The sequence below is a fragment of the Mobula birostris genome, chromosome 7 (assembly GCF_030028105.1).
Source record: "Mobula birostris isolate sMobBir1 chromosome 7, sMobBir1.hap1, whole genome shotgun sequence".
NCBI lineage: Eukaryota > Metazoa > Chordata > Chondrichthyes > Myliobatiformes > Myliobatidae > Mobula > Mobula birostris.
Window position 1 is genome coordinate 128,605,269 of NC_092376.1, and position 144,179 is coordinate 128,749,447.

The window sequence follows — 144,179 nt, forward strand, 5'->3', positions numbered from 1 at the left end:
GTGAAAGGTTACGGGGAGAAGTCAGGAGAATGGGGTTGAGAGGGAAATGGATCAACTATGATGAAATGGTAGGGCAGTCTCAATGTACTGAATGACCTAATTCTGTTTTTATATGTTATAGCCTTATGCCCTTATAGTATTTTAATTTTCAAGCAAATCGACTTATATTCTAGCTTATAAGTAATTTTCTGTATGTCAGGAATGTAACTGTATTGGAGCAGTTGACTGGAGACACAGCTGGTATTGAGGAGCAAGCCTTAACCACTACAGGAAAACTGTTGGCTGAATCCACATTGATTATTTACTGTATATCCAGTGCACTCAGACATCTCTAGATAACATGTCAAACTAATTGAATTTACTGAAGACTGGTTTCTGAGGTGGAGTCCTCAAGCAGAGGCCAAGATGAATAATCAAGTCAACAGTGTAACACAAAGATTCAAGATTCAAGATCCAAGATTGTTTAATGTCATTTCCTGCACACAATTATAAGGAGAACTAAATTGTTCCTTCAAATCTGATGCGGCAGAAAAAAAAAACACAAGATAAAGAAGAAATAATAATAATAAAACACTCAATAAACATAAACACATAAGAGAGCTTATATACATAAAATGATAGTATGTACATATAGTGATGCTAGGCTGTACATCAGGCAAATGATGGGAAATAATGAACTGGTGCTAGAGTTAGTGGGTAGAACTGTTGATCAGCCTTACTGCTTGGGGGAAAGAACTGTTTTTGAGTCTGGTGGTCCTGGCATGGATGTTGCGTAGCCTCCTCCTTGATAGAGTAGGACAAACAGTCCATGAGCAGGATGTGTGGGATCCTTCATGATTTTACTGGCCCATTTCTGCACCTTTCTATATACAAGTCCTTGATGGCAGGTAGACTGGTGCCAGTGATGCATTGGGCAGTTCTGACTATCTGTCGTCAAGCCTACTTGTCTGCTGTAGTGCAGTTTCCGTACCGAGCAGTGATGCAACTTGTCAGCATGCTCTCTACAGCATAGCTGTATAACAACGTATCTGTATAACAACTTCTGTATAACAATGTATCTGTATAACAGCGTATCTGTATAACAATGTATCTGTATAACAACGTGAGCATGGACGTTGGCAGTTCAACTCTCTTCAGCCTCCTCAGCAGCTAGAAGCATTGTTGAGCTTTCTTAACTGTGTGGACTGTGTTCTGGGACCACGAGAGGTTGTGTGTGATGTGCATTCCCATGAGTTTGAAACTGCTCATAGTTTTCACTGCAGTGCCGCTGATGTAAAGTGGGGGGGGGGGGTGGTTGGTGTGAGTTGTGCGAGTTCTCCCGAAGTGGATAACCATCTCCTTAGACTTGTTGACATTGAGGAAGAGGTTATTTGCCTGGCACCAGGCCTCGAGCTCTTCAATATAGCCATCTCATTGCTGTTGTTGATGAGCTTCTCCATTGTTGCGTCATCAGCGAAATTGACAGGGTGATTACTTGGGTGTTTAGCCGTGCAGTCATGTGTGAGCAGAGTGTACAACAATCATCGATGAGGATGATGGGGAGGGAGGAGTGGTTGTGTATCCTGACTATCTGAGGTCTGTTCACTAGGAAGTTCAATACCCGTTTGCACAGTGATGTATTTACACCATTGAGGAGGAGCTTATTCACCAAAGCTTCCCCAATTCAGCTATTTTTAACAGTAACTAGATCCAGACTGACTAATGTCATACAGTTAATCAATTTCAACAAGACCCACACGGAAATTACAGATGAGCATTTCAACCTCTGGTATGAAACCGTATCATTAAGAGCTGTTATGTTGAAGGACCTCTTTACACACTGCCCACCAGTTAAAACAGAAGAACTGTGTACTGCATTGATAGTTGTTAAGAGAAGTTGTTGTTCGGTTGACAGTGTTGTTAAGAAGGTGTATGGTATGATGGCCTTCATCAATTGTGGGATTGAGTTCAAGAGCTGTGAGGTAATGTTAAAGCTCTATAAGACCTTGGTCAGACCCCACTTGGAGTACTGTGTTCAGTTCTGGTCACCTCATTACAGGAAAGGTGAAGATACTATAGAGAGAGTACAGGGATTTACAAGGATGTTGCCTGGATTGGAGAACATGCCTTATGAGACTAGGTTGAGTGAACTTGGCCTTATCTCCTTGGAGTGACAGGGGATGAGAGGTGACCTGATAGAGGTGTATAAGATGATGAGAAGCATTGAACATGTAGATAACCAGAGGCTTTTTCCCAGGGCTGAAATGGCTAACATGAGGGGGCATAGTTTTAAGGTGCTTGGAATTAGGTACAAGGGGGATGTCAGAGGTAAGTTTTTCACACAGAGAGTGGTGAGTGTGTGGAATGCACTGCCAGTGAAGGTGGTAGAGGCGAATACAAATAGGGTCTTTTAAGATACTCTTAGATAGGTACATGGAGCTTAGAAAAATAGAGGGCTATGTGATAGGGAAATTCTAGGCAACTTCTAGAGTAGGTTACATGGTCGGCACAACATTGGGAGCCAAAGGGTCTGTAATGTGCTGTAGATTTCTATGTTTCTATGTTTCTAAGTCATGTTATAGTGAAAGAATTTAATAACAGGCAATTTTCCTGAGATATCCAGCAGTCAAGAGTTCTTAGATTTCCATCAATTATGCTCAAAGTGGGGTTAACTTGAAATTGCTTAACTATTTTATTTACCAATGCAAGATCCATTATCTATGTGCACATAGCATGTACCCATACAGGTCTGTTTCTAGTAGTAAAGCTTAATTATTAAAGTTCTGCCCTTTAAGTATAACAAATGCAAGATTTAGGTTTTAAAATAATCTAATATTAGTTTTATATTTATAAGTAAAACTGAGGTTTAATGCATAAAATTAAGCATTTTGGTACCTACCAAACAATAGATTGCAGAAGGTAAAGAAATCTCCCATGTGATCAGGGCTCCAGATGAGTTGTGCCTTTTGCATTGTTTGATTTGGATGCAGATTGCTTTGTAACCAGCAGGGGGCGCGGGTGTGCATCAGTGAAGAAGAGTTAAAGCGACAGGGGTAAAATGCACCCAGTCACTTAGAAATCATTGGGAGAATATTGGAGCTCTGGGCAGTTGTGGATGCCAATAAACATAAGCAGGTAACCATAATAAACAAAATTACAAATAACTTGAATCATTTGCAGCTGATTTCAAGTCCCAAGTGATTCACACATAATAAAAATTTGCAATTGTGCTGTCATCTTTGTTTCTTTCATTACATGACCGAAAATTACCTAGAAGTGGGAAATAGTAAAAATAAAGTTTTACTTGGCCCTAAACGTTGACCGTTTAGTCCTCTCTGTAGAAGTTGCTTGACCTGCTGTGTACCTCCAGCACTTTGAAGGTGTTGCCCAAGATTTTCAGCATCTGCGGAATCTCTTGTGCATGTAAAATTACCATTTTTGTAGTGGTTTTACTGGTATAGATAGAAGTAAAAATCAGGTGTTCTACAATAGGATATGGTATAACTTATACAGAAGACTGTAGAAAGAAATCAGTTTATAAAATGCCAAAACTCAGTCAGGTAAATGATTATCTGTGCTGTGTGATAGGAATTGTCCCTATGGCTAACAAGCTATAAACTGGGAGTATTCTGATTTTCAATAAGCAAAAATATTTAAAACACATATAAAATATTGAAACAAATTAATGCCATCTCTTCCTTCTTTTTAAATAATACATTTATATTAATATTCTATAATAATATTATTATTTATATGAATGGATATTTGATATCAACATCTTTTATGTGATTATTTATGAACTTGATTCCAATTCTCCTTAAGAAGGAAGCAATGGAATCAATTTAGGTCTTGCTCAAAGAACTTGGAAGGGCTGGCTTTTTTGGGTTGACCTAAATATGTAATCAGCTGCAAGTGAAATGTTATCACTCATTCTTGGGTTTTCATTGGCAACATTTCACAATCATCGAATTGTTCATTATCAAAAAAAAAAGAGCTTTCACAACTGGCCAATCCAGACATTGAAGTTTTGAAAGCAAGGGACTTGAATCAGGTCCACTGCCTGAGTATAAAAGTTCACAGCTGGTCACAGTGGTTTATGATTGATTAGCAAGAGCAAATTAAAGGAAGGCAGAGGCAAGCCCAGCATCTAACGCCTGAGTGGGCAGAGTCAGAGTGATGATTTGAGGCTTTAGCTCTGCACGGCTTCTGCAAAGAGAGGCTTCAGTCACAGAAAACAAAGTAAGAAAAGCTCAAGATTAAGTTACACACATCAAAGTTGCTGGTGAACGCAGCAGGCCAGGCAGCATCTGTAGGAAGAGGTGCAGTTGACGTTTCAGGCCGAGATCCTTCATCAGGACTAACTGAAGGAAGAGTGAGTAAGGGATTTGAAAGTTGGAGTGGGAGGGGGAGATCCAAAATGATAGGAGAAGACAGGAGGGGGAGGGATAGAGCCAAGAGCTGGACAGGTGATAGGCAAAAGGAGATATGAGAGGATCATGGGACAGGAGGTCCGGGAAGAAAGACGGGGGGGGGGGACCCAGAGGATGGGCAAGAGGTATATTCAGAGGGACAGAGGGAGAAGAAGGAGAGTGAGAGAAAGAATGTGTCCAGGAAGAAAGACAAGGGGGGGGGACCCAGAGGATGGGCAAGAGGTATTTCCGGGAAGAAAGACATGGGGGGGGGACCCAGAGGATGGGCAAGGGGTATAATCTCAAGATTAAGTTGTTTTTTTTTCTCCTTTCCTTCTTTACATCTGTCCAGCTAGGAAATGAAAGATGCCAGGCAAGATAGCTGAATGTTCCTCTTGTGGGATGTGGGAAGGCAGAGAGACCTCTAGAGTCGCTGACGACTACAACTGTGAAAAGTGCATCCACCTGCAACTTCTAACAAACTGCATTAACTCTTGATCAGTAGGAGGCTGACAGGGTGATAGATAGGACACATAGAGTGGTAGTTACACCCAAGGTGCAGGACAGAGGAAACTGGGTGACAGTCAGGAAGAAAAGGGGTAAAGAAGTCAGTGCAGAGTACCCCTGTGGCCATCCCCCTCAACGACAGGTATATCACTTTGAATACTGCCAGGGGGATGACTTAACAGAGGAAAATCACAGCGGTTTGGTCTTTGGCACTGTCTGCCTCTGTGAGTCAGAAGGGAAGGGCGGAGAAGAGGCACACTGTGGAAATAGGGTATTCGTTAATTAGGGGAATGTATAGGAGGTTCTGTGGGTGAGAATGAAATTCCTGGATGGTATGTTGCTTCCCGGGTACAAAGGTCCAGGATATCTTGCATCGAGTCCTCAGCATTCTTAAGTGGGAGGGTTAACAGTCAGAGGTTGTGGTCCATGTGGGTACCAATGACGTGGGTAGAATGAGTGACGAGGTTCTGCCCAGGGAGTTCAGAGAGTTGGGTGATAAGTGAAAGGGCAGGGCCTCTCAGGATTGCTACCTGTGCCATGTGCTAGTGAGGCCAGAACTAGGAAGATTATACAGTTTAATATGTGGCCAAAGAAGTGGTGTAGCAGGGAGGGCATAAGATTTTTAGATCGTTGGGCTCTCCTCCAGGGAAGGTGGGACCCATACAAAAGGGACAGCTTCCACCTGAACTGGAAGGGGACTAACATACTAGCAGGAAGGTTTGTTAATGCCTCACAGTGGGGTTTAAGCTAGAGTTGCAGGGGGATGGGAACCAGAGTGCCAGAACAGTTAGTGGAGAGGTTGTGGAGGCTGATGTTGGTAAGACCTCAGACAACGTTAGGAATCAAGAGATTGAGCATTGTGCAACTGGTGTTCTGAGCTGCCTGTATTTCAATGCAAAAAATAGTGAAGGCCTTTTGATACTTGGCCTTTTCTCCTTGGAGCGACGGAGGATGAGAGGTGACCTGCTAGAGGAGAAGATAATGAGAGGCATTGATCATGTGGATAGCCAGAGGCTTTTTCCCAGGGCTAAAATGGCTAACGTGAGAGGGCATAGTTTTAAGGTGATTGGAAGTAGGCACAGAAGGAATGTCAGGGGTAAATTTTTCACACAGGGAGTTGGAGGTGCATAGAATGTACTGCTGGTGATGGTGTTGGAGGCAGAAACAACAGGGTCTTTTAAGAGAATATATCAGCACTATTATCAGGTAGCAGGTTTACAAGCAGTGGAAAAGTGATGGTGGCTGTTGATAGGGCAAAATTGCAGTCAACAGGATGAGTTGCAATGTAAAAGGTGGACAAAATTAAAAAGGAGGAATACAGGACTGAAGATGCTATATTTGAATGTGTGCAGTAGACAGAATAAGGTAGATGAACTTGCAGCACAGTTGCAGATTGGCAAGTATGATGTTGTGGGCATCGCTGAATCATGGACGAAAGAAGATATTAGCTGGGAGCCTAATGTTCAAGGATACACATTGTATCAACAGAATAGGCAGGAAGGCAGAGGTGGTGGCATTGCTCTGTTGGTAAAACATGGAAGCAAATCATTAGAAAGAGGTGACAGATGTTGAATCATTGTGGATAGAGCTAAGGAACTGTAAGGGTAAAAGTGAGAGTGGATATCAGACCACTAGAAAATGATGCTGGAGAGGTAGTAATATGGGACAATGAAATGGCAGGTGAACTGAATAAATATTTCGCATCAGTCTTCACTGTGGAAGACGCCGATAGTATGGTGGAAGTTCCAGGTGTCAAGGGGTATGAAGTGTGTGAAGTTACTATAACTAGAGAGAAGGTTCTTGGGAAACTAGAAAGTCTGAAGGTAGATAAGTCATTGGACCAGACGGTGTACGCCCCAGGGTTCTGAAAGAGGTGGCTGAAGAGATGGTGGAAGCATTAGTAATGATCTTTCAAGAATCACTAGATTCTGGAATAGTTCTGGAAAACTGGAAAATTGAAAATGCCACTCCAAGAAGGGAGAGATGCAGAAGAAAGAAAACTATAGGCTTGTTAGTCTGACTTCAGTGGTTGGGAAGATGTTGGAGTCGAATATTAAGGATGATGTCACATGGTACTTGGAGGCACATGATAAAATAGACCCTGGACTTATAGTAACTAATAGTTATATGTACATCATTCTTATAGGGTTCAGAAGCCTGATGGGCTTGCAGAAGTAAGTGATAAGCCTGTTGGAGAATCTGCATGCATTGCTAAAAGGACTGAGGAATTCACCGCTAATCTTGCACTGTACTTTAGGGGTGGTTTGGACACCATCCCTTCTGCAGTTGAAGTGCAGCGCACTTGTGAACCCAACGTCAGAAGCATCAGATGACTCATAGACAATAGACAATAGACAATAGGTGCAGGAGTAGGCCATTCGGCCCTTCAAGCCAGCACCGCTATTCACTGTGATCATGGCTGATCATCCACAATCAGTACCCCGTTCCTGCCTTCTGCCCATATCCCTTGACTCTGCTACCATTAAGAGCTCTACCGAACTCTTTCTTGAAAGCATCCAGAGAATTGGCCTCCACTGCCTTCTGAGGCAGAGCATTCCACAGATAATCTCCCGAAAGCTCTTCTTCAAATCACCTCCTGAAAGTTTATCTTCACTGGGTTCAATTCTTAGAGTGTCCAACATAAAAATATTGTTACAGTAGCTTCAACAAAATCACTGGGTTTAATAAGACAGTTCACCACTGCTTTCACAATGGCAATTAAAAATTGACAATAAATGCTGCCCTTGCCAGTGACTGAATCGCAGTGATTCATCCTGTGAATGAATCAAAAAATAAATACTAATGATCTGAACAAATGAAGCCGTGTATTTTTCAACATTAGGAGATAGTTCAATATATCATAGATTTTCAAGATTTATAAGGTTTGGAAAGGTTGAACAATTATGTCTAAATCAGTTAAATAAACTTTAGTGAAATTAAAAATAATATTATTAAGAACATTCCTGAAACAAATACACTTTTAAAATCTTCTGAATTCAGAGCAACAATTCAGTCTGAACATATTTTCAATCTCAGTGGCTTTTGTGGTGCTAAGATAAAGTTGAAAATGTTAATTCTCTTGTTCTACTTTCCTAACAATCATTTCTGTGGGAAACCTGACCAGCTGATTCTGTTTGGATCTTAGCAGCTAAAAGATGCAATTTAAACAATGAGAAACAAGATGAACGGGAGCTTAGCAGGTTTATGTCAAAAGACTATCTCCTCCATTTAAAACCAAAATTCCCTTATGCAGAAAGTTGGAACTGTTTGGGATGATCAATGGACTTTTCATGGGCATTTAGGAAATCATAGGTAGGAAATGGAAATCAAGAAATGACCATAATATATGATCAAACTGCAGGCTCAGGGGGTCAATGATTTTTGCTGCTTATGTAAATAAAAATATTAAAATAAATTAAAACATTATGGAAAGTACTAGGAGTGCTAAGTGTGTCAAAACTTGGGGCTATTCTTGACAGAATATATTAGTGAGAACAGGTTTCTATATATGAGATGTCAGGAATCCATTGGTAAAGTGGAGGCCATCTAGCATCTAGACACTACAGTGAAACACGCCATACTGAATTTTTATATTTCATTAGGAGTTTGAGGAGATTTGGCTTGTCAACTAAAACTCTCAGAAACTTCTACAAATGTACCATGGAATTCAAGTTCAGATTTCTCACATCTGCCTCCAGTTGCCGTTGCTCAGAAGTTTTTGCAACAGTGGATTAATTGGATTTCAGCAGCATCATCCTGGGGAAATGGTATAGGTTCCACAGTGGAATTCCATTGTGATCCCACCCCTGCCACTTTGCAAGTGCCCTTATTGTTGCCAACCAGCCAGCCAGATGATACTAGATTCAACCAGAAGCTGTTTGAAGTTGTCTTCCAAAGCCACCTCCAGTCTCTTCATTGAAAGTCAGCAACCAAAACCTCCAATTGCCGTGCTGAAGCAACTGGGTAGGAACACCACCACAGGAAAGGTTTTGGGAGGACAGATACCAGAGGCAAGTGCATGTCAGTTGACATTCGTATGATATTTGGCATGAGTTGAAACTCTAATTTGTTGCTGCTTTTTACTTTCATATTGTGATAATTTTTGCAGTTGGATGAGCATCATCAGATTTTACGATCAGGTCCTTGGGAATGGAACTGTCATTGATGGTGGTGGCTTGGCTAGAAAATGGCCGTCTGCAGTTGTCCAGTGAATGACTGGTGACAACACAAAGGATTGTATAGCAGATAACAAACCTCTGTGACTTGAGAGCCATTTTGATAAGTAGAATAAAGTTGAATACTTACTCTCCCTCACCTGAGGGCAGTGGTTGAAGTAAATTAACTGCTTTGAGAGGAATGCAGACCTCCCTAGGATATGGTTTAGTATTTCTACATGCAAAGCATTGTGAATTCTCAGTGTTGCCTAAGAAATACTATGACCAAAGCCACCCCATTCCCTCAGTGCTCTAAGAGTGCCACTACATGACATTTAATGCTTGGCATCCAAGCAGCAGTCTCAAACACCAAACACAACAATCTATTGGAATATGTGTGGCAGTGTAGCATTCATTATATGCAACATTCCCATATGACGGAGTTGAACTCTGGAGTGAAGTGGTTGGTGGATATCTCCTGTCTCACGAGAGTGTGCCAGTCGGCAGCATTCAGTCACGGACGGAGTATGTTCTGAGGGATGCACTCAAACTTGGTGCAGCCACCGCGAAGGCCCGGTGGGGAAGGACCACAGTTTAACGTTCATCACCCGTAGGAGGGGGAGAGGTTGGGTGGGGAGGAGACCTACCCTCATCAGCGGTGTGGACAGATAATCAACATGGTGCCCAAGGAGTGGGTGGAATTGTTAATTTGGGAAAGTATTACAGCCATTGCCTGCCTTTATTGTTGAAAATTTTGAATGTTAGTAAGTCTTAACTCTTGACCAAGGGTTGAGAGTAAACGCAAGATTTACTGTAAACATCTTTCATTTGTAAATGAACAGAGAGTCAATGCAAAATTTTTATTGTTAATAACTGTATTGAATAAGGACTCACAGTCAATGAATGGTTTTCTTTTCCTGTATGTAATTATTTTTATTTTGTAATATTTCTGAATAAAGTATTTTTGGAAAAAAAAATATCTCCTGTCTCACATCAACCATCCTTTCATTTATTATAGGAGCTCAAATACAGTGTTCTTCCACAGAGATAAGGTATTAGAGCTACCACCTGAATGTCAGATATTAAATCTTCTATGTGGTCATATTCCTGTAGGACATGGAATGCATTCCATTCACATACTCTTAAGTCAATACTTGGCCTTTGTAAGCTGTTGAAAACCTGTCTCCTGGGGAAGTTTGTTGTCCCCTTAGTCCAGGCACTAACTTTGCCCGTTGCTCTTCAGGGAGAATATGTGTTCTGCTCCTTCTCTCATGTTGTTACGTTGCATAGAAAGGGAGCAACACACAAAATATGGGAAGAACTCCATGGGTCAGGCAGTATCGATGGAGGGATATAGACAGTCAATGTTTTTGGTCAAGACCCTTTATCAGGACTAGAAAGAAAGAGGGGAGAATACAGTATGAAAGCATGGCAGGAGGGGGGGAAGCAAAAGCTGCCAGGTGATAGGTGAATCCCAATGAGGGCGATAGATAGGCTGGAGAGGAATGGGGATGTGAGAATGGTGTAAGAAGCTGGGAGGTGATAGATAGAAGTGACAAAGGGCTGAAGAAGATGGAATCTGATGGGAGGGGAGAGTGACTGAGGAATAAATGGAAGGGAGTGAGGAGGGGACCCAGAGGCTGGAACATGTGGGTGATGGGCAGATTTAAATGGTGGGGGAGCTGGAAATAGAAAGGTGATGAGGCTGGTGAGATAAGGGAAAATGAAGAAGGAAAGGAGGGTATTGGTTACTAGAAGTTAAAGATATTGAATTCATGCTGTCAGATCCAATAGAGGTTTACTGAGTTCCAACTGAGATATCATTAGCTTCAGCCTGGGGGAAGAAAGCCTAGTGTAGAAGCTTGTTACCAATAATATCTTAAACAGCCACTGACAAGCTGTTCATCACAAAGTTTTGAGTTTGGAGTTGTGGCTAATGCCTAGTGCCTTCATAGTTCACCCCCACCATCTGTCCACCTTTACCTTGTCTTCCCTCTCAGACATGCTTCTCCTCATCTGAATGTTTCTTGTAGGTCCTCTGCTATGTTGCATCTTTAGGGAAATTGTCACTGAATCTCATATGCCTGGGGATTATAGTATTCACAAAGGCCTTGATGTCAGTATAAAATATATCTTCTTATGGTACCCCACTCCCTATTGACATACCAAATATCAATTGAATCAAAGTGATGCGGTAAAAATCATTTAGTAAACCTGCAAGTTATTGATGATTCCTTCAAACTTGTTGTTTGTGGTGGAGAGAAGTTTGTTGGGGTGATGAAGAGAGGTAAACAATTTGCTCCTTCTGCTGTTTTCTACTTGGCTCTCTGTATTCACTTAATGTCACAACTTTGTTGAGCTCTAGTATAAAGGTATTGGTATCAAATCGACATTGTGATCCTCCTATTCTGCACATTTCCGGTATTTGCATGGCCAAACTCTTTCTCCCTCTGGTGGTAGGTTTGACTCCCACTACGATTACAGAATTTGGATAATCTGGCATCGATTGCTTGGAAATACTGATGATCTTGCAACTAGGACATGGGTAGGTTTGATGGCTGGAACAGGAGTACAGAATACTTGCAGACTTCCTGCTCCCTTTAAACTCACTGGGATCATTGAAAATGCATTATGTTACTGAGTGACATGTTAAAAAAAAGTGAAGTGCAGTGTGAGCTGCCTCAACGACTATCATTCAGTAGTGCTCACATCTATGGTGATGAAATGCTTTGAGAGGTTGGTCATGACAAGAATCAACACCTGTCTCAGGAAGGACCTGGACCCACTGCAATTTGCCTATCACCATAATAGGTCTACAAAAGATGCAATCTCAATGCTTTCCACCTAGCCTTGGATTGCCTGCACATTGCTAATACCTATGTCAGAATATTGTTTATTGACTATAGCTGAGCATTTAATATCATCATCCCTACAGTCCTGATCAAAAAGCTACAGATTTTTGTACCTCCCTCTGCAACTGGATCCTTAATTTCCTAAACGGAAGACCACAATCTGTGTGGATTGGTAATAACATCTCCACCTTGTTGACATTGAACATTGGCACTCCACATGGATATGTGCTTAGCCCGCTGCTCTACTCTCTCTACACCTATGACTGTGTGCCTAGGCATAGCTCAAACAGTATCTATAAATTTGCTGATGATACAACCATTGTCGGCACAATTTCAGATGGTGATGAAAAGGTGTACAGTTGAGTAGTGTTGTAGCAACAACCTTACAAGGTCAGTAAGACCAAAGAGCCGATCGGGGACTTCAGGAAGGATAAGATGAGGGAAAACAAGCCACTCCTCATAGAGGGATCAGAAGTGAACAATTTCAAGTTCCTGGGTGTCAATATCTCTGAGGACCTAAACTGGACACAACATATTGATGTAGCTACAAAGAAGGCAAGACAATGGCGATGTTTCATTAGGAGTTTGAGGAGATTTCATTTGTCAACTAAAACACTCAAAAACTTCTACAAATGAACCCTCATAAAGGGATCAGAAGTGGAGAGAGTGAGCTGTTTCAAGTTCCTGGGTGTCAAGATCTCTGAGGATCTAACCTGGTCCCAAGATATTGATGCAGTTATAAAGAAGACAAGACAGTGGCTATGTTCCATTAGAGTTTGAAGAGATTTGATATGTCAACAAATACACTCAAAAACTTCTATAGATGTACTGTGGAGAGCATTCTGACAGGCTGCATCACTGTCTGGTATGGGGGTGGGGGAGGTGCTACTGCACAGGAACGAAAGAAGCTGCAGAGGGTTGTAAATTTAGTTGGCTCATCTTGGGTACTAGCCTGCAAAGTAAACAGGATATCTTCAGGGAGCGGTGTCTCAGAAAGGTGGTGTCCATTATTAAGGACCTCCAGCACCCAGGGCATGCCCTTTTCTCACTGTTACCATCAGGTGGGAGGTACAGAAGCCTGAAGGCATACACTCAGTGATTCAGGAACAGCTTCTTCCCCTCTGCCATCTGATTCCTAAATGGATACTGAACCCTTGGACACTACCTCACTGTTTTTTAATATATAGTATTTCTGTTTTTTGCACAATTTTTAATCTATTCAATCTACGCATACTGTAATTGATTTACTTAGTTATTTATTATTATTACTATTTTATTTTGTTTTATTTTCTTCCGGATTATGTATTGCATTGAACTGCTGCTGCTATGTTAACAAATTACACGTCTCATGCCGATGATAATAAATCTGATCCTGATTCTGAACTGTGAAGAGCATTCTGACTGGCTGCATCACCATCTGGTATGAGGGTGCTGGGGTGGGGGGGGGGTGGGTGCTACTGCACAAGATTGAAATAAGTTGCAGAAACTTGTAAAATTAGTCAATTCTATCATGGGTACTAGTCTCCACGGAATCCAAGTCATCTTCAAGGAGCAGTGCCTTGAGAAGACAGCATATATCATTAAGTTTCCCCACCACCCAGGACATGCCCTCCTCTCATTGTTACCATCAGGAAGGAGGTACAGAGGCCTGAAGGTACACACTCAGCGATTCAGAAACTGTTTCTTCCCGTCTACCATCTGATTTCTAAACCCACGAACATCACCTCACTACTTTTTATTTCTGTTATTTTCCACTAATAATTTTAACTTACTATTTAATAGACATAAAATATATATATATTTAACGTAACTCAGCTTTATCATGCACTTCATTGTACTGCTGCCATAAAGTTAACAAAGTTCCCGATGTGTGCTACCAATATTAATTCTGATTCTGGTTCAGTTGTTAGTCTGGAATGTGAGCCAAAGGGTCTATAGTACAGGCAGTGCAGTCGGAGCCGGTGTTAGTGTCTGGAACATGGGTAGGTTTGAGGCTGGAGCTGGAGTCCAGAGTGCTTGCAAACTCCCTGCTCTTTTTAAACTTACTGAGATCATTGAAAATGTGTTATGCTACTGAGTGATATGTTAAAAAATGAAATATGATTGTGTTTGGGAATTAATAGGAGTAACATTCAATTGTCCAGAAATTTGTAAGTTTGGTACCATTAGAATGTCAAGCATGCTGGACTATTGAAATTTTATTTTAAGCTGCACACTCTTTGGACACTTTAGTTGAAACAAATGGTACCAACAGGCAGGAGATGAGGCTTAATCAAAGCCAGTAGCATGAGTTACAGGGCAATAAAGGCGTGATGCAGTTAAAACAGAAAGCAACAAATACTGGACTGAAAGTGTTGTATTTGAATGCACACAGCATAAGGAATAAAATTGACGATCTTGAAATTCAGCCACACATTGGCAAATATGACGTTGTGGCCATCTCTGAAACTTGGCTAAAGGATGGCTGCCATTGGGAACGGAACGTCCAAGGATATGCAGTATATTGGAAAGATAAGTTAGTAGGCAGAGGGGTTGGTGTGGCTCTGTGTATAAGAAATAATATTAAATCATTAGTAAGGGATGACATAGAATCAGAAGGTGTAGAGTCTCTATGGGTTGAGTTAAGAAATGGCAAGGGTAAAAGGACCCTAATGGCAGTTGTATACAGGCCTCCAAACAGCAGCCGGGATGTGAATTACAAATTACAGCAGGAGAAAGAAAAGGTATGTCAGGAAGGCAATGTCATGATAATCATTGGGGATTTTAACATGAAAGTGGATTGGGAAAACCAGGTCAGTACTGGACCTCAAGAGAGAGAATTTGTAGAATGTTGAAGGGATGGCTTATTAGAACAACCCACTAGGGGATCAGCTGTGCTCGACTGGGTGTTGTGAAATGATCTGGAGGTAATAAGAGAGCTTAAGGTTAAGGAACCCTGAGGGAACAGTGATCACAATATGATCGAGTTCACTTTGAAATTTGAGAGGAAAAAAATAAAATCCAATGTGTCGGTACTTCAGTGGAATAAAAGAAATTACAAAGGCATGAGAGGGGAACTGGCTGAAGTTGACTGGAAGGGGACATTTGTAGGAAAGACAGCAGAGGAGCAATGGCTGGAGTTTCTGTGAAAAATAAGGGAAGTGCAAGACAGATATATTCCAAACAAGAAGACATTTTCAAAGGGAGGAAAGAGGCTACTGTGGCTGACCAGTGAAGTCAGAGCCAAAGTAAAAGCAAAAGAGAGGGCATGCAAGGAAGCCAGAGCTAGTGGGAAGATAGAGGATTGGGGAGCTTTTAAAAACTTGCAGAAGGAAACTCAGAAGGAAAAGATGAATTATGAGAGGAAGCTGGCGACTAATATAAAAGAAGATACTTAAAGCTTTTTTAAGTATATAAAGGGTAAAAGAGAGTCGAGGGTAGATACAGGACCAATACAAAGTGATGCTGCAGATATTGTAATGAAAGGTGCAGAGATGGCAGAGGAACTGAATGCATATTTTGCATCAGTCTTCACAGTGGAAGACATCTATAGTATACCGGATACTCAAGAGTATCGGTGAAGTAAAGTTTGTGCAGTGAAAATTATGACTGAGAGGTGCTCAGGAAGCTTAATGGTCTGAGGGTGGATAAATCTCCTGGATCTAATGGAATGCACCCGTGGGTTCTGAAGGAAGTAGTTGGAGAGATTTCGGAGGCATTAACGATGATCTTTCAAGAATTGATAGATTCTGGCATTGTACCGGATGACTGGAAAATTGCAAATGTTACTCCACTATTTAAAAAGGGTGGGAGGCAGCAGAAAGGAAACTATAGAGCTGCTAGCTTGACACCAGTGGTTGGGAAGTTGTTGGAATCGATTGTTAGGGAAGAGATTACAGAAAATCTGGAGGCACATGACAAGATAGGCCAAAGTCAGCATGGTTTCCTGAAAGGAAAATCCTACCTGAAAAACCTACTGCAATTCCTTGAGTAAATTACAAGCAGGGTAGACAAAGGAAATGCAGTAGACATAGTGTACTTGGATTTTCAGAAGACCTTTGAGAAGGTGCTGAAACATGAGGTAGCTTAGCAAGATAAGAGCTCATGGAATTACAGGTAAGTTACTAGTGTGGGTGGAGCATTGGCTGGTCGGCAGAAAACAGAAGTGGGAATAAAGGGATCCTATTCTGGCTGGCTGCTGGTTACCAGTGGAGTTCCACAGGGGTCAGTGTTGGGACCGCTGCTTTTTACGACGTATGTCAATGGTTTGGACTATGGTATTAATGGATTTGTGGCTAAATTTGCAGATTGTACAAAGATAGGTGGAGGAGCAGGTAGTGTTGAGGGAACAGAGAGCCTGCAGAGAGACTTAGATAGTTTAGGGGAATGGGCAAAGAAGTGGCAAATGAAAGAGAATGTTGGAAAGTGTATGGTCATGCATTTTAGTGGAAGAAATAAACAAGCAGACTATTATTTAGATTGGGGGAGAATTCAAAATACAGAGATGCAAAGAGACTTGGGAGTCCTTGTGCAAGATACCCTAAAGGTTAACCTGCAGGTTGAGTCGGTTGTGAAGAAGGCGATTGCAATGTTGGCATTCATTTCTAGAAGTATAGAATATAAAAGCAGGGATGTGATGTTGAGGGTCTATAAGGCACCCTTGAGACCACACTTGGAGTATTGTGTGCAGTTTTGGGCTCTTTATTTTAGAAAGGATGTACTGACATTGGAGAGGGTTCAGAGAAGATTCATGAGAACGATTCCAGGAATGAAAGGGTTACTGCATGAAGAACGTCTGGCAGCTCTTGGGCTGTATTCCCTGGAGTTCAGGAGAATGAGGGGGGATCTCATAGAAATATTCAGAATGTTAAATGTCTGAACAGATTAGATATGACAAAGTTATTTCCCATGGTAGGGGATTCTTGGACAAGAGGGCACGACTTCAGGATTGAAGGTCATCCTTTTAGAACTGAGATGCAGAGAAATTACTTGAGTCAAAAGGTGGTAAATCTGTGGAATTTGTTGCCATGAGCAGCTGTGGAGGCCAAGTCATTGGGTGTATTTAAGGCTGAGATAGATAGGTTCTTGATTAGCCAGGGCATCAAAGGGTATGGGGTGAAAGCAGGGGAGTCGGGATGACTGGAAGAATTGGATAAGCTCATGATTGAATGGCGAAGCATACTAGATGGGCTGAATGGCCTACTTCTGCTCCTATCTATATCTCATGGTCTTAATTTAATTTTACTGTCAGCAATTGTTAATATTTAAAAACTTAGTTAATAAAGGTTGGGGTTTGGATGCAGATAATGCTCAATTAGGAGGCATTATTTTATACACCTGACAACAGGGGAGCCAAAATTGAGTGAAAAGTGAACTCATACAGAAAGCAATATTTCATGTCGAGCAACGACAGTTTACATTTTCTAATTTCAGGCTTAGTCCCTGCCTGAGGGACTGTGAAATTTAGAGAATTTAAAGTAGGTGAAAGAACAATAATTTGTTATGAGTTGGTTAAAATGTAACAAACAAACTAAATGCCACAGAATAGGTCTTAAAAAAGACTTTATATGCCTGATCATGTGAGCAACATGGGAAGCATTTGGTCACAGAACAAAGGAATGTTACAATTATGCAACTGTTTACAACAGGAACAAAACTGCATTATTTTTCTTAAGAACCCAGTATACATAGTGAAGCAGTCTACCTTGAAACTGTACAATATGTATTTATTAAGAACCAGAATCAACAAAGTTAATTTCTTTACAAAAAGTATAGGGAACATAATTTCTGATTGTTTTAAAAATTAACCCAAAACAAGAAAAAGCGATGAGAGAAAGAACTTTTATCTAGTATTCCCTTGAGAGCCATTTCCATTTCATTATCAGTTACTTGTTTTCATTCCAGATGAGTCAATTTTTAATTTATCAAAATACCTTGAGCAATTTTCATCCTGACATTAGCTTGGTTACTTTTAATTACCGCTCTGTATAAAAATGATATTAATTATAAAATGTCAGGTTTAGCTAGGCAATAAAAATCTGAAATATTGGTACATTATGCTCTTGGTAAAGGGAATATCCATATATTTTGTTCTTTCCTAATTAACAAATACAAACAAGTTAATTGAAACAAAGCATCTTTCTTAGCTCCTATAAAAAGCAATACATTCAGATAATGGACAGCATTTTAACCTTGATTTTTGGAACGACAAGCAAAGTTGTGGGTATATGTATGTCAACTGAGATGTTAAGCTGCTAAAAAGCTGCATGTAAATTATTGTTCTGCATGAACAAATGAAGGATGATAAACACCCATGACCATACAAATTTGTATCAAAGTATTTTTCCCAAAGCCATATGATTTTTTGAACCATTTTCTCTGTAAATGCAAAAAAGTTGTGAACACATGTTAGAAATGAAATCAAATGTTTCCACAGATAACAGTGTCATATGTTGATATTCAATCATTATGTCATCATGAGGTTAAAACTGGGACCATTATCTATTGAGCCTAAGTAAGAAAGATGCCAAAACTGCTTACAAATCAACAAATGCTGGTGCCTTGATTTTTCTTTGTAACTAAGTTAAAATATTTCTGAAAACAGATAGAAACCAAGAAGGCGATGCAAATACTGTAATGGAATTCCAGATAGAAAACAATTTGATACCTTGAAGATTAAGAACAGAAACATAGTTTAAAAAACTCTAAGAATTGACACTCAGTTCCTTATACCTTATTAAAGTTTGCAACAATACCAAACTGTGAAGCACATCCTGTCAAAAGATGACAGCAGCAGTACAGAGTTAAACGCTGTCATCTTTATTACATGGGATACTTGCCCTATTCATGTGGTAACACATTAATCAGAAAAAAATGAACACGTATGAAGAGTGCAGTTATGTTAAAGAAAAACTAACCACGTACATCAGTGGTGCACAGCCTTTTTATAGGAGGGAGCCCGATTTGCATTCTAAGCCTCTTCCAAAGATCCTCACAAAAAAAACTGTTTAATTTAATCAGACACAACTAAATTCTGATACCTTGAGTCACGCTTAAAGACACAAATGCACTGTTTCCCTCACTAATGCATTGCTGTTCCACCTGTCACATTCCAAAGTTCCTTTCCATCTTACAAATGACATCAACATTACTGAAAATCACTTTAGAAGGACTTGAAATCTATTTTGCATAGGTGAAGTGTAAAGATTATTTGAATGGTCCAATCAAAAATCAGACCCTGGGAGATCCTGAGACAGGTGTTATGTTGTGCATCATTGTTTCACAGTAGTGCAGTCTACTTCTGATAGCATCTTATACAAAACCCATTCTTCAACCAATTGAGATTAGGAAGTTAACTCCATGAGCATTAGGACCTAATAGACAGCAGCAAGTTGCACAGGGGAGAAAATCTCATGGCTTAGGTCATGTAATGTGGTGGGGCAGCTGGCACATTGAGCACAAGTTGTGTTATGAGACTAAAGCTGACTTCATGGGATTGTGAGGCAGCTAGAGTGCAGAAAGGCCAGATAGATATATCCTATGAGCTGGATGTGTCCCATAGCCCATATGTGGTACACCAGAAATGTAAGCCTTGATGTGAAAACAATCAATAATTTGTAAAATGTTACAGTTCTGCAGCTGTGTTAATAGGTTCTGAACTGACTAGGTTAAATTTTTGGTCAAAAGGCTTGGTGTATTGACTTTACACTGGTGAATGGAAGTGGGAGCAATGGAGGTGTTAAAATTAATTTCAGGAACTTGAAATTGCTCACCCTTACCACTGCTGATGGTAGTCACATTAAACCTGATTCTGATTCTAATCTGTGTATGCCAAATGGGGATCTGAACACAAAGTTAGAATAGATTTATACTGGAAGCAGAACATTAATGCAGAAAATGCTGGAAATAGAAAATTTATGGGCATCTGTTAGTCTCATGAGACCATGGAATTGCGCCTTGGAAGGTTTCCAGGGCGCAGGCCTGGGCAAGGTTGTATGGAAGACCAGCAGTTGCCCATACTGTAAGTCTCTCCCCTCCACGCAACCAATGCTGTCCAAGGGAAGGGCATTAGGACCCATACAGCTTGGCACTGGTGTCGTTACAGAGCAATGTGTGGTTAAGTGCCTTGCTCAAGGACACACACACTGCCTCAGCCAGGGCTCGAATTAGCGACCTTCAAATCACTAGACGAATGCCTTAACCACCTGGCCATGCGCCAACATGGAAATAGAAAATATCATTGGTCAATCACATCAACTGTCCCTCTGTTCACAGAGGCTGTCTGCTCCACTTCAGCTTTCCATTTGGTTGTGTTTTACTCTTTGCTCAGTTCTAATACTTTTATTGTAATATAACTTGCTTTTTCAGCTCTTACATGTGAAAGATGAACGACAGATAGCATCTGTAACTGAACTAAACCGAGAGGGGCCACTGTCTTCAGGAGAAGTGAGAGGAAGGAATAAAAAGTTGGATGCAGGCAAAATCTACTGAAATTCTGATGATCAACAACAGATTTGAGAACATAATCCAGAACACTACTTGACGTGTTAAATCAAGGCCCAACCTTCCCCCTCAGATAAAATATCCCATGGCGTTATATGAAGGTGAGTAGCTGATTTCTTCTGTGTTGTTTGTTCATAAATATTTATCCTTCAACAAACAGCAACAGAAACAGTCTGTTCAGATATTTATCACAATGAATCTATAGATACAGTGTGGAACAGATCTTCCACCCTAGCAAGCCGCACTACCTACTTAACCCTAGTCTAATTACAGGGCAGTTTACAGTAACTACTAACCAGTACTTCTTTGGACTATGGCAGGAAACTGGAGCACCTGGATGAAATCCACACAAACATGAGACCATAAAACTCCTTACAGATGGTGCTGGAATTGAACTCTTGACGCCCTGATCTGTAATAGCATCACACTAACTGCTCTGCTACTGTGGCACCTTCATTTGTTGAAGCTTCCTCTGTGTAATTTAATAGATTTCTCCTATTATACATTCTTTATTTCAAACTATTGCACATAGTGAAGCAGTATAGCTTGAGATAATGAAATATTGTTTAAATTCACTTTCTACCTTTACTTCTTTAAATCAAGCAAATCAAAATAATACCTGCATGCTCTTTCTGGTGCTGGCAGCACTGACACCCTCTTCATCTCTTGGCTTTCTGTCAATATTCATTATTTCCACTAAGTCTACATTTCTAGGGCAGAATATTACTGCATTTACCAAAGATTTCCAACCTTTCATTCAGAAAGATCTCTACCTCTAACTCTCTGACGCATACTTTCAGACAGATGCAAAGAACACAAATGGCTCACGACTCCATTGTTTATTGATAACAGTGACACATTAAAACCATGAATACGGAGAATTATAGCTTTACAACTGAATAACACATGCAAAGAAATAAGCAAGTGCTATAGTGGAAGTAAATATTGAACTGAATTGATCAGCCATGTAAGGTAGTCATGCACAAGAGTGGAGCAACAATGGCACTTACATGTTGGGAAGGAACTGAGGAATATAAAGGTAGGAGAAAGGGAAACCACATGAAGTTAGCTGTGAATTTCAAGTGATCTTATTTACAGATTTAAATTCTGATTCTAATTTGAAAAAGTTATTCAAAGATTTATTGTATACCTGTTCATATTTTCCAAAAACAATGTGTTACCATATGTTGTAACCACTATTCGGCTCTCAATAGCAATCTGGTCAGGCCTAGGTAAACAAGATTCTTACATTTTTCATTCTGTCTTTTACAACTGATCTATTAATCTTACCATTCAAGGTGCTAGCACACACAAACACAACAAGTATTCTATGTTTCTCCACTTTCTATCAGTGTCACACACAGAAAAACAATCTTGGACAACAAAAAACATTTAAATTAAGTGCAAAAAACCCCAAATTATAATGCTTTATGCTATATATTGCAGGCAAAATTTGTACAAAGTTTTTGTTGAAGTTTAGGATATGCCATCATCTTCAACACTGAAACAATAAGCTAATGAAACTAGATACTTTTTTGTACAAAGTCAGTAAATTAGGCAAGATATTAAATATATTTGTGTAACATACCATTTTCATTCCATTATCAAAAGGAAAATATTTTTGTGGCTGTCACGTGTGTTCTATAAAACTACTTTGCCTTTAATCAGTGAATCTATAATAGTGGCAGTCAGAGTTCATGGGGAAATCGGAAAAAAGTGCATCACCTTCCAATGTAAGGCACCTGTAGCTTTGAATCATCACAGAAAAAAATCCAGCATTAAACTTCATACCTGTTAAAAGTCATGCTAAAGTTGCAATATCCCTTTGGAGGCCTGTTAGCTTGAACTCTAATGTACAAATCAATTTAAGCTTCACATTTTGGAACCAAGCTCTTCTAGAATGGTTCCCCTTTAAATTTTATTCTGTATTCCTTTTTGCACTGACCCATGTATCACTGAGAGGCACGAAGTAACAAATTGCAAGCCTCAACTTCTTGTTACAGAAACATGTGAACTGTCACTCTCAGCTTCTCTAAGAAAAAGGCCCATTTCTAAAACAAAAATTAAATGATTTTATTATATAAATCAAGGGGCAAGTTATGGTCATTGTCATTGGTTTAGATAATATAATTGAATCCCATTCATGCCAAAAAGAGGTATTGCAGTTTTAGTCATTAATACGCAACGGAACTCCAACCCTTAATTAGTCACTGCCTGTTTAAAACACTTAAAACAAAATAAATTTGAGACCTATAATCACTGGCAAGCTATAAATTTTGGCACACTTGTAACATAAACAACAGAACTGCAATTTTGTATTAATTAATCTGTTAGAACTGTGTCTCTTCAAATTAATTTCAAAACATACATTGAAGAGATGTTTCAACTGAGTGCAACAATTGAATTCTCTTTAAAAATTGATTGCAGGTTGTTGTATATGAATCAAACATGACAAATATTATTGTTTGCAGGGGAAGTCCCACCTCTAACCTTTAAACCAACAGGTAAATGCTTGTGGTGAATATTCTGCTTATGATTTGTCATTGAGGATATTGCGTTTGGTATGATCAAAACAGAGGGTGATAAATATGACAAAATAGATTTCTTTCTCAAATTTATTGGTTTATGTTGATGATTGATATTTTTTCTTGTAATCACAGACAAGAAAGCAAATTAAAAGCAAGTTGCTCTTAAATTGATTTACTGCATTTTAGTTAAGTCATTTTAAGCTGTGCTCAGTTGAACTGCTCGATAATGTTCAAATTTCTCCATTTAGATTGCAGAACATGTTGGTTAAATATGACATGGTGTTGTTGCCACTGCTGGGGATGTGTGCAGCCAGCTTGGCTTTCTATATGCAGGTGACTGGCAACAGGAAGAGAAAGTATAGAGGAAGAAGAGTATGAGAAAGTGTGAGAAAATTAGTCAAATCAACTCAGCCACACTTTTTGAATGCATATAGATGAATTAAGAGTGAACATTAGAAGCTTTCCATATCTATAAAAATTTCATGTTAAAAAAAATTATAGTGCGGAATATGAAACGGTCCTTATAGGAGCTAGATTTCTCACGGACGGTATATCTTAATGACATCCTTAATTACTCTCCTGCAGATGGGGCAGCAGGCATTGATCTGCTTCTTCAGTTTAAGACCACAGTCGTAGCAGAGACACATATGTCCACAGGTGTAAATCACTGTATCAACTTCACTGTCAAAGCAAACAGCACACTCGCCATTTTTGCTGTCAGGTGGATCAGGCGGGGAGAAAGACGGTGACAGCTGAGGGCTCAATGGAGAGCTGGGCGCAGTAACTGTGAAAACAGGAAAAACAACACCCTAAGCCAGGACACAAGGACACAGCAAAAGCAATGATCAAACTGAGTAAGAACAAAAGAGCTTTCACAAAGTAATAAAATTCTCTTGTGATTTTTGGTGTTAAATCGGTGATAATATTAATGTCCAATGTCAAAAGCAAATATAACACATGACCCTACAGTTCTAAAATTGCCAAGGAGCTACCCTTTTAAAAATACAAAATGCTCCACATTTTTTTACATTTTAATTATTTCAAATATCTATAATTTGTTATAAAAATGTCTTTACATCGTACCATTAGTAAAACTAGCTTCCACTGCCGAATAAATATTCTTAATGTCTGGAATGTGCAGTTAGTTTAAAATACCTGTTTACACTCACCATGCCCACTAAATAATGTTTGAAAGAGTGGGTGATTTTCTACCCTATTCTCTTATCATATAAACTGAGTAATTTTGCATAATGAAAAACAGGGAAGTGATGAGGACAACAAGGCCAGTGTAAGTGGTTCAGGGCAGCAGATAGTGGGAATGGACAGCTTGTGGGCAGGAGACCGTAGTCAAGAGCAAGAGGGATGGATGGGGAGAACGGTGGGGGTGGGGAAGAGGCAGAGTCAGTGGATATTATATAACCATATACCAATTACAGCACGGATACAGGCCATCTCGGACCTTCTAGTCCGTGCCAAACTCTTATCCTATCCTAGTCCCACCGACCTGCACTCAGCCCATAACCTTCTGTTCCTTTTCTGTCCATTTATCTATCCAATTTAACTTTAAACGACAACATAGAACCTGCCTCAACCACTTCTGCTGGAAGCTTGTTCCACACAGCTACCACTCTCTGAGTAAAGAAGCTCCCCCCCATGTTACCCCTAAACTTTTGTCCTCTAACTCTCAACCCATGTCCTCTTGTTTGAATCGTCCCCACTCTCAATGGAAAAAGTCTAACCACGTCAACTCTATCAATCCCCCTCATAATTTTAAACACCTCTATCAAGTCCCCCCCCCCCCCCCCGCAATCTTCTGCGCTCCAAAGGATAAAGACCTAACTTGTTCAACCTTTCTCTGTAACTGAGGAGATGAATCCCAGGCAACATTTTAGTAAACCTCCTCTGTACTCTCTCAATTTTATTCACATCTTTCCTATAATTCGGTGACTAGAACTGTACACAATACTCCAGATTTGGCCTTACCAATACCTTATACAAATTCAACATTACATCCCAACTCCTTTACTCAATGCTCTGATTAATAAAGGCCAGCAAACCAAAAGCTTTCTTCACCACCCTATCCACATGAGATTCCATCTTCAGGGTACTATGCACCATTATTCCTAGATCCCTCTGTTCTACCGCATTCTTCAATGCCCTACCATTTACCATGTATGTCCTATTTTGATTAGTTCTACCAAAATGTAGCACCTCACATTGATGGATGCAAAGGCGGGGACAGGTGAGAGGAGAACAAAGTGGACAAGGGCATGACATGAGCAGGTAACAAGGAGTGGACTGGATGGACAAGGTGTGGATTGGAGCAGGGAAGAGGCAGAAGACAGGAGCGTGTGTGAAGTGGATTAGGGTAGTGAACAATGGCTACGGGGCAGTGAGGGTGAACAGGGTCAGAGGGTGTGTACAAAATGAAAGGAACTGGGGTAAGAACACAGGACAATGTAAATTCATAAGGGGCAGTGGATATGTAGAGCTTTCATTTGGAAATGATAGGGAAATTATTTCCATGGGAGAGAAAGCGGGATTAGGACTAATTAGATCATTCTGCAAGGAGCCAGCATGGGCTTGACAGAATGGATTCCCTTCCATGCCATCATAATGTATAGAAAGGAACTTGTAACTGAAATATAAATACAAATGTTTGTACATAAAAATTGACTGAAATGTTAATAACCTTGCTGCATTCTCCACAGTTATTCTTTGATCTTGGCAAATTTTATTTACAATATCATACATTCAGTAGGAATAGAGATAGAAGGGCTGAGATTTGAGTGGGTTTAGTTGTTGAAGAATGGCATCATTGTAAATTTATTTTCCCCAAAGATTTCAGACAATTTGTCCAAAATTTGAATAATTCTCTTTCTGTCATTAATTCCGAGCCGAAGCAAGGCCTCCATCTCTCCTACCACAGTCTCACCCCAAAACTTTGCCTATTCTTCTGTCTCCCCTGATGCTGCCTGGCCTACTGAGTTATCCAGCAGTTCATCCCCCCATCTGTCTCTATCCTTGGTGACTGTCTGATTTGGACTACATCTCTGTGTTCTATCTTTCTATTCCTTTGTATCTTCATGCAAACTTTTGTGATCTGTTGCAGTTATTATTATGTAGTCTTTTTTTATACCAGAATTGTCCATTCTTACACTTTCCTGGCTGGCCTTCCATGTTCTTCCTTCATCTACTTCTCTCCTAGCTGTGTTCTCACTTGTACAAGTCCCATTCACTATTTAATATACCAAAAGGTTTTAGCATATTGCCCCAAATATCCTTTGGTCACTTTTCATTTATTTGGCAACCCCAATAAAGTGCCTTGGGATGCATTATTATCTAAAAGGTACAAAATAAATGCAAATTATGATCACTCAGTCAACTAATCTTCATTAAAAATGAATTACATGCATTTTTCAGGCACTGCAGGGAACTCTGCTTTGCAAGCAATCTATTTGTCCTTTTGCTAGAATTTTGTTTCTTTAATGCCATGCAGGAAGTGGAATGTAATGAAAAATGCACAGGTCATTGAGGTCAGAAAGACTGCTGCTATACTGTGTCTTATACAGATGGATCAATTTTAAAAGCAAAAGGCTGAGTATTCTAAATGTATTATTGTTGAAAGCACAACTAGAAATGTAAGCATTTTGCAGGCAGTCCTTTAGATGGCAGTCACAGTTTGCCAATGCATTCAGTGAACTCCTCTTAACCTACTCTCCTCCAGGAAATTCACTTTGGCTTTGTCATCATCTGTTGTAAAATTCCCATGACATTGAGTACATCCGATGGCCCCTATGTCTATTTCTGCTTACATAAAGAATAATCTATGAACTTTATTCATGACACAGTTACTTATAGCAGGATTATCCAGTTGTATGAATAAATTTTATTTCTTTGTTGAATATTCTACAGAAAAACTGAGTTTTCTAATGATATCAGTTGCCAGTGATAAAAGTTTGTGAAACTGAACTGTTTGTTTATTAAGTGCTTTCTATTTACCAATTTCAGATTCTCACCTAACAGTCTGTGGCTCCTTGATTATTCAACTGATGCCCAATGTAAGCAGGAGGAAAGAATGAGCAAGCTAGGCTTTTCTCTTTGGAGAAAAGGAAGATGAGTGGGGACCTGATAGAAATGAGATGCATGGATAGAGTGGATAGCCAGCACCACCTTCCCAGGGTGGCAATGTCCAACAGCAGAGAACATCCATTCAAGTGATTTGGAGGAAATCTTAGGGCAGATATCAGAGGAAGAGGTTTTTTTTTTAAAAAAAGTAGATTGTTAGGTGCCTGGAGTGCACTACTGGGGTTATGGTAGAAGATGATACGATAAGAACATTTAAAGATTCTTGGGCCAGCATGTGTATGTATGGAAAATAGAGGGGAATGGGTTTTGTAGGAGGGAAGGATTAGATTGATTGTGAAGTAAAATTACAAAGGTTGGCACTACACTGCAGGCTGAAGGGCCTGTAATGTGCAGAAATGTTCTGTGTTGAGGAACAGCATTTCATCATCCATTGTGGCACCTTATAGCTTCTTTTCTCAACTGAGATTCAGGTAACCCACTTTGTTTTAGATGTGCTGCAGGTCACCTATGTACAGCTTGCAGAATTTATGTTTCGCAGTTTTTTTTACGTGTTCATTTGTTCCCCCCTGCCCCCCAACTGCCTTCATGGATCTATCAACCAGATGGCTTCACTATGGTAACTTTGGCTTCACCCCATCAGAAATCCCTCCCTCACTTCCTTAAAACTGAACATAAAATAACTTGAAACTAACGTTTTTTTCTTTTCCCTATCCTCCCAGAGAGGCCTTGTCAGTTGTGAGGTTCTGTGAACAGCCTATCCTTGGGATGTAGTTGACTCAGAGGTGTTGCAAGTGTAGATTCACTTTCTCGCAACCCCAGCGATCCAAGTTCAATCCTGTTAGAAGGATGTACACGTACATTTGGAGTTTGCATTTTGTCATTCTGTGGATTTCTTCTGGATGCTGGGACTTTCTTCCACATCCCAAAGAGGTATAGGCTGATAGGTTAATCGCTGCAGTAAACTGCATAGGGGAGAGATAGAACTTGGGAGTACTCGATGAGAATGAGGATAGAAGAAAATTGACTAACGCAGGGTTAGGATTAAAGCAGAGGTTTCCATCCTTTTCTATGCCATGGACCCCTACAACTAACTGAGGGGTCTGTGGATCCCAGGTTGGGAACCCCAGAATTAAAGGGTGATTGATGATCAGCACGGGTTCAGTGGGCTGAAGGGCCTACTTCTGTCCCGTATCTCTCCATGAGTGTTTGGCCTCATAATTCTCATCCACAAAACTGTGGTTTTGAGATGGATGACATGCTCAAAGTTGCTCCAAGTCAGTCCAGATGCAAGCAACCCAAGGCCTATTGACTTCTCAGTTGCCAGAGGAGCCACTTGGAGGTAGCTGAGACACTATGGTTAAAATTGCTGATTTGCTTCAGATTGTGGCTAAGCAATTGCCCACTCCTCAGTAACACTGTTGCTCACAAAATAGCCAAACCACAAATTAACTTTAAAAATAGTTTTAATAAGTTCTTTAAGCTGACTTGCTTCAGTTCCACCATTCGCTATTAAATAACTTTTTTTAATTTATCAGTCTGATCATTCCATACCTCAGCAGCAAAGCAGTGGTGTTGCAGATCTGCATGCACAGAAAACTGAATTGAGAACAGACTAAAAAAATCTGCACAGCATCCCTATAAGTTGAGGAGGAGGAGTTTTACCCCATTTAAGTCGAATTCCATCAAATGGCTAAATAGCACATGCACTCTCAGTTACAATTCTGTATTGCATCACTAATTCAGATACTATATTGGGAAACACAAGTTTCTTATCACAAAAAAATGATACAGTAAAGGTATATTTTCTATCCGAATCAAGGAGAGATATTTCCTTACCCAGAGATGATTCAGATGCAGATGAAGATCGATTAACACTAAATGCCATGTCAGAGTCACTGTCATAGTGGGAACCACTTGGAGAACCTGAAGGGGATACATCTACAGGGGTGGACTGGGATGTACCTGTAGAGGGAATATTAAAGTCCAATAGTTCAAGTGAGTATAGTTCCATTGTGTTGCACATTTTTTGTTATAGTGCTCAACATGAGCATTATAAATTCTATTTCAAGTATGCATTATGCATACAAGATGCTGGAAGAACTCAACAGTCCAGGCAGCATCTATGGAAAAGAGTACAGTTGACATTTCAGGCTGAGACCCTTCATCGGGACAGACTCTTTCCATAGATACTGCCTGGCCTGCTGAGTTGCTCCAGCATTTTGTGTGTGTTGCTTGGATTTCCAGTATCTGCAGATATTTTCTTGTTTGTGTTCATATTGCATGTACTGTTTTTAAATTAAAAAAGAAAACATCTATATTGAACCTCGACCAATTCAAACTGTATTTAGTGCTGGTTACTAACACTGGCTGGGGCTACAGTAAAAAATCAATCATTGTTCTCACCCTACGTAAGAAGTCCATATTGGCAATAAGGGTAATGCCTGATAGTGTCACTGAGCCTCATGGGACCAGCTCCTAAGTATCAGATAACACCCTGTCATGCTGCATCTTGGGGCTCAAGCACAAGATCACACAGAGACTTGGAAGAGTTAAACAAAATTATGAATTTTATTAACAAAAGAGACAAAACAGTAGACCTTACAAGGCCTTGGATGACTCGGAATACTGTAACTCAGCCAAAATTTCACTAGGCAAGGATCAACACCCAAGGGCTTAGTTCCAGAGCACAAAGGAATCAGTGCCTAGCTAATTAAAACCTCAGGCTCTTGATAAGCTTACCATTCTAATGGAGACCAAAGTCCAAGATACTTAATTGGACACCTGCAAAGTCTCAAGGAGAATTAACTGGAAGTTTCCAAGAACAATTGCAACTTAAATGTAAACTAGAAAACACAGAGAATACATAAAAAGTCAGAAAAAATCAGAGCCCTCAGAATAATCTCTCAACGATCTGACATTGTGGCAGCACCCTTCCCCCTACAGCCACACCTGACTGGTCAGAATGATCTGGATGTAAACGATGGAATTCTGAAATAAGAGCAGGATCCAAAACATCCCTGGACGGAACCCAACACTATTCCTTCGGCCCACATCCCTTCCTGTCTACCAAGTATTGTAGTTGTCCCCATAGTTTCCGGGAATTAAGCAGTTTACGGACTGTGTAGACCAGTGGAAGGGGGCTGCCGAGGAAGCATTGGAATCGGGGCTACGGAGCTCCAAAAAAAAGGTTTCCATTTGGATACACGAAAGGTGGGACGAATTCTCATGGAACAGGGAAGTCGTAATCTGTATGTTATCAGGTTAATCTTTCTAACGACTTTAAAGCTAGGGTCTAGTTTCCGCAATTCTAGTTTGAGTGGAAGATCGTTCATTGAAAGGCAGACACACTGACCAATATAGAAAGCGATACCCAGCGGCCTCTTTCTGTTGGCCGTGGCCTCTTGCCAGGCCTAGCTCTTCCAGAGAGCTTTTGGCCTTGCGCCACCTTTGTTTGCACCTCTGACGCATTGTTCAGCTGAGGAGACGCCAGCATTTGCCTCCTGATCAGGGAACGGAGGGAGCTGAAACCCAGTGATGAATGTTGTGGTGTTTTCTGAGTGCGAACTCCGCCCGTATTAAAAGGTCACTCCATGAGGACGGATTATCCGACATTAGGTGGCGAAGGGTTCGCCCTCTCAGTCTGTCCTTTAGTCTGAGGATGGAACCTCAGCAGCATGTGATGTGAAATTTGTTAACTTAGCAGCAGCAGTCCAGTGCAATACATAAAATAGAAGAAAAATAATATTAATAATAAAGCAAATCTTATTCAGTATACTTTATACAGTATACGTATATTGAACAGATTATCGTGCAAAAAAAACAGAAATACTATATATTAAAAAAGTGAGATAGTTTCCCAGGGTTCAGTGTCCATTTAGGAATCGGATAGGAACCTCGAGGAAAGACTAGATGCAGCCCCAATCAACTTGCAAAATGCTTGCCGGAATTTGGAGGTGAATTGGGGAGCCCCGTCCGAAACAATATCTCTGGGAATCTCATGTATGGGGGAAACCTGGTGCATGAGAAGTTCCTCGGTCTCTCGGGCTGATGGGAGCTTGGTTGGAGAAACATACGGCAAGCCTTGGAAAACCTATCGACCACTACAAAGAGGTAAAGGAATGTAATGGGGACGACCGGTAATAGAATCTGGAGAGGCGTGACCATGATTAGAGGTCAAAGGCGATCTTGACGAGAGGAATTAGGGATCTTTGGAACGGGTACAGATGCCACAGGCGTGCACGAACGATTTAATATCCTTATATATTCATTTAATGAATTCTCGAGTCCGCGAGATATGGGGTGAACTGTTACGGTAGAAGTGTGACCTCATTTAAGAACCTCAGATAGCAACTCAGGGGGACCGGGGGACCACCTTCTGGAACCGGGCTATTCCCTTGTAGAGCTTGCCTAACTTGGGAATTCAGTTTTTTCGCGTCCTGAATGCAAGCCGAGATGTTATGGTCCGTCCAGACGGTGAATGGTTGCTTAGCCCCTCATGCTAATCGCCACTCATCCAGCGCCAACTTTACCGCCAAGAGTACTGTCTCTATTCTCGACGTAATTTAGCTCAGCTGGGATGCAGTTTCGGGTCACCAGTAGATTTCTGAGATAAAATGGCACCCACTCCAATATCAGGAGGCATCTACCTCAACAATGAACGCAGGATTGGGAGAGTAACAACTGGTTCCTGGGCTCCTTAGAAGCTAACAACAGGAATTCTGCAGATGCTGGGAATTCAAACAACACACATCAAAGTTGCTGGTGAACGCAGCAGGCCAGGCAGCATCTCTAGGAAGGAGTACAGTCGACGTTTCAGGCCGAGACCCTTCGTCAGGACTAACTGAAGGAAGAGTGAGTAATCTCAGTCTCCGGGTCCAAAGGGAAAAAAAAACTACGTCTTTGGTCAGATTAGTAAGGGCAGCGGTTATTGAGCTAAAGTTTCTATGAACCTCCTGTAAAAAATTGCGAACCCCAGAACCGTCGAATAGAAGTAGGTGGAAGCTAGGGTAGCACTGCATGCGCCACCCCCTCCAAGAGTCCACGAGAATATTTCCCTGGGAGATGGCAAATCCCAAAAAGAAAGTGGGGACGTGGAACTCACTCCTCCAGTTTCACAAACAGACGATTTTTTAACAGGCGCTGAAGAATCTGCCTTACATAATCCTTACAGGAGTTCGGAAAAAATCAAAATATTTTCGAGGTACACAAACACGAACTTGTTAAGCATTTCCCTCAGAATGTCATTAATAAAAGTCTGAAAGACGGCTGGCGCATTGACCAGCCCAAAGGGCAGAATTCTGTCGGGGTATTAAAAGCCGACTTCCACTCGTCCCCATGACGCATCTGAATTAAATTATAAGCATTCCTCAGGTCCCTTTTTTGTGAAAATAGTTGCCCTTGCAACGTTTCAAACGCTCTGTAAATTAGGGGTCAGGGGAAGAGATTCTTAATTGTTATTTTATTTAAGCCACTGTCGTCTATGCAATGTCTCAGACTCCCATCTTTTTTAATTACAAAAAAAGAACCCTGCTGCCGCCGGAGAAGTGGAGGGACTGATAAACCCTGAGGCAAGTGTCCTTTGAGTAAACTTGTCCGTGGCCAACCTTTCGGGTGCTGATAAGGGAAAGTCTTCCTCGTGGTGGACAGCCCCTGGCAATGACTCGATGGCACAATCAAAGCGTCAATTGGGCGGAAGTGTACTTGCCACCTGTTCACTAAAAACGTCAAGGAGGTCGGAATACTTTGGGGTGGGGGCAATTTTTGAGATCAAAGGTCGCAAACTCGGGAATGTCAGAGGCAGACTCGGAAGCTTCTGGGCACGGAGATCTTAAGACAGCTGGAAGCCCAGCTCACGATACTGCCAATAGACCAGTCTATAACGGGGCCATGCTGCGATTATTACGGATACCCGAAGATGACAGGGATCCTAGGAGAAAAGACAAGGTGAAATCTAAGCATTTCAGAATGGTTTCTCCGGAAGCGCAGGGACTCTGAAACATGGCTCAAGAGGTCTCCAATCAAGAGCGGTGACTGTCTAGAGATGATCTAACAGAGATTTGGGACTCCCCTCTATAGGACCACCCCCAGTTCTAAAAAAAACTGTGGAGCGGGATTACCGAAGGGCCAGTTCCTTGTCGCCACAGGTCAATAAAGAGGGCATAGGATTAGCAACACACATCAAAGTTGCTGGTGAACGCAGCAGGCCAGGCAGCATCTGCAGAATTCCTGTTAGAGATGCTGCCTGGCCTGCTGCGTTCACCAGCAACTTTGATGTGTGTTGCTTGAATTTCCAGCATCTGCAGAATTCCTGTTGTTGGCATAGGATTAGGATGTATCTTCGGGGCCGTCACAGACCTCCCTCTACTGGACCACCCTTGGAGTTTCCCAACCTCTCTGGATAAGTAGGTCGAAAGTGCCCTGCTTACCCGTAATAAAGACACCGTCTCTCTCTCTCTCATTCTCCTCCCCCGCTCAGCAGGGGTGAGGCATGACCTGCCCAGCTGCATGGATTGCTCAGTTGCGGGTGGGGGCGTTTGAGGTCTTTGAGCTTTTCAATCAGACCTCTGTAGAATATGGCAACCAGGGGTTTTCCATTCCACCCAGTCTCCAGCGCCAGTGAGAGAAATCGATGGAGTATTCGGCTACACTCCGTGACCCCTGCCGCATACGGAGAAGTCTGCCAGCCGCCTGCTGCCCCCCGACGGGGTGACGGAAGACCCTTCTCATGTTCCCCGCGAAAGTGCCGACATTCGGGAGCATCTCTCTCCCGCGGCGCCGTGGCCCACGCCAGCGCCTTACCTGACCGGAGGGAGATCACGTATGCCACCTTCTTCGTTCAGTGAGCAAACTGAAAGGTAGCAACTCGAAGACCAGAGCGCACAGTGTTAGGAGCCTACGGCAAGGCTCGGGATTGGGCAGCCTGGGCGCCCTTTCGACATCGTCTGGCCCAGTCGGTGATGTACCTGTCTGGCTCCGTGGATCTCGAAAGTCTTGAAGCATTCGCCCAGCTCTTGCAGCATTTCTTTGTGCCGACCGTCTACCGCACCTCGCTGTGCCAAAGCGGACCAAATTTCCAATCCCGCGGGATCCAAGCAGTGCTCGGCAGTACTGTTCCACTGCATCTTCGGATCAAAGCGCAGGATCACACCGAGACTCGGAAGGGTTAATCAAGAAGGACGAAACAGTGGAATTTACAAGGTCTTGGATGACTCAGAATAAGTCGACCAGAACTTCATTAGGCAAAGATCAGGACTACCGGCTCTCGAGGGGTTAGCACTGCCACTCCAGGGCATGAAGGAATCGGTGTTCAGCTAATTAAATTCCCAGATTCTTAACTAACTATTCTGATAAGAAACAAAAGTCCAAGGATAATTAATTGGACGCATGCGAAGTCTTGAGAATTAATCGGAAGTATCCAAGGACGATTGCAACTTAAATGCAAACTAGAGAAAACCTAACTATAACACACAACAAATTCAAAGCACAACAGTACATTATAATTAATAAAACGCAGAGAATTAAAAACAACAGCAAAAACGTCAGAGCCCTAGTTTATACTGATGACAGAGATTACCACACATTCATTCTGCATCAGCTTAGTCCAAGGGTTCCCAACCTGGGGTCCATTAATGGTAGGGGCCTATGACGTAAAAAAGGTTGGGATTTGCTGGCTTAGTCTATGCTTAACATTTCTTGTTAAATCAAACTGATTTGTGGCAGTACTAAATAATAAAATGTATGTTATTATGTTCATCATGTTTGTAACAAATGTATTGGCAACAAGCCTTTATCAACAATTCCAGACACTTCAGTTATACAAAAAAAAAACTTTAAATAACTTTTTCCAACTAAACAATTTTTCAGTCACAGCAGCGAAGTACACCTGAGCAGAAGACCCTGCTATAGAAGTAGGTCAGGTGTTTGTTTCTGGTCAGACCTTACCATGCTAGTCCAAGTTAATATTTTACCTATATTTGCATGATTTGATAAGTATTGGCCTATATACCTCTATTCTTGATCAGAACTTGGTGTTTCCTCATAAAAGGGATCAACAGCAAATTTAAGACATTCACAAGGGACACAGATGACAAAATGCAAACACAACTTAGGTTACTGGAAAGGAATCTTCACAGATATAACAACCTGTACAGTGCCTTGAATAAGTATTCAGCCCCCACAACTATTTTCACATTTTACTGTCTTATTTTTAAAATTTAGAATACACTGAAGTAGAATTTTTGAGTTAATCTAGAAAACATTGTGCATTATGTCAAATCAAAACAAAATTCTAAAATCTGTCAACAATTTACTAAAAATTAAAAACCAAAATTGTGAGGCTGAAAAAGTCTCCATCCCCTTTATAATTACTACCCCAACCTCCCTGAGGTACAATACTGTATATTACCTTACCAACTCATCAAATTTGGTTATGTAGATAATTGGAAGATCATGTTTTCAATGAATTCATTAGAATATATATGCCCTCCCTCTGTAAGGTCCAACAGTATGGTAGATTTTCAATAGACCAAACTAAAATGAAGACAAAGGAGCATTCAAGACAAGTCATGGAAATTATAATAGAGAAGCACAAATCTGGGAAAGGGTACAAGACTATCTCAAAGGGACTGAATATTTTGAACTTTTAGTTTTTCATGCTTTACAATTTTCCCTGTTTTTTTGGGCTCAATTGTGAAAAAAAGGAGCATGTGATTCACAAATAAAAATTCTCAGTTAAATTGATCAAAATCCCTGGTTGTAGTACTCATTTATGTGAACAAAGGGTTGGGGACTGAATACTTTTACAAGGCACTGTATGAAGTATACTCTAGACCCTGCCATGGCTGCATTCCGGGTCACACTCCGGACTAACAGAAACACACTCCTGACCTTAGCAACTCCAGAGCAAAATTGAAGTGGAACCTTAAGTGGACCCCATGCGAAGGAAAATCTGTAGTTACTAAGTCAGTTGATAATGAGGACATTGTACATTTACTCAAAGGCTGAGTTAGTTGGATTCAGTTTATATGCGTAAAACATCATAAATGTTCAGATCCAGATTAGGTAGGGATTGCTTTGGTCCAAGTTTAAACTTTTATACAGAGTCATACTTCTACCACAGTACCCACCAATATCTGACAAATGACATTTAAATGTAGTTTGAAATGGGGATACTTTATCTGCTTTTCCCCAGGTGAGGAGAAAGGACATGGTTATAACAAACATTAATTCCCTCACAAAAATGTAATATGGAATCGAATCAGTTAGTTAATGCCAATTATGTTCAGAAGATCACTAGGCTCTCAGTTTAACTGACTTCAGTACAAAAGATTGTAACTTCAGTACAATACAATTGGAAAGAGATACTGAATAAGACCCTGCTTTCCCAGAACATACACTATAGATATGAGGAATTGTAGCAATGAGGTCTTGGACCCTATACAGATTACCGTGGACGAGGTGTTTTCTGTCTTTAGGCAAATTAGGGTGAATAAATCCCCAGAGCCCGATGAGGTGTTCCCTCGGACCCTGTGGAGGCTAGTGCAGAAATTGTAGGGGCCCTAGCAGAGATACTTAAAACATCCTTAGCCATAGATGAGGTGCAAGAGGACTGGAAGATTGTTAATATTGTTCCATCATTTAAGAAAGGCTCTAAAAATAAGCTAGGAAATTATAGGACAGCAGTAGTAGCAAAGTTATTAGAAGGTATTCTTAAGGGATTGGATATATATATGTATTTGAATAGACAGGGACTGATGATGGATAGTCAACATGGCTTTGTGCATGGTAAGTTGTGTCTAACCAGTCTTATAGAGTGTTTCAAGGAAGTTACCAGAAATGTTGACAAAGGCAAGGCAGTGGATATTGTCTACATGGACTTTAGCAAGGCCTTGGACAAGGTCCTGCATGGGAAGTTAGTCAAGAAGGTTCAGTTGCTTGGCATTCAACATCAAGTAGTAAATTGACTTTGGCTTCAGAGAAGAAGCCAGACTGTGGTTGTAGATTGTTTCTTCTCTGAATGGAGGCCTGTGATTAGTGGTCGGCCACAGGGATTGGTGCTGGGTCCATTGCTGTTTGTCATCTATATCAATGATCCGGATGATAATGTGGTAAACTGGATAAGCAGATTGGTGGATGACACTATGATTGGGAGTGTAGTAACTTGCGAGGAAGACTATCAAAGCTTGCAGTGGGATCTGGACCAGCTGCAAAAATGGGCTGATAAATGACAGATGAAATTTGATATTGACAAGTGTGAAGTGCTGCACTTTGGGAGGACCTAACAGGGTATGTCTTACAAGTGAGAGGCAGGGCACTGAGGAATGTGATAGAACAGAGGAAAACAGGTCCATAATTCCTTGAAATTGTCATCACAAGTAGATAGGGTCATAAAGAAAGCTTTTGGTACTTTGGCCTTCATAAATCATTGTATTGAGTACAGGAGTTGGGATGCTATGTTAAAATTATATAAAACGTTGGTGAAGCCTAATTTGGGGTATTGTGTACAGTTTTGGTCACCTGCTTACAGGAAAAAGATGTAAATTGAAAGAGTGCAGAGAAAATTTACAAAGATGTTGTTAGGACTTGAGGACCTGAGTTATAGGGAAAGATTGAATATGTTAGGACTTTACTCCCTAGAACATAGAATATTGAGAAGAGATTTGATAGAGGTATACAAAATTGTGAGGGGGATAATTAGGATAAATGTAAATGTGCTTTTTCCACTGAGGTTGGGTGAGACTAGAACACGGGTTAAGGGTGAAAGGTAAAATGTTTAAGAGGATGGTGAGAGTGTGGAATAAGCTGTGGAGCTGATTTCAATATTTAAGAGGAAGTTGGATAGGTACATGGATAACAGGGGTAAGGAGGGCTATGGTCTGGGTGCAGTTCGATGGGAGGAGGCATTTTAATGGTTCAGCTCAAACTAGATGGGCCAAAGGGCCTGTTTCTGTGCTGTAGTGTTCTATGACTCTGTGACTTTTCCAGTATGCAGGCAAGTATTCATTCATAAACTAACAACTAATGATATTTGCAGAAAAAACACAATGAACGTCTTGGACTGAGTTTTGAACTAAAATAATTAAATGTGCAATAAAATGCATTTCATAGTCAAGATTTAAATTTCTGACTTTCATTTCTTTGTGCCATGTGTAAATGAGGCTCATATTTTAAATGCTACCAGATATTATTAAAGTGGTATGCGTGATCATGTAACAGATTCGGCATTTAGTAGCAAAATGACTTGAATGACTTGCAATGCCTAATAAAAAATCATTCCTACTCAGAATCAACATAACTTATGGTAATAAATTCAAGCAAATTGCATTGATTCTCTAATGGGTTTAATTTATCGTTCTAGTTGCTTTATTTTAGATGACCCATCTCAAGTCATTTGATGTCTAAAAAATTATGAAAAAGTTAACTTATTTTTCCTGGAATTGTTCATTATCATTTGTTGCCACAGCTGTTATCAGGAATGTCAGGAAGATAAAATAAAACTGTCCATGAATAATCCACTGAGGGCTAGAAAAGAGAAGGCTTCAAGATGATTTAACTAGTAGGGTCAAGAATACGAAAGTTAATCTTAAAATTGACATAGTTTAATTGTTCACAAAGGCTAATGCTACATCAAAAATATACAACCAAAATAGAAGAACTTTTATATAAAACATACTTGTTAGATATGTTTTAAGGATGGCCACAGAAGAAAAATACATAAGTGATTTCAAAGAGGCAAATGAGTACTTTTCAGTTAGATAGAAAACAAAACTGGGAGGTTCGGTGGTTTTGAGACTACCTCTAATCCTTTTGGATTAAATGTTTTTTTTCTTGCTCTTGAGATCTTTTGGGTGAAGCAGACAAGTTTAATAGGAAAGTGAAAAAGGAATGTGAAGCAAATACAGCAATGATCTTAGAGCAGAATAACATTAAGAATAACACCAAGAGGATAAACATGGTGGGAATATATTATTGAGCAGCACACTGGCCCAGCGAGTACAGTTGCAGTCTTTAAGCTCCATGCTTGGGTTCAAACCTGACCTCCAGTGCCATCTCTGAGGAGTTTGTTCTTACTATGACTTTCTCTGTTTCCTTTGGGTGCTGTGTTTTCTTTGCACATGGTAAGAACATGCAAGCTGGTAAGCCAACACCCCCCTCCCGCATTGAAACACGGCACAAATTACAAAGTGCTTAGAGAAACAATGCAAATTTTTGGTGGATCTTTCTGGGTCAGAAGTGGTCCTGAAGACCAACATTACCTTAGACTACAGTTAACGTCCTCTTGCAGCATTTGTATAATCTAGCAACATCTTCTCCAGCACTAACTGTATTCAATGGCTCATTCTGTAGACTCCAGTTTCCTTGGGCCGCTAATATCCACTGGACCTGACATTTCTTCTCAAACTTTGGGTGAAAAAGGCTTTAGCCTCATTTCATTGAAGCCCAGGTGTTACAAAGGGCTGGTACTGTGCTGAGGTCTCTACAGAGATTTCCCATCTTCCCGGCAACCTAGTCTGCCCTGAGTAGCTGTCATTAAAATCAGAATGGCAGAGTTCTTGTAATTGTGACAATTAGTTTTTAATTTTGAGAGAGTTTATTAATAGAAACAGCTATAGGTAGCAGCTGTTGAATGGCAACATTGGACACAAATCTAGAATAATTATAAATGGAACCAAATGGAAAGGTTGCCAAAAAAGCTTGGAACCGAGCATCATTAAAATAACTATTATAATCTGTGCTGCAGCCAAGTCCTTCCATATCTTTAAATGCAAGCTTATTAAAGATGATTTGAAATAGGATCAAGCCAGGTGACTCATGGCAGAAATGAGCCAGTACATGCTCAACTACATCAAATAGGCTGTCATAATAGTCAATGATTACATCTCTGTGATGCAGAGGTCCTGGCATTTCAATAGTACGTTGACCCCATGGCCCCAGGCATAGTAAGTTCCGCTGATGAATTTCTCCAAATATATTACGGTGAAAGTCACAACCAATTCAAAAGAACAAATTTATATATTCCAATAACATACAAAGATATTTAAATAACTTTGATGTACAGTTTTATATGTTCCCATTTAAAAATATATATTTTTACATACGAACATCTGTACGAAATCTAATAAGAAATCATGAAAATCAATTAGTGATGGTAACTCTTGATATGGATTAACATTTTACACAATTCTAATACCTCTTTGGAGAGAAAATTTCCATATACACTGTGCACATGATCATTTTCTTGTTTGGGAGCCATGCAAGTGAACCACCATAATGGATAATTTAACAGCTAACAGTGAACAGCAGGAATCCTAACCACATTTCCTCAACTATCCCTAAGCTTCTTCTAGCTTACGTAGTTCAAAATAACATGCAGCTAATTTTACTGAAGAGATATACAGAGGAACTTTTTAAAAATATTTAATTATTGAAAACACTTCAATATATTTTCTGTTATCTTCTCAGCATATGTAGCATAAAGCAAGTTATATGTGCGCTTACCCAATATCCTCAGCTGGTTGACAACTCCGTGTAAGCTGAAAAACACCCACAGTGACTGTGTGGTGTCCACATAGACCAGCATCCCTATGTTTATTCCATTTACACGATGATGGAGCTCCCCATTTGGCAGAATGGTGAAACTGAAAATATCACCACTGTTGGGCACTGAGAAACCTCTGCAAACTACCCAATATTCCTTACGATCAAGTAGGAAGTCTGGATCCGCTGGGAGCTCATTTGTTCGCAGAGTGCTGGGGTCACATGATGTTACACCAAAGAGAAGGGCGCCATAATAAGGTAATCCTAACTGTCCCACCTCTACATACAAGGTTTCACCAGTATGCAAAGGACGATCAGAGAACACCAGGGTCCTAGTGCTCTCCTGCCAGTTTGTGCACACTCCCATCCTATCCTGAGAAAGGGTGACATCAGGCCCTCGTATGTAGTGAAAGTGAAGGTCGGTATCAAGAAAAGATGGCAGACCTCGTGAACGAAGCCGTCTGTTGGTACAACATGGTAAATTGTGATTGTCTGGTGCAAGGCTTGGAACTTCACTTAGATTTAGGTTTGTTATTTTTGCCACCACAACACTGTTCTCCAGTTCATTATTATTGAAGTTAGCATTGTCATGACTAGTCTGAGGAAGGCAACTGTTTAGCCGGGCTGTATTGAGTCGTGCTGAAGTGATGGTTTCTGCAAACATACTCTCTGCAACAGGAACAAAGAAATTAGTATCGGTGTTATATCTTCAAGCTGAAAAACAGTACATCATAATTCCATGGACAAATGCAATACACAGCCACGTTCATGAGATGAATTTGCCAAAACTCCATTTGCTGTAATCAAAACTGCTATATATTTTTACATTGACAATTTACTCAAATATATTTCATTTAGCCTGCTTTGTTTCCAAATTTCCTTTTCCTCAGAACTAAATGCTTGTTAGTAACTATTACAACTATTTTCAGCTGAGATTCACTACATGTTTTAGGCTGTAAATGGTCTAAGTCCCTGTCTTAATGTTACATTACCAAATTAAGTCTTACGTTTGATATAAAACCAGTGAATTTGACAAGAAAGAAATAGGGTTTCAACAAAAAGCCAGAACCGGTGCATACAAAAATCTTGTGTTGTCCAATTTTTTACCCAGTGACAGCAACAGATGCGCACTGAATTTTATAGGGGTATTCATTTTAACAGCTAGCAAAACACTGTCAATGAGAACCTTGATCTTCTCTGGGTTTGATCATTTTTGCTCTCGTTCATCTGCACTCTCACAAAAACATACATAGCAGCCCTGTAGTGGGCATTGAAGGATTTTTTTTTGCCAGAGTTTTTGCACACAGTCCATATGTGATTTGCTTGCTAAAGGATACTTTAAAAAAATCAAGTTTCCAAATATCACTCCACTTCTTCCCACTTGCAAATTCCCCAGAATCTTTTGCATTGTGACAATACACACAGGTAACACCAGTTTTGTATTGTACATGAATATTTCTTGTAGCTGCATGTTTCTGACCTCAGGAGCTTTCGGTGTAGCAGTTTTGACTGTTTTAATAAGCCATTCCACTTTAAATGAAATAGCCCTTCTTTTGCCCTTCTCACCTTTTGCTTCTTCAGAATTTGAAATAGTGAATCAATAATTTCTTCAATAAAATCAGAATAAATAAGCCAGTTCTAAAATCTGCAGACAAGTCATCGCAAACTCCACATAGTCAACACAGTCTGCACCAGAAACCAGAAAAGGAAATGTGATTGTGTACGATAATGAACTGGAAGGGGATGATACTTAACACGTCAACAAGGGAGAGGGTGACAACCTTTTTTTGCGCAGTTTAAATTCCTTCGTGCGCTAGTAGCAAAAGATATGTGTGTGTGCACAAATGCACACCTTAGAAGGAATATTATGAAGGTATTACTGGTATATTTGAACGCACACATATTCAAAATAAGTTAGATGAACTTACAGTGCAGTTAGAATTTGGCAGGTACGACATTGTGGGCATCACAAAATCATAGTTGAAAACAGATCACAAATGGGGGCTAAACATCCAAGGATGCACATCCTATGGAAAGACAGACGGGTGGGCAGAGGAGGTGCTTGGCTTTATTGGTAAAAATTGAAATCAAGTCCTTAGAAAGAAGTGACATAGGATCTGAAGATTTAGGATCCTTGTGAGTAAAGTTACAAAACCACAAGGATAGAAAGGACCCTGATGAGAGTTATATAGAGTCTTCCAAATAGTAGTCAGGATGAGGGGTACAAATTACAACAGGACATAGAAAATGCATGCAAAAAGGACAATATTACGATGGTCATGGAGGCTTTCAATATGCAAGTAGACTGGGGGAATCAGGTTGCTGCTGGATCCTAAGAGAAGGAATTTATGGAATGCCTACAAATTGTCTTTTTAGAGTAGCTCATGGTTGTGCCCACTGGGGAAAAGGCAATTCTGAGTTTGGTGTTGTACAATGAACCAGATTTGATTCGGGAGCTTAAAGTAAAGGTACCTTTAGAAGGCAGAAATCATAATAGATCATAAGACTGCAAGACAAAGGAGTACAATTAGGCCATTCAGCCCATCAAGTCTGCTCCTCCATTCCATCATGACTGATTTATTATCGCTCAACCTCATTCTTCTTCCTTCTCCCCGTAACCTTTGACACCCTGACTAATTAAAAACCTATCAACCTCTGCTTTAAATATATCCAATGACTTGGGCTCCACAGCCATCTGTGGCAAAGAATTCCACAATTTGCTACACTCTGGCTAAATAAATTCCTCCTCATCCCTGTTCCAAATGGACATCTCTCTATTCTGAGGGTGTGCCTTCTGATCTGAGACTTACTCATAATATGATAAAATCCATTCTACTGTTTGAGAGGGAGATGCTAACATCAGATGTATTGGTATCACGGTTCAGTGAAGGAAACTTCAGAGAAACGAGAGAATTGCAGGTCTTGGTTGACTGGAAGGGGATGATGTGAAAGAGGTAGATGAAGAGATTGTGGAGGTATTAATAGTGATCTTTCTAGAATCAACAGAGGATTGGCAAATCGCAAATGTCACTCCACTCTTTAAGAAGTGAGTGAGGGAAATGACAAGAAATTATATGCCAGTTAGCCTGACTTTGGTGGTTGGCAAGGTGTTAGAAACCATTATCAAAGATGAGGTTTTTTGAGGTTACTTGGAGGTACAAGATGAATAAGGCTGAAGTCAGCATGGTATGCTTAAGGGGAGATCTTGTATGACAAATCTGTTGGAAGTTTTTGAAGAGATAGCAGGCAAGATGGACCCAGGGGAGTTAGTGGATGTTCCTACTTGGATGCTGCACATCAACTTGCTAAACCAGATAGGAGACCATGGAATCACAGGTAAGATGCCAGCATCACACACAAAATGCTGCAGGAACTCAGCAAGCTAGGCAGCATCTAAGGAAAAGATTAAACAGTTGACATTTTCGGCTGAGACCCTTCTTCAGATCTGGAAAGGAAGGGGAGAATTCAGAGTAAGAAAATAGGGGGAGGAAGAGGTATAAGTTGGAAGGTGATAGGTGAAAATGGGAGAGAAGGAGGGGATGAAGTAAATAGCTGGGAAGTTGATTGGTGAAAGAGATAAAGTGCTGGAGAAGGAGAAATCTGATAGGAGAGGATAGAAGACTATGGAAGAAACAGAAGGGGGAGGAGCACCAGAGGGAGGTGATAGGCCGTAAGCAGATAAGATGAGAGAGGGAAACAGGAATGGAGAATGGTGAAAAATACCAGCACGCATGGGTGACTGGCAGAAAGGAAAGGGTGGAATCAAGGAGGCTTCTCTAGTTGGTTGCTGACTAGTTGTGTTCTTCAGGGGTCAGTGTTGGGTCTGCTAACTTTCATGTTATATATTAAGAGATATATAACGGATGATGCAATTGATGGCCTTGTGATCAAATTTGCAGGTGATAGAAAGATTGGTGGAGGTGTAGTTTTGAGGAGGAAAGGTATATGCAGAAGGACTAGGGTAGATTAGGAGAATGGGCATAGAAGTGGCAGATGGAATACAGCGTAGGGAAGTGTATGGTCATGTACTTTGGTAGAAGGAACAAAGGGATAGACAATTTTGTAAATGGGGAGCAAATTCAGAAATTAGAGGTGCAAATGAACAGGATTCCCTAAAGGTTAATTTTAGTTGTTGGTACTGAAGGTAAATCCAATGTTAGCATTAATATAAAAAGAAGGATGTAATTCTGGGCTTTATAAGGCATTGGTCAGACCACATTTGGAGTACAGGGAATAGTTTTAGGACTCATATCTAAGAAAGCAGGTGCTGACGTTGGAGAGGATCCACTGGAGGTTTACAACAATGACTCCAGGAATGAAGGGTTAAAGTATGAGGAAGATTTCATGGCACTGGGCTTGTACTTGCTGGAGTTTAGAAGAATAGGGATGACCTCACAGAAGACTATCGAATAATAAAAAGGCCTAGGTGGAATGTATGTGGAGAGGATGTTTCCTATAGTGGGGGAGTTTAGGACCAGAGGGCACGGCCTCTTTACAGCCTATGTATAATACAGAGGTTAATAGGTTCTCGATTAGTAACGGTGTGAAAGGTTATGAGGAGAAGGCAGGAGAGTGGGGCTGAGAGGGAAAATAAATCAGCCATGATTGAATGGTGGAGCAGATTCGACGGGCTGTATGGTCTGATTCTGCTCCTTTGTCTTATGGTTTTATGATCTTTTGTCTTGTGTGGATTCAGGAAGGAAGAGGAAAATTGCATGATTTCTACTTCATGGGTCTTATTAGAGTGTGAGGAAGTCCTTGGATAAATAGTTGAAAAGCAGCCAGCAATACAGATCTGCGGGTAAGTGAAAATATAGAAACTTCAGATGTTGGAAATTTAAAATAAAAACTGAAAAAGCTTGAATGCTCATCAGATCAGGCACATCAGTAGAAAAGCAAACAAAAGCAAACAAAAACAGACAAATGTCTGAAATGACCTTCTGAGTATTTGAAGCATTTTCTGTGTTTTTTAAAATTTTAAAATAGGTCTGCACTTGTACATGGGATGGTTTACAAAGAAATGGCATATAACCAATTGACTTTAACAGAGGTTCCATTTGACAATTATCCAGTCGTCAATACGCGCCCATAAACTAATCTTTACTGCTGCAATATCAATTAAAATATTTTTGTTGTGAATGATGCCGCTCCCTGTATTATTGAGTTACTTTTAAAGTCCATCACTCTGTTAGTTAGTGAAAACACAATAAGAACAAAGAATGATTCTCAAGCAAGCCTGAGGAAATACTTATCAGCATAATTTGAATGCTTGTCTGCCATAAAATCATAATGATCTTTAGAGCTCCTTTCGCAGTTGTACATGGTACAATATGCAAGCTTAATAATAGCAAACATACAGAATATATTATAACTTGCTCATGGCTGAAATTGAAGTTTGTGGTTTCATTTGACCTCCTTTCATTAACTCAAAGCATCTGCAAGATTAAGTTGAACAGATGAAGCTGTTGAAGTAGTACATCAACAACCTGTGTCATTGGCAAGTTCTTACTCATTTAGGATACCAGACCCTCATTAGTTCATCCACATTTTAACTTGAAATTAAACGCTATATATGATTAACCCTCTTTTTGGAGGGATTAAATCCACAGGCATCAAATACAATCCTTCTGAATGGTTGTGGAATAGATGTTTCCTAAACTGGGTGAGTATAGGGCCTGAGGGCACAGCCTCAGAAAAGAAGGGCAGCCCTTTAGAACAGAGATGAGGAGGAATTTATTTAACTAAAGGGGGGGGGAGTGGGGGAACCTGTGGAATTCATCACCACAGTCAGCGGTGGAGACTAAATCATTGGGTATACTTAAAGTGGAGGTTGACGGGTTCTTAATTAGTAGGAGCGACAAAGGTTAGAGGAAGAAGGAGGTGAATGGGGTTGAGAAGGATAATAAATGAGCCAAGATGGAATACCGGAGCAGACTTGATGGGCCGAGTAATTACTGTTCCTACGTCTTACGGTCTCATCTATTAAGTTTACATGAAACGCAGTTTAATTGTTCCTGGTTGCTACCAATAGTCTTCTAGAATTGGTTTGTTTTCACTTTTAAAGATAACAATTGGTTGGCATTCACTTGCTATTTTTTTTGTTTTTCATATATGAGAGATAGTCATCAGGCATGTATCCAGTTAATAGCAGAAAGCCCCTTCGTTTAAAACAGTTAAAGATACAGTTAATTATCATTCTAATTTGTCCCCAAGGAGACTTCATGCTGATGTCCGTACATGGAGATGTATTGGGAATGATGTGCTATTTTGGTTCCAGATGTTTCCTCTGCATCATGATGTTAGAAAAGGGAGGATTTTTCCTGCAACTGCAAATCTGTTCTTTCCCTTGTTTTCCACAGTCTAAGATATTCAACACCCATGTGGATTTGAATTTTTTTTGTATTAAAATAAACAATCTATTCCCATCTCCATCATGACAGGTGACATTTTATTTAAGGATCAAAGAACAGTAGCTCAAAGAAACAGATTTCCCATGTATCCTCATGATGATTTAAATTACTGGCCAGAGTATTTAAAACAAAAACTACCAAATTGCAATCAATCTTCTCTTTTACTTTTGGAATGATCTAGAAAGATTAACTAAGCCTTTCAAAATGGTACTTGTGTCGGTACTTGCTTAATTCATCTTAAGGTCTGCTTTCTCACATGACAATGGACAGTGAATGGAATGGAATACAAAAAGCACCAAGTGGTGCAATTCAATACCCAGATTGGAGCTTTTGGATCTTAGACATCAGATACAAAGCTGGGATCACTTTTCACATTGAGAAAACTATGGCTCCAACAGAAAGATTACAAAATATAGAAGCCAATGACCTCAAGTTTCTTGTCATATTTCTCAACTAGTTACAAAACCAGTAAGCTAATTAAGCACCATAATTCTAACATAGGTAGGATGCAACATGTACCAAAGTCAAAAAGTATAATGCACTGAGACAGGAGGTTCAGAGAAGAAGGTGTGATGTACATTTACACAAACACAAGAGATTCTGCCCATGCTGGAAATCTGAAGCAACACAAACAAAATGACTTCATGAGTTCTGATGAATGGTCTCAGTCCAAACATTGACTGTTTATTCCCCTTCATAGATGCTGCCTGACTTGAGTGACCTCCTCAGGATTTTGTGCGCATGTTAAGCAAAATTAAGGAGGGTTTCTGGATGAAGTTTCAGCAGCCATAGCAATCGAACTGCTCTGATGCATTATCTTTTAATAAAGTGTTGCAAAATAATTATTTAATTTTATATAATGGCTTATAAACTAATGAAGAATATTTTCTGATAATGATAAAACTGTTCGATTGTTATAATCGATTGATTTAAGTTTGATTTATTAAAACATATTTATTTCCCATGATTAAAAGTAATATCAATGATTTGTGAAATATTTGGATAATTTGGAAGTCTTTCAATTTTAATTGAATTCAGATTCTATATTACACTCAGAGTAGCTTCAATGATGAGTCAGCTGCCACCTTTTGCTTTCTGAATTTGAAGTGCCCACTTTTTCCACATTGTACATCATTTGGTTTCCAGGCACTTAATGAATGCATGCCACTGATAAGAAGGAGCAAGGTTTCTGAATAAAACAGCCAATTTAAGAAAAAAGGCACTGTGACAAAGTCGAATATAATTACATTACAATGCTCTAGTGTGATAACAGGATTTCTGGAATGACAATTTTTCCATGTTGTTCAGTAATGCTTATTTGAATTTTTTGACCATGCTGACAAATAGCTTTCAACCAAATCATGGCAATTTACTATTATATAAGGACACAGTTATTCGGTAACAATATTGGTTGGTAGTCTTTCCTCTTGCACCCTGTCTACCTCAACTGCAAAAGTTAATGTGTCAAGTATTTGGAGTAGCTGGAAGAAACACAGACCATGAAACTTGTAGCACATACCTTGTTACACATTTAAGCAGTCTCCATGTGTAAAATCCAGTCCAAATGAAGACTTTCAAGCTGAAATGCCAAATATACAGTTCGACCTACAAATGCTGCCGAGCCTACTGAGTTCCTACAGCAGTTTGTTTTTCTTTTGTTCTAGATTCAAGTACCTGCAGTCTATTGTTTCTCCATATATAAAATTTATAGTCTACACTTTTATTCAAACTTTCATATTAATCTAAGAAAACTCAGTAGAGTGCAACCTTACAGGCTGCACTGCTGCACAGTAAGTGTCCTACAGTGGGCAGGAAGTTTCTACAACAGGTAGTCTAAACTGCTGAATGCAACACCAGCACCAGCCTATCCCCCATCAAAGACATATATACTGAAGGGTGCCCCAAAAAAAGGCCAGTAATATTGTGAAAGATCCCACCGCCCTGGTCCCATTCCCATCAGGGAGGAATCTACGTAGCATCTGCATCAGGACCAGACTCAAAAACAGCTCTCTACTGCACAACTGTAGAAGGATGTGAGTACAGATGTTCATAGTCCAGTACTCTTCAACCTTCTCAGAAAGTAGAGCTGTTGGTGAGCTTTCCTGATTGTGTAGTATGTGCTCTGAGACCATGAGAGGTTGTGCGAGATGTGCACTTCCAGGGGTTTCTACTACTACTTTCCCCAAGCAGTAAGGCTGATCAATACCTGTACTCAACAGACCAGCCCTCCACACTCTCCACCACAACTACTTTACCATTTCCTGTCAGTCACCTTATGTATACTCCTGTGCCTAGCTTGGACATATAATCAATCTATGTATATAAGCTATCTTATGTATTTATATTTATTGTGTTTTATTGTGCCTCATAAGTACTGGAGTAACAATTATTCTATTCTCCTTTACACTTGTGTATTGGAAATGACATTAAACAATCGTGAATCTTGATCTTGAATCTTATGTTTAATTGGTGGAGTGCTAATAGCAAACTTAGAAATTTGCATGTCTAATGTTTGATGGCTAAAACAACATGGTTCAAGAGTCAAATTCTGCAACAAGCCCCCAACTGTTTTTAACTGAATAATTAAGTTCTTAATGGTTGAGATGTTATAAAATCTAATCAAAATTTACATTGGACCTCTTCAGCGCAGCTCATTTAAAAATTGTGAATTTCATGCAGTTGCTAACAACCTTTTCCTGAATTATTTCTAACAGCACAGTTATTTAACATTGCACCATTACTGAGACACATCCTTTGACACTGTAATCTTATGACTGTTTTCTTCATGAAAGCGCATTTTGATTGGGTGGTGATGGAGATTGTAGACTATTCGTTAATTCTTTTCTGGGACATTAATGATACATTTATTATCAAATTACATCATAATTTGTTTTTCCACTTTCCAGATCATGGGTCCCATTCAGTAAGTCACAAGCTGCACTCAATAGTTACCATGTAGAAAGGCCTAAGTAATCAACAACTCTAGTAGCTGCAGTGTTGAAGGACTTATGTAACTGTCAAGCTAGACTTGTTAGAGAACAGCTACATTATCATTAGCATTCTACCAGCTATCAGCTCCTGACTCTTTATTGGCACGATTTTGATTGATGGAATACTCACCAAGCATTTGAACTTCTTGTGTAATTCCATAAATGTCAATCAGCGCCCAGAGTGGTCCTGAAACATTAATGCCACATTGGAAGAGAACAGGGTCTTCATCGTTCACAGTATAAAATACTCGTCCATGTCTGTCCACCCAGAAGGCAAGCACGTTGTCTTTCAGAGCAAATCTTTCGGGTAATGCTTTGGCCCAGTAACCAGGCCTGGTTACCAAGTCAGGACATGCATATTTTGGGATGTCTGCAGAGCTCATCAGAGAGGGATCATGACTTGTAAAACCAAACCGTAAAGCACCACTCCATCCATGAAGGACCACTGATAATCGTAATCTCACTTTCTCGTATAGGTAGACTGGACGGTGGCTGAAGGTTACACCATTGCAGAAGCTGTTTTTCCGGGAGGCTTTTTTGAAGTGCGAGTCCAAACGAACATTTTTGCCTTTGGCCTGTGAGTGAAACCTTGGAGGTTCGGTAATGTTTGGATGTGTTCTCCGTTCATGGCTGCTAGGTGGAAGTGTGTAATACTGCCGAGCAGATCCTGAGCGGGCATGGTGCGTTGCATCTATGGGGTAAAAAAAAGTGGCATGTAAAATGCAGCAGACCATATGTCAATATAATTAATTACATTCCTTCAAGCAGGACTACACATACTCAATAACCTACAGAACTGAACATTATAACTGGTTTATCATGAGCAAAGGTATTTGATACACGTATTTGTAACGTTGCTTCCTTAGTCTTAGTTGGGTGCAACTTGTAACCTTTTCCTGTGATAGTTAAGCCTCATAATATTTACACAAATTTTCCTTTAGCAATGTCGTGGAATGATCAATGTACAGGAAAAATGCTTGAAGAACAGGCAATGTAAATTTCTATTAAAAATAAGAACTCTTTGCTAATAACGCTGCTGGATCTGGTGCTAAGACTGCAAACAGATGATCTCGGCCAATAGAGACAGTGAGCTCCTAAGAAATCTGCTAACTTTGGTGCTCACATTCACCACCTTTTACTTAACAATCCAAGTCGATGGGTAGCACTGTTTTAAAAAAAAAAATCTCTTCTGCCAGATGTCTCATAAAGATTGTTTTTGATGAAAACGGACAAGACAAACAAGTCAAGTTTTTACTTGAAATTACAAAGCTATGTTGGTTGCTTGAACAATAAACTGAACATAGGACCTGCCTGAGCTGGACCTGGTCCAGACTGTGTATTCATTCCCTTTGTGATCTTCACAGTAGCAACAACCTTCTGTGGCCCCACTGGATCTGTCGAGCTGGAGGCCTCCACCCCATGGCCTTACATCAGGGGGAACAAGCCATGTGTGGGTGTGTGTGTGTGTCTGAGCCTCGGGCAACAGAAGCTGAGACCCATGATAGCTTGTTGCTGTGGAAAATACTTCACTGCTTTTAAAGCTGGCTTTGATATTCAGACCTTTAAGACAGCTGAACTTGATTTAAATAAAAAAAGCTTAAAATGGGAAATATAGTTATGAAAAATAACAAAAATCAAGCTCAACTGATTTTTTTTAAATGGGGTGGCCATTTTCACATAAAGGTGAGGGTTTGCAATGGGTTCATCAGCTCAGTGCGATCGATGGCAAACCCAGATCCACCAAGAAAGGGACAGATGCATCAGTATAGGACCCTCACTGTGTCCCATACTTCTATATTCCAGTACATGGGTTCTGAAGGCAAAAACATGCATTGACACTGAAGGGCAGACCAACTCAGTACCAAATGCACACAGAGGAATCACTGCTGGCCACATTGTAGCTCAACACATCTCATTACAAAATCATCTAGGTAACACCTCTCTTATGTAATAGTTTACAACATTTAATATTCAGTTAAAGGTAGGAATATTCAATAATAATCAATGATATTGTTTAATATTTATGCAATTTTATTTCAATATATCAAGCCTACTTTTGAAAACTCTATAGCAGATAGACTTGAAAGCATTAGATTTAAGAATACTATGATGTGACTGGGAATGCTCCCAATGCTCAGTCTTAGTGAAGTCAATAGTTAGATAGAGAAGCAACCACGATTTTGTTAACATATTCAGATATCTTTCCGATTGTTATGTGCTTAGTAAAGCTATGTTTTGACTTTCTGGAGTAGGTCTTTAGTGATCAAAACACAGGACATAAGACTCTTTTCAAAATAGGCACCATCAGTGCTATTTTATTGCTGACCAGCCATTTTTCGTGGCCATCTGTTGGTGGAGGTCAACCATGGATGGATGTTGTGTCCTAGCTATCCCCGTTCTTGGTGCAGCACCATCTGTGGCTGATGAGATCAAAGCGAGAGTCACCATCTCTGTTGTAAAGGTCACATCCACAAGTGTCCTCAGCTCTGCTAGAGTTGCAGTGTTCGTTTCTATGGGCTTGCTTATCTTCTGTCATTTTCAGGAATTTTTCTTCATCTGACTTAATGTGTTGTTTCAGAGTGCTTTGCCATCTGGTATGGTTCAGATGCAAGTTCCTTTCAGGACTCAATGCTGATGTCCAGTGCCTTCATGTCCTGTTTGCAGACATCCCTGTAGCACAGTTGTGGGTGGCCAGTGGTTCTCTTGCCTAGAGCAGGGATTCCCAAGCTGGGGCCCATGGGCTCCTCTGTTAATGGTAAGGCTCCATGGCATAAAAAGGGTTGGGAGCCCCTGTCATGGAGGATGTCTCTTTGGATGCGGCTGGCCTGCATGCAGCAAAAATGGCCCAGCCACTGCAGCTTACACTGCCTGAGCAGGATATATACGCTTGGGAGGTTGGCACACAAGAGAACCTCAGCAGTGGGTACTCTATCTCTCCAAGAGATGCCCAAGATACGATGATGGCACCTACCTGAAATGGAAGGTGTTGAGCCTTCTCTCCTGCTTATCGCATGTTGTCCAGGTCTTGCTGCAGTGTTCTGGTGCCACTAGCATTGTATACTGTCATCTTTGTTTTGACTGTGAGTTTGGCGTTCTCCTAGACTCGTATGGTGAGACAGGCAAGAGCTGTGGTAGCCTTCCTGATGAGCTTGTTAATTTCTTCATCCAAGGAGAGGTTGTCACTGATGATGGATTCCAGGTATGTGAACTGAAGAACAACATCCAGTTTGCAGTTATCAGTGGTAATGACTGGTGGTGTCTCCACGTCTTGTCCCACGATGTTTGTCTTCAGGCTGATAGACAGACTACTAAGTTCCTTGCAGGCCTGGGAGCAGTGATCCATCAAGCTCTGGAGGTGCTGCGGAGTGTGGGTTGCAACTGTGCATCATCAACAAACAGCATTTCTCTGATCATAGCCTCATGCACTTTGGTTTTGGCTCTTAATCAGGCGACATTAAAGATCTGCTCTAGTGTAGAGGTACAGTGCTAAATGTGTGCCTCAGGAGGAAGGCAAAGAGGCTGAAGAGTGTTGGGGCAAAAACACAGCCTTGTTTAATGCCACCACTTATGTGAAAGGGCTCCAAAGAGCTGCTGCTGTACTGCCCAGTCCTCTTCATGTTGCTGTGGAAGGAGCTGATCATGCTTTGTAGTCTCGGTGGGCAGCCTACCTTAGAGAGGGTCTGAAACATCCCTTCACTGCTGACCAAGTCAAATGCCCTGGTGAGAACAATAAATGTAAACTAGAGGGGCTTCTTTTGTTCTCTGCACTATTCCTGGAGTCGGCAGAGAGAAAAAAAATCATATCCACAGTTGACCTCCCAGCACGAAAGCCCCTCAGTGAGTTTGCATAGATATGGTCACCCAACCATTAGATCAGCCATTAATCTTTGGTATACAGTGGATTCTGGCTAATTGTGACACATCAGGCCCAGTACATTTTGGCCTAATTAAGCAGCTGCCCCAAGTAGCCGAAGATGTATGGAAATAGTTAAATAAGGTATAAAAGAGACAAACTGTGTAATAAATTATGTATTTAAATAAAATACAGAACAAATTAGAGCACTGTCAATACTTCTGCAGTTCTATAAAACTGTGTATTAGTTCCTAATAGTTATTGATGGAGGGAATGATCCAATATAAGTTACTGTGGAAGACTGCTGAGAAAATTGGCTCTGGATAAAGGAGACTGACTGTATTTTAAAATCTCATTTGCATAGAAATCGGACCATTTTGTGGCAAGGAGGAATGCTGAGTAGATGAGTAGAGTTATGGATTGGATTAAGGGTTGTATTGAGGCATTCACGTTTCGGCGGAATGCAGTGGGGGCAGCTCTGTGGATTGAGTGAGGGGTCTGGAGCAGAACTGGATAAGTAAAGGAGGTCTATTTATGTCGAATTCCTGGCAGGGTCTCCTGAGTCACGACTCCCTTAGGTGGTACTGATACTGGCTTCACAGACTCCCGTATGTGTCGTCCATGCACACGGTGCCGGCACAGTACAGAGAAATATGGCCATGCAGTACCACTTCTGAGCAATAATATTTATGTACTTTTCAAGTTATAATGGTAACAGAAATCAGAATAATAGGCGTGTGGTAAATAAAATAATAACGAGAAATACAATAAATTTTCAATAAGCTGGTAGATGCATGGGGATAAAAGAGTAAATCACTTGGCACTTCAGGTGTAAGTTGAAAATCAAAATTAGCCGGAAGCATAGAACACAGTACAGCTCAGGGACATGTCACTCACCCCATGGTGTTGTGCCGAGCTAACTAAACTAGTAGTTAAATGTCTAACTGAAGTAGTACTTTCTGTCTACATCTTGTCCATACTCCTCCATTCTTCGCACATTCGTGTGTATATCTAAGAGCCTCTATTGTACTTGTCTCCACCACCACCCCTGGCAGCACATTCCAGGAATCTACCACTCTCTGTGTAAAAAACTTATCCCTCTGGATCTCCTTTGAACTTTCCCCTTCTCACCTCAAATAACCATCTGTCAGGTATCCATTCAACGTCCACCGCTCCAGATAAAAAAAATCAACTCAAGTTTGTCCAACGTCTCTTTATAGCACATCTAATCCAGGCAACCTCTTAGTTAACCTCCTCTGCATTCTTTCTAAGGCCTTCATATCCTTCCAAAATGGGGAGACCAGAGATGAGTAAAATACTCCAGATGCAGCCTAACCAGAGTTTTATAAAGTTACATTATTCCTTACTGATTTTTGAAATCAATGCCTTGACTAATAAAGGCCAGCATACCATATGCTTTCTTTACCTCCCTATCAATCTGTGCAGACACTTTCAGGAAGTTGTGCATCTGGGACCCAAGACTGTTTTGTACAGAAACAGTGAGAAGGATCTTGCCATTAACAATGGACTGTCCCTTTATATTTAATCTGCCTAAGTGCACCACCTCAAACTTCGCTGAATTGAACTCCATCTGCTATTTCTCTGCCCATATGTGCAACTGAACTCTCTATTTTCCCCATTCACACGTTGGTTTATCTCATGAGCTTTAACTTTTTTAAAAAAAATCTCTTGTGTAGTTTCTGTAAAAATAACATGAATTGACATCTCTTCTGCTTATTCAACTTAAAAAATAACAGATTTGTCAAACATGAGTTATTTTTCATAAATCCATGTTAATTCTGCCTTTCCTATCATTACCTTTAACATGCCCTGCTGTGACTTCCTTAATTCCTTCTAGCATTTATCCAATTGATGATGTTAGACTAACTGGTCTATAGTATCCTTTCTTTGCTTTTTTAAGATAACTTTTAACATCCAGCCACTGTGAACTGTACATTTAGCATTTCCAAAGCCACCTCCTTCAAGATCCTAAGATGTAGTTCCTTTGGTTCTGGGGATTTAACTCCTACAATTTCATTAATTTCTCCAATGTCGTGTTTTTTTACATGTAATAATTTCTTATTGTTCTTCATATACTCTAGACTGATAATTCTTTACCATTTCTTGGAAGTTCACTGTAGCTTCTTCCATGGAAAATGACAAATAAGAGTTTCATTGTAAAATTTCTTATGTCTCTGTACACAAGAGACCCTCATTAACTTCAGCTAATCCTTTTCTTTCATTATAATATTGGATGGATTTACAGTTTGTTTTCGCTTCTCCCTCTTTCAAAGTTTTGTGATGCGGGTAATCAGGTCTTGAAAAAATACTGAATATCAATCTCATCAGTTTCTTCATTTCTATGTATTCATCTGTGACAACAGACACAGCTATTTTTGAAATATTTGGCATCTGTCAGCAGAATAATAAATCAGTTATTAAGTTTTCATGTCATGTTGAAAGAAAATTTCTCTAATCTAATTCATTTTTAAGCATTCAAAATGAGACTGTAATCTGCACTTTTAGAGCAATGGTCGCCATGACCACAAAAACCTGTTTTTAGCCAATGCAATATAACGTTTATTGAAAAAGATATATAGACTGAATTGAATTCCTAAATTTTTATTAGAACTTGACCTGCAGTAAATCAGTTTATCTCTCTGAGTTTGGAATAAGAATATTCAATATGATTATCTGGAATATTAATGGTTTTGATATTTTAAATCTGGTTATATGTAGGAAATGGAAATCAAAACAAAACTAAACCTGTCACATGCACATCTATCAATTACATTACAGGAGAATTTATACATCTATTCATACATAATCAGTCCTTGATGAAAATGACACGTATTTATTTGCTACTAACTACATAATTACTTTAATTTAGTCAACTTTTAATGGGAATAATGAGATTTTAAAAAAACTACAGGAAAGCTAAATGACAAATAAATAGCATCCACTGAGCTTGCTCAACCAATTAGTGCAAGTATCAATAATAACTTATTTAGTACAGAAGATACTGGTGTTTTTAGTGTATATGTGTAACATCTGTTGGTAATCTCTGCCACATGAGTGGGGTTTCTTTCCCCAGAATAGTTCAACTTGCATTTTCCTTCATTTGCAAAATACAAATATGACATCCATCCACTTCACTGCAAACAAACCAGCCAGTTCAGTAAGGCAGCTGTGGTCCAAACAATTAGACATATTGTTCTCAACAGAGCTACCAGAATGCATGCAAACAATGCTTTGCCCTCACAAGAGTCCAGCTGAGAATGGACAAGATTTGAGCAGCATTATCTCAGACTGATGAAAATAACTGACCCCCTTCAGTTGGCTAGTCAGTATACAGAATATATGCTTTGTAATTGATTTGGGAAGTTAACAGAATCATTGTCTAACAGCATTTTTGTAATTGTTTTGATTCCATTAAAAATTCCACCCAGGGAAAACAAATGGTGACCTATGTCTACTTCATTAGACAGCTCTATGTAAGGAACATAACCTGATTGTTAGTTTTCACTCTGCCATACTTCACCATAGATTTAAAATAAACCTATTGTCAGAGGATAGATTGGGTGGGGAGATACTTGCGATTTACAATGATCTATTCACAATACAAGCAGATTTCAGGAGCTCTCAAGAGTTGGTAAATCCTGTTAATAATATTTAACCAGAAGTTTTATGAGCAGAAACTACTTTGTAAAACAAGTTTTATACAACTGACAGATTTTATCTAATTACAAAAATGATTCAGGCCTACAGGAAAAAGTTTTCCATAAAAGAATACTTTTCATAATGCATTCATTTGTAAATCTTCCTCCTAGTTGAAGGAAAAAACACTTTATTTTCATAAATTATTCTTCACATTCATTTTAATAGTAGGGAACTTTTCACTAATGATAAAGAAAGCTTTACTGCAATAATAAAAGGGTCAATTTCTTTCATAGTATTGCTCTGGTCACATTATATTTGATCTAACTAATTTTTAATGCTAAATTCTAACACAACGTTAATTTCTGCCTGGAAAAATACAATGATATACTGCAAAGTAATGCTTCTGTTTGCAGCCAAGCTTAGGCATGAAGGATATAGCAGCTGTTCCTTCCCATTAACAGGTTCACTCAGTTTTCTTGGTAACGCATGGTGCAGTGACGAAAGTGCTAAGTTACAGCTCCATTTGGAGAGTGTTCACTGCATTAAACTGATCTAAGTGGAAAAAGTGATAGAAGATCCAATGGATTACTAACTATGATTACATTTATCAATTTAATAGAAAGAACTTATGCACAAAGTTCCTAGCATACTCTGGGCAGAATACTGTAAGATTCTACATTAAATAGTATGGGTTGTGTGAGCACATTTCCTGATATGTTGTGTCTTGGGTAGGAGTGTGAAAATCTAAGTCACCAATATAGAATCTGCAAACATAAACAGGAGCACTACTGATTCTGCCTGGGGCTTACTATCCTAAAGCTGTACTGTAATGGAACTAATTTGCATATCATATAAAATGACTATGACTTTGGCTTGATCCTAAGAAAAATTGCTGTTAATTCATATTGTCTTGTTGGTAAATCAGGCAGAGCCAGAGAATGCTGAAGTGTACAAAAGGAAACATCTGGGTTCTAAACAACGCACATATTGTGCACATATTGTATGTCTTTGGAGCAAAGTTTTTTTGCATCCTCAATGTTGTGGTCAATTAATAAAAATGCAAAATGGCAAAAATGAATGTTATTGAGTAAAACTGTAGGAGATTGTGTTGTAATATCTCACATGTCTTTTATTTAATGAAGGCTTCCCTATTGTTACCAGCTTGCAAAATGGGAGTCAGGAGACAACAGGTCTGCTCATAAGAAAGATTTTTAGAACTCATTTAAACAATTATTTACATCTGGAATAGCAGAATCAAAAATACGAAGCTTAACATCCAGGGTTATAATGTCTAGCTTACAAAAATGGAAATATATTCCTGCTTTATCTCATAACTTTATAAATAATATTAAAATCTAAATTACTGGAATATAGTGCAGATCCAATAGCATTTATAGAAACCAAGATATTTCAGATCAATTGTTTTTCAAAAGATGAACAGAAGAACATTTTTCTGGAAGTGGACATCACTGACATGGCCAGTATTTTTGTCCATCCTTACTGGTCCTAAATAGAAGTGAAAAGAACACATGAGTCAACAACATTGCTGTGGGGTTGAAGAGTAGGAATGGTAGATTTTCTCTCCTGAAGGATTGTTCTGAACCTGGTGAGTTTTTCTGACAATCCATTGAGCTTTGTGGTCACAGTACCATGATAGATTGTTTCTTTTAATGTAACCGGGTGCCCGTTGGATCTTATTCAGTTTCGTTAAAAGTGTACTTAGGCATCCATCCGGGTAATGCTAGAAGAGTTGTCTGTGCCTTTAAGTGGAGACGGTGATGTCATTACGCACATGCGGAATAGTGGGGAGACCATTTTGTTTCTGCTGAAGACGCTGGTGGGGCATTGGAATTGAGCTCCTCTCAGAAAATGCTGGGCATGGTGAGGAAAGGTGAGCATTAATTGACAATATCCATGTGAATTCATTTATGCTTGTTGGCGAATCGAGAATATTGGTAATTTGACATGTTTTACATGTGGATGCTTTTGATTTCCACGAGTGAAGAAATCGACGCTGGACAGCGTGGCTTGTACAAAGTTCCTCACCAGCCAAGTAGGTCAGCCTTCCTGTAATTTAACTACCAAGCAATATCTTGTGAAAGTTGTGCCAAAGTGTACCTTTTGTCTGACTTTATTGTATCATGAGTGATTGTGCATGTAACAGCGTAATGTGAATGTTTAGTCACTGTTCGGATGTTCAACACGTGTGTACTAAAAAGTAGTAGACAGATGAGATGTATTCGCTTACATTTTTCTTTGTTATGTATAAGTTTTTGGGGGATTCTAATGATGTTTGCATTGTGTTCCTTCAGAATTGCCACTACCATATTAGTACTGTATTAGTTCTGGTATTTTTTTATACTGCATACGGAATTCTGTCCACACACGAGGGTGTGGATCGAAAGTTAAGCTGAGATTGTAACGGCAAGAACTGGTTGTAAATTTGTTCATTTTGTTTTGCTACCCTCTTCTGGTGCTTAAACATCTAAAACATATAAAGGAATTAAGACCCGAAAAAGTATTTGTTGTCAGCAGGTCAGGCAGCCGCAATTGAAAAGAGTAAACAGTCGACGTTTCAGGCTGAGACACACAAACGAGAGTTCCCAGTAGCCAAAAATTTTAATTCTGATTCCCACTCCCATTCTAGCATGTCCATCCATGACCTCCTCTTGTGCCAAGATGAAGCAACCCTCAGGGTGGAGGAGTAACACCTTATATCCTGTCTGGGTACCCTTGAACTTGGCGGTATGAATATCAATTTCTCCTTCCAGTGAGCAGATTCCCCTCCCCCAGTACCCCCACCTTCCTCTATTCCCCACTCTGACCTTTTGTTTCTTCTGACTGCCTATTACTATACTTCCACCTGAGTCCCCCACCCACTTTCTGCAATTGTCCACTCTCCTCTCTTATCAGATTCTTTCTCCTCTAGCCTTTGACCTTCCCCACCCACCTGGCTTCACCTATCAACTTCCAGCTAACCTCTTTCCCCTCTCCCCACCTTTTTAATCTGGCATCCTCCCCTTTCCTTCTCAGTCCTGAAGAAAGGTCTCAGGCCGAAATGTCGACTGTCTGCTCTTTTCCGTAGTTGCTGCCTGCTGAGTTCCTCCAGTGTTCTGTGTGTGTTGCTTTGGATATCCAGCATCTGCAGACTTTCTTGTGTGTGTATTTCTTATAGTATTCCAGATCAGTAACAGAATTAAATTCCAAGCTGAATGAGGGCTGGAGTCCCAGTATTAGTAATCTAAGAGCGATGGACTTCCAGGCTGGTTATTTAACAACATCACCACCACTGTACCCAAGCCACTAACATCATGGGTGATGAGGGGGATGAAAAGTCATTGAGCTCTACTTTCAATTGTTTTCCCTCACCACATCTACTGAATGTACCCGGCCACTTCTATTATCATCTCAGATTCCTGGTTTCCTCAGTGGTTTGTGAAATCATGTTATTATCTTTGTCATTTGTCTATTTCAAACAATAATGTCATGAAACCATGCATATAAGTGTAGCTCTGTTTGTTTTTGCCTTGACTGAGTAAAAAGCATTAACCAGCACAAATAGATAATATATTATAGTAAAAGATCATAGGAAAGATATGTCTCTATTTATTTAAATACATGAGTAATTTCACAGTTCCATCCTCAACATCTTAAAAAATACGAAATATTTTATGAGAAAGGACATATTAATCTCTTGTAAATTTGATTAATTGATTGTTCAAGTATTGTCATAAATGTTATCGTGCAGAAGTTTTTAAATGTTCTGTTATCATCCAATCTATAAAGTAATCTAAAAGCCCTACAGTGAAACAAGATATTGATTAGAGGTCAGACTAATCTCCTATAATTAGTTAAAACACAAGCTTTTGTGTCATATTAAAACTCTAAGCTACTTAAATTTTAATCTGGTTTTCAGTTTTCCTTTACTAAATGAGGACAATGCCAAATTATCACTTCCAAAATATAGACAAACATTCATTGTTTTCTGATTTATGTTACTGCTGTATGTTAACTCTCCTTCCTTTGGCATAAGCATCTTAATCTCCATCAACTGGGACTGTACAGCCCAGTTAACTGAGGTTTTAACAGACATCTTCAACATTTCTCTGAAGCAATCAACTGTTCCCTCAGGCTTCAAGGTGGCCACCATCATTTTGGTGCCCAAGAGGGTGACAGTAACCTGCTTCAATGACTGCCATCTAGTGGCACTGACGTCAACAGTAACTAAGTGCTTTGATCTGCTGGACATGGATCACATTAGTTCCCATTTTTCTGCTACATTGGACCCTTTCCAGTTTGCTTATCACTCAAATCTGTTCATTTATGATGCCAAAACCTCTCCACTTACTCTGCCCTGTCCCACCTGGAAAATGGTGCCTCATATGCCAGGATGCTGTTACTGACTTCAGCTCCACATTCAACACAATCACCCCTCAGAAGCTAGTGAGTAAACTGTCCTTCCTCATTGGGTCTCAACACCTCTCTCTGTAACTGGATCCTGACGCATGACTGCATTGCTAGATACCGTTCAAGTTGAATCATCAATAGTGGTTGGCCTCATCAACAACGATGATGAGATGGTGCACAGCAGCTGGTAGAATGATCGCAATAACCTAAGTCTCAATATGGACAAGACCAAAGAGATGATTGTGGACTTTAGGAAGGTGCAGGATGATCACTGTTCACTGCATGAACACAACTCCTCCATGGAGAGAGTTAGGACATCAAGCTTCTGGGTGTGCACATAATGGACAATTTCATCTGGTCCCTCAACACCACCTCTTTGATCAAAAAAACAAAGGAGCGTTTCCACTTCCGGAGGAGATTAAGGCAAGTAAGGAACACCCACCGCCCTGCCCCCTTAACCAACAAGGGGATCATCAAGAGTATCCTGACCAGCTGTATCACCATCTGGTATGGCACTTGAAAGGCATCTGACGGATTGAGAGGACTGCTGAGAAGAACATCAGGGTCTCTCTTTCACCCATTAGAGATATTTTTCAAGAGCGCTGTGCACGCAGGGCCCTCAGCATTGTCAGTGATATCTCCCATCTGTCCAACAATCTCTTTGAACCCCCTCCCATCAGGCAGGAAGTACTATAGTATTAGGATAAGAACTGATAGGATGGGAAACAGGCTGTAAGACTACTGAATTCCCTGCCACCACACAGGTCTCAATACATATGACACGCCAGTACTGTTATTCTGTTTACTTTTTAACTTGTATCATATATGCACCTTATTATTTGTTAATTTATTTGTGGTAGCATTACTCTATGTGTTATGTGTGTGAGTTATATGCACCGTGTTGTGCAACTTGGTCCACAGGAACGTTGTCCTGTTTGGTGGTATACATGTGTATGGTTGAGTGACAATAAACTTGAACTTACCAACCTTAGTCACACCATTGAAATGAAAAACAAAAGCTACCCTACACAATATGTTTTACTAAATGGACATTCTCTGCCTTTATCATAAAGTTTAAAATCAGAATCAGGATCAGGTTTAATATCACTGGCATGTCATGAAGTATATTGTTTGCAGCAGGAATACATTGCAATACACAATAAAAAACTATAAATTACCATAAGATATATATATAAAATTAAATTTGACTTTAAAGCTTAGCATGTTAAGCTTAACAAATCTATCCCACAGTTCCCCACCACCACAGCCAGTGCTCCCCAGTCTCCAGCCCTTTGTCCAGCAAAAACATTGTTGCTGGAGTTTCAATTTGTATTGTGGTGACAAACAGAATACTATGTGCCACATTATCATTCAGCTTCGACAGTTCCTCTGAGAGGTAAAAATAATTCTGAACTCTTTGCATGGCAGCAAAAACAAAAACAGAGAAAGAAAGTAATTGGGGAGAAAAGGGAATAGATCAAACAGAACAAAACCAGAAGATCTCCAGGGCAAAAAGTATTTACATTGGAAGTTAGCACTGAAGGGCTCAGTCCATGTTCACAAATAGGCGTTTTTATACTTGAGGATATCAAATGTTACAGGAATTTTCCTTTTAAACTTCACATGAACTTTCATGAACTCTTTTCACTAATTTTTTACAGGCATTAGAAATACACAAGTTTCTTTGGATTTTGTATTGGGACACTCAAAAATGTCACTATTACTGAACATACGTTACAACATCATATTTTTGTACTCCATTTCTTTTCATTAATTGGTCTGATTTCTTTCTCAGCCAATTACTTAATTATCAATTCTATAAAGCAAACAGCACTTTACTTAAGGTAAAACCCAAAATAAAGATATCTGAGTTCTGCAGCATTTTAAAAGACTGAGCCATTATGGGAAGAAAGTAAACATTATACTAAACTTCAAAAATAAACAGCTTGTGAATACCATTTATTTACATGCTATCAAGTTTACTTAATTGTTATAAGACGTAACTGTAACGTATAGTTACAAAAGTTTAACTATACTGGATCTTGCTTATTGGTTGAAATTACTCTCTGTGAATATTTAAATATTATTTTTTTCTTTGAAGAAAATCACAGAGAAAAGTAAACAAGCATAATAGAAAACTGTCAGCTCAAACTGTGGGGACTTAAAACAAAGAACATGCTGAGGAGAGATTTCATGTTCCAAAGAAACTAAAACTTCTTCATAGGTTTAATGATCTACAATGATATAAAAAACAGATTTCTATTAAAAACACAATTTTTGAATAGTCCCAAAGATAAATACATGAATCATTAGATTACTGATCTAGTAAAAATGGCGCTGTAATAAATCTTGTTTCAGATCAAAGCTGTTAACAACAGAACAAATTTTCCAAATTGTTCCAACTGTATATTCCTAATTATTATACCATTACTAAGAAGTTGTGCAATTCATTTTAATATGGTTTTATTGGCACTGCCTGATCAAAGCATATGTTTTGATGAGATTAATTTTCAGGGGGAAAAACAATTTCTGAAAATATCTATCTTTATATTGGCCACTATTTTACACACAAAGCAAGAGTATTATGACAAACAGGAGGTACTTACACTAAGTTTCACTGTTATATTCAGTTGTGAAATTCAGACTCTGAATTTATTTAGTAAAAACAGCTACACATGCAGAAATTCAAATCTAGAAATTGTTTAAGTGAACTTTCAACCATCACAAAACATTGATTATTTTCTACAACATGAGCTAAATGCTGGAAATAGGTTTACAGTATTGGGTTATTGCTGCTTTCCCTTTAAGAATAAGGCTGAATAATTTTTGGATTAAACATATGCCTACCAAAAATCTACAAAACTTGAAGGTTTTTCTTCCGTATTCTGAATTAAACAGGTTTTAATTCATGATACATTAATATAACAATATTTAAAAAAGGCTATGTAAATAATATCAATTATTTGAACAAATTACAAGTTGCTAGTATTTTCAAAGCAAAGAAAGAACATACACAATTGTGAACTTAAAAGCTCCGTAACATCAAAGAATCTTGAATTCACTAGTAAGATTTAAATAAGCATCAGTGTTTTCATTACTTCAGTCTTTCTTCACTATATCATGAAAGATTACATTGAGGAATTTATGCTGATTATGAACAACCGATGTATTAAGTCAACATAGGTAACTACATCCCATTGTGTTGACCACTGAACAAAGATACTGCCCTAATTACACACTAAGTTTCACCTTTATTGCCCAGTATCTGTACAGTGTATGAAACAAGAAGTTCTACTTGTTATCTGAGCTAACACTATGTCATTGCCAATGCACAGATTTCTACAATCTCAATGCAAGGGAATGAAGTACGGAAGTTGAAAAATTTTGTTGTAGCTTTACAAGATTATATTGACCCCAAACCTAGTGTACTGGCTGCAGTTTAGAATCAAAATCAGGTTGATTAGTACTGGTATACATTATGAAATTTCTTATTGTAAGACTGTAGTGCAGTGCAAGATACAAAAATTATTATAAGTAACAAAAACAAACAAACAGTGTATAATAGGAATAATAAGGTAGTATTCATAGGTCTAAGGCCATTCAGAAAACAGATGGCATAGGGAAAGAAGCTGTTCTGAAAATGTGGATGTTATGTATTTAATATATTGGTAATATTTGAGTAATATTGTAAGTAAATTATTGATTAAGCATTCGTTATTTGTTTACATAATTCATTGTGAGTTATAAGTAAAAATATGTAAATTGCATACATCATTACATCACCACATGATAAGTGTGTGTGCCTGCCTCACTTAGAGCAAAACCTGATGCAAGACACTCATTTTGGACTTCCATGTCTTCATTTTAATTAGCTTAATGTTTTGGAGTTACAAACTATAACAGTGGTGATGAGGTATTTTTAAAATGAACTCGCGACAACTATTTACTTGTGGAAGCATAGTTTGAGTTTAAAAAAAAAGCAGTGCAGCATGGAGGGAAGACATGATCAAGTTTAAAGAAAGGCAGGAAACAGAAGAATTCACAGGTTCATAAACAGTGAGTACCAGTTGATAATAACCATAAAGAAAGAGCAGAAATGTCTGGCTACAAAGATTGACGTATTTGACTAAACAACAGATAACTGGATCTTATATATTGAATGGATTGAGCAAAATTTTAAAGCAAATGGGATAGCCAATGAGAAGCGAGTGCCAATTTTGGGTTTAGAGGCATACAGCTTGCTTATAAGTTTGACTGCTCAACCAAACCAGCTGAAATGAACTTTGCTGATATTGTCAAAGTAATGCAAGAACATTTAGGACCAAAACTATTTCAGAACACTTTAGGTTTCATAAGTGGAATCAAAAGGAAGGGAAGTTTCTTTTCAGCTTATGTGGCTGAATTGAAGAGATTGGCTGATCATTGTCAGTTCAGTAATGGGCTTAATGATGCACTGAGAGATCATTTAGAAAGCATTCAAAAACAACTCCTAATTGAAGAACTACTTACATTTACAAGAGTAATTGAAATTACTGTATCTACGGAAACAGCAGACAGAGGTGCAATTGAGTTGCAGTCAGGAATGAAAGTGGGCATGAACAAAATTGCAATGTTTGAATAGAAGCTGTCCCGGCCAACCAAATTTTGTTACTATTGGGGCAGGGGCTCACATACACCAGACCAGTAATGGTTTAAATGTGAAACTTGCAGAACATACCACAAATAAAAGGACACATACAAAGTCACATACAAAGAGCATGTTGGGCAGATAGAAATAAATAGACTGCACTGGGAAGAGAAAAAGCTAAAAGCCAAGTTACAGTTTCAATAAAAGCATAATCTGCATGCTGTTGATGAAAAATCTGATAATGGTGAAAGTGGTACAGGACTGAGTAGCCTTGAGATTTACATTGTGAAAACTATCAAGAGACAAACAACATGGCTTACACCAGAAGTGAATGGCAAGTTAATTAAAATGGAATTGGACACCAACTCAGCTGTTGCAGCCTTTCCACAAATAGAGTTTGAATGGCCTTTAAATGATACTGAACTGAAGTCTGCAGATATCCAACTAAGAACTTATACTGGAGAAAAGATAATTCCTGTGGCATGACATCCATAACAGTGAAATACAATAACCATCAAGCCACATTAGGCTTGCATGTTGTAAAAACAGGAGGGTTAGCATTGTGGGGATGGGATTAGTTGAGACAACTGCAACTTGATTGGAGATCCATCTACAAGTTGCGTGGCACATCCCCTGTAAGAAAGTCAACTCAAAATGAATTAAGAAAGGTTCTGGATGATGCCACAACTGTCTCCATGCTGTACACCATGAATTGGTACCTAATAGAGGGCAAGCAGGTGTTGGTGCCAACCTTTCTGTCTCCGGTTGGAAAGTGCATTAGACCAAGGAAGGACATACTACTCAAAGGAATTGTGAAAGTGATGAAAACAGTGGTCTGACTACAATAGTTTTTGAAGACAACGTATCTGAGAAAGCTTCTAATATGTTAATCAGGCAGTTAATTGCGAAATGTGGCTTGATTTTAAGCTGGAAGAGAGTTCATGGAACTTCAGGACAGTTGCAAGCATTCGATTTCTGAGAGTATAAAGACCCAGAATCTACTCTGTGTGCATTCAGGTTATTGCATGATCTTCAAGTGGAAGACATTAATCTGCTTGTAAAAGTAGATGCAAAGACTAAAGCCCAACAGGATGAATGGAAGGCCAAGACAGAGGATTCATCTAATGATGTTGTGAATGAGGAAAACAATAGGAGACATCAGATCATAAGGTGAGCAAATATAAGGATTAATAAGAGAATACTCCAGTGAACTAAATACACTTTCCCAAGATCAAGCTGCACAAACTAGAAAGAAGAAAAAGGGAAAAAAAGAAGATGATGACATAAGTGCTATGGAAATGAAAGAGGATAAACAAGATAAAATTTCTCAAGAAATTAGCAAATTCAGAGATACTCACAAAAAACGAAAAGAAAAAGGAAGACAAGGAAAGAAAGACAGGAAGTAGAAAAGAAGAAAGATGTCCAGAGCCTGCAGTCTCAGTTCTTTCACAGTCTCAGCTGACAAGCAGAGTGAATCTCCCCCTTGTCAGGAAAGACGTTATTTAACAAGAGTCAGAATGCCTCCACAGTGATTAAATCTTTAGTCCTGAATGGGACAATTTAAAGTTTACTACTCTGTGGATGTCTGTATACAGTAGTTGTATTTTATAATAGTATGTGTATATTGTTGAGATACATTCTATATTGAGTTGGAGTTTATAACTAAGCAGGGAGGAGTATTATGTATTTAATATTTCAGTAATATTTGAGTAATATTGTAAATACGTTGTTGATTAAGCATTCTTTATTGGTTTAAGTACAGGTTATATGTAAAAATACATGAATTGCTTACATCATCCTGCCACCACATGATATATGTGTGCCTTGCTTGAAGTAAAACACCAAGTTAGACTCTCATTTTGGACTCCCTTGTCTTCCTTTTAATTAGTTTAATGTTTTGGATTTACAAGACATAAGAATGGAGCTTGTGTCTTCAGGTTTCTGTATCTCTTCCCCAGTGGTAGTATTCAGAAGAGACCATATTCCCAATAGTGAGAGACTGAGTCGGAATGGAAACTCAACATGAAAACCGCAAGATCCTGGCCGTTGCAGCAGACGGAGCAAAGGTTGTTCACTAAAGCAGTTCCCCAAACTGCGTTGGGTCTCACCAAAGTAGAGGGGACAATACTAGGAACATCAGATATAATAAATGACCCTGCCAGACTTGCGGTGAAGGGCCGGCTCACCTGGAAGAGATGTACTGCTTGTGCGACCGCTTTGTCGAGAACCTTCACTGCCCCCTGCAGCAGCCAGGATCTTCCGGTGGCCACCCATACCAATTCATTTTTCCATTGCAACACCGAAATGTCTGTCCATGTCCTTCTCTGCTGCCACAGTGAAGCTAATGTTTGGAGGAGTAACACCTCATATCCTGTCTGGGTAACATCCAACCTTGTGCCAGATTGCATCGGTCTCTGCCATTCCTTTGGGTTCATCAACTGTATGGAGGGGGGATGTCTGCTGCATGGGAACAGCATGCTCTTCATTTCATACTGCCCTAGATTGTGTATTGGCTTTCATATTGATTGAATACAGGCAGCAAGTACGCAATATTGATTGTCAACCCCGATCAATGGAAGACCTCAATTTACAGCCTGATGGCATGAAAATCAATTTCTCTCACCTCCAATAGCCATTCCTCACTGTTTCTCTGATCTCTTTTAGTTTTCCCCAATTCTGGGGGCCTCTCAGCCCTTCTCTTCTCCTTCCCCCCTCCTCACCCTGCCCATCACCTCCCTCTGGTTCCCTACCTCCATTCCTTTAATCCATGTTCCACTGTTTTCTCCCATCAGATTCCTTCTTTTTCACCTTACACATAATCACACTTCATCACCCTCCCCCACCACCCTCCTTCTTCCTCAGCTGGCCTCACCTATCACCTGCAAGCTTATACTCCTCCTCTTCCCCCTCACCTCCTTATTCTGGCTTCTGCCCTTTACTTTTCCAAACCTGATGGAGAGCCTCAGCCTGAAACATCTACTCCTTATTTCCCTCCATAAATGCTACCTGACCTGCTAAATTCCTCCAGCATATTGGGTGTATTCCTCAATGTTTCCAGCATCTGCAGAACCTCTTGTTACCCATTTGGGATGGGGGAGGTAGTGCTGGGTTGGGAGGAGAACAATCAGCAGATGGGACACACAAGGCTGATTGGAACAGCTGCCAAATTAACAAGCCACAATCCTCCCACAAAGTGAATTCTGACCAGTTCAATGTAATGAACACAACAATAACACCATGTCCCCAGTGAATGGTCAATGGGAAGACTGAAGCAAGATAAGAAATTTCACATTGTCTCAGGTTGTTATGTAGATTACTTTCAATGGATATTCCATTAACATTCCAAGATATCCTTTGTCTCAGCAAATCCAGCATTGCTCTTTGTTAAAAACAACAAAGGGGTGGCTGTATTCTAAACTCCAGAACATGATTTCATTTCATAAACATCTTACAGCTTTAAACAAAAATCCCCTCTAAATGAAATAGTTTATGATGCCTTAGTCAGGTAGGGCTATTTAGAATTTTTTTGTTTTAATTTTCAAGAAAGGATAATCTATTTAATAATTAGGAAATAATTTAACAATTTTGAAACAAGAAAAATAACAAATAAAAATCAGTGGTAGGTTTCTAATGTTCTAGTGAAACCAAAACATATTTTGAACATTGCTATTCAAAGTACTCAAACTCTGCTGCCAAGTCATATTGTGCCTTTAAAGTAATTTACAGTTTGGTGCATGTGAAGGAAAGCCCATCACATTCACTTTCTAAGCACAAGGCATTGTTGGGCTGTCCACACAGCAACAATAAGTAACAGACTCAGCAAAGAGGAACAAAATGACTTGTGGTCAAGACAATTAATGTTAGGGCAGCAGGTCAAATGAAAAAGGTACAAGTCTATGTCACTAGCAAAATGTTATAAAGTTCAGTCTTATTTTCCCATTGAAAAGGCGTAAATAAATCATATATTGCATAAATGGTCTTCCATCAGAATATGCAGTACAGGTATATGCTTCACTACACGCCTCTATGCTATAATTCTTGGCAACAGCAGCTGAAAGTTTTATGTTTTGCCCTTATCCTAATCAATATCTGTAAATACTCCAGCTTTATTTTCACATAGAACATTGGGAGAAACTATTTAAAGACTCTTACAATCTAAAACATCTTTAACATTTAACTTCAAACAGCCACAGTGACGTGGAAAGCTATCAATATTTATGCTGTGATGTATTAATAACTATTAAATTTTCAGATAATAGTGATCTGTTCTCAACTGACTACATTTTTATTAAGTATGCTCAAGGCTTTGTTTTGCATTTCAACAGGGTGTACAGCAATATTTTCAACAATTTATTATGATAAAAATGCTAAGTACATTTCTCTATTCCGGTCTTAAAGCTTGGATAAAAACATAGCATTTATTATTCTTTTCATCTGTCCAGTTTATTTGCAAATCTATCTTTCTATTGATAGAAAGATAGATAGATATCTCATGGTCCTGGTGTGGATGCTGTGTAGTCTCTTCCCTGATGCGAGTGAGACAAACAGACCCTGCTCATAGACAGTTTGTCGCATTCCCATCAGGGAGGAGGCTGCGTAGCATACATGCCAGGACCACCGGATGGAGAACAGCCACTTTCCTGCCAAGCCATCAGGCTGATCAACACCTGCACCTATTAACCCACCCCACTGCACTCCCCACCACCACTACTTTATTATTTCCTGTCAGTTACCTTACGTACAAATAGTCCTGCACCTAGCATCACTTTATGTATACACAATCAGTTTCTGTATTTAAGTGAATCTTATGTATTTATATTTATTGTGTTTTCATTGTGTTCTTTACGCTTACTATGATTTCATGTTGCATCAGATCTGGAGTAACAATCACTTAGTTCTCTTTTACACTTGTGTATTAATGAATGACAATAATCAATCTTGAATTGCGAATATTGAAGAAAAATGTCTGCCTATTTGGTTAGGAGTTGAAACATTATGATGCACAAGTTTCAAAGTTCAAAGTAGCAGTAGCATAACATAGCAGTTAGCACAATGCTATTCCAGCTCAGGACATTATAGTTTGGAATTCAGTTCGATGCCATCTGTAAGTAGTCTGTACGTTCCCTCCTGTGAACACGTGTGTTTCCTCCAGGTGCTCCAATTTCCTCCCAAATTCCAAAGAGGTACTGGTTAGTGGGATAGTTGGCCATTGTAAGTTTGTTCTGTGATTAGGCAAGGATTATATAGTTGGGTTGTTGGGCGTTGCAGCTCATTGAGACAGAAGGGCCTGTTCCATGCTGTATCTTGAAAATAAATGAAAACAATCTAGCTGAATGTTTATTTTGTGGTGCGTATAAGAGAGAGCTTCATATCCTCTCAATACTTTGTTGCCACTTCGATCAAGAGACTAGCTACAAACTATGCATTCATATGCCTATTTTAAGTGTCTGCTGTCAGCCACTTGGTAGATTTCTAGCCTCTTCAGTCAGAAGGCTATGATATAATCCCACTCCAGAGTCCAGAGCACAAAAATCTAAAATGATGTTCCAGTGCAATACTGAGGGCAAGCGAAGTGTGATTGTTTTGAACAAGATATTCACCTCCCCCCAGGTGATACAAAAGACAGCTATTTTGAAGGTGAGGTGTGAAATTATCCCCAGTGTTGATTCAATAAATGTCAATGACTATCATTACAAAAACAAATGATCATACTTCTGTGAGCTTGCTATCTGGCATTGTGTGCTGCATTTCCTACAGAACAAAATGTCGACAGTTCAGAAGACAGTTAATTGGCTTTGAAGCATTTTTGAACAACTTGAGGCGACGAAAAGTGCTACACTGATCACATACTACTTTTTATATAACATTATAATGCACAACACCATATACCTTAGTCCACTTGATGCCTAAACCAATACCCAAGCCATTGTTACCTCTAGATTTGCCTATCCTAATAATCAGAATCAGGTTTTTTTATCACTGTCTTATAAGATGTGACACTTGTTTGCAGCAGTGGTATAGTACAAAGACAAAAAATACTGTAAATTACAAAATAACAGTACAATAATGAGGTAGTGTTCATGAGTTCATGGACCATTCAGGAATCTGATGTTGGAGGGGAAGAAGCTGTTTCTGAATCATTGAGTGTGGGTCTTCAGGCTTCCATATCTCCTGCCTGATGGTAGTGACTAGAAGAGGGTATGTCCCAAATGGTGAGGGTCCTTAAGGATTGATGCCTCCTTCTTAAAACATCCTCAATAGTGGGGAGGGCTGTGCTCATGATAGAGGTGGCTGAGTCTACAACCCTCTGCACTGCCTGCGATCATGTGCATTGGAGCCTCCATATTAGGCTGTGATGCAACCAGTCAGAAAGCTCTCCACGTACATATGTCGAAGTTTGCAAGAGTCTTTGGTGACGTGCCAATTCTCCTCAGATTGCTAATGAAGTAGAGCCACTGGTGTGCCTTTTATGGGACTGCGTCAATGTGATGGACACAAGACAGACTCTCTGAGATGCTGACACCAAGGAGCTTGAAGCTTCTCACCCTTACCACCACCAGCCCCTCAATGTGGATTGGTATGTGCTCTCCTGACTTCCCCTTCCGGAAGTCCACAATCAATTCCTTGGTCTTGTATTGTTGTTGTCATTGTTGCAACACTACTCAACCAGCTGATCTATCTCACTCCTGCAGTAAATATCTCCTCATCATTTTCTGAGATTTTACCAACAACAGTAGTGGCATTTGCATATTTATACATGGGGTTTGAACTGTGCTTACCCACACAGCCATGAGCGTAAAGAGAGTAGAGCAGTGGGCTAGGTACACATCCCTGAGGTCCATCTGTATCAATCATTAGTGAAGAGAAGATGTTATCACATATCCGTACTGATTAGAGCTCCTAATGAGGAAGTTGAGGATCCAACTGCAGAAGGAGACACCAGGGTCCTGGTTTAGTAGCTTGGTAATTGATACTCAGGGGATGATGGTTTGAAATGCTGAGCTGTAATTGATAAACAGAAGACTGGCATATATTTTGCTGTTGTCTAGGTGCTCCAAATTAGAGTGGAGAGCCAGTGAGATTGTGTCTATTGTAGAGCTGTTGTGGCAATAGGCGAAGTGCAATGGGTCCAAGCACTCCTTACACAGGAGTAAATTCTAACCTGGCCACAGCTAACCTCTCGAAGCACTTCATTATTGTAGATGTGAGTTGTATTGGGATATAGTTATTGAAGCGGCTCACCTTGCACATTTGGTCACCAGTATGATTCCTACCATTCAGAAGAAATATTGAAAGATTTCTGGATCAAGGATTATGGTAGACAGTGCCGAATTCTGAAGTCAATGATTAGCCATGAACTTGATGAATGGCAGAAAATAAGGAACGAGCATTTAGGTCTACTCTTGCTCGTATTTCTTACTTGTTAGTCCTCCAATGACATAGCAGAATAACAAGTCATTCACCCCAATTGATCTAAACAGTGAACACATTGCTTTTAGCCAAATTACATTCAACTTTATCTAACCAAAACAATATCATCAATTTTTCCTTTCTCCCTTATAAACTCACTTTGACAAATCTTAATTTCCTTTAAAAATAACTATATACATTATTCTCCTAAGGCACTTCAATGAAGCCTAATTTCTCCTGATTTTTTTTTACTAAACGGTATTGTGGCTTTCATGAAATTATAAACTTTAACTTGAGACTTCCTCATAAGTGGAAACCTCAGGAGGATATGTAGCTTCTTTGCCAAGCACAAAGAAATTAATGGTATCCTATATCAGAGATGGCTGGGGTGGTGGTGAAGGATGTAAGGGCAGCTGATATTCCAGTATTAGGAAAATTTCTATGCCATCTTCTCATTACCTACCTTAGTAAGGAGCTTCATAATTTTACAGATACCATTAAACAACCCTCATAGAACAGTTATTCAAATGGAATAATTCTCTCTACTCAACTTCATTGACTACAAGAAAGCCTCTGATAGCTTAGAGAGAAACACCCTATGGAAACTTATGAAACACTATGGAATACCAATGTCATCAGGAATTCCTACACAACATGTCATGCAAAGTCATACATGTGGGAAAACTGTCAAAAAGTGAGAGGAGAGAGAGCAGCACGCTGCAGCTGTGCAGCCTCCGGTGAAAAATGATATTGTATCTGTTAAATAGGGGCCGTGGACAATTCTGATTTGATGGAGACAGACGTGAAAGCACAGAGGAACATCTGGAGAAATTTCTGGAACACCAGTTCGCTGCTGTTGTTACTGCGCGGTTGGGAATCTTCCGGAGGGAAGGCCTCAAAATCCCCGGCTTTGTCTGTTGTTGGTGACCAAGATTGAGGTCGAATGGTTCAGACAGAGATGGCGCTGAGAACTCGGTGTCAGAGAGCTGATCAGAGGCTCAAAGTTTTCAGATGACTCAGAGTTGGACTATGGTCAGGCATGGCAGGGAGAGTTTTTCTTCCTTCTCCCGTCTGCATGAGATGTGGGACATTTGATAGACTTTGAACTTTTTACTGTGCTCATGGACTTCTTCATCAAGTTATGGTATTGTTGCACTGTTGTAACTATATGTTATAATTATGTGGTTTTGTTAGGTTTTTCAGTCTTGGTCTGTCCTGTGTTTTGTGATATCACACCAGAGGAAATATTGTATCATTTCTTAATGCATGTATCACTAAATGACAATAAAAGAAGACTGCGTGTCTTCATAATCTAAAAAGCTTCAATGTCAACAATGGGGTGAAGCGGGGATGTTGGATGTCTCCTTTCCTGTTCCTGTTAGGAACAGACAGATTTATGAAGCATACAACAAGTGAAAAATGAAATGGAATCCAGTGGACTATGTAGCAGCAACTCAATGTCCCAGAGTTTACAATGACATCACCCTCCTGTGTAGCTCTAACCAACAAATGCAAGAGAAATCAACACTCTTGACCACTAATTCCACGATGCTGGGTCTAAGACCAAATGTAGATAAGACAAAAGCGATGAGGATAAACTGCATCAGCAATAGACCCACAGAGACGAGAGATACAACCCTGGAAGAAGAGACTTGCATTGTGAATATATATGGTTGAACAGATGAGGATGTCAAAGCCAAGATCACAGTGCTTTTAAGCATTGTGAAGAAAGTCATAACAAGGAAAACCAAAATCAAAATCTTCATCAAAAATGTTAAAACAGTGCTGAAACCTAAAGAACAACAAAGACACTACAAAACCTGCAGGCTTTCGTCAACCAGTGCCTGAGAAGGATCCTAAACATCAGATGGATTGACGACATAACCAACCAGACACTGTGGAAAACAGCAACCAGGAATCCAGAGATACAAATAAGCAAATGGAAATGCAGGTGGATTGGCCACACCTTGAAGAGGTCAACCAACAACATGACAAGGCCAACATTAAAATGGAATCCCCAAGGAAAGAGAAAAAGAAGATGCCCAAAGAACAGGTGGAGGAGAGAGGTCAAGGTCAAAATTAGACAATGGGGACACTCCTTGTCCACCCTCAAGAAACTGGCTCAGAACAGAGGAAGATGGAGATGGGAGGTCATCAATGGCCTATGGTCCACTGGGAGCTAAAGTCCCAACAAAAAGATTAAGCAACCCTGAAGATATATGTAAATTAAGTGTTAGTTCTTTTGATCTTCGAATTTTATTTGTGGCATTCTTGGCATTAGTGCTACTTTTTAAGATTTAGGCTTGTTCCTCTGTTGAGTTTTCATTGCTGGAATTAAATTTTTGCATAGAATTTTTAAGGCAGTGCATTTACTTTTATTCCCTTGAAACTAAATATATCTGAGGATATTATCTTATGATGGGTGGATGTGAATCTGTTGCCAGACATTACAAAATAAAAGATGAGGAAACATATAAAAACCCTTCAAAATATTTTTAATAACATTTTAAAAAATTAATATATATTTTGCTCATTTTATAAACTTCATGGTTATTTTTCATCATTTTAAAAAGGATATTGAAGATATGGAAAGTATCTGGATAAGATTTACAAATAAGAGTTAAGATGTCTTTGGTATGAGTGTCCAGAAAACTGGGGCACTTCCCAGTAGTACAAAAACTTTGCCAGGGATTTATAGAATGGTCATAGCAATGAAAGTTCCAGTAAAGACAAACATCATCAAAATTTCCACAGGTCATTGAGTAGACAAGAGAAGGGCAGCAATCAACTACTGAAGAGAATATATACGGTACGTTAATTTGCTTTCTCCACCAGCCATCTTCAGATAGGGAATAAGGCATAATAAGACTAAATTTTTAATAAAAATACTGTCTTCTTGTTCCAGGAGTTCCCTCCATTGCCATATTCTCATCCAGCATTCTAAATAAATAAATTCAGAGACCTCAATGTCAATTCATCATTCTAGCCCAGAGTTAAAAAGCCTTCCCTGATCATGACCCGAAATCAGCCATATAAATGTCCCCTAAAGTGAGCAGCTGAGGCCACAATTAAATCTTTAAAGTAATAGGTTGGATAAGATTTTTTGGCAAACTAAGCAGGGTTTGTCTGACTAGCCTGGCCTGTGATTTTGCCATTCAGTTCCACTCTGCAACAGACCATTGCATTATCCATTACTGTACACTCATCATTTCCATCTTGTTAAGGCCAACAGGTTCCAATTGTACTGAACTCCGCCCACTACCTGTTCAGTGTTGTGCAGGTTGTGCCTACCATTCCCCTAATACCACCTCCAAGGAGGAGATACTTAAATTACTGATTGTAATAATGGATTGCTGATGATCTGAAACAGTGTTGGAGGCATGTCAAAATAATCTGTATTCTGCATCAAAATATTCAACTGAATGTTTGGACTACTGTATGTGGATTTTCACTTTCCAGCTAAAAAAAATGAAATGTAACTGACGCCTGGAAGGCTATAAAATACAGGCAGTCACTTTCTTACAAGGGTTAAATTCAAAATTTATGCTGCCCTCACACACACTTGCGTTTGTGGTACATTCAGTTAAGCCGTTTGCTTTGCGATTCAAAACATAATTAAAGGCACACACACACACACACACACACACACACACACAACAACAACTTGGAACAATGCAACAGAACAACAGCGGTTCTAAACCCCCCTTCGCTAAGTGCGCCAGAAGCTCCTATGGAGCACATGTTGACTGTATCATCCCCTTAAATAGAAACAACGTTCGACATCCTTTAGAGCACGCACTCGCCATATCACTCTCTGTCTAACTCCAATGAACAGCTTTAAAGAGAGGATACACAGGTATTCAATTTGATGTCTTTAGAGAGTGTAGTTCTTGAATTAAAAGGCATGTCATGCTTTTTATTTCCAAACACTGCAAACGAATATTCTATGGAATGGCTAGCATACCATACCTCACACATTACTGCATTCAATATGAACGTGACAGCTTCTAATGCTATTGTTTCCTACATCTGTACATTAGAAGATGTAGGCAGTGGTTCCTGCGTTAATAATTAACGCTTAGACATTGACAAAGAAAAAGAAACCTCATGCCATTCTCGCACGGGGAGCACTGCGAATGGAAGTGTTGGTAACCAGGAGCAACTGTCACATTGTTCCTTCACCTGTTGGGAACTTTTAAAGCTCAATTCAATGAAACGCCCACTAACTGAAACACATACTCTCCTCCGACAGCTGAAGGGCGGAAACCCCCATGCAGGCAGTTGGTTGTAACTAAAGATAGTAGATCTTTAACGGTCACACGGAGCTTAGTCCGCAGGCAGCGCTAGATCTATTTTTTTTCGAAAGCATTGGACAGCTCTGGGAACTGGATTCTCGCATCCTATTTCTTCCGCCGGTCGCTGCTTTTAATACAAAAATCGCCCTAGTAAGACCACATATCCTTATATTTATAACTGAAGAGTCTTCTAGGTCAATTTATAATTGCTTACTGTGACATAGGACCGGATGCGACTATCCGAAAGAGATTTGAGTATCTAGTGTGCAGTCATTGATCTATTAAGGTCACTACCTTTATTAGAATCAGGACTTAAATCGCCGTCAGACCAGTAAGGGTACATTTGATAGTCCTAGGTTATTGTGCCTATAAATCACTATTTTGTTATAATCAACCGCTCGACCGAACGCGTGAATTTCCCACCTAACACCCAAAGGGCGCAACTGGTTCGCAGCTGAACTGCCCATGGAGATTGCGATACGAACCAATGTTAACCGGCTCTGAAGCCCAAGGGGCGGCAGGAGCGGTGAGAACCCCGGCGGCGGAGCTTCCACCAAACACTGGGCTCGATCGCAGCCCACAGAACGCATCGAAATTAGGACTCGCTTTGGAAGACCATCTCCCCTACCCACCCACTCCAATCCTCGTCAAAGACAAACAAAACACCTTATCCGCCAGCCTCGGCACTGTAAACTGCGACTCGGAAATCCACACGTTTGGCGAAACCTGCACAACCCGCTGAAATAACAAGGCTGAACCGGCACCAAACACAAAAATCCAAAATGCACTTTATTGACAAGGGAAAACCCGATTTAGATCAGAAGCCATGTAGCCGTTCTCAGCTTGGTTTCGGGAGAAGCTGTAAAAATCCATAGTGCACAGAAGAGAGGGAGAGAAAGAGAATAAGGCGGCGGAGAGAGAGCGAGCGAGAGATTCCTACCTGCATGTGTTTTCTGCGCACTGTTACCCATCACTTCCTTTCATTTAAAGCAAGGCAGAGCGGAGGGCTTTCTGACTGAATGTAACTGGGCTTGTTATCTCTACCCTTGGCTTCAAAAGGTCCATCTACTCATGAAAGCGAGTTGACTGTGGCTTTAGAAGAACATAGAAGCAGGGAGGTTTGAGGCTCAGAAGGGAATTTCCAAAGCACCGCCTGCCCTGCACACAAAGGAAATCTGGACAACTGGAGGCTGGTCGTGTGTGCTGCTGCTCGTCTGGCGGCTCCAACCCCGGCTGATCTCTGGAAGCGCGCACAGTGGAAATGGCCACGCTGAGACACACACAGGCGTCGCCTCACCAACCCACTGCTCCCCGACTTATTAAAAGTCAACTACTTCCGATTGCAATCTATAATGATCCTGGCAACGGCGCTGCCCATCTCCCGTCATCGGTTCCCACCGCACTGAAACGATCAGACCCGTGCAGTCAGTTCCGCAATAACTCCCAATCCTACGAGCGCATCGCTTCGAGCCCAACCACTGTACAAGCCTGCTGTTCATCTATCTACAGCTGCAGAACCAACATCGCTGTTGCTTCTGTCAGAGGGAACTTCCCGCCTTACAAACACACATACATTTGCTCCGTAATCATAAAGCTGAATCTGTGGCCGGTTTAGTGTAAAGACTACATCATTCCCTCGGAAATGATTCATAAAACCGTTTCAATCGAGTGAGTCTCTGGGATACATTCGGCATAGGTTATAGAACATGCAACGAAAACACAAGACGGTGGAAAGGCTCAGCAGGTCAAGCAGCATCTGTGGAAAGAAACCAATGGCAACTATTCAGGTCAGAGACCCTTCATCAAAACGGGGAGAATGAAGAAACAAATTAGTTTTAAGGTGTGTTTGAGGGCTGGGGGGGGAGTGAGGGGGTAACGGATAGGACAAGGAGAATATTTCTGATAGAGTGAGCCTAGGGGAAACCAAACTTACTCAACAATTTGTGGGAGACAAGACAGAAAACAGAACCTATTCAGGGCGAAGATAGCAAAAGTACAGGCGGATACCATGACAGAGTGAGGAGTAGAGCTTTCCCCCATATTTGGCAATCCAGTGACACTGAGTTCAGCAATATAGAACCCATGTTGTGTCACAGAATTGCAGATGAAACTTATTTGAAATTAATAAATAAAGTGAACTGAATTCCAACAGTTTTAATGAAATGTTAACATTGTGTCTCCACAGATACTGCCTGATTTGACATATATTTCCAGCACTTTGTGTTTGCAAAAGATCTATGTGCAGTAGTATGACTCAGGTTACTTGACGGTAAAGGAATTTTACATTCAGCCACATAAGAATATATATAGCATTTGACCAAAAACTTAGTCAAATGGTAGATTTTGGAGAGGGAAAATGAAGACAATTTTGAGAGTGGGAGAAATTCCGGAATTTAAAATCTTGGCAGCTAAGGCTCTGTTACTGAAGGTAATTCAAATCAGAAACAAGCTAAGGCCTAGAAAAAAGAGGATGGATGTTGATTGAAAGTCAATAATACTAAAATCAATAATTTAAAATACTGGTTTTGCATAAAGCACAATCATGCTATATATAAAGAAAATGAATTATATTATATTGGAATAAAGCAATCCTGAAGCACTGCAACCTGGTCAAGCAGTTAACAAATATTAGGGCATCAAGAGGTCACTGTAGCCTCACTGAAAGTGATGAATTAAATGTTGTACATCGTAAAGTAGTTTATTGATATCTTGTAGTTGATCCCGAGGTGAGCATACAAATACTCTAATTAAGTAAAACAGACTTCCTTAATGTATTGTGTGGAAGCAGATTCTTTGAATACTTTTAAGGTAGAGTGAAATAGTCTTAGTAAGCAAGTGGTGAAAGGAGTTGAGTTTATAATCAAAGTCGGGATTCTATTAATGGCAGGGCAGATCTGAGAAGACAAGTGGCTTATTCCTGCTTAGGTTCATTTGTAGAAAATGAACCTGTGTGTGGTGTAAAACCCCAGCAATGACACTTCAGTTCGCCAGACAGTACCAAAATTGGGGAAAGGAAAAGAAAAATGGTTACTTGACCCAGCAAAATGTGGTATATGTTTTACCAGGATTATTTGTTACCATGAATTGATATTGGCTAAGAACAAAAATACAGATAATACAATTATTTAATTAAATTGAAAGAATACTTAAGACAAATTAGTTTGTACAGCTTTCTTTTTACTTTGGGCTCATTATGGTACCATGATTACTCTAAAGCTAGAAAGCAAGATTTTAAGGATCTGCTTTGGATTTTGAGTAATGGGCAATAGTGAAGATTTAGTGAATTGGCAACCAGAGCAATAATTGAATTAATTTCTTGGTCAGATATAAAGTGGGCATCCAATGCCCTCTTTCCTCTTTAACAACATAGCAAAATCAAGATCCTCCTTCAGTGCTTTAAAACTGAATCAAAACCAATGTCTTGATGTGTGCTTAAGGAATATTACCTTGTCAGAGATTGTATTCAATGGATAATACTATTTGAGAAATAGGGCAGTGCTTGATGAATCAAAGTCATGGGAAACTAATCTCATTGGTTATTCACCCTTGGTTCTTTACGTGATTGGGTTGTCACCAAAATGACTGTCATGGAGTCACAGAATTGTATAGCACAGAAATAGGCCCTTTGGCCCATGCATCTATGCTGATCATCATGCCTATCTGCATTCACCTCAATTGCCTGCAGTAATTGAATTTCTGCTTATTTAAATACTTGCCCAGGTGCCTCATAGATGTTGTTACTACTCTTGCTTTCATCGTCTCCTTTGGCAACTCATTCTAGATACCAAATACTCCATGTGTGAAAAATGTATCCCTCAGATCCCCTTCAAACCTACTCCCTCTTCCTAAAACATTTGCCCTGTAGTTTTAAACACCTCTACCATGGGAAACAGACATGGGTTTTCCACCTTATCTATGCCTAATTTTATATACCTCTGTAATATCACCCTTCAACCTTCACGTCCGGCTGCACTTGATGTCATGATAATGATATTTCTGTCAATGTCAGCAAATCAAAAGGGCCAATCATTGACTTCAGGAAGGAAGATGCTGCACAAGTTACTGTTTACTTCAACAGTGCTGATGTCAAGAGGGTTGAAAGCTTCATGCTCTGATGAGTGAATATCACCATGGCCAAGGAACTTATCTGCACCTCTGCTTCCTTAGGAGGATAAAGAAATTTGGCATGATGATTTGGCCCTCACCAATTTTAATTTCTGCACCATAGAAAACATCCTATCCAGATGTATCTTGGCTTTATACGGCTACAGACCCCTGAAAGCATGTACCATCAGGCTCAAGAACAGCTTTGACTCCATTGTTATAAGAATATTGAATGGTTCCCATTCAGTATAGGATAACATGGATTCTTAATCCGTGGCTATACTTTATTAGGAGTTTGAAGAGATTTGGCATATCAACAAACACACTGAAAAAAATTCTGTAATTATACTGTGGAGAGCATTCTGACAGGCTGCATCACTGTCTGCAATGGAGGGGCTACTGCACAGGACTGAAAGAAGCTGCAGAAGGTTGTAAATCTAGTCGGCTCCATCTTGGGTACTACCCTACAAAGTACCCAGGACATCCTCAGGGAATGGTGTCTCAGAAAGGCAGCTTCTATTATTAAAGACCTCCAGCACCCAGGGCGTGCCCTTTTCTCACTGTTACCATCATGTAGGAGATACAGAAGCCTGAAGGCACACACTCAGTGATTCAGGAGCAGCTCCTTCCTCTCTGCCATCCGATTCCTGAATGGACGTCGAAGCTTTGGGCACTACTTCATTATTTTTTATTATACAGTATTTCTGTTTTTGCATTTCTTTAAATCTATTCAATGTATATAATTGATTTACTTGTTTATTTATTATTATTATTATTTTTTTTCCTCTCTGCTAGATTATTTATTGGATTGAACTGCTGCTGCTGAGTTAACAAATTTCATGTCACAGGCCGGTGATAACAAACCTGATACTTATCTCACAGTCTTCCTCGTTATGGCCTTAATGTTTACTTGCACTGCACTTTCTCTGTAAATGTAACACTTCATTCTGCATTTAGTTGTTGTTTTCAATAGTGCAAACTCAATATACTGTTGTATTGAAATGACATGTATGGAGAGCACGCAAGCCAAATTTTGGTATATGTGAAGATAATAAACCAATTTATCAAATTAACTGTAGTTACATGAAGCACTGTGAAATATAGAAAGGGCTATTTATTTGATGTTGTTTCCAAGTGAGTAGTAAAAATCAGACCTCCATATTTATTGAATTAAATTTCTTGATGTAACTGGGCCAGCTCATTTTGTATTCAGCTTCTGCAATGTGGCATGGAATATATAGTAATGGTACATTAAGAGAGTTAATTTCACTTAAGATATCATTTGACCAGTATTATATTAACTCATGAAGACTGATACAAGGTCTGAGAATTAATGGCATTTATAAACATCAGATCCACATTCTTTACTCTTTCTACTCCAGCACCATCTCTTTCTCGTTCTTAAGATATTTACTCCATTTTTATTTTTTTCTAACCTTTTTACCTTTGTGTTTTCACTTTAGTTACATTATATGTCATCTTCTAAAATTCTCTCAAAAAACATACTTGGACGTGGAAGCAAAGTTCAAGAAAATACTTGGTATTCATATTCAGAAAGATAGTTTCAGTGATCAATCACTGAGCAAATTTAAAAAAAATTGAAATAATTGCAGTTGGTCATTGTATCATGGAATAATGATGGGGAAATATGTAGAGGCTCTCTTCTAAATGGAAATGTGGCATGCTGGGGAATTATTGTTCACCTCATTCCTTAATAACTGTTCATATGTACTTCAGGGCTCAGCTCTGAGTGGTGTTCAAGTAGAAGGGAGCCCAACAGCTCAAATTTTAACTTATTGCGAGGGCTCAGGAAGAGCGGGAGTTTTCCTCCCATCATTACAAAATGCTGTGTGGTAATTCCCCTGACAAGTTATCAGTAATAGATTTCTTCCCTTGATTTTCTAAAGTACTTTGTTTACCATGAAATATCCAAAAAACATTCTGAATGAAGTGAAATGTTTTGGTCAAGAGGATGTGAAGGAAAAATGTTGCTATTGTTCCGATCAAACACCATCAGTTGAAAAACATTCCAATTAGTATTTCCCTCATATTACCAGGAGAGGGTCAGGAAGGCATATCTACTTATCCTTCCTAGTTCAAATGAGCCTGACCGAGGTTCCTTGAATGGTGTTCTTTATTTGGAGATGACACCTCTCCTGTGAGACTCTGCATTGAAAGCAAACTTGACATTTCCAAACATGACAATGAAAATGGGGCTAAAAGAGGACATTCACTGGAAACGCAGAAGGGTAAATGCCCTGAAGATCAGCACATTGTTGACTCAATGGCTAAATATCAGTGGGGCTGGAAAGCCCTCTAAATTTAAAGGAGGATCAGGGAACTCCTGTCTGCTAGCTACAGATGCATCCTGAGATCATTAAGACCAATCTCTCCAATGCAAGAGGACAATGAATGACCACCAAGAAAGTCCAGATAGGAGCAAAGGTTCAATAACAGGCCAAACTTCCCGTAGTTTTCTCCCTTACTGTTACTTGTGCTGAAGTTTTCAAAGTGAGAACTTGGTGGCATGACTAACGGCAATGTTGTGAGTTTGTACTAACTGCAGAATGCATTGCAGCAACTCCCCAAAACTCTCACACAGCACCTTGCAGACCTATGTCCTCTTGAGCTAAAAGGACAGGGGTAGCAAAAGGATGGGAATACCACCAGCAGGAAGTTGCTGTCCAAGCTGCATATAAACTTTTTTTTGGAAATATATCACCATTCCCTCACCATCAATAATTCAGGGTCCTGGATCCCTCTCCCTTACAACTTTTTTGGTGAAGCCACACCTCAAAGACTGCAGACGTTCAAGAAGGACTTCTCAAGGGCAACCAGAGGTGAGCAATTAAATGCATTTGATGCACACAGCCCTGGACCGAATATAAAACAAAATCATTTCCCTGCTTGAAGTTTAATTCTGAGTAAAATTTCTGTGATATTGCTAATTCAATAACTTTGCGAGCTCCTCAGTGCTGCACTGTCACAATTCCCCGAATACAATAAACTGCTCAGGTTTGAATCTTTGAAACTTTTATGAAAGTAACGAGACAAAGTTTGTGCAAACTGGACATGCTCTATGTTGCTATTCTGAGTTAAGGCATTTATGCTACTGAATGAACAATCAAATTACAAACCTGCTCAATTTCCTGTTTTTGTACTGAGAAGCTAAAGGTTACAAATAGTTAACACTTGGACTTGTCCCAACAAAACAAAGATGAGTTTCATACATAAAAAATACGTGAAATCTTTCTTAGTATTTATAATAAAGTTAACGGAACAAACAATCCTGTTAAAACATCTACGGTAATGTATAGCCTGAGGCTTTCATCAGCACATTCAGTCTGGTAATTAAAAATATTTTTGTGTGTGTTTTAATCTAAAGTTTTGCAGGAAATCAATTTGATGTTTTTACAGTGGAAGAATTGATGGAACACTTGATACAAGAGGCTGAATACTACACAATTTCTTATTTTACATTCAATCATCACAAGAAGTGAATTATTCGTGTTGGCAGGAGGAGATGTACAATTAACCATCTGTTGTGCATTACTTCAACCAGAAACAGGTGTGGTTTATAATGTATAATAGAATATGATAAAATAGAAAACAACCATTGAGGTAGTTATACTGCGATATAACTTCCAATACTAGTTTTTCAAATTACTGTAGATTATGCGGCATGGTATTAGGGTAGCACTGTTCAGATTTTTAAAAGCTTATTTTTCCTAAAAGATCCATTAGATTTAATATGTTTCCGAAAACCATAAAATTTACATTCTTCAATTTATGTATTATGCATCTGAGTTTTACATGTTTCAAATGATATGCTTACTGTTGACTATTGCAATAACCATAGTTTAAAATCCTCACACAAAGGAAAATTCAGAGGCACAATTGCCTTTTAAAAGCAAAAATTATTTTGGTGTCATAACCAATGATGGAATCTGGACACACAACCTATTAAGTAAAGGCTCAGATTGTGTGACTGTGGTTGTTTATGCCATTTTATATTAAACAAGGGAGCTGACCTACATCTTCTTTACCGAACTGAATGTAATCTAGTGAGCAGGACAGTGACAGCTAATCTATTATCCAGCTTTGCTACCTCCTCAAATGCATATCAAAGTTCCTTTTTTAAATCTGTGTTTCTTCATTGTGCATGCACCATTCTAAGTTACTTATTCTGGCGATAGTGTATGCAGCATAAAATCCTAACAATTTCATGTGCAATGACGTATGGTTAAAAGCAAGCTGTTAGAATTATCAGAACTAATTAAGAAAGGTTTTAAAGAAAAAGCTAAACAACTTTTAACTAAATCAGTGAATATAAATGAATTAAATCGCAGATGCTAGATAAGTGAAAACTAAAATAGAAAGTGCTGGAAACACTGAACAGGCCAGGCAGCATCAGTAAAAAGAAAAAAAATCAAAGTTAATATTTCAGGCTGGATATCATTTTAGGAGAAGTGGGACAGTCCAGAAGGGTCTTTGAGATTAAATCCGAACTTTGTTCTTTTTCAAAAGATGTTGCCTGACAAGCTGCGTATTTCCAGCATTTTCTGTCATTGTTATCTGTAAATATCGCTGTCAGCTTCATAAATATTGAACACTGATCTGAGGGACTGGTGAATTTAAAATCAGAAATTGTGGACTTAAATATTTAAAAATGGGCAACAATATCAACATAGTTACAATTCAAAATGAATGATAGGGAAGAAGGTGCGATGAGAATGCCAGTCCTATGTAGTATATTTCGATGTCTTCATAGCATATTTGCAACACATTAGCAAACATGTTCAATTTCAATTATGTCGTCACTATATTAAATAAAGGTGCAGTTTTAAGTATTACAACGATATGAACATATTATCAGAAATGGCAAAGGTTAATGGCAAATACATTTATTAAAAATGCTACATCTAGATCTATGATTAATTGTAATGAGAATATCAACATCAATGAGTCATGGATTTAAGTTTAATTACCATGTTTGTTTTATTAGTTTTTGCAAAAGATTGTTAGGAAAAATCTTGATAGTTTTTTATTAATTGGATTAAGCTAAATTTTTAAATTAATCATTTGTGAATTGGACATTTATTATTAGGAATTACTAATGAAAATGCCAGTACAATCAGCCATGAAGGGCAGTCAGTAATTAAAAGACTTATGCTCTGCAAAATTTTGGTATAAATACTGATTAGCTATGTTTAAAATGAATCTAATATAAAAATCCAAATTATTTTTAATACTCATTTATGAATGCAAATAATAGAGACACCAAAATCTGAAAAGGCTTTATAATCCCTTAATGAATAAAGTGCATGAAGTGAAATGTATTACTAAAAGTATTTTCAATTGATGACTTGATTCTACAACAGAAGCACACCTTACCTTTTCATTATTGAGTGTGCAATGCTAATGATGAAGCCATTTAGAAGATGAGACTTTTTTAGCTTGTAGTTCTGAGGTTTCACATGGAGGCTTCAAGTTCACTTGCCAGTATCAACTGGCATTCAGAACTTCCCACGTGCCAGTCTTAACAGTTCTTAAGTCAACCACAAGATGGGGTGCTTAGCAGAGTAGCTGATATCATTGGATCAACTGTGGAATCGCACCCATGGCCAACCATTCCTAAACCACTCCAGATACCAATACATCAGTAAAGAAAGACAAAGTGTATCACTGCACTAAGAAGAAATTTATATTATTTTCTCTCATTATCTATTAGAAACTAATTATACTCCTTCTCATCCCACTTCCAAGAAATGTAATCAATAACAATAGGCAAATCGTCCGAGACAATGATAGAATGTTGGGGTGGGGGGAGCTCATGATTACTCTCTTTGCCTAATTACTTCAAGACCAACCAACCATATCCATGGATTTCTTTCATTTACCCTCGTGTTTCAGCATGTAGTTCATAATTCAATAACGTACATTAGCATTCCTTCACATCTTTTTCCCAGGGCTGAAATGGCTAGCATGAGAGGGCACAGTTTTAAGGTGCTTGGAAGTAGGTACTGAAGAGATGTCAGGGGTAAGTTTTTTATGCAGATAGTGGTGAATGCGTGGAATCGGCTGCCGGTGATAGCGGTGGAAGCGAATATGATCTTTTAAGAGACTCCTGGATAGGTACATGGAGCTTAGAAAAATAGAGGGCTCTGGGTAACCCGAGGTAATTTCTAAGGTAAGGACACGTTTGACACAGCTTTGTGGGCCGAAGGGCCTGTATTGTGTTGTAGGTTTTCTATGTTTCTAACTACCTTGATATTCTTCATGTTGATTTAGTTATTACTCAAGTATAATCCTTTCGGCAGAACTCTGCCACTTGTTGAGGAGAACAGGAGCTACACCAAATAAGGGAAATATATCACACTTTCTAAGAGTACATGTGTCACTGATAGAAGCAACTTGTTTTTCACATGACTAAAGAAAATGTTTTCATGGTTTTATAATTTTGTATTTCTTACTACACAGCAGCACTTTTAGCCTATTACTAGTCCTCAGGAAGTATATCTGGTTGTTTGGCAGAGTTTTCCTGTTTTTATATCAACTCTATTTTCAACAGGTTAAGGTTGCCCATAATTGCTTCATGGCTGAAATTTTCTTCCATCAGAAATATGCCGTCTTTTTCAGAGATAGCTGTCCTAAGTTACTGGTGAAAGTTACACGATTTATAGCAATACAGGAAAATATTGAGTAAATTATTAAGCATAGAATAACTATCATTCACAAGAACCAAATATTAAATGTTCTGTTTCATCATTATCTAAATTTCCTTTCTTGTCTCTTTTGCAATAACATCCGGACTGATCTTCCAGTCAAATTCTAAGAATGAAGTAGGGCTTGGTGATATCACAATGAATTTCACTTAATCCACAATCACTGGATAAGAATCATTGAAAAGACTTTCTTCTTAATTGCACTTCACTGCAATTCCTTAACCTGTCAGGGTCCGGATCGGGGTCCCTTTAAATTTACCTTGTTTATGTTACGATCTGGACCGTTGATTCCCTGTTTTCCCGTGTCCCTCGACTTTGGTGATTAAAGGCAATTAACGCTCAGCTGAACCGGTAGTTTATAGTCTCCGACATTCAGCCGTTCCGTGCGGGAGCGTCTGCAAAGTTACCAAAGGTACGGTGTGCCAATGTCATCTGGCCAGAGCAAGCCTAGTCTCTGCCGAAGCAAGTGCTGGTAATTCACCCTTCCTCACCGGAGCAACCCTGTCCAGTTACCTTGCCAAAGCGAGCCTGCAAAGTTTCCTCACCAAGGTGGGTCCGTCAGTTAACCTGCCGGAGGGAATCAAGAACCGCTGTCTACTGTTCCTGGGCCGAGTGGAGAGCTCGCCACTACCCAGAGTACCAAGTCAAGTCCTGGCCCTGGTGGCATTCAAGCACCAAGTTAAGTCCTGGCCCTAGCAGTATTCAAGCACCAAGTCAAGTCCTGGCCCTGGCGGTCTGTGATTCCTGTCCTACCCCCTTGTCTGAATCCCTCCTCTGCCCCTCTCGCCTCTAGCCCTCGTCTGCAGCCCCTGCCTGCACTTCAGTCTAGTTCCATCACCGGAGCTAGATAGGTACTGTCTGGTGTTCATTCGTGTTGGTCTGGTCTTGTCCTGTCCTTGCCTCCGTGGGGTAAGTCTGGCTGTCTTGCCGTTGCCCCGTGGGTGGTCATGTCTTGTCTGGCCGTCTTGCCATTGCTCCGCGGGGGTCATGCCTTGTCTTGTCTGGTCCCCGCCTCCGTGGAGGTAAGTCTGGTCATCTTGCCGTTGCCCCGCAGAGAGTCATGTCTTGTCTCGTCTTGTCCTTGCCTCCGTGGGGTAAGTCTGGCCGTCTTGCCGTTGCCCCGCGGAGGGTCATGAGTCCCGGCCCTATGTTCTGTACCCAAGGAGGGGTCCCGGCTCTCTGTTCTGTGTGCGAGTCCTGTCCCTATGTCCTGTACCCAAGGAGGGGTCCTGACTCTGTGTTCTGTGTCTGTGTCTATGGTTCCATGTACCTGCTCTCCCGAGACTGAGGCTCTGTTTTCCATGTTCCTCCTCTCCCTAGCCCATGTCATGTCCATGCCTGGTTCTGGGGCCCAAGCCCGAGGCAAGACCCAGGAACTGGGTCCTTGCCCAGTGTCTGGCTCTGAGTCCATACCCTAGCCTCTTCATGTCTCCTCTAGTTCTGGAAGCCGATTCCGAGTCCAAGCCCAGACCCCTAGTCCCAGCCTAGTTGTAATCCTCAGTCCTTGACCAGTTCGCTACTCCTGCTCCTGCCTGGCTCTCCTGGTATCGAACAATAAACTAAATCTATGTAACCTCACAAGATGTGTCTTGCATTTGGGTCCACCCTTGCTCCCAATGCCCTCGCCATTGTGACATAACTCAAGAATTGGAAAAGGGTTAACTGCTCTTTGGTTTATCACAGTGAAAAGCTTTGTTTTGCATGCCATTCATATACGTAATTTCAAAACGTCAGTACATTAAGGTATTACAAAGGGAAGAGCATTAATAAAATGCAGAATATAGTGCTACACTTAAAGTTACAGGAAAAGTACAGTGCAGGTAGAAAATAAAGAATTTGAGATCAAGAGTTTATCTTTATTGTACAAAAGATTCATTTAAGAGTCCTCTAATATCAGGATAGAAACTGTCTCTGAATCTAGTGGGGTGTGTTTTGAAGCTTTCGTATCTTCTGCCCGATGGAAGAAGGTGAGAAGAGAGAATGACTGATTATACTCACTGCTTTCCCAAGGCAGCAGGAAATGTAAATAGAGTCCATCGTCGGGAGACTAGCATGCACTGAGCTGTGTCCACAACTCTCTGAAATTTCTTGCAGTCTTGGGCAGTACAGTTGCCATATTAAGCTGTACCAAAGGTAGTGCCAAGGGTAGTAGCAAGTGATGAGAATACTGTTTCACTGGTTAAACTTAAGCTGGAAGCCTGTACTGTTGATATGGAGACAATGGTTCAAATCCTGTTGTGACAGATCAGTGATTTAATAGCAGTTAATTAAATAGTCTGTGGAATGTCTGATTTCCACCTCCCAACATTTACCTTCCTTTTATCTTGGTAGTGATTGATTTATGAAAGTGATAGTGGCCGAGTCACTAATTCAGTTTCCCTTCAATCCCATGCTGGGAGTGAAGTGAAGTGTACTCTTGATTCTGTGTTAGCAGCTGACTTCTTCTTGCTGTGTCTTAGCCATTGCCAAGACCTTTTGATTCACATGGACTACAGAGCAACGTGAGGAATCCCTGAGTGAGCCCCTCAAGACAGAATGAGTTCATTGGCTTAGTAAAGAATGGGAGAATGACACTACAAGGCTTAGTATATTAAATCATATGACTGAAAACCAAACAGTCAATGTCAATCATACCTTGAAAAATATAGGTTAAAAAAGAACTGAAACTACTGCCTTTCTGACATTCAAAACTAATCACTTTCAAGGCAAAGAGAGGATTACTTTCATGCTAGTTCTGAAATGGAGATTAAATTTCCCTTAATAAAAGCAATTGGTCTCCAAAGGACCTCAGTATATATCCAAATATATATTTCCTCCATAGGGAAAAAGTGGGCAGGCAGAAATCAGATTTCAGCTCTAGTCCACTTAAAGCAGCATCACAGAGGAACAGTTTCCGACTTCTCAGATAGTTTCCACAAATTTCTGTCTGTTTCAATGGAGATATAATTATATGCGATGATTAAATATATCTACTGTGGTGATCCAATATTACAATGTCAGAAATATTGAATTGCATTTCAGGGGTTTCACATAACATGAGTATTAGCATTGAGCTGCATAGTTTATAAAGGAAGACTGGTGAAGAGAAGGTTGTGGAGGTTGCAGAGAAGAAGAGGACTGTCAGGGAAGGAGAGCACAGAAGGTTGCAGAGGGGCAGGGATTTAGGGATAGCATCAGTCGAGATGGCTGTGCAGAGATGGTTATGACACAGCCAGATCTTTGGACAGGTGATGGAAATAAGGTTCCATATTTATTCAGTAGGAAGAGGTTAAAAATAAATTACCATTCTGATTACTAATCTGAGATACATAAAGTTAACAAGCCTGTGACACTTAATGAAATAATGGTAGGGTGGGTGTTAATCCATGCTCAGGCCTCTTCCTCCTAGATTCCAACTCATGCTTTAGTGACACCCAAACAGAGCTATAGCACACCAAAGTCTGCCTCACTGAGTTATTTGTTCATTTCTAAGATTAGTTGTGCAAGCAATCCTCTCAGATAATCCTGAGGTTATAGAAATGGATCCTTTGTCCATACTAATATTTTTTTTGCCCATTTTCACTAATCCCATTTTCCCACATTATCTGTATCCTTCTATGCATTGCCTACTTAAATGCCTGTCTAAAGTCTATTAAATATAGTGATTGTCCTGACTCCACCACTTCCTTTTGCTGCACTTCCTGGATATCAGCCAATCTCTGTATTCTCTCCACATTCTCCTTCTTCTCACCTTAAGCCTATACCTTTTTGTTTTTGATACACCTACCATGGGAAAAAAAGATTCTGAGCATCTACCCTATCTCTTATAATTTCATATGCCTTTATCAGATTACCCTCAGCCCCCTTCACTTCAGGGAACACAAATTCAGCCTATCCAATCTCTCCCCATAACTAAAATCCTCCAATCCTGGTGAAGCTCCTCTAAACTCCCCAGTTGAAACACATCCTTCCAATAGTACGCTGACCAGAACTGCATACAACTAGTATGATCCAATGAGTGTTTCTATAAAGATGCAATATATCACCTAATTTTTATTTTCTATAAAGGGAAACATACTATTTGTCTTTTTCACCACCCTTTCTATCTATGCTTTCTTTCTATATGTTCTGGGAACTGTGGGCTTGAACCCCAATGTCCCACTGTTCATCAGCTTTCCTTAGGAAACCAACCATTTACTGTTTATGCTCAATCCCAATATGACTTTCCAAAATTCATCAGCTTGCACTTCCCAGGATTGAATTCTATTTGCCTATGGTCTGTCCAAATTTCCATCTTATCTATATTTGAAAGCATTAGAAAATCTTCCTTGCTATCCACAATGCTACCAACTTTGTGCCACTTGCAGATTCACTTATTATTCGGCCTACATACCTCCTTTTGGGATTTTAATTTGCATTTCCGAAAGAGTTACAGTAAATGGGAATTGTATATTTGACACATTCTACAATTGAATGATTCCTTTGTCCATCGTCCCTCCCAACTGATCTCCTTCCTAGCACTGATCCCGACAAGTGGGACAAGTTCTATACCAGTTCTACACTTCCTATCTCACCGCCAATCAGGCTCCCAAGCAGTCCTTTCAGATGCGGAGAGACTTCACTTGTGAGTCTGTTGGGGTCATCTAGTGTATCCCGTACTCCTGGTTGGGCCTCCTCCATATCGAGGAGATCCAATTTAGATCGGGGGGACCACTTTGTAAAGCACATTTGCTCTGTTTGCCACATAAAGTTGAATTTCCCAGTGGCTATTCATATGGAGAAGATGGCGCGACAGCAGCGTGCGTGGCCTCTCCGGTGATGAATATCTGTTATCTGTCAAGTAGGGGACCGTGCACAATCCTGATTTGATGGAGACAGACATGAGTGCGTAGCGGAACATCTGGAAAACTTCTGAAATGACTGCTTTGCTACCGCTGCTACTGTGTGGTAACCGGAACCTCTGGAGCTGTAGGCCTCGAAATCCTCGGCTTTGCGTGTTTCAACGGCCGGGGAGATGATGAAGGCGCTCAGCAGAGGACGGCGCTCGGGAGGCTGTATCGGAGAGGCTGCTTGGAAGTTTGGAGTTTTCGGACGGATGGACTCAGGGTCAGCTGGGGTCGGCTGCTTCCAAGGTATCGGCAAGTTTACGGTACCTGGAGTTTTATGGCAGGGAATTTCTCCCTTTTGCCGCCTCAATCGGGGACTCGGGAGCCGATCGACTCGGGGACTTTGAGACTATTTTTTTTACTGTGCCTATGGACTGTTCTTCATCAAATTATGGTATTGTTTGCACTGCTGTAATTATATGTTATAATTATGTGGTTTTGTCAGTGTTAGTCTTTGGTCTGTCTTGTTTTCTGTGATATCACGCTGGAGAAACATTGTATCATTTCTTAATGCATGTATGCATTTCTAAATAACAATAAGAGAGGACTGAGTGTTTTCATAATCTAATTCTACTTCCCGTCCCATTCTGTAGTGTAAGTCCATGGCCTCTTCTACAGTCATGATGAGGCCACCCTCGAGTTGGAGGAGCAACACCTCATATTCCTTCTGTGTAGCCTTCAACTTGATAGTGTCTAACTTCCAGTGATTTCTAACCCCTCCCCTTTCCTTCTTTTTCCATTCCACATTCTGGCTCCCCTTTTACCGCTTCCAATCTCCTCACCAACCCATCGACTCTCTGGTGCCCCTCCTCCTTCCCTTTCCCTCATGGTCCATTCTCCTCTCCTATAAGATTCCTTCTTCTTTGGCCCTTTGCCTCTTCCACCTATCAGCTTCCAGCTTCTCATTTCATTCCCCCACCCACCCACCCACTTCCCCCTCACCTGGTTTCACCCACCACCTGTCAGCTTGTACACCTTCCTCCCTACCTACCTTCTTATTTGCTTATTTCCACCTTTCTTTCCAGTCCCCATGAAGGGTCTTGACCCATAGAACCATAGAAACTACAGCACAGAAACAGGCCCTTTGGCCCTTCTTGGCTGTGCCAAACCATTCTCTGCCTAGTCCCACTGACCTACACACGGACCATATCCCTCCATACACCTCCCATCCATGCATCTGTCCAATTTATTCTTAAATGTTAAAAAAGAACCTGCATTTACCACCTCGTCTGGCAGCTCATTCCACACTCCCACCACTCTCTGTGTGAAGAAGCCCCCACTAATGTTCCCTTTAAACTTATCCCCCCTCACCCTTAACCCATGTCCTCTGTTTTTTTTCTCCCCTTGCCTCAGTGGAAAAAGCCTGCTTGCATTCACTCTATCTATACCCATCATAATTTTATATACCTCTATCAAATCTCCCCTCATTCTTCTACGCTCCAGGGAATAAAGTCCTAACCTATTCAACCTTTCTCTGTAACTGAGTTTCTCAAGTCCCAGCAACATCCTTGTAAACCTTCTCTGCACTCTTTCAACCTTACTTATATCCTTCCTGTAATTTGGTGACCAAAACTGAACACAATACTCCAGATTCGGCCTCACTAATGCCTTATACAACCTCATCATAACATTCCAGCTCTTATACTCAATACACCCCACATCATCCATCACCCCGACATCTCAGTATCCGCTTTCTCACCCCACATTACAAAAACTGCTCCCCCTCCCCCACTTCACTTCAACCCTCTTGTACCTGCACTCAGGATCTGTGAGAGGGAGGTGAGTCAGCTGTTCCGGAGGCAGAAGACCAGGAAAGCACCAGGCCCAGACAGCGTGTCGCCCTCCTGCCTGAAGACCTGCGCTGATCTGCTGGGCCCCATCTACACACGGATCTTCAGTAGATCAATGGAGCTGTGTGAAGTCCCTCACTGCTTCAAGTGCTCCATTATCATTCCAGTCCCTAAGAAACCCACTATCAAGGGACTAAATGACTACAGGCCTGTTGCCTTGACATCTGTGGTCATGAAGTCCTTTGAGAGACTAGTGTTGGCTCACCTGAAGGACATCACAGGCCCCCTGCTGGACCCCCTGCAATTTGCTTATCGGGCAAATAGGTCAGTGGATGATGCAGTCAGCATGGGACTGCATTACATACTACAACACCTCGACAACCCAGGAAACTCTGCAAGGGTCCTGTTTGTTGACTTCAGCTCAGCGTTCAACACCATCGTCCCAGAAATCCTCCACTCCAAACTCACCCAGCTCACTGTCTCCCCCGCCATCTGTCAGTGGATCACAAGCTTCCTGACTGACAGGATGCAGCAAGAGAGGCTGGGGAGCATCATTTTAGCACCCGGACTATCAGTACCGGTGCCCCTCAGGGATGTGTGCTCTTCCCACTGCTCTTCTCCCTTTACGCTAATGACTGCACCTCACAGGATCCATCTGTTAAACTCCTGTAGTTTGCAGACGACACAACTATCATTGGCCTTATCCAAGACGGTGATGAGTCTGCATACAGATGGGTGGTGGAACGGCTGGCCCTCTGGTGTGGTCAGAACAATCTGAAGCTAAATACGCTCAAGACTGTGGAGATGACAGTGTATTTCAGGAGGAGCCCCCCAATACTCCCCCCACTCACTATACTCAACAGGGTTGTGTCTACTGTGGAGACCTTCAGGTTTCTGGGTGTCACAGTCTCCCAGGACCTGAAGTGAACACCCAACGTGGACACTCTAATGAAAAAGGCTCAGCAGAGGTTGTATTTCCTATGTCAACTCAGGAGGTACAACCTGCCTCAGGAGCTGCTGATTCAATTCTATTCAGGAATAATCCAGTCTGTTCTCTGTTCGTCCATCACTGTCTGGTTTGGATCAGCTACCAAACAAGTCAAGAATGGATTCCAAAGAACCGTCAGGGCTACAGAAATGATTATTGGTGTGAAGCTGCCCTCGATCCAGGACTTACATGCATCTAGAGTCAGGAAGCGAGCAAGCAGCATCATTGTAGACCCATCACACCCTGGACATCACCTGTTCCAACTCCTTCCTTCTGGTAGGCGCTTTAGATCACTGTATGCCAGGATAAATAGGTACAAGAACAGTTTCTTTCCATGTGCCATTAGTCTTATGAACACTTGAATTTTAGTTTATTATAAACCAAGTCCTCCTGTACATACACAGGTATACCTCATTGTATATAGTTCACGATTATTTGCACTATTGTTTTGTTTGCTTTTTGATTCTGTACAGCGAGAGCTCAGGGAAACCGGCATCAAATTCCCTGTATATGTCCACATACTTGGCGATAATAAAGGATTCTGATTCTGAGCAGGAACTTTTATCTGGAATTTACTGCCAGAGGGCGTGGTAGAAGCAGAGTCACTGACGGTGTTACAGAAATGAAGATAAGCACTTGTATCGCAGACTTAGAAGGCTATAGGACAAGTGCTGAAAGACATGGTTAGAATAAGACCATAAGACTTAGGAGCAGAACTAGGCCATTCCGCCCATCAAAATGGATGGGTGCCCTCCGATTGGTGAGGACATGATTGAGCATGTGTTGCTAGCTTTCAATGACAAGGATATTGTTTTAATTGTATTTTGCAAACAATTTGAAGTTCTGATTCCAAAACTCGAGTGTTTAAACAAAAACTTTTGTCCTTCTTAATTTTGATATCATTTTTATTCCCACTTTCATTAATACTAAACAGAATCCAGGTGTAAGGTTTTGTCTGTCAAGTTTTTGGAAGTTTGGTGTCATCAGTGCTTGTGAGCTTTGGTCATATGAACTCTCATAAGCACAATGAGGCCAGTGTGTGCAAGCATTCTGGCTATAGCACTGTCGTTGATTTTGATGAAGCAGACATATCAACTGCTTCAAAATTGCTATGTTCAAGTATGATAAGACAAAACTTCTTGGAATATCTAACATTGATGAAAGCATTGAGTTCGGATACAGCAAAGTCACACCCTGACCTTCAGACTTGCAAAGTCCTCCAGAAAAAAAAACATCTGTGGACAGCTGTTCCACACAGTAATCAAGCAATAGCCTGATGTAGCCAAATCATAACCTTAGAGCAAGATTCCTGGTTGTAATTGTTGACCCTGGTGAGATGAGCCACCTAGGATGGTGACATGATATACAATCAGGAAAGAGTGATCGTGGAAGTCTCCAGCATTGACTGCAGACCCCACGGATCAATCACAAGTAAAGAAATCTCCTTCTGTTTACCATCTCCTCCTCTCTTCCCTCTAAATAAATCAGTACTTCTTCAAGATGAACAACACTTGGATGAAGTACAAAATGACTCATGCATCTAGAACACTGGGTGCATACTGGGTAAATCACTTCAAAATCTATGACATTGAGCAACTTGATGGGAATATTAATGTCCAAGTAATGAATGATATGGACAGCAGATAGGGTCTATGATACATAGTGAATGAATAGGTATGGATCTACTTATTGTCACCTTTCTAGTTCTATTTCAGTTGTACTTGTCTATAATTATATTGGAAAGAGTGACCTCCACGGTGTCCTGATGGAGAAAATGTCCTATCTTCATTCTACACAGTACACTTGTTGGAGGATATTGGATACAATGAAGGCTATGGACCCAATAACATCCCAGCTATAGTAACATAGAACTTGCAATGCCTCTAGTCAAGTGTTCCAGTACATTCACTAGCATTGCTATGACTTGTTCATTAATACTGGACAAATCCAGTCTGGTTAACCAGAATGTGCTCAGTCCTTCCTCCTGGTATCACACCATCTTGATTAGGAAATGTATCAATACACTTTCATCAACAGGAGTCAAAATTCTGTGATATGCAATCCAAAATGACTTTGGGAAAATGTATACAAAAAAGCATACTGTAGATCAATTAGCTAGTTCATGATTACATCCTCAAAGGTAAGAATGCATGCGTGATAGATACTGGCTTTGCCAATGCAAAAAACAGAAATAAATTACTGAGGGCTGTTATTTCACTCCTCATCACTACAGATAAATTCAGCTAACATGATTAAAAAAATACAATATTAACAAAGGAAATAAAGGATTAAAGATGAATTTGAAAATATAATGAATACTTGGAAAAAGCATAATTGCTACTAACTGTTGATTAGGATTATTGAAATTAGCTTTAAAAAATTGGAAGATTATGAAGAATCAACTCTGCCTACAACCAGCTATGTAGCCCATTTTGTCATCTCTGCTGACGATCATAATATACAACGTTCAGACGGGGAATTTATATTCAAAATAAGGACTGTGTGTCCCAATTATGATTAATAAAAAAAAATCAAAGATTTTGGTGAAAAGTGTGAATATAATGAGGTATTAAGTGATATTGAGATCCAAAATTTATGCGTTGCTTTGTGGAAGCTGATTCCTTGGCAAAGCTATCGTTCTTAAATATTATAGCATCATCTGTAGTAGAACTAGCTGAATGTCCAGTTTTATTAAACGGAGCCCAGATCACCAGTGTTAACGTTCACTCTGAATGATGCAGATTATGACAATTTATTGCTATCAGATAAAAGCAATTGCTTGGAAAGCTGAGGTTGGAAATGCCCTTTGGCTGAATCTTGTTCATTTGTTTCTACACTCACATTATTCCAGTTCTCCAAGATTTAAAGCTAATGTCTATTCAGGAAGTACTTTTAAATACAAATATGCTTCAGATTAATTACACTGTGTCATTTTCTACAGGAATTATTAGGTAATTGTAATAGACCATAAAACCATAAGACATAGTAGCAGAATTGGGCCATTTGACCCATCAAGTCTGTTCCACCATTCACTAATGGCTGATCCTCCTCAGCCCCACTCCCAGGCCTTCTCCCCATGACCTTTAATGCCATGGTCAATCAAGAACCAATGAATCTCCGCATTAAATACAGCCAACAACCTGGCTTCCAAAGCTGCCCGTGGTAACAAATTCCATAAATTCACCACCTTCCGGTTGAAGAAATTTATCCGCATCCCTGTTTTAAATGGAGGCCTCTCTTTCTTTTTCAATCTTTTTATTAGTTTCATAATAATAAACATAACATAATATTGATACAAAGTTATTGGAAATACATTGTTATGGTTAACATAGTTAAACATAAGCCCAGTTGACACGAGTGTTAAATCTCCCAATCATACAGGATACAGACATACGATATAAAACAAAAAGAAAATCTAAAAAAAGTCATGAAAAAGGAAAAAAAAATATACCCCCCCAAAAAAAACTAACCTAAACAGCATTAATCAACTAAACTAAGAAAAAAAAAGACATGGGCTGTTATGCAACATCATAAAAAAGGAACCATTAGTGTCGTTGACTCCGTTCCTCTCAACATATATTACAAAGAAATAGAATAAGTTTGGAAAAGGTCATATTGCATCATATGAAAATGTTGAATAAATGGCCTCCAAGTCTTTTTGAATTTAATAGAGGGATCATAAACAAAACTTCTAATTTTTTCCAAGTTTAAACACAACATAGTTTGAAAGAACCAATGAAATGTGGTAGGAGGATTAATCTCTTTCCAGTTCAGCAAAATGGATCTTCTAGCCATTAATGTAAGAAATGCAATCATCCAACGAGCTGAAGAGGTTAAATGACTTGATTCTATCATTGGTAACCCAAAAATTGCAGTAAAATGGAGGCCCCTTTATCATAAGGATGTGCCCTCTTGTCCTAGACTCCCCCACCATGGGAAACATCCTTTCCATATCTACTCTGTCTAGGCCTTTCAACATTCGAAAGGTTTCAATGAAATCCCCCCTCATCCTTCTAAATTCCTGCGGATACAGGCCCAGAGCCATGAAACAAACCTCATCTGATAACCCTTTCATTCCCAGAATCATCCTTGTGAACCTCTTCTGAACCCTCTCCAATGTCAGCACATCTTTTCTTAGATAAGGAGTCCAAAACTGTTCACAATACTCAAGGTGACGACTCACCAGTGCCTTACAAAGCCTCAGCATCACATAATAGGAAGGCTGAATAAAATAACTGGGATGCCAGAGTGGTGCAGTGTGACTAATTGAGCCTCATAGCTACTGTGACTTGAGTTCAATCCTAACCTTGAGCGCTGTCACTGTGGAGTTTGCATGTTCTCTCTGTGAGTGTAAGAGTGTCCTCTGGGTGCAACTGAATGTTCAATGAATAAAGCTTTCACAAATATATGATGTGAACGTGATAATTTTCCTCTCATGGTCTGTACAACGCTTTACAGTACAGGTGACCTGGGTTCAATTCACACCACTGCCTGTAAGGAGTTTGTACATTCTCTCCAGGACCATGCTGGTTTCCTCTGGGTGTTCCAGCTTGCTCCCACAGTCCAAAGACATACCGTTTGGTAGGTTAATTGGTGATTGTAAATTGTCCCGTGATTAGGCTAGGAAGAGATCAGGGATTGATGTTCAGCGTGGCTTGAAGGGCTGGATGGGCCTATTCCACACTGTATCAATAAATAAATGATTTTAAATAGATTCCTTTTTAAAGAAAAACTATAAATATTATATTATGGGTACTGTGTGCAGTTGCACAGAATAAGATAGTCACTGGAAATAGAAAATAAAATAAGAACGGAATATCTTGGTAATACTCAAAAGGTCATAGAGTCATAGAGAAGTACAGCACAGAAACAGGCCCTTTGGCCCATCTAGTCCATACTGAAACAATTTAAACTGCCTACTCCCATTGACCTGTACCGGAATCATAGCCTTCCAAATCCCTGCTATCCATGTAATTATCCAAACGTCTCTTAAACATAATATCATGCTTGCATGAACCACTTGTGCTGGCAACTCATTCCACACTCTCATGACACTATTAGTGAAAAAGATTCCCCTCATGTTCCCCTTAAACTTCTCACCTTTCACCCTTAACCAAACACCTTTAATTTTAGTCTCACCCAACCTCAGTGGAAAAAGCCTGCTTGCATTTACTCTCTCTATACCCCTCATAATTTTGTATACCTCTATCAAATTGCCTCTCAGCCTTCTATGTCCTGAAGAATACAGTCCTAATCTACTCAATATTTCCTTACAATTCAAGTCCTCCACACCCGGCAACATCCTTGTAGATTTTCTCTGAACTCTTTCAACATTGTTTACATGCTTTCTGTGGGTAGGTGACAAAACTGCAAACAATATTCCAGAATAGGCCTCACCCATGTCTTATACAACTTCAACATAACATCTCATCTTCTGCACTCAGTAGGTTGATTCATGAAGGCCAATATGCCAAAAGCTTTCTTTACAAACATATTTACCCATGATGCCACTTGCAAAAAATTTATGTACTTGTATTCCCAGATCACTTTGTTCTGCCACACTCCTCAGTGCCCTAATAGTCACTGTGTAAGACCTACCCTGTTTGGTTCTCTTGAAGTGCAAAACCTCACACTTGTCTGCATTAAGTTCCATCTGTCATTTTTCAGCCCATTCTTCCAGCTAATGCAGATGCTCTGCACTCCATAATAGCCTTCCTCACTGTCAACTGCACCCCCAATTTTGGTGTCATCTGCAAATTTGCTGATCCATTTAACCACATTATCATCCAGATCATTGATATAGATGGCATGCAACAAAGGATTCAGCACTCCACTAATCACAGGCTCCAGTCAGAGAGGAAACATTCTACTACCACTCTCTAGCTTCTCTCACAAAGTCAGTGTCTAATCTAATTTACTATCTCATCCTGAATGCCGAGTGGCTGAACATTCAGTTGCTCAGCATTCTCTCCCCATCTGTTTTGGCTCCACACATGCAATGCCGAGTGAACCCTGACAATTTCTGCGTGTGGCTCCTGTAGGGTCTAAGGGAACAACTTGTCAGGCCCTTAGGATTTATCTACTCTGATATGCCACAGGGTAGCAAACACCTCCTCATCTGTAGTCTGTGCACAGTCCATGAAGTTGATGCCACTTTCCCTCACTTCTATAGACTCTGTATCCATCTCCAAGTAAATACAAATGTAAAGAATGCATTTAAGATCTCCCCCACCTGTTTTGGCTCAGCACATAGATTACCATTCTGGTCTTCAAGAGGACCAATTTTGTCTCTGAGCACAATCCTTTGTGCTTAACATATCTGTAGAATCTCTTAGGATTTTCCTTCACCTTGTCTGCTAGAGCAAATACATGCCTTCGTTTAGCCTTACTGATTTCTTTCTTAAGTGTTCTCTTGCATTTCTTGTACTCCATAAGCACCTCAACTGCTTATACCTGCGATGTAACTCCTTTTCTCTCTTAACCAGGGCCTCAATATCTTTTGAAAACTAAGGTTCCCTACATGAGTTATCTTTACCTTTTATTCTGACAGGCACATATAAGCTGTGTACTCTCAATATTTTATTTTTGATGGTCTCCCACTTTCCAAGTATACCTCTGCTAGAAACAGTCTGTCTCAATCCACACTTCCCAGATCATATCTGATACCACCAAAATTGGCCTTTCTCCAATTTAGAATCTCAACCCACAGACCAAACCTATCTTTTTGCATATTTACTTTGAAACTAATGGCATTGTGGTCACTGGATGCAAAGTGTTTCCCTACACAAACTTCTGTCATCTGTCTTGCCTCATTCCCTAAAGCAGATTCAGTATCCATTCTCTCACTGGGACTTCTATGCAGTGATGAAGGAAACTTCCCTGAACACATTTGACAAACTCTATCCCATCTATCCTTTTACAGAATGGGATTCCCAGTCAATATGTGGGAAATTAAAATCATCTACATTACAATCTTATGTTTCTTGCAGCAGTCTGCAATCTCTTTACAAATTTGTTCCTCTAAATCCCTAGGACTGTTGGGTGGTCCCCATTAACGTGGTCATAGCTTTCTTATTTCTCATTTCCACCCATAACTCCTCAATAGTCGAGTTCTCCAGTCTATCCTGATGGAGCACTGCCATGTCATTTTCCCTGGCCAGTATCACCCCTCCTCTTTTGATCCCTCTTGCTCTGTCACATATGAAACAATAGAACCCCATAAAATTGAGCTGCCCGTCCTGCCCCTCCTGCAAACAAGTCTCACTAATGGCTACATCATAATTCCAGATGTTGATCCATGTCCTGAGCTAATCTGCCTTTCCTACAATAGTTTGTGCATTGAAATATATGCAACTCAGGCACTAATTGCACCATGCTTAATCTTTTGATTCCTGACTTTGTTTGAGGTCTTATCTACATCTGCCTCCACAACCTCTTCACCACCTGTTCTGGAACTCTGGTTCCCTTCCTCCTGCAGCTCTGGTATAAACCTCACCGTGCAGCACTAACAAACCTTCCTGCTAAGATATTAGCCCCTTCCAGTTCAGGTGCAAACCGTCCCTTCTGTACCGGTCCCAGCTTCCCTGGAAGAGAGCCCAGTGATCCAAAAATCTTACGCCCTCCCTTCTGCACGAAATTCTTGGCCACATATTAAACTATATAATCTTCCTAGTTCTGGCCTCACTACCACGTGGCATGGGTAGCAATTCAGAGATCATAGCCCTGGAGGTCCTGCCCTTTAACTTAGCACCTAACTCCCTGAATTCCCAATGCAGAACCTCGTCACTTGTCCTACCCATGCCATTAGTACCTACAAAGGCCACGACTTCTGGCTGCTCAACCTCCCACAAGAATGCTGAAGACTCAATCCATGATCGGAGATGCCCTGAGCCGTGGAAACCACAAAGCAATATACCATCTAGGAATCTTGTTCTTGCTCACCTAACCTCCTGTACGTTCCCCAACTAACAAACCCCTTATTAACTCAGCATGGATTTTCGTTCCCCTTCCCTTCTGAGTCACAGAGGCAGACTCAGCACCAGAGACCGGACTTCTCTGACTTTCCTCTGTTAGATCATCCCCCCAACAGAATCCAAAGTGATATACCTGTTGTTGAGGGGGATGGTGCCAGGTGTACTCTGCACTGGCTCCTGAACCCCTTTCTCATCCTCAACTATCTCTCATTTCCTCTGTCTTAGAAAAATACAAACATAGAAAATAGGTGCAGGAGTAGGTCATTCGGCCCTTTGCCCTGCACCGCCATTCAGTATGATCATGGCTGATCATCCAACTCAGAACCCTGCACCAGCCTTCCCTCCATACCCCCTGATCCCTTTAGCCACAAGGGCCATATCTAACTCCCTCTTAAATATAGCCAAAGAACTGGCCTCAACTGTTTCCTGTGGCAGAGAATTCCACAGATTCACCAATCTCTGTGTGAAGAAGTTTTTCCTAATCTCGGTCCTAAAAGGCTTCCCCTCTATCCTCAAACTGTGACCCCTCGTTCTGGACTTCCCCAACATCGGGAACAATCTTCCTGCATCTAGCCTGTCCAATCCCTTTAGGATTTTATACGTTTCAATCAGATCCCCCCTCAATCTTCTAAATTCCAATGAGTATAAGCCTAGCTCATCCAGTCTTTCATCATATGAAAGTCCTGCCATCCCAGGAATCAATCTGGTGAACCTTCTTTGTACTCCCTCTATGGCAAGGATGTCTTTCCTCAGATTAGGGGACCAAAACTGCACACAATACTCCAGGTGTGATCTCACCAAGGCCTTGTACAACTGCAGTAGTACCTCCCTGCTCCTGTACTCGAATCCTCTTGCTATAAATGCCAGCATACCATTCACCTTTTTCACCGCCTGCTGTACCTGCATGCCCACTTTCAATGACTGGTGTATAATGACACCCAGGTCTCGTTGCACCTCCCCTTTTCCTAATCGGCCACCATTCAGATAATAATCTGTTTTCCTATTTTTGCCACCAAAGTGGATAACTTCACATTTATCCACATTAAATTGCATCTGCCATGAATTTGCCCACTCACCTAACCGATCCAAGTCACCCTGCATCCTCTTAGCATCCTCCTCACAGCTAATACTGCCACCCAGCTTCGTGTCATCCGCAAACTTGGAGATGCTGCATTTAGTTCCCTCATCCAAGTCATTAATATATATTGTAAACAACTGGGGTCCCAGCACTGAGCCTTGCGGTACCCCACTAGTCACTGCCTGCCATTCTGAAAAGGTCCCTTTTATTCCCACTCTTTGCTTCCTGTCTGCCAACCAATTCTCTATCCACATCAATACCTTACCCCCAATACCGTGTGCTTTAAGTTTGCACACTAATCTCCTGTGTGGGACCTTGTCAAAAGCCTTTTGAAAATCCAAATATACCACATCCACTGGTTCTCCCCTATCCACTCTACTAGTTACATCCTCAAAAAATTCTATGAGATTCGTCAGACATGATTTTCCTTTCACAAATCCATGCTGACTTTGTCCGATCATTTCACCGTTTTCCAAATGTGCTGTTATCACATCTTTGATAACTGACTCCAGCAGTTTCCCCACCACCGATGTTAGGCTAACCGGTCTATAATTCCCTGGTTTCTCTCTCCCTCCTTTTTTAAAAAGTGAGGTTACATTAGCCACCCTCCAATCCTCAAGAACTAGTCCAGAATCTAAAGAGTTTTGAAAAATTATCACTAATGCATCCACTATTTCTTGGGCTACTTCCTTAAGCACTCTGGGATGCAGACCATCTGGCCCTGGGGATTTATCTACCTTTAATCCTTTCAATTTACCTAACACCACTTCCCTACTAACATGTATTTCCCTCAGTTCCTCCATCTCACTGGACCCTCTGTCCCCTACTATTTCCGGAAGATTATTAATGTCCTCCTTAGTGAAGACAGAACCAAAGTAATTATTCAATTGGTCTGCCATGTCCTTGCTCCCATAATCAATTCACCTGTTTCTGTCTGTAGGGGACCTACATTTGTCTTAACCAATCTTTTTCTTTTCACATATCTATAAAAGCTTTTACAGTCAGTTTTTATGTTCCCTGCCAATTTTCTCTCATAATCTTTTTTCCCCTTCCTAATTAAGCCCTTTGTCCTCCTCTGCTGAACTCTGAATTTCTCCCAGTCCTCAGGTGAGCCACTTTTTCTGGCTAATTTGTATGCTTCTTCTTTGGAATTGATACTATCCCTAATTTCCCTTGTCAGCCACGGGTGCACTACCTTCCTTCATTTATTCTTTTGCCAAACTGGGTGAACAATTGTTGTAGTTCATCCATGCGATCTTTAAATGCTTGTCATTGCATATCCACCGTCAACCCTTTAAGTGTCATTTGCCAGTCTATCTTAGCTAATTCACGTCTCATACCTTCAAAGTTACCCTTCTTTAAGTTCAGAACCTTTGTTTCTGAATTAACTATGTTACTCTCCATCTTAATGAAGAATTCCATCATATTATGGTCACTCTTACCCAAGGGGCCTCTCACGACAAGATTGCTAATTAACCCTTCCTCATTGCTCAATACCCAGTCTAGAATAGCCTGCTCTCTAGTTGGTTCCTCAACATGTTGGTTCAAAAAACCATCCCGCATACATTCCAAGAAATCCTCTTCCTCAGCACCCTTACCAATTTGGTTCACCCAATCTACATGTAGATTGAAGTCACCCATTATAACTGCTGTTCCTTTATTGCACACATTTCTAATTTCCTGTTTAATACCATCCCCAACCTCACTACTACTGTTAGGTGGCCTGTACACAACTCCCACCAGCGTTTTCTTGCACCTTGGGTGCAACTACCTCTCCATATGTTCCATCTATCACCCCTTCAGCCTCCTGAATGATCCAGAGTTCATCCAGTTCCAGCTCCAATTCCTTAATGCAGACTGTTAGAAGCTGCAGCTGAATGCACTTCTCGTGTAGTCATCAGGTTCAGTGGAGATCCTCCTGTCTTCCCAATCCTGCAACAGGAACATTCAAATATCCAGCTTGGCATCTCTTCCGTACTAGCTGAGCAGATTTAAAGAAGGGAAGGAAAAAAGAATTAACCTAGTGCTTTTCTCTTCTTTACTTTCTCTGACTGAAGTCTCTCTTCGTTGATACCTCAAAGAGCTAAATCCTCAAGGTCAGCTCTCTGACTCTGTCCACTCAGATGACGGCCACTGCGCCTGTGCCTGCCTTCCTTTAATTTGCTCTCACTAATCAATCTAATCAGTCGCAAATGCGGATTGGTCACTGGTTGAAGCTCCATTACACTGCTGCAACCCGCTGATCCCTTTTTCTACTCAGGATGCGTACCTGAGTGAAATCACCTCCTCTTAAACTTCTGTTGTCAGGATTAGTTGCTGGTCAAAGTTCTATTACATCAAGAGTCTGGTAGCAATCATATCAGAAGAAATAGAGTTAACTTTGGTGAAAGGTCATTCAACTGAAAATGTAACTCTCTCTCCTTTTCTGTGACATTGCTGCTAACCTCAATTTTTAGATTGTCAACATCTATATTTTTACTATTGCAGAAACAGCAGAACAAGCAACTGACAGAACAAAGCAAGATCATTTGAAATAGTCCATTGGGGTTTAGATCTCACACAGCGTGGTTGATCACTAGAGATGAGTTGACTGTTAGTACCGTTTTTTGTCCGTGGGTGAAGCAATATCGAAAGTTATTTACGAAAATTAAATGAAAATGGAAGTTGAACTGATCTGACACAGTGTTAAGGAGACTACTGAATCAATTTGATTGATACCAAAAGATGCGCTGTGCATGTCATGTTAGAATTAGACGAAGCTGTGGGTAGCATGCGGGGCCGGGGGTGGTGGTTAAGCCTTTAGAAACAATTTTTTCTATGAGCACTTGTTAACCTCGAAGTTGGAAGAGGGGAAGCTGCTAGTTCATTAGTGTAGATATGATTTGTCAACAGTTCAGGACAAATTAGTAATCTGAGACATGAAATGTGGTGTGGATAGTGTGATTAAAAGAGAAAGAGTAGCCTTGGATGTGTGGCCACCCTGGCTCTCTGTGACTCCATTACCAGGGGATTTTTCAGTACATTTTGGTAGACTGAAAGCTGATTGTTAAAAACTGCCAAAATTAGTCTATGAACTCTGAAGCACTGAATCATTAGAATAGTGAGAGGCAAATTAAATAGAGGTCAGTTCCATTATTCACTCCTGTTTTGATCTCTGAAACCAAGTAAAACATTTTCAAGAAAACAAAATAAAGGATTTGAATCTTTTTCTGAAATGTGGCTAATTCTGGAGGAATTAGTGCTCTTTTTTTTTATTCTAAATGGAATCTTCTGTTGGTATGGGTATCAGAAATAAATTTCAATTTCCTTGATTCTATCTTCTTGCATTTAAAATGACTGAATAGCATAATTTGCACCAACTATTCACATCACTGCTGACATGATTATATCCTTTCACATTGGAAATAATCTCCATATTTCACAGATATTGACAGAAAGCTGAAATGTTTAAAATAAATAATTTAAAATGTATTGAAAATAAAACATACATATTGAACAATGAAAATGACAAGGAACAAATAAAAAAAATCCTCTGATTTTTAAACATTCTGGTTTAATTTGTAATTATTTCTATCATTGTAACAACATTTTTCTTTTCATTGCACATTTAAAGTATGAACAGATCACAATACTTTTTAGCAACAGATACAGTATGTTTATTGCATTAGAATGGTTCAATGCAAATTAATTGATTTCACAGTCAGACCTAGTGAACAGTAAGAAAGGAGCCAGAAAATAGTGGGACGATGAACATTCAATTGGGCCAGTATAAATTACTGCATGCTCTGAGAAAATTGGTACAAAATGTACTTAAACACTGCTTTGTGTATTGAAAGGCAAAAATATAAGAACGATTACAAGCTTCCTTCCCTCTTTCCATCTGCACTTGAATATATTGAATTAGCTTAGTGGAGATCACATCCAATCCTTTAATGAAAAATCTACAAGGCAAATACAATGCAGCCTATGCCTGCAAAGAGCAAGGTGCAAATGTTACGCTAAGCTTGTAATTCAATGGTTCATTGATTCTGTTTAATATCGGAGAATGTATATAATATACAACCTGAAATCCTTACTCTACACAGGCATTCTCAAAACAGAAGTAAAACCCCAAAGAATGAATGACAGAAAAAAATATAAGAACCCCAAAGTCCTCTGCCCCTCCCACTCACAAGCAGCATCCACGCCCCCTTGCCCCACTTATTCTGGCAGAAAGTATGAGCATTCCCACCACCCGCCATGCAAGCAACAATAAAGCCGCAAAGGGAGACCATGGTCTACTGTCCATCAAGAACTACTGTTCATCCCAACAGTCTGGGACATCCCCCAGGCTCCCCTCCTCTCTCTCTCTCTCTCCCCCCCTCTCTCTCTCTCTCTCTCTCTCACTAACAAAGGAGAGAGAGATATCACTACTTCCACAGTAAGAAAGGAGACAAATAGTCACTGTTTCGATGTCACGGTCTGTCTGTAGCACCACTTTTATTTCAAGTTACCCTGACTCAAGAATCGACAACAAACTGGCTCTCACCATCATTGCTACATGTGGTTGATTTATAAATCTTAATAGGGTGTTGAGACAAACTATGAATTAATACCACCAAGGTCTTAATATCAGGATTCCAATATTTTTCTGCTATGATGTGAACGTAAGTTACACAGAAGTCTTTGAAAAATCACGTAAAATTGCTAATGCTGTTTTAGTAGGACTCTTACAATGGGAGATCTTTGCAGCAACTAACACACCGACTTCCTCCGGTACAAATCATTTAGCAATTTAATTTCGAGATGCAGCTCTGTAACAGACAAATTAACTATACGACCAATTATCTGACTGACTCACCCATCTTTGGAATGTGGGAGGAATTCGGAGCATCTGGAGGAAAACCACACCATCAAGGGGGAACGTATACGCGAAACATTCTTTCAACTCAACTTGTGACAGGACAACATAAAATCACTTCAGCAGTGGTGGTGGGGAATGTACAGATTTTTTTTTCATGGATAGATTGATTGTCATTCTCAAATCATAGCTGTTTAAATTAGCCTTTCACCAAAATCATACTTTTATTTTATATAACCATGATATATGAGGTGTAATTTGTTCCATCGGCAACTACTCAATGGAATAATGGTATTGCTTCTCATCTCATGTCTAGCAGGGCATTACTTCATATGGCCCTTACTGAGAATGGTTGCTAGCTTTATTATGCATTGCATTCTGTGTCTCAAGTAACTACAAATTAAGTCAAAACATGGTATAAATCAGTCATTGTGCTCGCTCACACACACACACACACACACACACACGCACACACACGCACACACACACACACACACACACACACACACACACACACACACACACACATACGTTCAGATGAGCTACAAAACATCCAGACACTGCGCCATGGGGACATACACTTTTATATGTTGCAAGCACAGTTCACTAGTAATATCTCACCATTTACAACAACCTCCAGCATAATGGAGTTCATCCAAGTAGAGTAATAATTTTAAATGTCAGGGTAGTTTACTGCCACTTGAACTACATTCTCTTGGTTGACTTGGTTTCAATATAAGTTACTGACATTCTATATTTGGACATTGAAGTCGCTAAAGGGTACACCAATGATTTTAAAATTACTATTGATACATGAATAACCAGCAAGCCCACCCGAAGTAGCTCCCACAGCAAATCTCCCTTGTTATACCTGCATGTACCAGCGGGATATAATCCACACCATCAAAGACTTCTGCTCTGTTATCCTTTTAGAACACACTACCCAGCTTTCTTGTTGCCAGGCATACATCAATTACTTCAGGACAGTATTATAGCATGCTATCCTATCCTCTATCCTTGCAGAATAGAAATACACCATCTAAAAATGCAAATAAGTCTCTTTGTTCATTTTGTTTAGGGCACGAGGGCGTTTTTTTACTTCAGACTGCATTCATCTTTGCATTTCCTTTGTAGGTATCCCATCTGTGGCCTCCTGTGATATTTTAAGAAATGCCAATTGAGCATTCCAAGGTCAGGAATTGAGCTGCAAGTATGTGGTGGAGTGAGAATATCTCTGGCCACGTTTTACACTGCTCCTCATTTAGTGAGCAGTGAATAACACTTTCTAGCATTGTCCAAGACCTTCTGTTTGAGGAAGATCATGAAGTTAGTTGGAAAAGGTGAGATGAGGTGGACACTGGAGGGGAAGGATATAGGGATAGGTAAAATGGAAATGGACCATTAAACGATCCATTCAATCACGGTATGTCTCAATATGCTGCACCACAGCAAACTTCTCAAACTATACTCCACACTTACAATAGCTTTGGAAATACTGACTAATTTCCAGAAATGTTAACTCATCCATTAATGATGAAGGGACTATGCTACATTACAACTGGATAAATAAAATGAAGCTTTTCATTTGTATGTGTTATGCTCTAAATAGAAATTTCTGTTAGAAAGTCAGGACGAATTCTGAAGCACCTTTGAACAGCTGGTGAGGAGAGAACTAAACATAAGTTTGCAATAAACTATATTTTCTTATCCTTTGTGCACAGAAATTGGTTTATTCTCATATTGGAAAACTATTCATCATTAATTTCATTTGAAAAGACAAAGTTTAACCGATATTAACAGTTATGTTTGGTTATGTAAGAATTCACTGGCAGTAATGCAGAAATAAAAACACGTGCTAAATAGTTGCCTAAATTGGAGGAGAATTTAAATGGTCAGGCATTTAATAATTATAGAGACTGAGGAGAATGCAAAATAAGATGTTTTTTTTTAAGAATTTAAAAGGCTTTAATTTTCTCTTTACCCTCTTAAATCATTCAGACTTTTCTGTGTAATCTGTTCTAAAATCTAGCATAAATGGGTCTCAATGGTGACATAAAGGAATATTGTGTCTGATCATTGAAACAACTTCTTTTTACAGTAAATTCAATGGAAAATAGCTTGCCAGCAACTAATCCAATAATGTCAGGCCCACGTCCAGTATCATTTGAAGTATAAGAATGAAATTTATCAAACAGATGGACAACTCATACTTTGATAAAGCAACAGGAAAAGCAAATGAAGAGTTTTCTTTAGGCAGGGAATCAATAGAAAGAAAAATGTAGCAGAATGTAAAACTGCTTGCAATTCACTATCTGTTGTTATCATCCAAAATTAGCTTTAGTTCTGCACAACACTGACTTTCAAATATTTGATATCAATGTCAGCAAAGGCGAAAAGTGTTAAAAGAGATTCACCATGTCTCTAGGATAAAACCATGGAATTAAAGTGAAGTATCGAAGAACAGTATGTAATAACTATTTGTGCAGAGTTACCACAATCAATCAAAATATCAAATGCATTTTTAAACAATACATTACTTTGATAATCTTTGATTTAAACCCTGTTGAAGTGAGAGAACCATAACATATGAACTTCTTTGAATTTGAAAGATGATTGGTTAACAACAGGGAACTTGCTAAAATACTTAAAATTCTTTGTGCTTATATAGACTACTTCCTCACAGGGAACATACAGGCAGTAAATTTATAGGGAGATATAAGCAAAATTATGTTTCAAATCTGAGACTGCAATTGATGACTGGAACACAAACTGAAATAAGATCTTAAAACAGGCTAACCTCCAAGGAACATTAAGATCATCAGAATCAGGCTTAATATCAATGGCATATGTCATGAAATTTGTTCTTTTGCAGCAGCAGTACATTGCCATACCTAATAATAAAAACTATAAATTACAGTAAGTATATATAAAAATTAAATTAAGTCTCTCTCTCTGGCTATCCATCCCATAGGCTGATGATGGTTCCTTTCAGTCAGTTAGTGGGGTTTGATACGTGCGTCCTGGAGTGACTGTACAGGCCGATCCTTGACGGGCACTGCTTGTCACATACTTGGCAGGTGAGGCCTGGAGGGGCAGCAGGGGCAGAAGCTCTGTTGTGGCGCTTCCTGTACCTTTCCTCTGTTTTCTCATTGAGCTCGTTCTCAGCAGCGTCCACGCCTTTTCCGATGGCGTCCCTCCACTGTGTGCAATCTTGAGCCAGATCCTCCCATAATGATGGAGCAACGCCAGCTTTCTTGAGGCTCTTGTGCAGAACAGCCTTGTACCGTAGTCGCTGGCCTCCTCATTTTCGGGTACCACTGGACAGTTGGCTGTTCAAGATGTCCTTGGGCAGTCTTCCATCAGGTATTCTGACAACATGTCCTGTTGGCATTCCGGCTCGAGAGAGGACCTCGGTATTGGAGACCTTGTCTCGCCAGGTGATCTTCATCAGAGAATGTAGGTGATGCTACTGCAGTTGGTCAAGCTGGCATAAGTGTCTCTGATATGGGCACCATGTCTCACATCCGTATAACAAGGTTGATATGACAACGGCCCTGTATACCTGGCACTTGGTGGCCAACCTGATGTTCTGTGACCAAACTCGATCTTTCAGCTGACCAAAGGCAAAGCAGGCTTTTCTGGTTCTTGACTCAGTCTCTACATCCAGAGAAGCTGAGGATGTTATTATGCTGCCCAGCTAGCAAAACTTGTTGACAGCATTGAGACAAGCGTCATCAATGAGGGCAGTTGGTTCTTCGTAGCTTGAGCCAGGAGCCGGTTGGTACAAAACTTCCGTCTTTTTCAGGCTGATTGTCAGTCCGAAACTTTTGGCTGCACTGGCAAAGTGACTGGTGATCTCCTGTAAGTCTTGGTCAGGTCACTCGTCTGAGTGCTACTGGTACCATGTAACCCAGTACTACCTGTCGCATGGTCGGGTGGTCAGCGACTAAACTGGCTCCCCCACCAGGCTTGCCTGGTGAGGAGGGTGTCTAGACACCCTGCAGGATGAAAAACAAGACCTGTCGAAGGGCGGATGAACCCTCTCGTAGGGTCAACGGTCATCTAGCAAACATGTGCCGTGAAGCACGGAAAGGGCATCTCTTGCATCAAAGCTTGGTCTGGCCATTCACTGCAACAGAACTTCCCCCAGCCGTCTTGGACCCCACCATGCCGCTGAATCCGCGAGGGGATGTCGAGAGGGTGGTTCTGAACCTGTGCACCCCCTACTCACCTAAATCCATTCATGCACACACTGTTCCTTTCTGAGGAGTGAGGTATCCTCAAGCACACCCAGGTCCTGTAGCGACAGACAAGTGGCGAAGTGGGAGGCTTGACCATCTGGGAGCTGTAGTCACAAGTCTGCATGTAGGCGGCAGGGGGAGAGAAATTAAGTAAGTAGTACAGAAACAGAGGGAAAAGAAGAATAGTGAGGTAGTGTTCATGGATTCATTGTCCATTCAGAAATCTGATGGTGGAGGGGAAGAAGCTGTTCCTGAATCATTGACTGTGTGTCTTCAAGCTCCTGCACCTCCTCTCAATGGTAGCAATGAGAAGAGGGCATGTCTTGGATGATGGGGTCCTTAATGATAGATGCTGCTTTTCAAAATAAATTTATTATCGAAATACATATATGTCACCATATACAACCTACTTGTTATCTTGTGAGCATTCACAGTAAATACAAGAAACACAATACAATCAATGACAGACAGCAGTTGGCAGGACAGATAACCAATGTGCAAAGGACACCAAATTGTGCAAACACAAAAAGAAGGTAAATAGAAATATTATTACTACCACTAATAATAATAACATATAAGCAATAAATATCAAGAATATGAGATGAGGAGTCCTTGAAAGTGAGTTCATAGGTGATGGAAACAGTTAAGTATTGGGGTGAGTGAAGTTGAGTGATGTCATCCCCTTTGGTTCAGGAGCCTGATGTTTGAGGGATAATAACTGTTCCTGAACCTGGTTGTGTGGGCCCTGAGGCTCCCCTACATTCTTTCTGATATCAGCAGCAGTGAGAAGAGAACTTAGCTTGGGTGATGGTGGTCCTTGATGATGGATGCTACTTTCCTGTGACAACACTCCATGTAAATGTGCTTAATGGTGGGGAGTGCTTTAGCTGTGATGGACTGGGGTGTGTCTATGACTTTTTGTAGGCTTTTCCAATCAAGAGCACTGGTGTTACTATACCAGGCCGTAATGCAATCAGTCCACCATACATCTATAGAAGTTTGTCAAAGCTTTAGATGATGTGGAAAGTTTTAAGAAAGTGGAGGCGCTGCCATACTTTCTTCATAATGGCACTAATGTGCTGGACTCAGTATAGATCCTCTGAAATGACAACACAGGAATTAAAAATTGGTGACCCTTTCAACTTCTGATTCTCTGATGAGGACTGGCTCATGGACCTCCGTTTTTCTCCTCCTGAAGGTAACAATCAGCTTGTGGGTTTTGCTGACATTGAGTGAGAAGTTGTTGTTGTGGCACCACTCAGCCAGATTTTCATTCTCCCTCCTATATGCTGATTCATCACCACCATTGATTTGGCCAACGGCAGTGTTGCCATCTACAAGCTTAAATATGGCATTGGAGCTGTGCTTAGCCTCACAGTGAGAAGTATAAAATGAGAAGAGCAGGGAGGTAAGCACACAGCCTCATGGTACACGGTGATTGTGGAGGAGATTTTGTTGGCAATCCAAACTGATCAAGGTCGGTAAGCGAGGAATCGAGGATCCAGTTGTACATCGAGGTATTGAGGTCAAGATCTTCAAGTTTATTGATTTGTTCTGAGCAGATGATAGTATTGAATGCTGAGCTGTAGTCACTGAAGAGCATTCTGACATCTTCACTGTTCAGATGTTTCAGAGTTGAATGAAGAGCTAATGAACTGGCATCTGTTATTGACCTGTTGTGCTGATAGGTAAATGGGAGCAGATCCAATTTGCTTTTCAGGCAGAAGTTGATATGTTGCACCACCAAAATCTCAAAGCTCTTCATTCCAATTGATGTAAGCGCTACTGGATGATAGACATTGAGGCAGGTTACCATATTCTTCTTAGGCACTGATATAATTGAAGCCTATTTGAAGTAACTGGGTACCTCAGACTGCCGAAGCAAAAGGTCAACAATATCAGTGAACACTCCAGCCAGGTGATCAGTGCAGGTGTTTAGTAATTGTCATGTAACCCACCTGTGCTGGATGGTTTCCATGGGTTCACCTTCCTAAAGGATGCTTTCATATTGGCTTGAAAGACAGAAATTTCAGGGTCATTGGGGGCTGTGTGAGTTTGTGAAGATGCTCCATATTTTGACAGTCCAAGTGAGCATAAACAGCATTGGGCTCATCTGGGAGCGAAACTTTGCTGTCACCCATGTTGTTTGGTTTCACTTTGTTAGCATTCAAACCCTGCCACAGCTGTCAAGCATCCTTCAGTGATTCAAGTTTGGTTCGGAATTGATACTTCGCACATGAGATGGCTTTCTGGAGATTGTACCTGGACCTCATGTATTTTATTTGGTCACAAGACCCAAACACCACTGATCTGGTTGTCAGCAGATTGCGGACATCTTAGTTCACTTGGAGCTTTTGGTTGGGGAAGACTCTGAACGATTTTGTGGGGACACACTTGTCTATGACTGTTTTTATAAAGCGCATAACAATTGTGGTGCACTTTGAAGAGCCTTTGAATAAGGCCCAGTCCAATGATTTGAAACAATGTGTGGGCCACTCCTCTGCCTCTGTGACCACCTCTTCATTGCCCTTACTTTTGGGGCCTTGCTGTCTAGTCTCTGCCTGTATGCAGGTAGGAAGACAGCCGAACGATCAAATTTCTCAAAACGTGGTCTAGTGATTGAACAGTAAGCTGTCCTTTCTGTGGTATAGCTGTGACTGAGTATGTTAGGACCCCTGGTGCTGCAGCTGTTATATTGATAACAAACAGACAGAGATTTCTTCAAGCAAGCCTGAATGAAGTTTCTGATAACGATTTGAAAGGCGTGGGATTGGCTGTTTCTTGTTTGCTAATGGTGACACTTAGTACCTCAAGTTCCTGTTTAACTGCCTTTGGTAAGCTGTGGTCAGGATCACAGAGGAGAACTCTCTTGGTAAGTAGAATGGTTAGCAATTTATCATCAGATGTTCTGGGTTGGAGAACAAGAGAGTGACAAGACTACGACGTCTGAGCACTACAGAGTTTATCATCAAACATAGGCCCCAACCTTTTGCATTCTCTGAATCAGCAGTCTGGTCCATCTGGTGCATTCAGAACCCCCCCAAGGCAGATTGCTTGTCTTGAAACACAGAAACACAGCAATCCTTCATTTCCCTCTGATACAACAATCTTGCCCTTAGGTTCCTAATCTTGTTCTCCAGAGACTGTACAATTTTTAACAAGATACTGCGTGGAGGAAGTTTCATATGCCGACATGTCAAACTGGCTTGGAGCCTTCCCCTCCTCCCTCTCTTCCAGCCAAGGCAATACACCTTCATTTGGATAAAGGTGCTGTACCTGCATTGTCGAGAGTTAAGTCCATGGAGTCCTTCAGAAGATTGAAAAATCATGACTCGGCCTGAAACGTCGACTGTACCTCTTCCTAGAGATGCTGCCTGGCCTGCTGCGTTCACCAGCAACTCTGACGTGTGTTGCTTGAAAAATCATGAGTTCATTATCCCAGTTTAAAAGTACATTACTTAACGGGAAAATACAGGCTGCGTGTTTCAGTGATAGTAGTTCAAAAGAAGTATATCTTGAAATTTTGTGTGCAGCCCACAAAATGTCGCTGTGTCGTAGTGCCATCATGAATGGCTGCTTATTCCACTATGCATATTTCTATCATTTATACCAGAAAAAGGTTCATAAAATGCTCATATCCTGATTTATTTTGTCATTTTAGAAAAGTACTGAGTTGTCACTGATGAATTATACTCAAGGGTACTTCTTGGACCGCTTGCAAGTAGGAGTTCAGCTAAGAAGTCATTACTTAGTTTACTGTGTTTGACATAACTGCTACTCTTTAACTAAATGGAGTAATTTTATGTAACCATGAAATTTTAATTCTATTCCACTAAGAGCAAATTAGTTAAAAGATACTGCTTGGAAAATGTCAAGTTTGAGTATGTTACATTTTTCCATAACAAGTAAAAGAAACATTAACTGATCAGTTGATATAATTGGTGATGTTTGAATTCCCATTTACACAGCAATGTTTTTCTAAACCCTGTTTGTTGCATTGGTTAATGGATGACTTGAATGTTTCAGTAAATCAGAAAATGAATACCAATATCTCACATCCTTATAAAGATAAATGACAAAGTTAAAGTCTTCACAAACAACCTTTTGATTTGTTTCAGTCATTCTTTCGAGTTTATTTGGTTACATATCAAGTGCATTATCAGCTGCAGATGAATGACCAACACTGTCACTATCATACTAGTACATTGAATGATATGACTAAAAGTTCTTCTTAAATTCATCTTCCCATTCCCACACCAACCTGTCTGTCCTCAGTTTGCTCCACTTGCCAGGGTAAAGACAAATACAAAGAAGAACAGTATCCTATATTCAGCCATTTTAATCCACAGCCTGATTATGTGAACAATGAATTACCCAATTTCAGGTAACCTCCTCCCATTCTGACCCTTTCTCCATCTTTCTAATCTACCATTACGTAGTTTCTTTCCCCTACCCCATCTCCTCCATTTCCCTGACACCCACATCCTTTTCTCACAACATGCACTTTTCCCTCCGCTATCTGCTAACACCCTTCAGCTGCCTATTTTTATCAGATCTCATAATACAGTATACAGCCTTTAGTTGTCTCCGCTTATCACCTCCCAGCCTCTATTGCTATGCCACCTGAATTCATCTGCCAGTGAACCCTTTTTCACTTGGAAGCACCTATGCTTACCATCTCTTGTCCCATTCCTTCCTCTCACCTCTTTATATTGGCTAATTCTCCTCTGCATATTCAGTCCAGATAAAAGGTCTCAACCTAAAAACTCAGCTGCCCATTTTCGCCCATCTGCTCATTTTCAGGCTGTAGCCACTGCAATTTGAGGGAGATGAGAACTTTAAATACAATTTTGAATCAGCAAGTTATCTGTTTTCACTGATGGACATAAAATATATCATGTATACTAAGTACAAGAAGAGCAGGGCAGTCTCTCCAGGATTCAAACAGAATTACCCTCCAATATGTATCTCAAGAAAAGAGGATGGTCAATATGACATTGTTATTTGTCAGAACTTGCTGTGCATAAATTGACCACCACTCTCTCTACACCACCACATCTACAGTATGTCATTAGATGTTAACATAAACATGCTTTGCACATTCTGAAAATTGCTCTAGAGTGGAAGTCTGTCTTCATTTCGTTGTGGAGTTTCCAGTTAGAGAGGCAGTAGTTACAAATTTAGTGCTGCTTGTCTCAAAGAAGCCACATGAGCACCTCATTTTTGATTAGTGTGCTTAGTATTCATTAATAAATTTAATGGAGAAGATATCACAGCTTCCTGTCTGGTGAAGGTAATAGGAAGAAGAACTAGGGTTACAAGGGGCTCAGCTTGTTAAATGAGATTCTCTTCTGTTGGGTCAGGAGATGAGGAAGTGTTCATTTGTATATGGAAATTTAAGCCAACCTACTTTAACAAATCCTCTCATCTGACATATGTACTTGTCCTTTATGCTCTGTGAATCTTTCATTTCTGATGCTATTATTTATTCTTGATAAACTAGGCACAAATTCTGCTTGTAGATTTTCTGAATTTTATATCAAATGAAATTTATACCAATACTTGGAGAATTAGGGACAGTTTCTTGTGATACAATTCTGAATGCACATTTCAATTAAAAGCAGAGATGTTTTCAAACTCTGCTGCAACAATTAATGAGTACAACTCCATTTACCATTACTGCTACAATGGATTTAACTTGGGAAGCTGCAGTTTACATTCCTGATAGATTTCATTTCACACTAGGGCTTGCATCATTTCAACCCGAGACGATTGCCACTGTCATTCCTAATTTCCATGCACAAAACGGGTAAGATTTTAATGTGTTTAGAGTATGATGGAAATAATATGTTGCAAAGGATTACTATACATTTGGTGATGATTAAATTTAATCCAAGTGTAGGTGTATGATAGGTTTATCATTTTACCACTATTACACTCATGTTTTCATGAAAATATATCCAGGAACATGGTCTCCATTTAATTTCAGTGGGCAAATTCACTCAACAATGAGACAAATAAGAACACCTGGAGCTTAGTCAAGATCTAATGTTATTTAGATACACCTGTTGATAAATTGCTTTTTATCTATTTAGCATTAAATATGTATTGCCATTCAGTTTTCCTCAAGGAAAACTATAATTTTTTCTTATAAATTTGTATATGAACCTAATCAAATCAAAGGTATAAGTGAAAAGTATGAGTATCCAGTAGTGGATTGCTTAATTCTAGAATTAAATGGCATTAGTTAAGACAGAAACAGGAATAATTTTTCTATTGCAGGTGGAGAATACTCCATGAATAATCAGTGCTGTTCAGCATGCTGTTCCAGAACTCCTACATACTGTGTTGTCATGCCAACAAACATTGCAGCTCCCAAAACTCTGCTTCCCATTCATTTCAAAGATAATCAATGTGCAATTTTTATAAAATGCTACGATTAATGCTTCTCATCTTCTTTGCTCTGAAAGTTATAAAAAAAACACCATCGGTGTACTTTTTAATCCACTTCTTGCTGAAATAAATGTCAAGTGATACCTTCGTGACCTTCATGAACCTGAGGCCATAATAACCACATACAAATTTGGTCAGCATGATTTAAATTTAATGCCATCCATATTGAATGTTGGCTGAAGTCAAGTTATAGAGTCATTAGGTCATCTTCATCATCATTATGTGGTGTGTCATATGATGTGGGTAATCATGGTCTTCACCATGGTTGTTCCTGGCAAATTTTTCTGCAGAAGTGGTTTGCCATTGCCTTCTTCTTGGCAGTGTCTTTACAGGATGGGTGCCTCAGCAATTATTGATACTCTGCAGAGATTGTCTGCCTGGCGTCAAGGGCTGCATAATGTGAACGTAATATGCACTAGCTGCTCCCATGGTTTCACTTGACCCTGATCTGGGCGCTAAGCGGGTGCTACACCTTGCCCAAGGGTGACCTTCAGGCCAGTGGAGGGAAGGAGTGCCTTACAAATTCTTTGGTAGAAACAAATCTCTACTCCACCACCCACATTAGGTCATACAGTATAGAAAAATGCCCTTTAACCCAGGTACATGCCAACCATCAAGAACTTATCTAAACTAATCTCATTTACCAGCTGTTGGTCTGCAGTCTACAATGCCTTGTTAATTCAGTTGCTTATCCCACATATATAGTGCACTGCTCCTCGAAGCTATCTCACAATTATTATTGATAATTTACAGGTTATTTACATCTATGCATGGCATAGCCAAATATACACCTGTATTACTTTCTGACAACAGTTTCTCCACCAAGCTTTTTTCCAAATCTCCTGAAGGAAATGATTTATCCTGGAGTAATCTTGAACATTGCCTAATTTCAGAATGTTTGTGCTTTAATGGGAATCAGATTAAGGGAGGAAAAGCCACTACATCTAATATGGGATCTAATTACTTGGATTATACCACTCCCTAACTAAAAAAAACACAAAAAATATATATAATACAGTGAAAAGCAGGGATGACCAAGGTGAGTTTCTCAATCAATTCATAAGTTTCAGTCAATTAAAACCTTGCTTCTACAAGTGTGAGTTGTTTCTGAACAGACAGAGTTGGCCGTGGAAACCTGTGCTGAATTATGTACCAGATTGCTGTTGAGTAGACATGCCCTGGCTGCAGCACATGACCACAGAGATCTTCAGCAATAAACTCAGAACACATCACAGTACCACCGATATGACAACACAGTGCAGAGTAGTTAACGCTGCTACCTGACGGTTCCAAGATCATTTCTGACCTTGGGTGGATGGTTACCATCTTTGTGAAGTTTGCACATTTTCCCTCTGAATTAGTGGGTCTCATCCAAGTGCTCTGTTTATTCCCCACACAATCTAGAGCTGGTGGATTAATTGAATTTCCGCTTAGTACAAATAAAATGTCAAAAAGGTTGATGGTGACCTAAAGGGAGAATAGGTTAGTGAGCAACAGAGAAATAAGACATGGAAGAAATAGATTGATAGAAATGTCCTAGGGAGAAAGGAACTGTAGTTGGAGAATTCGAGGAGGGGGAATGGTGAATTTCTGTAACTCATTATCTCAAAGATAGAGGGGATTTCTTACCAGGCTTACAGGTGGATAAATTCCAGGCTGCTATAGGATGCAGGGAGGAGAACACAGGGGTCCTGACAGGTGAGTGCCAAGTGATTAGAGGACAGTAAATGTGGTACATTTATTTAAGAGGCACAATAAAGATAAGACAAGTAATTGTCGGCATGCGAGCCTAACATCAATGGTAGGGAAGTCTAAATCTGAGAGAGAGCGAGATTTACAACTGGAAATCTAATCTACAACTGGAAAGGCAGAGATTAATCAAAGATAATCAGCATATCTTTGTTGAGGAGGTCCCGTCTAACTACTTAGATTAAATTTTTCAGGGAGGTAACGAAATGTACTGATTGGATGACACAAGAAGAAATAACTCAAGAGAATGTGGACAGAAGTTTCCACCCAACCATTAAGTCTGCCCCACAATTCAATACCTTAATAGCTGATCAATGCTGGCCTCAACTCCTCTTCAGTGACAGTTCCCTATAGCCCTCAATTTCTCAGTTTGTCAAATGCCTATCCGTTTCTGCCTTAAACATATCTAATGATCTTGGAATCAACTTCAACCACCATTAGGGGCAGAAGAATTGTCAGCATTGTTCTTATAGTCTACATGGTCCTCATCCAATGAGAAACCGGTCCAAAGGTTTAGAACCCTTGAAACCTAAGGCAAGTCAGTAAATTGGATCCTAAATTAGAAGGAGACACTGATGATGGAGGATTATTGTTGTAACCTGAAGACTGTGACTTTTATTATTTGTTATACTCATTAATGAGTTGGATATGAATGATTAGTAAGTTTTCAGGTATCTCAAAACATTGGTGATATTTTTGACTGTGAGGATGATTGCCAGGAGCAACAGAATGATATGGATCAGTTGAGTATTTGTTGTTCGACATGGACATGGTGTGTTGAAGGGTGTGTTTCAGTGTGACTCTCTGCTCCTGCAATGGGCCAAATGGCCTCATTCTCTATCATCATGACTGTCTGTAAGATATGCAGGACCTTAGTGTGAACTCAAACTTTGGTTCTTGTTGCATCTAAGCTTAAGATCTCAGCATAAATGACAGGCTATATTACTCACATGCTCCATCTGTCCAAAGAGAGAGCTGATCTATAAACAGCACCAAAAAATTTCTCTCTCTCCCCTAGTTTGTAAAGAAGAACATTATTTTCACAACTCTCCTGAATGGAACATATGTAGCAGTATCTTGTGCCTCAGAGATAAGCTTGCCACATGGAAGAATTCAATTGGAAAGAAATTGAAATAAATACTGCAAACATTGACAAAACTCAACAGGTCAGGCAGCATCTGTAGAAAGAGTTAATGATTCAGATGTCATGAAAACAAACAAGAAATTGAAGGCAGCTTTCCTGTGGAAAACAAGTTGCAGTTTTTCATCTAGAAGTTGACAGTTCTCTTCAATATTGAGAAAAATGTAGCCTGAAATGTCAAGTCTAAGTATGACCTTCTTAGCCTATTAACACAGTGAGGGGAAGGGGGAATAAAAATGTAGGGAGAAAGTCACAGTCTGTGATGCCTGTCTAAATGTCCATAATGGCAAATGGTATTAAGGGTTTAATCACTCTCCTCTCCCAAAACCATTTAAGTGATTAAAGACAACTGCAGCTCTTCCACTAAAGGTGCAGATTTTTACCAGTGAATTTGAGATTGTAGTGCTTTCTATTCATTGCCACTATTACAGTCAACAATCCAATCCACATGCAAAGTCTTAAAACCATCAATGAAACTATCAAATATCAGAGCAAACCTATTTTTCTCTACACACATCAAAGTTGCTGGTGAACACAGCAGGCCAGGCAGCATCTCTAGGAAGAGGTACAGTCGACGTTTCAGGCCAAGACCCTTCGTCAGGTCGAAGGGTCTCGGCCTGAAACATCGACTGTACCTCTTCCTAGAGATGCTGCCTGGCCTGCTGCGTTCACCAGCAACTTTGATGTGTGTTGCTTGAATTTCCAGCATCTGCAGAATTCCTGTTGTTTGCTATTTTTCTCTATTTTCGTTTCCATGGACATATATGTTAATCAGTAACCAAGATTGTAGATTCAGTTAGTTGACAAGCCAAGTGTTCTCAGCAGATAAAAAAAAAGCACCTCTTACAGGCCTCAAGTCTGCAAAGGGTGGATTTACTTTCCTAAACAAAAGCATTCCCTGAGAATGATTGACCTTTTAGGTACAAGATCATTAGTTTAGCTAATTTTAGAAGCTGTCAAGATGAAAAACATTACTTCTATCACCACCACTTCAGAAATATACACAGCCAACTATTAAAACAATGGCGTGAAAAAAAAGACTGTTCTTTATTCACTGCAAGTTACACAAGCCTATTTTTTTCAAGGCGGGTTACTGCCTGTGTGATTTGGTAAATTAGCTGCTCACATTATCAATCCATTTGTGATCACCAGCTATGACAATTTTTTTTTGACAAAAGAACAGATTGTGGAAAAATACTAATTTACACAGCTCATATTGCAGAGATTAAATTCTACTTACATCACATTTTTAAAAACTGGTCTAATTTTCTAATTTAACCAAGTGGGTCATTTTACACAGCAGTTAATGCTGTTGATATTTAACCAAAGCATCATTAAAAAAGAAAATACTGTACCCACATTATAACTGATGTATGGCTTTATGTGATTTATGACAACCCCTTATTCTGTGCTGGAAAACATTTATAATAGTAACAAAAAATGGAATTAGATAAGGTACAGCACAGCTTTACTGTTCTAATAGCTCTGGAAAGAAACTGAAGACTCATTGTTCCATTATGTTTCCAAATACACCATATGGTGCTGGCAAAAAAATAGAAGAGAGGGAGAGACTTCGTGAGGGTTCTCTACTAAACCCTTATCAGAAGCATAGCACAAACACGGAAAATCGTCAGTTTTCCAGAGGTTGCAGCAGAGAAACTGGCAAACACCCGTACTTTCCATCGTTTGCAGCAGGAAGTTATGAAGCAGACTGGAGGCGAACAAATACCAACACAGGCCTGCTAGGCTAATTGGGCTATTTCTGTGCTGCCCAGTTTATGTGTTGGGGAAGATAGGTCAATGTCAGCACCATGCAGTGATAAAAAAAGCAAAGTCCAGGTGCAGCAAAAGCTGAAAGAGTGAAATGAAGCTGTAAATGTCGAAAACAAGATTATGTGATGAAACATCTATGAGGTGGGGGTGAAAACAATGTTAATTACCATTAAGTTTACTTGGTATCTTGAAGAGTGCCAGTTGGGCTTTGAAAGGCAAGAATGGACATATAATTCCAAGGCAGGAAACTCTGAGATTCACACTCCTTTTGCAGAATTTAACCCAAAACTATATTCAAACACTTTCAGCATACTTATCACCAACAGGCAAATTAATGGGTGATGTATCAGTCAGATAGGCAAGTATTTCCAGAGCAGATGATATATAAGAAGGAGTCTGTAGTAGAAATGTGGGAATTGCAGAATGTGAGAATGAGTTGGAAAGTGGGGTAGTATTTGGATATTGTGATGGAAGACATGGGTTCATAAGCCCAGGGGTGCCATAAAGTAATATGAGGCTTGTGGATGTGGTGGTCAGAGATACCTAAGAGTGGGAGAACGTCAAGATCCTGGGATGCATGAAATACTGGAGATCACAAGCATGATATTGGATTGGAAATTGTTGAGAATGGGGGCTTTGAAGATTAATTATGTCATACTCTAGCTATAGGTCATGTTAACAGATATAATGGCAGATCAAAGAGTGAGGAATATTGAGAAAGGTTGAGTTGTAGAAAATTATAGTCACATTAGAAGAAAACAAGGTAAACACATTTCCCTCATATGCCCTGACAGTCTTACCTCTTTTTAACTGTTGGGATCCTGAGCTTTGGGAAACCAGGGATTAAACATTAATACATGTTATTATAGATGACTTCAACCTCTTAAAAGATTTTACTAATCAGCCCATGTCCAAAGGGCAGGTTGTTTGGTATCCACCATTCCCACTTCTAATAAGTGGAAATGGAAATTTGGAGGTCTGTTGGTATTAGAACTGGATCTGAAATTCATTTCCTTTTTGGCTCATACCAGCTGTTTAGCGTTCCTATTCCTTGGGGTTAAAATTTAAAGGCTGGGAAGCTTTTATTGGAAGTTTTATTAGTATGTGTTCAAGAGGAACTTCTTTTAAGCAAATGCTAAGCCAGATGGGAAAGAACAGTAGGAAGAGGAGAGTGACAGGATGATTGTTGCGTGCATCAAAAGGAAATGACAATAGGGCAAAGACAAAAAAAGGGATAAGCCTGGAGGATATGAAACTTGTTGCAATAGTTCAGTACAGAAAGGAACAACAAGGAAAGGTCATGGAAAAATTGAATTTATCTCTTCATACCAGGTGTCCATTCACACACAGAATTCTCCATATTAGTAATTCACAGGATTCCACATGGAACAACGCAGTCCATACCCCATGACCAAACCCAACTCACTTCAGCTGTTGTACATACAAACGTTCGGTCAGAAGCACTCACAAATATTGAGTTTCCCACAGAAAGCTGGGTGGATTACAATCACTGCTGATGTGTGATAATTTTCTTCTTATTCCCATTTACAATGATCCAGATTGTGAAAACATCTTTACTATGGAAAGCAGACTTCTCTGGTTTGAAACACAAACCTCCAAATGCTTTGAATTAGTCACGGGGTTTGATTTCTTTCAGAATCTTATTTTCTGCAAATTTATACATATGCACATGAAAGGAGGACAAATATGTTAAGATTACCAGTTGTATAGATGTACTTATAGAAACTGTCACTGCACCTGGGAAGTAATCATGCAATTATGTATTAATGAATATCTTCATTCTAAAGAAAATAATGGGATATGGCCATGAAGTCCATTACTCATATTCTGTTCCAAAGTCTAATCATTTGCTGATTTTTTAAATTTAAAAATATGATGCATGGCACTATGTACTAATAGTCTGAGATCTTGGAAGCATTAGGTATCATTTAAAGCATTTCTTCCTGATACAGACAAGTGGATGCATGCTAACTTGTTGTGAAATCTTGGAAGAAAACCCAAAGGAAGTGAATTCCAGTGGGGACTGTACCCATCAGTTGCTGCAAAATAGCCATGGAAACCAATAAAACCAAAGAAAAATGTAGTCTTTCAGGTTTTATACAGCTGCAATTTTTCAGATGAGCTGGAGACTTTATACAAACACTTTTATTTCACAGACTTCAAGTATTCTTATCCAAATATTTTCTGGACAGTCTGTACAAAAAAAGTTCTCTAATTTGATTCATTTTCCAAAGATTTATTCAGTAATTATAGCATCACATTATTACAATACTTTCCACCTCAGGTCCCCAAAGTAAAAGTTGGAGTACTCCTGCATAAAGAGACCACTATGGAGGATCTCCCCGATGGCAAAAACAAACACTTCTCTCTTTTTTTTTTAACTCTCCTGTACAGAACTAATTGGGAAAAACATCTAGTAGCAAACAGAGTATGAAAATCCAGGCCTTAGTTGGTGTTGCACATACTATAAAAGAAGGGTTACACCACACCATGAACGCCTCTGGTGATTAGAATTCAACAGAGAATCACTAGTCAGCAGATTATCAACTATTTTTGCCTCTGATTAAATTGAACACCGTTGTGTCTCACATGGTTGTGTATTGACATACCACTGCAAATGTTACTGGTGTTGGCCTACATTCACAGAAAGACCGCACATTGTTGAACACCTATCTGATACACATTTAAGATCAGTTCTTGGGATGGTTGCCTGAACAGACTGAAGAGCTCAAAATTCTCCAGACTTCTCTCATAATTTGTATTCTGAGATTAGTACTGAATTCAGTGTGCTTAACTGTGTACAGAACATCATGGACATGATGCTCAAAGTTTGGTCTGACCCTGTGTACTATTCAGATTATTCATAAGTTTCTTTGAGTTAATTCCACAATGTTAGCTATGTACTATAACACTCAAATCACTGCTGTTTGTTGTGCTTCAAATGTACTTTAATCTTGTTTAGTTATTACCTCTGCTCTGTCAGCATTTTACATTTGCAACTATATTTTTCTTGGCTTCTCAATGAATTTTCCATTCAATAGTCTTCTAACAGTGGAATGGAAGCTGCCCTTGAGCCTTAGTGGTAGATGCGTTCAGGCTTTTTCTTAAATCTTCTGTTCAATGGGAAAGGGGAGAAGAGATAATATTTACAATTTGATTTGATTTATTTTAATTTTATCTGGAATTATTTTTTAAGTCTTATTTAGATCATATGTTGATTAGAGCTATAATAGAGCATTAATGCCCAAAATGTGAAGCTAGTTTTTAAGTTTAGGAGTTGGTCATTGAATGTTTAGAAACCCGCCATTAATAGCTAAAATGTAGTTCATCGTCTGCTTTTTGTGTCTGTAAGTGCTGGTAGATTTGAATTTCCAGTGTTTGTGGAGGTGACTAGAACTTCTCTGGGAAGTCTGGCAGCAGAATGTCATGGAATCATATAATATCGAAATAGGCCTTTAGCCCACAGCCACCATGGACCATCAAACATAAATTTATACTTTTCTGATACTAATCTCATTTTATTCTCTTCACACTCCTCTAAAACCCCTCCTCAATTATGTCGCTCACCTTCACTCTATGGACAACTTACAGCAGCCAATTAACTGACTCACTCTGCATCTTTGGAATATGGGAAGAAATCAGAGCTCTTGGGTGAAACCAATGTGGTCACAAGGAGAATGTGTGAAATACAGCACTTGCGCTTAATCTGAATAGTACATAACTTCAGACTAAACTTTGAGCACCATGTCCATTTCTGGTTCTGTAGCTCTAGGTATATAGTTGAGCACTGAATTCAATGCAGAATAAAGTCACAAGACTGATCCCTCATCTCAGAGCATAAACTATAACAGAAGGTCAAAAACATTTGAACTTTTCAGTCTTTTGCTTTATTGGTTTATCATTGTCACATGTACTGAGGTACAGTGAAAACTTGTCTGTGTACCATCCGTACAGATCAAATCAATAGTGAATTGAGATAGTACAAGGTAAAACAAAAACAGAATGCAGAGTAAAGTATTACATTTATTGTAATAATATAATTGGTGAGAGTCAAAGGGGGCCGAGGAAGTGGAGGTACTGGAGAACTTCCATGTCCGCGGTGTCAACTTGGCCAAGAAAGTAGGCTGTTGGTGATGTTTACTCATTAAAGAGTTGTATCTGTCAACACTCTGGACCTTAGCACCATTGATCTAAACAGGAGCATGTACACCTATTTAACTTCTCCTCTGTGCCAAAATGAAGAGTTCACAAGCAACACTGTCAAATGGCCATGAGGGTTCATGGTGATGGTGCTCAGATCCACGAAAGGTATTTAACATTACTTTGTACAACAGAATCAGAATCAGGTTTAATATCACCGGCATATGTCATGAAGTTTGTCAACTTAGCAGCAACAGTAAAATGCAATAGATGATCATATAGAAAAAAAAAGTAAATCAATTACGGTAAGTATATGTATGTATATTATATAGTTAAATTAAAAATAGTGCAAAAACAGAAATAATATAAAAAAAAGGGAGGTAGTGTTCATGGGTTCAATGTCCGTTTAGGAATTGGATGGGAGAGGGGAAGAAGCTGTTCCTGAATCACTGAGGCTTCTGTACCACCTTCCTGATGGTAACAATGAGCAGACAGCATGTCCTGGGTAATGGGAGCCCTTAACAATGGATGCCACCTTTCTGAGGCACCGTTTATTAAAGATGTCTTGGATACAATGGAGGTTAGTACCCAAGATGGAGCTGACTAATTTTATAACTTTTTGTAGCTTCTTTTGATCCTGTGTAGTAGCACCTCCACCACCCCCCGCCCCACATACCAGACGGTGATGTAGCCTGTCAGAATGCTCTCCATGGTACATCCGTAGATCTTTTCAAGTGTTTTAGATGACAAACCAAGTCTCCTCAAACTCCCAATGAAATATTGCCGCTGTCTGTCTTGCATTTTTTATAGTTGCTTCGACATGTTGGGACCAGGTTAGATCCTCAGAGATCTTGACATCCAGGAACTTGAAATTACTCACTCTCTCCACTTCTGATCCCTCTATGAGGATTGGTTTGTTTAACCTTCCTGAAGTCCACAACCAGCTCTTTGGTCTTACTGATGTTGAGTACAAGGTTTTTACAGCAACACCACCCAACTACCTGCTGTATCTTGCTCCTGTACACCCTGTTGTCTCCATCTGAGATTCTACCAACAATGGTTGTATCATCTGCAAATTTACAGGTGGCATTTAAGCTATACCTAGCCACACAGTCATTGGTATAGAGAGAGTGGAGCCACCAGTGAGGTGCACCAGTTTTGATCATCAGCGAGGAGAAGATATTATTAATGATTCACACAGATTGTGGTCTTCCAGTTAGGAAGTCAAGAACCCAATTGCAGAGGGAGGTACAGAGGCCCAGGTTCTGTAGCTTATCGATCAAGACTGTGGGAATGATGTTTTTAAACACTGAGCTATAGTCAACAACATCCTGACATAGGTGTTTGTATTGTCCGGGTGATCTAGGGTCATGTGAAGAGCTATTGAGATTGCAGCTGCTGTAGATCTGTTGAGACAATAGGCAAATTGCGGTGGGCCCAGGTCCTTGCTGAGGCCAGAGTTGATTCTAGCCATGGCCAACCTTTCAAAGCATTTCATCACCGTAGATGTGAGTGCTACTGGATGATATTAAAGCAGTTCACACTGCTATTCTCGGGCACTGGTTGCCCTTTTGAAGCAGGTGTGAACTTCTGACTGTAGCTGTGAGAAGTTGAAAATATCCTTGAATACTCCTGCAAGTTGGTTGGCAGAAGTTTTCATAGCTTTGCCAGGTACTCCATAATGAACGAAGTTAGTTCATTCAAATACCTTTACAATCATTGCCACCAGCATGGATGTTTCTCAGCAACTAGTGAAGGTCTCAGAAATTGCAGCAGTAATGATAGCAGAGAGAATGTGAGGTGCACAGAGAATGCCACTGGTAGGCCCGCCCTCACTGGATACAGCTCTGCTGGGGAGAGTTTTTGAATGTTTTGAAGAGAGGTTGACTAGGCCGAATCTTGCCTGATCCAAACCACTGACTGCATTTAGCTCCTGGGCTAATCTCAAATCAGTACTTATGTGATGAGGTGGTTGTAGTGGGGTTAGTTCTGGAAACCTCCACTCCAGGGTACTTCTATGAGACAGAGAGGGTTCCAAGTGGCAACCAGGTTTCAGGTATGTATATAAACTATTTAACAAATAATCTGTAAGTTACTTAATAAATGAAAAGCAAACCTACTTGAGTGAAATTCAACATTAAAGAATTCTGTTTAAAGAAGAGACATCACAGATTGCACATTCTGTAACACAAAATTACCTAGTTAAAGATACCATTTTAAGGTTAGTTATCCTATTTCTTTGTTGAAATTTGGAACTGCTACTGGGCTGAATTGTCATGCCTCTGTAAAAGGTTGCAGAAGTTTTCATCACAGTGAACAGTGGAGGGCAGATGGTGTTGATTCCCATTAGAGCCAATGGCTGTCATGGATCCAATGAATTGCATCCATTCAGAAGAGATTACCAACAAGACAGAGTAAAAGATTCAAGGATCTTTGGAAAACCTCCTTGGAGAACTGCAGTAATTCCACTAATGCTGGGAATCTCTGAGCTGTGACTGCTCCAAGTGGCGCAGGAGAAATCAGCATGGTATTGAGAACTTCAAGCCCACGTCTTGTGTAAAGACTAGAGGTGCGACCCACCACCCAAACTATCCATTTATGCCACCACCTGACCCATCTGTAGAAGAAATGGTGGTTCCCATGATGGTCTCAATAGCTGCCACGAACCAGAGTGGAAACAGGTTTTCTCCTGAGACCACTCTTTCTCAAGACTGCCTGAGAAAGAATGATCTGTCCCACGTGCAACTGGAACCTTAGCACAGATTCAGAAGGGAAAGAGGCAAAGCCAAAGGGAAGCGAGTTTGTAAGGTAGAGCAACAAATGGTGCAGATTGAGCACATCTACATGAAATGCTGTTGTATGAAAGCAGCATCCATCATCAAAGATCCTCACCACCCATGTCATGCTCTTTTCTCGCTCCTACTATCAAGTAAAAGGTACAGGAGTCTGAGGATTCACACCACCAGGTTCGAGAACAGTTACTACCCCTCAACTATCAGGCTCTTGAACAAAAGGGGATATTTGCACTCACTTGCCCATCCATTGAGATATTCCCACAACCAATGATCTCACTTTAAAGACTCTTCTCTTGTTATTTCATGTTCTCATTATTTATTGCTACTTATTTATATTTACAGTTTGTTGTCTTCTCCACTGTGCTTGATCTTTCACTGTTCCTGTTATAGTTACTATTCAATAGATAAGCTGAGTATTCACAGCAAAATGAAACTCAGGGTTGTATGTGGCAACATATGTGTACTTTGATAATAAAATTTACTTTGAACTTTGAGCTAGGAGAGCTCCATAGACCTGGGTTCAGTCTTGACCTCTAGGGTTGTCACTTCCTCCCTATAACCACACGGCTTTTTCTAGTGCTCTGGTTACCCTCCACATCCCAAAGATGTGTGGGTTACTGGAATAGAAATTTTAGCTTTGGTTGGAAGGAAATTGCAGTAACAAAACATTGCAATGCATTTTGTCTATAGTATGTTTCTGAAGAACTGCTGGCATTACACTTTAATTTACAAATTAGGAAGACCAGAGATCAAATTGTTGCTGGCTGGGACACTCTGAGCCATTTATTAACTGTCAAAAGAAGAGACAAAACCGGAACCCGGTTCCGGTTTGGTCGCTGGCCGCTGACCATGGTTTTCGGTCAGTTGCCGGACGCTCGGAGAGACTCCGCGGGGGCCATGGTCGAGTGGTCGACGACTTGGGCTGGCTCCCCCACCAGACTTAGTCTGGTGAGGAAGGTGTGAGGACACCCAGCAGGACTAAAAAACAAGACCTGATAAAGAGCAGATGAGCTCCTTGTGAACCACCGGCCATCTTCCATGGAAGAGATTAGAGCCCCACCACCTATCTATGAATCGTATGCTATGCACCTAGTTAGAAGGGATATGATCAACTTGGGCGCTGCACCGTGTGCCTGGACCTGCCCAAGGCCTCCGCCTAAGGAAGGGCTGAGCTCGAAGAAGCGGCCACGGCTGGAAGCCAACACGGCCTTGGGCTCGAGTTCGGCGGCGGCGGCGGCAGGCAGTGCCAAGGCAGCCAGCGAGAACAAACTGGAGGAGAGGCTATACTCAGTGCTGTGGCAAGATCAAAGAAGATGGAGGTGTATAGCCGCCAACCCTGGATTCAGGACAGCACCCACTGACTGACTGACTGACTGAGAAGAGGCAAATTAAAATAAGACTATCAGCATGAAATGGATAAGGGAAGATCATCCCTCTGATTATAAGAGAGTTGATGAGGGTGATGTATTTAATTTGGCCTACAAGGATTTTAACAAGAGTTTTGACATAAACTCATTAGATGAAGTAGTTAGCAATGGAAAACCCAAATGGGACCAAAGAGAAGGTGGAAGCTGTTTCCAAAAGTGTTTCAGCAGCAATAAGCAAAGAAGGGCAAACAAGACTTGGGAATTCACAATAAATGTTATTATATTGAGAAATTAATATTGAGGATCTTGTAATGTTTGCCCATGTATCTCTGAGGCAGCAGGAGATGTGGTTAAAGTATCTAAGGAGACATGGATGATGCTATCTTTATTAGCCAAAGGAAATAAATCTGACTTGATAAATATATAAAGTAGTTGTATAAAACACTTGTATAAAACATTACCTGAAACACATTTTCACAATATGTGATTCTTCTAGTAAGAGTACAAAGGAGATTCATGAGAGTGTTGGTAGACTGGATAATTTCGCAATGAGGATAGGTGAGATAAATTCTGGCTGTTTCCTTTGCGCAGAGAAGGCTGAGGATAGATTTAATATTGTGAGGGGGTCTGGATAAATTGTACAGAAATTCCCTATTTCCCTTTGTTAATTGGGGAATTTCCACACTGCAAATAATATCTGGGTAGGTTAAGAAAAAGGTTAAAGGATGGGAACATTTTAAAATATGTGATATGCTTTCCTATGATTTCCTCACGGAGTGTGCTTTAGTTTCTTAGTATTTTCAGATGCTCTTCAATTTTCTTTTTCCTTTGCTGAAATTTAACTAATTTGTGGAACAACGTTTGGGTGCATTCGATAAAACATGGGTAGTCCATTCAGGCAGGCAGTGAATTTGAAAATAATCCTCCATATATTAATAGCTACTGAAATACTCAATTCATCGCCAGGAAGTCAGGGAGATAGTTGTGATATATCATCTTGAATTGTGAAGTTCTGACAGTGGTTTTAATTGCCAAAATTACTATATATAAACATAATAATTCAGTTTGGAACCTGCAATAAACCCAGTTCTGGAACAGGTGAGGGAGAGACAGGAAAGCTAGTTACGGTCAAACTAGCCTATGGGATGTTCTTCTCTGTATAGAGATAGAACGTCAATATACTGATGCTTCTGGATCATAGGGAAGTGTTCACAGATTGTGCAGAAAAATGGTAAAAAATGTCTGAAAGTGACTGTAAGTACAGTATTACTGCTTGAAATGTTATGCATCACATTTGCTTTATAGATTGCTTAATCTTTTTCATCAAAACCTATGAAACCATTTAGCTAATATATCACTAAATAATACACACATTCATGACTTTTTTTCAAAGTTACGCAAATTCCCAATAGAAAGGAGGCCTGTAGCACTTGATTCTAAAAAAAAATGTGCATCTGCAATTGTTCTTCCTGAGAAAGTAGACTTTGAAAACTCACAAAATGTAGTGTTTTAGTTAACTTAAGGGACTTAGTTAAGGAGAAGTATGAAAGATTGAACGGGATAAACATAGCAAAAGAGGAAACATACTGTATATGGTGGAAACTGTGAATAGTAGAAAATATCCCACCCAATTTATTATTGACATTTCCATGGTCATTGATGACAACAGTGAACCTAAAACATAAACACAAGTGAGGATAATAACTTTTAACAACCCTCGCCCAGTGTCATCCCAAATGTCTTCAGTAATACAACAAATTAAATATTGATGGCATTGCACTAAGTTTCTCCTATTTATGCAAACAATATCTTACATCTTCAAGATTCTAGTTTATTACCACTTCTATGCCTGAGGAGAGTGAATTGCCCAACTATTTAATTGCAACTGGATCAATACAGAATGCAAAGTTGGATTCTGCACCCTGAAACCTGAACCATTTACCATAACTGTACCTATTATGATCACAGACCTGAAAACTTCATGAGAGGTTTATATTCCAATGAGCACTACAATTTTAATTTAATTTATGACCCACATTTAACAGGAGCTTTAACCAAGAAAAGCTTTTGTTTAGAAACATAGAAAATAGGTGCAGGAGTAGGCCATTCGGCCCTTCGAGCCTGCACCGCCATTTATTATGATCATGGCTGATCATCCAACTCAGAACCCAACTCAGAACCCCGCCCCAGCCTTCCCTCCATACCCCCTGATCCCCGTAGCCACAAGGGCCATTGTTTAAGCAACAATTTACACACCGGTCTCTAAAAGGAATGATTAGATAGAGAGCAATATAAGGCCTGATAATTCCTTCTAGGAATGTTTTGAGAAGCTCTGTAAATAAAATGCAGAACCATCTTTTCTAGTAGCTAATTCAGACATTCTGAAGAACATAAGGGAGCCTCTCATTCTAAGAGAATGTAATAAGTGGAAACTTAACTCTTCCTACCCTTTTCATACAAATTAGTAGTAATACTAAAGCTGAATTACTATCAACAGTTGACAAGAAGATTTGTGTGTCATAAGCAGCAGAATAATGACATTACGACAGATTTATGAGTACATTGGTCAATTATCATTTTATTTCAAAAAGTTGTCAAAAAGATTTGAGCTTCATGTTCTTTTTAAATGTAGTTCACATTACCGATGATGTTGGGTGACCCGAGGGAAGAATTGGGTGAGTGCGACAACATTTAATCAGTTTTGGTAGTTACCCAAGTCTATCAGAGTGCAGCAGCAGAAAAGAATCATGCTGGGAAGCTGCATGCCATTGGGCATGCAAGAAAATAGTAGCTGTCTTCCAGGCTTTAGTTATAAGAGAAGCTATTGCTGTAGGCCAGCTGGGCTGTGCAGGGAATTGGACAGAAAAGGAAATAAATCAACAGAAAAAGCCGGTGAAAATTCAGGGCGATTTTGCGCGGAATCAGTTCTTCTTGCATGCCTTGTTTGAAATGGCATTAACTTCTCAATCGTTAATGGAAACTAACAAAGTAAACCCAACGCTTAGATTTGCCTCATTTTAAAGACTGCCAGGGGGAGGTGGTTTCAGAGCAGCAACTCAGGTCAGGTTGTTCTTCAGACATTGTGGTCCAATCCCAGGTTAAGAAGTACCAGTGTGATAGTCGTTCGCTCTCCGGCCCAGGTAACAGGTGATGTGCCAGCAGTGTGGAAAGTGATCTGAGTCCAAGAAGATCAGGCCCTGTATATTTCATATTGTTATATCCAATAAAATAGATGCAAAATATCTGTTAAAAGAAGAGGGTTCTGGGAGAATTGTACTGTACTTCAAACATTTTAGCAATATGGGGGAATGAGGTAAAAAGTGCACATTCCGTTATTTCCCAATCCAGATGTTTGAATAGAATTTTAAATTTGGAAACATTTAAAGAACCTCTACGGAATCAGAGGTTTTTTTTTGCCTTGCATGCAGGAGTGATAGCAATCAGTTAAGACTCTTTGCCTGAATGTTCAGGTTCTGACAAGAATCAATTGCCTGCAAGAAGCATTGGTAACATAGCAACTGCGCACACTAACAAAAGCAAACTGAAATATAATCAAAATGCAAATAAATTAAACTCACATATCAAGTGCAGAATATTTAATTGCATGATAAGCAAAAGCAGGGATACATAATGCATGTGAACAATAGATCCTACACACCTGAGGTGTTATTTTGAAGATTGCTGGCTAGAAAGATTTCCTAATAAAACAGATGGTTAAATGCTAAGAATGCACCCCCTTTTATCATACTAACTAGGATTTTATTCCTTTCAGTGCAGGAGACTGAAATATGGTCTTTTAGAATTGTATAAAATCATGAGGGCATAAATAGGGTGAATGTCCTCAAACTTGTTCCTAAGGTTGGGGAATCAAGAACTAGAGGGCTAAGGTTTAAGGTGACAGTGGAAAGATTTAATAGGATCTTGAGGGGCAATGCTTTTTTACAGAGAAGTAATTATGTGGAATGAGCTTTCATAGGTGAAATAATAACTTTTAAAAGATTGTTGGACGGACACATGGGTTGGAAAGGTTTAGAAGGCAATGAGTCAAATCATGGAAAATAGGATTAACTAGCAGGTGGCACCTTGGTGAGCACTGCCTACCAGAGCTGAGGGGCTTGTTTCCGTGCTGTGTATCTCTCTGACAATGAACGCTACAGTTACTGCTCATCAAAGGAACAACTGCCCCTCACTTCAATCTTGACATCTCCCCTCCCTGCCTACTTTCTGCTTTCCACAGTGATTGCTCCCTACTTAATTCCCTCGTCCACTTGTCCCTCCCTACTGATCTCTCTCCTGGCACTTATCCTTGCAAGTGGAACAAGTGTGAAACCTGCTCCTACACCTCCTCCCTCACTACCATTCAGGGCTCAAAACAGTCCTTCCAAGTGGGGCGACACTTCCCCTGTGAGTCTGATGGGGTCATCTATTGTATCTGGTGCTCCCAGTGTGGTCTCCTGTATATTAGTGAGACCTGACATAAATTGGGAGACCACTTTGCTGAGCACCTATGCTCTGCCCGCCAGAAAAAGCGGGATTTCCAAGTGGCCACCCATTTTAATTCCACTTCCCATTCCCATTCCGACATTTCAGTCCATAGCCTCCTATATTGTTGCAATGACGCCACACTCAAGTTGGAGGAGCAACACTTGGTATACCATCTGGTTAGCCTCCAACTGATAGCATGAAGATCGATTTCTTGAACTTCTGTAATGCCCCCACTTCACCATTCCCCATTCCCTTTTCCCTCTCTCATCTTAGCTCCTTACCCGCCCATCTCCTCCCCCTTTTCTTTCTTCCATGGCCTTCTGTCCTCCCCTATCAGATTCCCCCTTTCTCCAGCCTTTTATCTCTTTCACAATCAAATTCCCAGCTCTTTACTTCACCCCTTCCCCCACCCCTCCTACAGCGGTTTCACCTGTCACCTTGTGTTTCTTCCTCCCCTCCACCCACCTTCTTACTCTGACTCCACATCTTTTTCTTCTCCAATACCGATGAAGGGTCTCGGCCCAAAACGTTGACAGTTTACTCTTTTCCATAAGTGCTGCCTGGTCTGCTGACTTCCTCCAGCATTTTGTGTGTGTTGCTTGGATTTCCAGCATCTGCAGAATTTCTCTTGTTTGTGATTGGGTACAAGATTTCATGGGTCTGCCAAGCGAATCTTCTTTGAAAAAAATGCTCATAAAATATGAATGAAAAATTAACCCAGGACAATTTGTTGGATTCAGCATTAATCATCTCTTTGTGATTGTGGTCTGCAGTGTTGTATTACACCAGCTGCAGAGTATACAGGTTTCCTGTCAGTGTTAGCTGGACTGATGAGGCACATTTTGGCAGGGCAGTAATGAAGTCAACTCTACATGAAGGATAGATCATCTCGGAATCTGGTCAATAACTTTTCATGCTTACTGTCCCATTATTACCTGATAATAAGCACAAATCATATTAAACATGTAAAAGCAATGTAATCTGACAAAAATTAGCAGCCTTTGTGCAAAAATTTATAAAGTGATACACACAAATTTTGTGGCCAATGTTTATTGTGCTAACTTCTTTTCTGTACTAAAATATTGACTCGTGCCTGATCACAGTTCTACTGGAGTTACCTGCCATCTGGCACCTCTTACAAAAAGCTCATTGTGAATCTTGGCATTGTGAATCATCTGCAGTTTATGAAACAAATGCTTGTACTACAATTGAATCAATTCCTGCTATCATCTGATATCCATAGTCGTGTCCAGTCTTTAAGCACATCAAGGTAACAATCAATAAAAAAAACGTGGTTTATATTTCAGTCAGAGCGCAGTCAAATGTAGTCTGCCTTGAGATCAGTTAATTTGTATGTACCTACATTTGTTCTGGCTTTAACAACGTGCAGTGTTTTTAAGTCAGAATTTTGACTGAACTGCAGTGCATTCAAAGGAGATTACAGCATTCAGGCATCTTTAGATATTTCGGTCAAAGTCAGTATGAAAAATATTTCAAACAGTTAAACACCACAGACATATTTGAACAAGAAAGAACACCAACATCTATAAACATTTTAGTCAACATTCCTGCATTGTTTATTTCAAACTTTAGGAAGTTAATATCAAAAATTCAGAAAATTAAATACCAATCTATAATTAGCAATGATAGAAATTCTGTGCAAAATTAGCTTATTTTTCAGGTGACATTTGTTTAGGTTGGCATTATGGCTTCCTGTATATGTGCTTGCTTTGCACCTGTATTTATTAAAGCATACCAACAATATTTCAGTGAGCTTTGCTTGTACATTTCAAGCAAATGAAGTCTAAGTACTGAAACATTCCTCCTGATCTTGTAAAATTCTTCTCATTTTCAACTTCTTCTTTCTTTCTCCTCCAATTGACTTACCTTTTGGATTATCTGAGAGACTTAGATAGTCACAATACTCTATGGTTTTGGCAGAACAGAACAAGGAACAGTATAGCACAGAAACAGGCCCTTTGGCCCATGATATTTGCTGATCATGGGAATCTGACTAATCTCATTTGCCTGCATGAGTTCCATATCCTTCTATTCCCTGCATATTTCTGTGCCTCTTAAAGCCTCTTAAAAGTTACTATTGTATTCGCTCTGACCAGTTCCCTTACCCTGCTGCTCTCTGTGTAAGATCTTGCCTCATAAATTGCTTCTAAACTTTCTCCCTTCACCATAAAGCTACTGTATGTTGTCTATCACTGGAGGTTTCTATGCTAGGAAAAAGACTCTCACCACCTACTCTATATATGCCTCTCGTAACCTTATGTACTTCTAGCAGGTCATCCTATAGACTCCAACCCTCAGAAAAATCAATCCCAGCCTTTCGTTAGAGCTAAAAATATTTAATGTTCAAAGGTATTATCCTTATGGAACACTTCTGCACCCTCTGTAAATCCTCTATATCCTTCCTCTAATGCAGCGTCAAGAACTGCATGAAATATTCCAAATGTGGCCAGGCAAATTTTATGCAACTGAAGCATAATTTCCTTACTTTTTAACTCAACGCCCCATCTTATGAAGACAAGTATGCCATTCAACTTCTTTACCAATTCTTCTACTTGTGTTGCCACATTCAGGGAGCTATGGTCTTGCACCCTGAAATCCCTCTGTACATTAATGTTCTTAAGGTTCCTACCAACTTCTGTACTACTTTCCTCTTACATTTGACTTCCCAATGTGCAACACTTCAAATTGGTCTGGATTACACTCTATCTGCCATTTCTCTGCCCACATTTCCAATTGGTCTACATACTGCTGATTCCATGGACAATCTGTAAGATTTCTAAAGCCATCTCAATTCAATCTGTCTCAACAATGGGGAGCTAACCAAATACTTAAAGATCTCAACAATCTTAAGATCACATTGGTAAAGGAGTTTACCTCAGCTAATAACAATATTTTCTCATTAAAATATATATGGATTAGAGTCAACTGGCAGTATCCCAACCTCTGAGTCTGAAGATTCTTGGTTCTCTCCAGAGAGTTCAGCACAAAAAAAGCCCAAGTTTCCAGTGCAGAGCTAAAGAAGTACAACACCTCTAATGTCTTAAACTGAAGCCCCATGTCCTTTCTCACAAGGGTGTAAAAGATCTCTGGGCACTATTTCAAAGAAAAGTAGGAAGGTTATCATCTATTCCCACAAATAATATTAATAAAAAGCTCATTCTAGTTATAATCTCCTTGTGGAAGCTTGCAATGTGCAACATAGCTAACGCGTTTCCAATTTCATCTGAAGGATCTCTAAAATATTTCAGTGTTGGTAAAGTGCTCAGATATTCTGGAAAAGCTTAAGAAGCACACGATAGAAAGTTGAACTTGCCGGCTCCATGGGGAGTATGGGTGAACTGAGAGTGTCTATGATGTTTGGCCATAGAACAAATTTCAGTGAAGCCAGTCCAACAAGAGCAGGCCACAGAAAGGTAAATTATATTCAGAACTAGAGACCAGGACTGGGTATTAAGTGCCTTAATGGTGGAGATGTTATACTGGGAGAGAACACTGATGCTGGTTCACTTAGTGTTCCAGTTGATCTGGAAGACTTTGCAGAGACAGTATTGATGCATATCTCTAATGCTCTGAGATACCTGCTCTAAGTAGTGCAAGTCTCTGTATCAAGCAGTGGTGGATAGAGAGGAGGAGATTTCCCTGTTTGATATAAATTCAGGCCTATGTAAGTATATCTGACCCTTTGCTTTAGAAACATTTTAGAGATTACAAGATAGTAGTTCAGATGAGGGCTCTTGACCCAATGTATTGACTGTCCATTTCTGCTCACAGATGTTGCCAGATCCACTGAGTTCCTCTAGCACTTTGCTCTTTGTCTTGGTTCCAGCATTGGCAATCTCTTGTGACTCCATAAAAAACAATTTATGGTAATTGGAGTCAAATTTTGTAACAAATTTATCTAAAAGAATGAGTATTACAATAAAGTTAGTGAACAGTGACCACTACTCCTTATGTTTTAAGGTAGGTAGAGACAAGGATAAATATGGACCTTGTGGGTGAGTAGTAAACCGGAGCAGGACAAATTATGAGAGCATTAGGCAGGAATTAGGGAGAGTTGACTGGGAATGGCTGTTTTTGGGCAAGTCCATATCTGATATGCGAAGAAATTTTAAAGACCGACTGCTCAGAGTCCAGGACAGGTATGTTCCAGTCTGAAGAAAGGACAAGGATGGAGGCAAGGTAAGAGAACCTTGGATGTCAATGGGAAATAATAAATTTAGTCAAGAAGAAAAAGAAAAGTAGGTAAAGCTTTGGAAATTAGAATCAAACAGAGTCCTTGAGGATTATAAAGAAGCCAGAAAAAAACTCAAGAAGGGAATTAAGAAAGCCAAATGGGCCATGAAAAGTCCTTGGCAAGTAGGATTAAAGAGAATCCAAGGCATTCTATAACATACATCCGGAGCAAGAGATTAAATAGGGAGAAGGTGGGACTACTCAGTGATAAAGGAGGGAACATTTGGTTTGGGTGCACAGGATGTGTGTGTGAGATCCTTAGTGAGTACTTTACATCAATATTTACCATGGAGAAGGACATGTAGGATAGGGAGATCAGTGCCAAGAGTATTAATATGCTGGGGGATTCCAAAGTAAAGGAGGAGGTAGTGTTGGGACCCTTAAGGAGCATTAACGTGGATAAGTCCCTAAGGCCTGACGGGATATAGCCCAAGTTATGAAGAGAGGCAAGTGAAGAGATTGCTGGGGCTTTGATCAATATCTTTGTGTCCTTCCTAGCTACAGATGAGGACACAGAAGACCAAGAGTAGCTAATGTTGTTCCATTGTTCAAAAAGAGAACCAGGGATAATCCTGGAGACTACAGACCAGTGAGTCTCACGTCAGTGGTAGAGAAGTTACTGGAGATCATTCTTAGGGATAGGATTTATGAGCATTTGGAAAACCATGGCCTAATTAGAGAAAGCCAGCATGGTTCTGTGCAGGACAAGTCATGTCATAGTGACTTGATTGTTTTTTGATGACGTGACAAGGGTGATTGATCAAGGTAGAGCAGTAGATGTCTACATGGATTTTAGTAAGGCATTTGACAAGGTTCCTCATGGGAGACTCATCCAGAAGATGAAGATGCATGGGATCAATGGTGAATTGGCCATTAGATTTAGAACTGGCGTGCCCATAGAAGCCAGGATAGGGATTGAGGATCTTCTTATAACTGGAAGTCTGTGATTAGTGGTTTTCTGTGGAGATCTGAACTGGGACCTCTGCTGTTTTTGATGTTTGCAAATGACCTAGTTAAAATTTAGGTGGCTGGATTATTAAGTTTGCAGATGATCTGAAGATTGGTGATGTTGTGGATAGCATAGATGACTGGAAAGTAATACAGTGGGATATAGATCAGTTGGAGATATGGGCAGAGGAATGGCAGATGGAGTTTAATCCAGCCAAATGTGAAGTGTTGCGCCTTAACAGTGTTGATGAGCAGGGGAACC

At 40.0% G+C, this 144,179-nt stretch overlaps 1 protein-coding gene across 2 annotated transcripts; it reads right to left on the minus strand.

Annotated features, from left to right (window-relative positions):
- Positions 1-17,451: 17,451 nt before the first annotated feature.
- neurl1b (neuralized E3 ubiquitin protein ligase 1B) lies at positions 17,452-79,649 on the minus strand. Of its 2 annotated transcripts, XM_072263731.1 has the most exons (5): positions 79,128-79,649; positions 50,066-50,626; positions 40,497-41,204; positions 28,836-28,961; positions 17,452-23,694 (listed from the first exon to the last, which is right to left on the minus strand). In XM_072263731.1, the coding sequence occupies exons 1-5, from the start codon at positions 79,156-79,158 to the stop codon at positions 23,450-23,452; spliced, it is 1,671 nt and encodes a 556-aa protein (XP_072119832.1). In that variant the 5' UTR covers positions 79,159-79,649; the 3' UTR covers positions 17,452-23,449. The 2 variants fall into 2 exon arrangements, with proteins under 2 accessions (XP_072119832.1, XP_072119833.1); XM_072263732.1 differs by lacking the exon at positions 40,497-41,204 and having other exon boundaries at positions 79,128-79,648.
- Positions 79,650-144,179: the final 64,530 nt, after the last annotated feature.

Coding starts and splice junctions, on each gene's coding strand:
- neurl1b (XM_072263731.1), bottom strand. CDS start 79,158: ATGGGTAACAGTGCGCAGAAAACACATGCAG. Junction 50,627..79,127: donor TGCGCAGAAAACACATGCAG/GTAGGAATCTCT, acceptor TTTACCCCATAG/ATGCAACGCACCATGCCCGC. Junction 28,962..40,496: donor CAACCAGCTGAGGATATTGG/GTAAGCGCACAT, acceptor TTCCCTCTACAG/GTACATCCCAGTCCACCCCT.